Here is a 135,833-nt window from a genome sequence, read left to right on the forward strand (position 1 = left end):
AGATATGCTCAGTTACAAAAGATACCATTATCTAAATTCCCACGTTTATAACAGTCAATTTTTATGTATATCAGACTAGCTTAGGTTTGTAAATTATATAGAAGATCCCCACTTAACATAAGTTGTCCCTCGAATATTTACTGGAGCAAAACAGAGATAAATCTAATTAACATGTTAACTACAAAAAACGTATTTATATATACAGTGTTCAATGTTATTTCGTTGAAACATAACTCGAACCTTAAAAAAATGAAGTTTGCCATATGCAAATTCATCGTTCTAGTTGTTTTCCTTGATACATCCTATGGATTTTTTGGAATAAATATTAATAGACTTATAGGTGACGTGGACAAGATTTTTCCTAGTTTACTGATTTTTCCTGGTGAGTTTGGAACAATTATCATGCTTTATAAATTATCATATTGATCATTTTCATCCACACCAGCAGCATCAGATTCATCGTGACATTGATCACGACTTTGAACTTGTTTTACGGTATCTATTAATAAACCTAGATGCTAAATATTGAATTGTTTGTTTTCGTATATTAAAAATTCAGATTTTGGTCCTTGTTTTCTGTTTTCTGAATAGGTATTGTATCTTTATAATATGTAGGATCGCAGCAGCATATGTTACACTTAAATATTCATCTCTTACATTTTATTTTATTACATTCTTTCCATACCTATTTTCTCTACAGACTTCTTTACAATACTCACTAGCCTATTCGTCTGATTCGTCTATAGCAGGTGACTTTATGGGGTAGTGCAGCTGGTTTGGGAATCATTACTACACTGCAACTTTCCATAGCCACCGAGTTTCTCTAGTTATTAAGCCAAATGCGGGAGCTTTCCTACGGTTGATATTTTATTTCATTTCATAGATTGCTTCTTTAGGTGTGACTAATGGAATCTTTCATTTGTCTGTACTGGTATGTCCGATGCTGTATCATCTATATCTCCTTATGAAGTGATGCTATTTTCTAAATGTGTGCTAAACCTTTCAGTTTGATCTTTACTATTTTTCGATAATTTTCTAACTGTAAGCCTGTTTAGCGGAGCTTGTATTATTGGTTCTTTCAGGTTTTTATTAGATTTTCATAGTGAACAATTAGTAATTTTTTCATCATTCAAATCTGTAAGGTAGGTGCTAAATGTTTTTTATTCTTTCCAATTTCTTTTCATACATTTTCACCTCTTCTTCATTTCATTCAGTGAAACAGAGGGATTCATTTTTCCTTTTAGCTTTAGTTTAATGCTATTCTAATCCATTCCTTCCTTCCAATGCTATTCCAATCTCCTATCTCATCTTTCATCTATTTGGAGAAAACTGGTAGATATATTTTTTATTTATATCAAATTTTATAAGATCTGGAAGCTTGTTTAAGGTTCTTCGATCATTCTGGCTATGATGACTTTGTTGGTTGATATACGAAATAGCTGTGTTGATGTCTTTCTATACCTGCTCTCAGGTTAGCAAGCCAGGATATTCTTCTTCGTCCGGGGCCCTTTTTCCTTCAATTTTACCTTGCAAAATGCATTGGAGTAGCTCATATCTGCCTTGATTTCTCATTATATGTCACAAGTACTGCAGCTTGCGGCCCTTCACGATGTTGACCAAATCCACGGTTGTGTTCATCTTCCGTAGTACTTCTTCATTGGTGACTTTGTGTGTCCAAGGTATCTTCAGGATCCTTCTGTATAACCATAGCTCAATCAGAGCTCATAGTCACGAATGCACTTTGTGCCTTTTCGATGTGACATTTAATCTCTTGGGTATTATCCCACGACTCATTGATTATAGTTCCCAAGTAGTTGTACTGTGAGACACGTCCAATTCTCATCTGGTTCACATACAGATTTGCTCCAATTATGTTTTCCTTGCTGATGATCATTAGCTAGGTTTTGCTGGTGTTCATATCCAGTGCATATGTTCTACTTATTTCCGTTATTTTGTTCATTAAGTTTTGCAGCCCTTTTATGATATTGGAAAACACTATTATATCATCTGCATTACCGAAGGTTATTGAGCTTGACTCCATTTATTAAGATACATTCATCAATATCTTTAAGAGCCTCTTGAAAAATGTGCTCCGAGTACAGATTGAATATCAGTGGGGAAATTTTGAACCCCTGTCTCAATCTCCTTAAGATTTTGACTTGATACGTATATTCTCCATCTATTCGGAAGACCGCTGATTGATTCCAATACAGGTTAGCTATTATTTTTAGGTCTTTTCCGTCTATCCTCGTCCTCCTCAGCACTTGCATCATTTGTTCATACCTGACTCTATCGAAAGCCTTCTTGTTGTCAATCAGGCATACAAAAACGTCACAGGTGACATCTCTACATTTCTGAAACAATACCTGCACGCTAAATAAAGCTTCCCTCGTACCAACGGCGTTCACAAATCCAAACCGATTGGATGCAATTTGTTCCTCACATTTCCGGTAAATTCTTTTGTGAATGACTTTTAAAAACAGCTTCAGCAGATGGCTCATTAGGCTTATGGTCCTGTAGTCTTCACAAACATTTGTTTCTGCTTTTTTTTGGGCAATGGTACGAACTCCGATTTGAGCGACTCTACTGGTATTTTTTCTGCCTTGTGTAAGTCATTAACTATTTCAGTTATTATTTTTATTTGTTCTGCATCTAATTTCTTTGTTTTTTTTTCTGATTCATAAGTTCAAGTATTTCATCGGTCATCCGCGATTTTCGTTTCTTTGTTTCTTTCTCCAGGTGTTGTTTTTTTATTTCTCTCACTGTTTCTTGTATAATGGTCAGAATTTCCTTTATAGTCCCTGCATTTCTGCATTTTAGCACCTTTGTTTTCAGGTTTTCACTCATCTTCAGTCGAACATTGGGATCTTTCAGTTTTCTAATATCATACTTCTTCATCGACTTCTTGTAACCTTCTTCATTCTGACTTTGAAATTACCTACAACTTGAATATGATCAGAATTTGTGCCTGCCCTCAGGTATGTTTTGACAGATGTACAGCTGTTCATATACCTCTTATTTACAAGCATGTTATCAATCTGATTTCTTACAATTCTTCCCACAGATTTTCCTGCAGATACGAGGAAATTAAGTTCCGAGACTGTTAGTGTAACATCTTTATTTAACCATTTTTTATTTTCTTCTTCAATATACGCCCTATTTTCATTCTTACACTAATCCTTACGAATCTTTTACTGTTCGAAACAGTTCTGGAAGTCATCTTCCGAGAGGCTGTTGAGTAGCTGTGCCGATTTTTATTTACATTTACCCTAATGACTCGTTGCGGGTTCAAGCAAGAGTGTTTCATGACTGAGACCTGGCTTTTGGTTAAATAGTTCTTGACAGACTTCGCGCTTTCGTGATGAAGATTCAGCGTTTTTTCTCTTTCCACATTTTAGGTCTTCTTTTTCGAATTTTTGTCTCGGAGTGTTCCTTAAACGTCTAAATGGTAATACTGATTAACTGTCTGACTTTGTGGTACCCATTCCATGTGAACTACATCCCATATATCCAAGAAAAGAATTTTAAAAAGTCCCTTTAAAAAAGAATCACTTAAAACTCTGATAAAAAATATGCAATCAGTCCAGTAAAACTTCTTCAAAGTTTCATAGCATTCCGCTGCAGACTTCTCGAGGTTTAACAAAAACTTTATATCCACTCTGCTCAATTTTTTCTCTAACATTTCTTCGGCACGAGAAATTTTGAATTTTTCCACCTTCCTTATCACGATTATAAGAGGTCTGTTTGATGCAGCTGCTTGAAATTGTTAAATCTTATAGTAACTCTACCTACAATTTTATTCCATTTCTAAATATCAGTATTACAATAACTGACTACGTACCATCAATTACATTTTATAGATCAATTTACCATGTTCCTGATTCTTTCTCATTCCTCTACTATTAATTCCATTTTTCCACCTTATAATATGGATAATACTGTCATAATAATTGTTTATTTTAACTTATTCACTAAAAATTGTACAATAAGAATTCACCCTATAAAATATAGTGTATTGCGGTTACCATAACTCCTAAATAAATTAAAATCAAACAAAAATGTCTCTAACCTAGATATTTACGTTAACAAAATTTAAATTTTTACTCTCATAGTTGTAAGTATTGAAATATTCACTTTGTTTACATATAATAATTATTCTAATAAATTTACAGTTTTCTCCTGAAGATATCACAAAATCGTGACGAAATATTGAGACATAGAACAAATAGAGTACAATAAAAAGCTTTGCGTAAATATACAAAGATGACGGTTTTCCGACACGCGAATAATTGTCCATGCGCGCAACATAGAAACTCAAGTTAATTCCGCAAACTTCCAACGGTTGGCTTAATGATTTATAAATTGTCATTGCAAAAACCAAAAATCGCGGGAAATTGTAAATGTTTAAAATCAAAATGGTACGTTTGTTAGAATCATCAGTATACGCGGGATCAAGATATCCTCCCTTTGGTGTTTTTCCTTGATGATCGTTGCCTCAATGATATATTAAGATTATATAAGCTGTACATGATATCGTAAACTTAAATTTTAAGTTAAAATTGTAACAAGTTTTCAGCAAGCCTTATTATTGTTAGAGTTTCTTAATATTACAGATTTGTTTTAGGTACTAAATGGTGTGGACCTGGAAATATAGCTATCGATGATAATGATTTTGGTACAGAAAATGCTACAGACGCATGCTGTCGAGCTCACGATCACTGTCCCGATGTTATAGAAGGATTGGAAAGTAAATATAACTTGAACAATCCCGACTTTCATGCAAGGTACACGATATTATCATATTTTTATGATGGATAGAAATTTTTAGATGTAGACTTCTGATTCGTATTTTTTTATAGAACTTGACTTTTGAGGTAGACTATTGACTCTGGGCTAATCCTCTTGAACTTCCGATTCTTCGTTCCTATGGGCAAATATATCTCTTTACATAGTATTTGGCAATATTAATTGGATTTTTAATTCCAAAGGGGTCATATTTTAATGATATAGAGGAGAGGCGCCTAATATTACAGCAGCGTATCCATTGTTAACCAGCTTTTTTGAAGAAATAAATTCAAAGCAGTAGATACATATACAAATATTTTCAGCACTAAAAATAGGTAAACACAAAAAACTTAGGGATGTGCGTTTCAATAAATTTGCAAGTATGCTAAGATGGTTGATCTTTAGATTCTACAACGACTTCTACATTATGTTTTGAACCATAATCTAGCCTTCCGTGGATAGATTGCACATGCTATTCCATTTGTTTTTCAAATATTTGGCTATCTAATATTAGGCGCTATCCAAAAATTAGCTGATCTTCCTTTAGACATCTCTAATTTGTCAACTCCTCCGTTCCAATAACGTAAACTCTCAATTTTAAATATTGAACAGACTATATGGCACATCATTAGATAGGTATTTTTCTGAAAATTCAGGCATCTGCAAGTTTTTTTAATAATGACTCTGTACTTGTGAAACAGTATCAATCTTTCAAAAACGTTACACCTCTTAAAAATACACGAAACGCCTATGTTTGTAACAATTATTTCGCCTACCACATAGGGTATTACTATAGAGGGTTGAAAGTTGGGGACAGAAATTATTAAGGTGGAGCAAGGGCAAGCAAAACAAACCGAAACGTTGCGAACGGCCACTCAGGGTTTATTTGGAGAACTGGATCGTGGATAAGTGAATGACAAGGGGATTGAAATGGGGTAACTACAAAAATGAAACAAAAGGTGTACTTAAATGAGTCGCATGGACAAACAAAACACAAGAAGGTTCTCAAAGCTATTTAAATTAAGGACGTCGCTTTGAAGAATCTTCCTGCTGGATGAAAGAAAAGGTTCTTCCTTTCTAAAAACACAAAAAGGGATTAGAGGACTTACAATTAGAGGGATTACAACTGGAATTTGGAATTTTTACTTTACATCACAATAAGAACAGTGAATCAGCGAAATATTTATACTTGGATCAGGGGCGTACCAGATAAATTTTATACTTTGAATATTCGGTATTTTAAGGAATTTTCTACATGCTACATGTTTTGTTTTTTGCAACATTGCAATATTTTCTTTCCTTTGATTATCTATAATTTATATTATTATCTCTTTCACTTAAATAAGTTTTGTATCCGTTTACGTATCTTCATATATGATTTCTTTATTAAATGACTTTCTTTAACTAGGCACCCATAAATTTCACACATATTTGGAGGCATTTCAATTCATTAGGTTTGTCAATAATGCTATTTCCATCCTAAGTGTAAGATTCCCAATTCTATTTCGATAGGTGTTGACTCGTCTAAAAAAAATCCAAATATTTGTTAAATTTAAAATAAAATTGTCCAATTTAATATTTTTGTGTTGAATTTGAAAATGATCAATATTTGATAATATTTCGGCGGGTGTCCGGACCCCCTGGACACTCTCCTGGCTACGCCACTACTCTTTGCATATGTTCGATTTTGTCTAATCTCTTATCATTCATCATTTTCATCTCTTTGTGTGGGCTATTTGTAAATATTCGACAATCCTTTGAACTGTGTGTAACTGTACAGTTGACACGTGTTGTTTTGTTGGGCTGCAAAATTGATAATTAAGTTTTAAAACATAAATTTGTGATAATCTGAATACTAAGGATAGGAAATATACAGTGATGAATAAACAATATTGATGATTATAATAATAGACTGTTTAAGGATTAATTAAATATTTATTTAAACTTTAACAAAACTTATTAGTATCACATCATTTTTTGTTATCTGTCAATAAAAGCCAGAAATTCTTATCTTCATTTAATGAACCTAAACCAAAACACCAGTGATGTTACAGACAAATATTACGACTTAAGGTATGACATAAAAAGTAATGTCGCGTTAGCAGCGCTGAGTTAGCGTCGGCCCAACCGGATAATGTCACTACCATGGAGTAAATTATACGAACAACATTGCCCTTCGTAAAATTTACTCATGTACAACGCACAAACCGGATTTCGTTTACTTAAAAGTCGACACGCCCACTTACATTTTAAACCTTATTCTGGCTTACTGTCAGTAGCGTAACTACTTATCAGTAACGATTGTATATGTACAGATGTAATTATTTGTTTCTTGTGTCTGTATTTGCGTGTCTAAGTGACTTGTGATTTGGATAATGTCTGCCATCGTAGAAAATTTAAAGTGTAGATTTGTGATATCAGGACAAAGTTGTGAAATAATATTTAATGTATTTAAATATTTTGATAAAACAAAAAAAAAGAAGGGGTTACTTTAGAAGATATCCAACAACAAACTTCACAAGCAACAGGTAAAAATATTATGTAGTTTATTTATAATGAAACGTAGTTTTCAATATTCTTATATATTGAATATGTTTACATTAAGTTTTTTTAAGTTTTCCTATGTATATAAAAACCAGCTTTAAAAAAATGTACAAAAAGATAACAGTTTTGTGAAACAAGAATAAGAAATTCTTTGTATCTCGTCTCAATAAATCTACTGACCTTTAGCACAACAATTAAATTGATCAAATATTAAGATAATTTCGTTTTCGTTAATCATGTGTAAAAATCCTGTTAGAAATGCTAATTAAAGTCCTTTTACCCTATGACGACCGATATTCAATTAAGATATGATCAGTGGGCCTCAAATAGTGGGGCGTTAGTATTTAATTCAGATCGCTTGAAAAGTAAAAATATTGTAGCGTTTTTAAATAAAACGAGCGGTTCGAATTTATATAAATATATTTATTTATAAGTTTACAGTTCGATAGTATCTTAACAACTAAACTAATTCATAACATCATTAGATATATATACCAAAGTTATTATGTTCTAGAAAATTCTGAGTAGCCCACCTCTAATTCGCCTACGTGACGGGTTGTTCTCTCTCGCACTCGATATATCTCGAAGGTTCTCGATACCTTTTCGAGATGCAACCGTTACATGGGTCATGCCGAAAGTATGTTCGTAACACTGCTCCCCTCTTAGATCTGAGCGTCCCGATCAGCAACTCTATATCTAGGCCCAGGATGGCGGAATCTACAGGACTCTCCAGCTCTGCATGGGCCCCTGAGAAAGAAATAACAGTCTACTGTCTTTGAAGGACACAATCTCTTTGGATTAATGCAACATACAGTAATTCTTACGCCGGTTTCTCGGAAGATCAATTCAAGCATGCTTCTGACAATCTTCCAATACAGATTATCTAGAGCATGGCCTATCTTGGGTAAGGCCAAATTCTTGATGTCATAATTGCCCACGATTTTCTTCAAATTAGTTAGAGCACGCCATATATCCTTGTAGTTTGCCTTGTCTGTATACGACTTCCTGGTCACCATATACAGCAAAGATTTTCTAATCTTAGTACTCTTCCATCTTTAGGCTGCTGATTTTTTAACTCGTCTAAACGACCAAACTTCTTATAAAATACAGATGAGATTCCTTTAGTCATCTCAAGATCTTGGGCAACACAGTGGGCTAGAGAGACGTTATGTGGAACACTAAAAAGATCCTGCTGAACTTCTGTCGTCACGCCGAATCTAGCACTCTTTCTCTCTGCGTAATTTGACATAAACTCATTAAAGCTTGGTCGCCGGTCATCTTTGATCTCATGTTGAAGGGTTCGGGCTTCTTCTGTTTCATTTGAGCCAGCATAAGGTGCAAGACGATTTATGTGAACTACTTTTGGTTTTCAATTTACAAACGTTTTGGAAAAGGTTTGACTTTAAGTTTCGCCCTTGGTCGGAGCCGATCTACAAGGGAACACCAAATCGGCTAAAGAATTCTTTAACCAGTACCTCTGCAACGGTAGCAGCTTATTGATCCGGTATCGCATAGGCCTCAGTCCATTTCGTAAAATAATCCATGGCTACCAGGATATATTTATTTTCATCATTCGTCTCTGGAAGTGGACCTGCAATGTCGATTGCTACTCTTTCCATAGGACTACCAACATTCTACTGTTTCGTGAGTGCCATCTTTTTACCAACTGGACCATTACTGGTTGCACACAGTTCACATTTCCGGCACCATCTTCTTACATCATCTTTACAGTTCACCCAATAGAACCGTTCTCGAACCTTTTGCATAGTCTTCGTAATACCAAAGTGTCCACCTGATGCACCGTCATGCAACCGACGCAATACTTCTGACACTTTATTTTTAGGTACAATCAACTGAAGCTTAGTTTCTGTACCATCATCGTTCTCAAAGGTTCTATTCAGAAGATCATCTTTCAGCACTAGGCAATTCCATTGGCTCCAGTAACACTTGACTTCGGGACTATATGCACTAATGTCTTTTCAAGAAGGTCTTTCACTTCGACGCATCCAATCCAATACTCTTTTTATATATGGATCACCTGCTTGTGCGTCTTGTAGCTGTTGAGGCTGTCAGTGATCATTAATGATGGTGGTGCGTCTCATGGGGCAAAGTCGTTCTTCTAATTTAAGATTGTGATTACAATTTGCACTGCATCGCCGTCTTGACTGAGTATCAGTATTTACATGACTTTTTCCAGTCCAGTGTTTGATCTGTTCTAGCTTTCTGACTGTTGTATTATTTTCTTGCAATTTACGATGAGTGTGACCTACGTTGCCACCATTCCAACATCTGGTTTCGCGTCTCTTTGGCATCATGTTACGAACTACTTTCCGTACGATTTCCTCCAGACGCTTATCGTTTCGTTCGTTGCTCTCTTCAGAGGTTCGTACTCGATAGCTCCGTGAAGCTTGACTAGCTGTTTCGTGCTCCAAGGCAATGGCGAGCGCTCCATCTAAAACTTTCGGTCTTGCTAGTCGTAAAGCTTTCTGTAGTTCACTGTCTCTCAATCCATTAACGCAGGTATCTACAGCAATTTCTTCCAATATGTTGTCTGGTGCCTCTGGATAAGCCAACAGCGATATACGAGCAACATCTGCTTCAAATTCTTGCAAACTCTCACTTGCTCGTTGAATTCTACTTATTTGTACTTTGTAGATTGTGAGTTTTCTTCTGACGAAGACATATGAGTATATTACAGTAGTATAATGAATAATAAATGAATGATTAAGATAAGTAGGGATTAAGTTAAGCCAAAAAATAAAATTATAATAATAATTTTAGTTGAAAATATATTACCTGAAGATAATGATTTTTTATTTTAATCTATAGCATTATCCATTTATTTCATGTCTCAAAATATGCACGCCACTGTTTCACCATGTTCTAAGTAACCTATGTACCAATAATTGTATCTACCGGTGAGCGTGCCCGAAGTATTATAAATTCGCGCCCTTGGTTCCTTATCTTGGCGACTACTATAGTGCGATTGCCCAGTTGGGCCGACGCTAACTCAGCGCTGCTAATGCGACGACATTAGCGCTCGTATGACAGGGCCTTTAGGACTCGATAAATATCGATATAAAATAAAAGTAGAAAAACTGCGGAATCGGTACAACTGGTATCACAATGTACATTAGAGTAAAACTAGTAGAGATTTATAATATTCTCTAATTTATTTTTAGGTTAAACTGTGACTGTGATATGGCATTTTATAACTGTTTAAAATTAGTAAACAGGACGTCGTCCAGAAAAGTTGGAAAACTATATTTTAGTGGCTTGAGAAACAAGTGTTTTAAAAAAGACCACCCACATATTTGTGTGCAATACACATGGTAAGTATTTGTTTTTATCTAATTTCTCTTGCAATGAAGGGTACCTAAATCTATCAGTTGACATATAAATTTCTCTTTTTTCTATATCTTTATTTCGGTTATCTTTATTTTCTACAGTACGTTAAGTTTTGGATTAGATATTGCAAACTACATGAAGCGCTAAAATCGACAACATTCCTCGTAAGAGGTAATTGTAATTCTCCTATCCCTTCCGACACCTTAACCTTAAAAGATAGAAAACGAGAAAAAGAAAACCATTTACTAACACATAACAACGCAAAGGATATGCATCTCCGTTCGTTGATTTTTGTTTTGCTTACGTATACCCGGTTCATTTCTTATAACATAAACTCAAATCTCAAGGTCTCAAATCAAACAAATAATATCCTCTTCTTCGTCATACAATTTCGTCATCAAATAATTACACTTTTTTAGAGCCCCTTTTTTCTTTATTTTTGGAGTTTCCCCTATCTTAATTCACCAAGTTAACAGGACAGACTGGAATGATTTTCTTTATTCACGAAAATGCAACAGCATCTTCATGTGATGTCCATCTATGGAGTAACAGCATCTCCATGTGATACTGGGTGTTCTTCAATACATTCACATTTCTTATTGAGATTTTTATCCGTTAAATTTATGCTTGCGTGACCTTTCATTGATCATATATGAAAATATTTAACGACGAAAATACCAAGTCTTTCAATGATGTTCGTACTACAAACTTTGGTCTAGGATCTTGATACTTCGAGAATCATTGACGCTTGTAGTGCCAACGTTTACTGAAGGTCTCGAATCAAATAAATAATATCATCTTCTTCGTCATAAAACTTCGTCAAAAAATAATCTTACATTGTTAGCGCCCATTTTTCTTTATTTTGGAAGTTTTCCATGTCGTAACTCACCAAGTTAACAACAGAAAGAACTGTGAGGATTTTCTTTATTCACGAAAATTCAACAGGATCGTGATATGATCTCCATCACATGAACTGACAGTATTGCAATGTGATGTTGGGTCTATAACTATTCTCTGGATGTACATGTTTGAAACCACTGAATATGTGGATAAAAACTCTTTAAATGTAGTTAGATTAACTTTGAATTACATCTTTGATATTTAAAAACTATGATGTTTAAGATATAAAAGAAATTGATCACATGGCAACCTAATACACCACTGGAGTTGCTAGTCCTTAGACGAAGTGTCTGTGAGGACTTGTTGATAGCAACTGTTGAGCAGTATCTCCACGCTCTAAATTTCGATTACTTTTTACTTATATCATGTTATGCATAATTTTTACTTCTTAATTGGTTTATATACATTTCAGGTATGGTGTATGTGCAAGACATAAAGTTGATACTACTCAGGAAAAGAAGTACCAATGGTTTGAAGTACCTCGGTTTTGATGTTAAACTATTTTTTGAAACTATTGAATTTGAGAAACAAATAAAGGCATTATATATAAAACTGACATTTTTATAGGGACAAGCATAAAATCCATTTCGCTTTGGCTTGTCTTGAATCACTCATGTCGTTGATTAGATTTTCCTTTCAGGTTGATAGAAATATTTCCATGTTTCATCGGCACGATGTTCGATGCCAAATTTGAGCTGCCTACGTTAAACCATTTGAGTGCACATCTTTCTCACTGCTAAATAGTCATACAAATTGGAAGTAGAATTCGTCACCGAGGCTGCTGCGTCCTGGCTTTAATTCTTCAAGCAACCTGTAGCAGTTGATGGATCTGATGCTTCATCATGAAAACCAAGACGAAATCAAACGACGCATTGTTGTTTAGTTAGACCAACTTTAAAATCGTATAAAATCATCGCACGAAAATGTTCATGAGTTTTTGGAAGGACCATTGTTTTAACAACGATTCGGCAAGATCATACTTACCATTGTCAATTCAGATTAGTTCCGCTTCTTCTAGATGCTTAAAGAGAACACATATATAGGCCAACAACGACATTCTATTACTCTAGAGAGGAATTATCTCTTCCAGAGGTCCTTGTTATAGGCTTTTATGACGTGTTTTTAAATAATGGGGGTCCTGTTTTGGATTGGAGTGAGTAGTGATTTACCAGAAACCACGGACGGATGAGCCGGATGATGGATATTTAATAACCCAACTGGTTGGCTGGTAACTTTGGCTTGACCTAGACGTGGTCCTCATCTAGTCTGTTCCTTTTTAGTTAAAACCCATTATCGTTGACAGTATGTCATTTAATTTTAAGTTAAATAACATTTTACATCTAAAAAAATGGTTTTTAAATAGAATTGTAAGTGGCTTTTTGCAAATGCTCAAGTAATACTTATGAAGGTGTGATAAGACCGAAAACGTATTGAAAGTTTTGTTAAGCCTTTTTAATATTTTTATTGTAAATTAAATTTTTTTAATAGAGAAGTTTTACATTTTCTTGTATGTTTTTTGAACTATTATATAGCCATGCGTAATACGTAATTACATCTGATTATTACATTATCTACACATACGTATGAAAATGGCAGAACTGAAGGAATAACTAAAACGTGTCAAATGAGATATTATAGGAATTAGCAAAGTCGAAAAAAAAAAAGAGATGAGATCAGGTCAAACTAAAATCAGGCAACGTATTTCACTATAAAGAAGAAGCAGAATTCAGACTGCATTTCCACAAAAGTTATGTATATAAATATAAAACTGATTAGAATCTGAAAATATATCAGGTATACTCCTTTACCAACGATTACAAATATGAACTTGTTGAAACCTTTTATGAAAATTTGGAAAGAAAAAGGATGAACAAGAGTGGCAGTCGGAGATTTTGGAATCGAATTAAAGAATGAAAGTGATGAAATGCAGACCAACTTTCTTTTGCAACACAAACTATATGCAATGAACACCTTTTTTTAAAAAGAAACTGAAAAGGACGTACGTTAGTACAGACAGAAGAACTAAAAGTGAATATGATTATATAATAACAGGCAAAAAACAAATAGTTCAAGATGTAACTGTGCTCAATAAACGATCAGTACGAAGCGGTAACAGCTAGAGTAATGATAAACCTACAAAAAGGAGGAACAAAAATAATAAACAGTTGTAACCTCGGAAACCTTTTTTGGATGGTGCTAGAAAGGTCACCAATGGAGACACTGCGAACGGCAGCCAGATGGTTAGTGGAGAGCGAGTCGTGGGTTCGAAACTAGCTTTTGGAACCGGGAATGGGTCCAACGGACAAAATAAGTAAAGGTAGCACAGGATAAGAGATATTAGAAAAGATATAGAAATAAACAAAAAGATAGACGGGTAAAATTACCAAAAATATCATAAGATATAAACAGGGCGCCACTTAACTTTTTGGTTTCAAGGAGAAAATTAAGAAACCTTGGAAAAGAAAAGAGGTAAGGAAAGACATTTAGGTTCTGAGACCAAACCAACGAAAGATATCAACAGTTAATTATTAAATAAATTTGGTCAACACACTATATAAACAAATAATAAATATATTAGGTGGACTCCATGCACCTACATACTTACCTACGAAACTTAATCAGCCTGATCTTTCTTCTGGTCGAAGGTATAATAATTATTTAATAAAATAAACAAACATTCAGAGGTATTGTTATGTCAGGAAACTTATTAGAAGTGGAGAAATAAAATTCATTAATGAAACAAAACAATATATTCAACACCAATATGCTATAGGCAGCTGAATGTACACACATGTAAAAAAAAATCGGTTGCCTGTAAAGTCGGTTTTACGGGCGAAGATTTTACGTGACAACGTCTTTTTCTCGGTAGAATATTTATTGATATGAATATTATTAAATTGCACAATAGGAACAAGGAATTGAATGAAAATAAGAATTGCACAAATTTTAACTATAGAAATATATTTTGTTTACTAAAACATTGTACATGTAAACTTAAACTTAACTAATTTCTATTTGAGTGATTTTGTTGAGGATAGGACGATGATAGGAGAAATATGAAATGAAAGGAAGTGTTTCTGCTGTAATGTGTCTTGAACGCCAAGAACGCTCGAGAAAGACAGAGACACAAGCACGGAAGCACGCACCGATTCAACGCGCCTAATTCTCTAGTGCTGCGCGCGCAGCGGACCGATCATGTTTGAGTGGGAGAGAGACGCAAGGCATTCGCCGGTCCGGCGGGCCTCTCTCTCGTTCGGTGACTCACTGTAACAGACGTGAGCGGGCGTTACACTTTTTCATGAATGACTCCGAGCCACAACCTAATTTAAGACGTTGTCACGTCAAAAAATGCACCATCAATTTATTAATTGGTGGTATATATATAACAATAAACAGTATTATAATTAGGAAATACCTTAACAAATACAATCATGTAATAAAATCACGCACAGTTTAAATTATCAGCCAAGAGAGCCTGATAGTATTTAAAAATATTCAACTACAGTTGATTAAAGAAGTCTCTCTTTGCTGCTTATGGGCTTATCTCGAGATAACGGGTACAACTCGATATTCAAAACTAAAACTAGAACTAACTGTTTTCAACAAAATTCCCTCTTTAAATATAAAATACCGTTAATCGAGAATCCCTTCGAATTCGGACGGCGACCCTCTCGAAAAGGATGGAAGGCGAACTTACTAGAATAGAACTAGAAATAATATGTTTACAGTTTTATGAGTCATAATTTTATCGTAACAATACATTTGCTTAAAACTCTATCTGAAGGAGCCAAGGAATTTTACACGCTCGTGTGTACCTTTAATGTTACTGAAATCGAATTCCCGCTATTTTTGGTCTAATCTCCTTTAGCTTTTATATTACTCTCTTATAGTTAACTCTTATAATAAATGTAAATACAACACTTTCTCTGTGTTTTTACTGCCCTTTTCTATTTGTTGTCCTATATTGTAACTCGATACATTAACATATTTTATGAAATGTAAAATTTTGTTTAAAAAAGTTGATTAGGGATTAAACTTGAAACATACTGATAATACTTAAGAGTAGTTAATGCAAGAACTGACATGTATATCGTTTTAAATTTAGTTTTACTTATATTGTCATTTTAATTATTTACATATCAAGCTGTATTAATACACATTAAAATTATCTATAAAATGTAGATTTTAAAGACCCACTTATGAAGATATTACCAAAAAATTATGTTAATTTTATCTAAATTATACAGTGTAGCCCATTTATATTGGAATAATATTACGTAATAAAATATGTCAAAAGAAGGCATAGGTTGGTAAGGGATCTTGGCAATCTGCTAATATCTGCACAATGACAAAACTCTGGAAAATGTCACTGCGGGTTTTTTAACCACTGAATGAGGAGTCTGAGAAATCAGATTTAAATCTTCAAATAATCGACTAGCAGCACAGGGAGTGGAGAGATCATATATCAGTAGAATGGACGACGTAGATTGGGTTTTTCAGACCTTGCAAAATCGCCGGGTCAGAAGACGAGCTCCAAAGATTAACACATATCTTCAATACAACAGCCAAGAACATTTACTAGAAACAACAGAGATGAAAATACTTGGACGAATATCAGGGAAAAGTCTGTTGGATAGGTTGAGAAGCGAAAACATAAGAAGAGCATGTAATACAGAAGACATAAAAGGATGGGTGGCGAAGCGGAAACAGGAGTGGAATGAACACATTAGTAGAATGGCAGAGGATAGGATAGTACGAATAGCACGAGGTAAGCCACCAAATGGACGAAGAAGTATTGACAGACCAATAAAAAGCTGGTGCAATAATTTAAACATATTAGGAGGCTAATAGCGAAGAAGAAACAGGCTTTAAAGCCTACATACAAGAAGGAAGAAGAAGAAGAAGAAGTTCTTATACTATTAGGCTGGTTTTGGCAATGTTTACTTGTGGTCTGAAACAGACAGGTAACGTAACACTCTGTTACTAAACTGGCATGCCAGCGCGTCTTTATGCCTCAACCCCCTATAAATTTCAAGTGAGGATGAGGTCGTCTTGAATTTTAACTGCTGATAGCATCTTGGCCATCGTTAACAAGAGACAGACAACGGGTATGCAGACGACAATGCGAATATTGCTGTCTACCTGAAAGTTTCTCAACAAATTCTCATCCAGGTAATTCAGGAGGGAAGGTTATTATAACCAGATATACGAGTAATACGAAGAAATTGTGCACAATACCTGGGTTTGGGTTCCTGGCTATTATTGAACTTAAATCCTGACTTAGATGTTAGATCTCAAATAAAATACGAAAGATCAAATTTAAACAAATGAGAGATCTACAGTAGACTTCCTCTTAAGCGGTCCCGCATTAACTCCCCCACTCCCCCGACCTATTACTTTTCGTACCAGACGATCATCAAGCGCCGCTTAATTATCGTCTCTCGCCCCCGGCCCGGTTGTTAGTTCTGTTTTTACTTTCGAGGAGGATTGAATTCGTCTTGTGCGAAATTGAGTGAGAAGCGTAAACGTGTGGTTGTGACGATGGAAAAATGTCTAAGTGTGCTTAAACGAATTGACAAAGGTGAATTGGTAAAGAAAATTTGTTCAGAGTTGAATGTGGAGAAAAGTACAGTGAATGACTGGCGAAGGGATCGGCGTTCAATCGACGATTTCTGCGCCCAAATGAAATCAGATAAAAATCTAAAAACTAGATGCACTTTGATGCTCTTTGGTTGTGGTTCCTTCAAGATCGGCAAAGGGGCACACCTATTAGCGGCCCGTTTTTAAGGGAAAAGGCTTTATGTATACACAGCAAAATTATAGACGGAGGCGTATTTATTGCAAGTGAAGGTTGGCTGACTCGCTGGAAGGACGTCACGGAGTTAATTATGCACACGTAAGTTGAGAAAAAATGTCCGCGGACGCTTCAGGTGCAACTGGTTTTACCTCCAAGTTTGTAGAAATTATAAAAATGGAAAAATTAAAATCCGAGTAAGTATATATCATGGATAAGACGGGTCTCAATTTTAAAATGCGTCCAGAAAAAACATTTTTGGGAAGTCATGAAAAATCGGCTTCTGGGTTTAAAAATAATAAAGAGCGTATTACAGTTGCTATTTGTTCAAATGCACAGGAACACACAAAATTCATCTTTTCGTTGTTGTTAAGTCCGCTAAACCGCGTTTATTTAAAAATTTACATCCATTGTCCCTCCTCGTTTTCTACAGATCACAAAAATCAGCATGGATGAGCGCTGATCTATTCAAAGAATGGTTTGAGTGTGAATTTGTTCCGAGAGTAACACGCCATCTTAAGAGCGTAAATCTTTCCACTAAAGCAGTCCTACTTTGGGATAATGTTCCAACTCATCCTGGAACCCTAACGTGAGACAGTGAGTAATGTGAGACAGATGTTATAAAAATTTTCTTTCTTCCTCCTAATGTGACAAGGTTGGTGCAACCGATGGATTAAGGAGGTGATTGAAAGCTTGAAAAGACGATACAGACGTAAATTACTGTCCAAAATTTTAGAATGCGCAGAAAGTGAAGTTGAGGAGCTTGTTAAGTGTCAACAATCACACGAAGAAGATAATTTTACCACCATTTTTCAAGATCTCCAAACGTTATCCGAAAATGTCCAATTGTAGGCCCGAAGATATTGAAGAATGGATGAACTGTGACGAGGAACTTGAAAACGAATTTTTGACAGACGACGAAATAATTACACCAGCCATGGCTGAACACATGAAGACATGAAGAGCCCTATGAAAATGAGGAGACTAGTGATGATGATGTTGACGGAGAGGAAAAGGTCGGCCACACCAAAGCGAGGGCTGCAGTGGAGGAATTTATAAAAAAAACTCTTAAAAAGACCGTAATTGTAATTAGTTGTTTCCAATCTAAATGGATCATACTGTATTAAAATGTTAAATTCCATTGGGATGTACACAAAACATTTTAATTTTTGTACTGAGTGAAGCTATCCAGATAGTTTTATTTATCGTTAATTATAGCTCCATGTTTTATGTGAATACACATTTTCCATCTATTACGGTTATTGTACGTGAAACACTATAAATTATTTACTATAATTAAGAGGATATTTTTATTTTTAAATTGTTTATAAATCTCAAACTGATTTAAATAATAGCACAAACGTGATGAACAAAGTGAAAAGATATTGGATATGTTTAAATATCATTCTCTAGTTAGAAAGGGAAGTTTTTCATGCAAAAATGGAATGTTTAATACTTAAACTTGTCTTTATAACCGCGTTTAATCTAGCTATTCATACACAAAATGCAGACGGAGGTTCTGCAGAATTACTTCAATCAGTACTCATTTTTCCTGGTAAGTAAACATTATTCAAATTCTTAATCTTTCTAATATAGAAGGAGGCGAATTATCTGTTTTATATTTGGGCCCCATTTATAAAAACAAGAAGTCTATCTAATTACGTATTGAGACTTCTCTTTAAGATATCTTTCCCCTACATATGTTGGCCCAACGTGACTATTTTCATTTTATTTGCTGTTTCTCTAAATATTCTGGAGGTGGAGCGTGATAACCACTTTCTAAGATTAAAAAACCAGGAATTTTTGCGCCTGCTTGGATTTCTTCTGCCTTGTACTTTTCCTAGCAATATAAGCTGCAGTAGGTCATATCGCTGTTGAGATTTCTCATTATTATTCATCCAGATATTCTAATTCTTATTCATCCAGCGTAATAATATAGAATCACCTATTTTTCTTCTAATCAAATTTGGTAGTTCTCTTTGTAAGGGTATGTTCTACAACAGCTGAATGGCAACCGTTGTATATATTCAAACGTGTTTTTACATAACATTTTCTTGTTCCAATATACATTGAACCACAACTAGACAGAACGTTGTGCTCCTTGTTCCTTTCCTTTAAACAGTTCCGTCAGGTATCTTTCCCATTCGTTTGCTGGTATGTTATTGTATTCCTTCAATTCTGCCATTTCTTCCGTTGGTTTCGTATGGTACCATAGAAGTCGCTTTCCATCCTTTTGTAAACTGTTCCCAGTGTTCATTTTTTGTTCTTCTTACCAACTGCTTTGTTTTATTTCGTATTCTTCTATAGGTGTATCGGGAATCTGGAGTATTTGATGTTTTGTATTCATTATCTTCATTAATAGTTGATCCCTATTTTTTCTCTATGTATTACGAAGATTTCTCGAAAAGGAAAATAAAAAACTAAATTCAATATTTACATTTTTTTTCCAGAAAGGTGATTTTGAATGTCAATTTTTTTGACGAGATATATTTATTCTATTTATTTATATTAGGAACCAAATGGTGTGGTGTAGGTAACATCGCAGAAAATTACGATGATTTGGGAATGGAAGAAGAAACCGATAAATGTTGTCGAGAACACGACAACTGTCCGGATATTATTAAGGGATTTAGTACCAAACATGGATTAACCAATCCTAGTTTTTATACAAGGTAAGTATTAATATATTTACGGGTCCTAAATTATCTAGTTAATTATCATATAAAAGTGTATGATGAATATGCTTCATTCATATGTTTAATCATCATCATCATCATCATCATCAGTTCAACAGAACTTTGGATTCTTACTGGAACGTTCGTCCTTTTCCCATCTACCAAACATCTAGCCATAACGACACCTTCATGACCCTGCTTTTCTGGTTCTTGTCCGTTGCCTGCAATCGAGTTGAAGGTGGTCTACCACTCCACAATTGTAACACTTTGACCACCAGACCACCCTTGATGTTTTTGTTTCAAAGAATCAGCTATTGGGTCAAAATATTTCTCAAATTGGGTGGCCAACATCCGGAGTAGCGCATTTAGATCACACTTCGACAATATCTCTTACTTGATGAAATTTGCGTTGGTGATGGGACACATTCTTTACGGTTTCATACTCCAAGGCTGCGACAATGGCATCCTTGAATATTTGGTAAGGTCCTCTCCCTAGTCATAATGTCTGCTGAAAATCTACATCGCGCATGCTATCGAGGAAGCATTGGATGGTGTATTCTTGCACATTGAAGCCTTGGATACGCATTTTCATTATAGCCAATACGATAGTCTCAGCTCTTTTGTGCATTCTCTGTGAGGTTCTGGAGGATGTCGACAGCTTTACCTCGATTATTAGCACTTCGAGCTGTAGCCTTCTGCTCATTTGCCCATAAATTATTTTGTATAGTTACCTCGAATTGCCTTCTATACACTGGCCAGGAAATCTCGCCGTCAAATGTAGAAGGCTTAAATACTGCTTTGACAGGGGAACAAATCACTTCTGGTTTACCTTCAACTCACAGCTGCTTGGTCGTCAATTTCTAGGCAGATATTTTTAAGAATTTTCGTTACCTATCATGTCTTGTTACTTAAATTTCTTTAATCACGTCTTCCTTTGTCCTTTCGACTTCTTTTTTCATAACTTTTTTTCTCCCTTTTGAGGCCTCTATTTTTTATACAAGATTCATGAGCAACTCTCTGTTTTCCTATAACGATGTCTCTCTTCAGCTTTTTTTTCTTCCTGAAGATGTCTCACTTCGGCTTCCTTTTCTTCCTAAAGACGTTTCCCTTTAGCTTCTTGTCGACGTTTTTCTTTTTCTTCTTGCTGTTTTTCGTCAGCCTGTTTTTTTCTCTTCGACGTTGTTCCATTGCGGCAATCATATCTCAAACTTCCTCCATCATGGTCTCGCTTCTGATTTTAACCATACAAATTCTCGAAAATAACTTTTTTTCACCGAATCCCACTTCTAACACTAGTTGTTCCGTAGTTGTGTGAATTCAGAGATTAAGTGAAGCACAATTTGGTTTAACTAACTTTATTTAACTCAAATACTCAATTAATTACTTACTGCAAATAATTCCGGAACCCATAAATTCTCGAAGGTCTTCCTTTTATCGGAATTAGTGAAATATTTCGGCGGACAGATTTCCAGACTTCTCTAATGCACAGGACCGCAATCAGGGATATCTACTCATTGTGTGTTAGTGATATCAATATTGATTGTAAATCGTAAAAACACTTTACTCAGAAAACCGGTGTCTTGTTTGTCTCAAATAGGCGTTACCGGAGAAACGTAAGATTATCGATAAAAAAGGGGAGACTTCATGTGGCGCATCTCAACCCTATTACACTCATAATAGTGCCGTATATTTAAATAATATAATGAGTCTATTTTTTAGGGTGCACTGTGATTGCGATGCAAAATTTTACGAATGTCTTCAATCGACAGGGACGTTATCTTCCATCGAAGTATCTGCTATCTATTTTAAAGTTTTACATACTCAATGTTTTAAAAAGGAATACTCAGTTTTACGCTGCACAAAAATAACTAAGTAAGTATTTCTTGGTAAATCTAATAATTAGAAATTTTTTCGTGGTTCACAAAATTAGTGAAACAATTTTGGGAGGATCTGTAATTTTTGTAGAAAGTTCCTATGCAAATAAATTCAAGTAGTATATATTAGTTTCATACTTGATATCAAATTTATATAACATCCCCCAAAATACATCTGACTAGTAAAAGCAACAATGTACTTGTCAACAGCAACTATCAGAATACAAAATGAGCTCACTGAGAACTTTTCAATAGTCAAAATTTAAAAGTCACCATAAGTGTCTTCAAATGAATACCAATATTAAATGAGGACCCTAGAAGTAAAGGGGTATAAGTAACATTTTTGTAAATATTGAGAAAACTGCATTGCAAAACTGGAAATCTTTCATTCTATTTGGATGTAAAGAGATCTAAGCGATAAGTCTAACAAGTGCTGCTTTCTAGCGGCAAGTTACTTAGCCTCCAAGCCAACTATGTGTAGGGCTTGGAAGAGAAGAGGTACAAGTGCATTTGTAGCCCTGTTCCACTGAGTCAGACTGTTAGTTGAGTTTGTTATCATTTTGGATGGGTATTGATACAGCTCCTAAGTAATACTTTAATGTAAACTGCTGCGTTTTACGTTATTATAAATAGTGTTTTTAACAAGATGATATTACCATTACATGATATTACCAGCAACAACGGTATAACAGTGGCAAAGTTGGCAATGGCAAACAAACTAGGAGTTGTTAATACATGTTTCCCTCATAAAAATATTCATAAAGGAACCTGGATGATACCTGGTACTAATAAATTTAATCAAATTGATCACATATTAATATCTAAGCGTTGGGCAACCTCCGTAATGGATATTAGAACTTATAGAGATTTCTTGGTTATATCGAAGATAAAACAAAGAATATCAATGGTAAGAAAAGAGAAAGGCATCAAACAAAGAAAATGGAACACATATATGTTTTAAAATCCTAAAAAGAAGAATGAGTACCAGCACAAAATAAAAGTAATATTAAATGAAAGAGGAGAACAAAACAACCGTGAAGAAGAATGAAATGTCATCCAAACGACAATTACAAATATGGCAAAGGAAACATTAGGTGAAACCTCAAGCAAAAGAAACGAGGAGAATAGAAGTGCATATGAAAAACTCATAAAAGATGCAAAGAAAATATCTAGAAGGAAAAAGAGAAATGTTGAATAGAAAATACAACAAATTACAGATTATAATAACAGAAGAGAGACTAGAAAATTTTACAATGAAACGAAACAATACACCCAAAGATACATGACAAGATCAACAGTTTGCAAGGACAAAAATGGAGCAATTATCAGCATTTTCAAGAGCTGTTAAACCCAGAAAAAGAACAAAACGAATATGAAGAAATAGTTCACCACACAGCAGAACAACTAGTTGAGCAACCAACATTGGAAGAAACGATAAACGTCATAAAACGTCTAAACAATAACAAAGCACCTGTCACAGATGGAATAACTGCATAACTGATAAAGAATGGTGGACATGCGCTATGGAGGCGTATACATAAATTAATCGACCGCATACGGACACTAGAAGCCATCTTAGAAGAATGGAAAGTAGGAATCATATTTTCTATGTACAAAGGGGGAGAAAAACGACTCTGCAAAAATTATAGGGACATAACAGTTTTAAATGTCGTCTACAAGATATTATCAGAAATTATATTCAGCCGCCTGGAATCGTTTTCGGAGGAGATGATTGGTGAATACCAATGTGGCTTCAGACCAAAAAGGTCAACTATATACCAAATACATATGTTAAGAGGTATAAATGAAAAATGTGTTGAATATAACATACCTATTTACAACTTGTATATCGATTTTAAACGTGGACCCTCTCAACCACTGATGAAAATCAACTGAGAATATTTGAGCGCAAAATACTAAGGAAGATATTTGGACCAACCCAATGCAGCGATGGTTCGTGGAGAATTAAAATGAACCACGAGCTGGATGAACTAATGCAGAGCGCAGATATTGCTAGATTTGTAAAGTCACAACGACTAAACTGGCTTGGTCACCTAGAAAGAATGCCAGATAGTCGAGCTGTAAAAGTAGTCTAGAGATGGAAGCCCCAAGGAAACAGAACAAGAGGAAGGCCCCGTAAAAGATGGATAGACGACATAGAGAGGGATCTTAAAACCATGAACATCAGGCAGTGGCGAAGAAAAGTATCCAACAGGGCAGAATAGAAGAACATTGTTAAGCAGGAAAAGACTCACGAAGGGTTGTAGCTCCATTAGAAGAAGAAGAAGGGTTTTTAAGAAGAGTTCGTTTTGTTTTTTACTGAATAAGGAGCTAGTGATAGATAATTTACCTGCTAATGCGTTTCCACCACCAAAGCAGACTGGTAAGGAAAGGATTCGGAGGCCAGATAAGCGGAAAAAACGGGCTAAATAGCAAGAAATTTGGGTGAAGCTTATTTGGACAAAAAAGCACAATTCTCAGAAGCTAAAAAGTTACAAGAACTTAAAAATCATCATTGTTGGAATAAATGTACGAATATTATTTCACAAGAACAAAGACTTTCAATTTTTAAAGAGTATTGAGCATTGGTCACTGGAATCTCCCAAACAGCTTTTATAAATCGATCTATACAGACTAAGCCTATACAAAGAAAAAAACTAAATGCAGTTAGCAACAAAGAGGTGTCATGTGTTTATACTCTGCATTAAAAAATCATGGCAATTACAGGGAAGGCTCAACTTTTAAAGGCATTTACTCAAAATTTTCTTCTTGTCTCTTATACCGCTTTACTTCTAGGGTCCTCAAAACATCTGTTTAATTTTTATTCTAGATACTTCTCGTTTTAAAATAATTTCATATAAATACAATGACGGATTTTTACAACTATCTTTTCGACTATAAATGAGTTATTAGTAAAACAATTTAAGTTGAATTTTCATATCTATACTTTGAAAGAGATTTCTAAGCAGCACATATTAAATATGGCTTTTTACGAAATAGCCGTCACAGTAAACAGTTGGAAGAGTCCATTTACCTTACGAGAAGAGTCCGTTATACAACATGTAAACTTTATCAATTGTATTAAAATCTATACAAAATCTATTAAATTAATAAATAAGTAATAAAATTATTGACTGATCAACGACTAAGAAATTGAGATAACAGTGGAATTTGTATATCTCGGCAGCATACTTGACTGCAGCGGTGGTACAGAGCGTGATGTGCAGGAAATAATTAATAAGGCTCTTAATGCTTGCAATATGCTTAATTACATATGGAAATCCAGGATTTACTCAACTAAAACGTAATTCCTAATTGTACCCGTACAAACAACATTGCTGAGGTACCAAGAAATTTAGAATATCAAAACAAAATCAATGGTTTAACAGCATTAATTAAAAATCAAATAAGTTCTCGGACCAGTGCAGGCCAGTTTGACATTCATAATTCCACAGCCCTAAAAATTTTGAAAAGAAATAAATTCCGTTCGTATAAATTTCAGTGTCATCAAGAACTAAGAGAAAAGGATGTTGAGAGACGATCGGAATTTTGTTTTGAGATGAAATTTCAGAGAGGGTTAATGCAGACAGAGAATTAAAAAAAAATCATTTTGTTTAGAATATCGTCGAAAAAGAAATGTCTGGTTAGAAATATTTATACACAGTATTATTGAACCATTTTTCTATAAAAAACATTTTAAGAGATTCCTTAAAAACAGTTTTAACCCTTAACTACCATGGCCAAAAATAGTAACATTTGTACCATGGCAGGGTCAAATTTGACCCCCCCCATTGTTTTTTGTATCAAAAAATATTCTTTTTTTAACTTGTTTTATTTTAAATTATTTTGTTTACAGCTACTTTTACATTTATATAAAAATAAACGAATTTGGTTAATTAGATATAACTTTATTGAAAAAAAACTTTTGTATTCAGTCAAATTAACATAGCTATGCACTTTCTCGAATTATAAGAAAAATAATAACAATGTGCAGTTTTTTTATATCCAATGGTGAAATCTAGGTATCATAGCTCCTACCTAAAATAAAAAAAATCGATTTAGATTTCGTATCTCAAAAATGACAAGCATGATTTTACCTTAATTTTCAACACAGCTTATGCATAACGTCTGTATGCGGGAATGATTTTTGCAAATAAAATCTCGACATTTATCGCACGATGAGCTTTCTTTCTTTTGGTTTTTGGAATAGGGACATATTTTACACCTTTCCCTCTTTTTTCGTCGTTGTGGCTCTGGATTTTCGGCAGGCATTGGTTCCTGAAGTCCGGAAACTTTAAAAATGGCACTACGAATTCCTCTCGATAAACAAGTTTGCTGAGCTCTACGAGTTAAATGGGCCTTAATAAGTTCTTGGCCTAAAGTGGTTAGAAACAATCTTCTTTCCATTATTTGATATTGCTGAACTCTTAAAAATTACGTTAGCATTTAATCCTGCAATGTCCAAAATGCGAAACCATATTACTTGAGGCCATCTACGAGTTCTTCTGCCAGTTTTATAGCATGCACATTTCTTATCCAATGAATCCACCCCACCTTTTGTCTCGTAAAAATTTATAATCTCTGGCTTTCCATTAACCATTGTATTGGAATGATGCATAGTCGACACTAACAACACTGCACGATTTTTCTTAGGAACAAAAGATACAAGGCTCTCGCTTCCTGTAAAACCAAATAAGGCAGAATTAGGTGGCCTGTTTTTTTGGGGTTGAAATTCAGCAGGAACCTCTCTTTTATTTCTTTTTAGAGTTCCAACATATGAAATTTTATGGCTTCTCAGTTCTTTTATGAGCTCAATGGACGAAAACCAATTATCTGCTGTTATGTTTCTATTTGTACCAGAAATTGGTGGAATAAGTATCAAAACCTCTAGAGTGGGGATGGATAACTTTTTTGGATTTGCTCTGCGTGTATCTTTTCCAGTATATATAAAACCATTTAGCAAATAATGTGTCTTAGAGTCTACTAAACACTGCATTTTCAGACCGTATTTGTCTGGCTTATTTTTGAGATACATCCTGAATTGGCACCTTCCTCTAAATGCAATAAGCATTTCATCTATTGTGAGATATTCACCACAGCTATAATTGGACTGGCAATTAATTATAAACATATTAAAAATATTGGATATAGCTGCCAGTTTATCTCCGTGCGCAATACGTTCTTGTCTAGTAGCTGGGTCGTCAAAACAAGGGCTTCCAAGCAAAAAATAAAATCGGTTTAGTGACATGGTTGCTCGAAATATATCACGGCCAGTACCATTCGTAGCAAATAAAGACCTTAAATCTTCATTATTGGATTTAAATACCCCAGCTAAATATAATAAGCCTAAGAAGGCCTTTAATTCAATTATGTCAAGATGATTGGTATATTGACACGATAAATTGTGTAAATTATATTTAGAAGCCATATTAGTTATTCGTTCATTGGTTTTCTCAAGAATTTCTTGCAATATATCGTGGCTAATAATACATTCCCAAGCATCAACTGGTTTCTCTGGCATACTAGCTCGAGCTTTTCCAATAACACCAGGTAAATGACTAATTAAATTATGCTTACGTGTACGAGAAAAGGTGGGAGAAGTTTTAGACCACTTGTACCTATTTTTGCCATAAAACACATCCCTTGAGTCAGCTATATCACTTTCTTCACCCGAATATTCACTACCAGTTTCGGAATTATTAATTTGCCAATTTTTTTCGTTCATCATCGTCCCATTCCTCTTCACTATCTGTTTCGTGATCACTGTGTTCACTAGCCTGGTCTAAAAACTCACTGTCACTATCTAGTCCATTGTCCATAATTTTTTGTCCCTCCTCTTCAAGTTCTTTCTGTGTCAGAGGACGTTTATTGCGACTACACCCCGCCATTTCAAATTACTCGTTAATTGCACTAGAAACACTTATACCATAAGCGGGTCAAAATTGACCCTATGCGTGCCTAACTCTGCAGTAGTAACAAATAAACTAACGGAATTTTCGTTGATTGATAAATCACCTACCGGTCGAAAATTAGCAGAAAGCGCGCAATGCTCAATCTATGTTTCGGTAGCGAAACTTCGCATTAAAAACGCGGGGGGCCAATTTTGACCCCGCCATGGTACTTAAGGGTTAATAATTGTTTAAAATATACGAAAAAAAAATAAATTTTTAGAATTTGTTTAAAAAAAAATTGTATTTAAGTACAAAGAGCAATAACTGTGTTTTTCTTGGCGAATTAAAACCTCTTCTAGTTCCAGTTAAGAAAGATGAACCTCACAAGTTATAATACTACCATAGACGGAGTTAATGCTTAAAAATCGGAATGAAAAAGGAGATAATTTTAAACGGGAATTAGCTTATACAATTTCGAGAGCAGTGAAAACAACTGAGGAAGATATTGTTGAAAAACAATCTCCTCTAGTGAAGATTTCTATTTCCTTAATCTGTATTATTACCTTGTTTTGTTTATATAATACAAAATTACTATTTTTTTGCTTTCGACTTCTATTTATCTTATCATTTTAAATATCTATAAAATACTATTATTTATTCAATGTATTCAAAGGAAATATATAATAATAAATCGTAATTTATGTTAAATTTATGTTAACGATAACAGACACAAGACCATATATTATTTTGATGGCTACGGCCAAGGTTACTATACTTATCTGAAATTAACACAACTATCTACTAGTTAAAGCAGTTGTTAAATGTATTTAAATTATCCTTAAAATTTAATATCATTCTAAGACAAATTATGAAAGTAACAGAATATTACATAAAGATGTCTTCTTTTCATAGCTTTTAGGGAAGCGTTTTACAAACTAAACAGGAAGAAAATAATACAGATCACGACATCGTTTTATTGACCATACAACACAATGGCAATCGCTGTGACATGTTACACGTTTCCACCTCTATATTTATTTCACAGTAGGTACGAATTGTCGTAATTGTCACATTGACATTAAAAATTTCAAACCAAGTTCGGAAAAAATAAACAAATAATTAATTAAATGCCTACTACGTTGTATACCCTCCAAGAAAAAGTGCAACTTGTAACATGGTACTTTCACAAAAGATTTAGGAACTCCATACGTAGAGTTGCGACATACCCCAAAGCAGATATTGGATCTGACAAAACCCTACATGGAGTAATTATATAACTAAATTGTTCCAAAATGACATGCAAGACACAAAGAGCAATATAAACCAAGAAGGACCTGATATTTTAAAATCTGAATTTCTTCATGTAATAAAATCAGTCAAAACCAAGAAAGCAACTGGACCAGACAACATCCCAACTGAATTCTTTAAAATAATATAGAAAGGCCACATTATTGCTCTATAGTAAAAGCTACAGTTAGAATGCAGTGTAGGTAAGATAGGCAATGTATTTCTACGGGAGAACGGCCGACCACGTTGCCGGTTTGCCCCAAGCGGCGCATCAGGACCGGAATCATAGCACTGGAATATACGCGCAAACAAGAATTGCCTACGGTTGTACAAAAGACTATCATTCTTGTTTCAACTAAAGCATGATTCAATCAACGATGTATAAATAAAAGAGTTACATTGTCGAATAACACGAAGAAAACTACTATAAAAAAAGTAAAATATAATAATATAATATAATATAATAAAAAACTTATTGTCGATAGCTTATCTATATTTATTAATTTTCAATAACTTCCATTGTAAATACATTCTTTAAACTTTTTTTCGTAGGCTGCTAAATGCCATGGGTTTTGCAAATGGTAAAAGAGGTCGAGATTCGATAATGATGGAAAGAAAAGATATCATATCCTGGAGATACAAGTAGCTTAGACAAATAAAAACATTGAGGAAGAAGGATAATGTAAACCTTGTTTATACCGATGAGTCTTAGATTAACGTCGGTGCTTCAGTCAAAAAGGAATGGAGGGACACAACGACCAAGAATCCACGAGATGCCTTCATAAAAAGGCTCTCTACTGGACTGAAAGCTCCAACCCAAAGAGGTCCTCGGTTTGTACTTCGTCATGCTGGAAGCGAAACTGGTTTTGTGGCATGGACGAAGTAGAGGAAAAAATCTTTGCGGTGGACAATTTGCAGGAAGATATTGAACCGGTTAAAAATAATATAGGAGATGATTCAGAGGTTGAGGACGATTTAGATACGGATTGCGAATAGTATTAATTAACGAGAAATATCTTTTTTTAGTCTAAATACTAAACATCAGTATCATGTCAGCTTTTGCCATTTTAAAGTACGCTAGATGTCTATCCTCGTTTAGAACACCAACGATATTCGTGTACAAATGTAACGCCCCAATCAAACTCCCCGCCTGGCAGTGTCCTCTAATCGAACAGGCTAGACGTAACTTGACGCTCCAAATGAACCACAACAAAGATATTAGGGTCTCCGAAACAAAATGAATGAGCTAATAAAGTACATTCGTTTACCAAATTCCCATCAGTAAACATGAGCACGTGTTGATATTCGCCGTCTCATTCGTCAAGAGGCTATTAAATATAATTTATTACCTTAAGTCAGACAGATTCTCATATTACAGATCCAAACTTGCCAGCATTTTAAATTCAAATTGTATCGTGTTGATTTTTAAGTAAATATATTGTGTTATATTTATGTTATAGTTATTGTTAAGTTATTTACTGGTCGTGTTATTTTTTAGAGTTTAGTTTAATTGTGATATAATGATTAAATTTCAAGAAATTCTTACACTAACAGTTTCAAAAGTAAATATTTTAAAAAATCATATGATACATAGGTCGTACATCAGTACGACCCTGTTTGGCTTACACGTGGTTCTATTGACGATTGGGAATTTGTAAAATGAATACGGTTTAGTCAATTATTTTTAAAATTTTTCTAAAACCTTCATTTAATTCTAATTTTTTCTAGATATGGCTGTGAACATTACGAATTGGATAAATCTAAACCGAAGGAGTATCAATGGTTTGATGTTATTGCGTTCTAATACTACTGAAATATTTATTTGAATAAAATAATTTTATTGAGATATAAATATGTATTATTATAAATAGGGATCTTTTTGGGATCTCTTAAATAGGGATGTTTGCATTTTTTTATTATTATTTATTTGTTAACGAGCAATTGACCAATTTAAATATAGTATTACAATATTATAGTACTAAACTATAAAATTTTAAAACCCTAATTTATTAGTCATAATATTTAAAACTGGCATAGACAAAAAAGAAACAAAACAAAAGCCAGGTCACAATTTAAAATCGATTAAACTAAATTATTCAGCTAGTAGCATCAAACAATCACGTGCAAGATATTAATTGCACTTTAAAAATACTTTGCTTTTCAACAAAGCAATCCAACCTGTCTGTCTAGGGGAGCCAGCCCAACAGTGAGACAGGTGACAGGTCCTACAGTGAGACACTGTTTCTCCCCCACTTATCACGCGACCGACTAGGTTTTCCATTGGTGAGCAGAAACCTTACATACCAACAAGTAATCGCCGACTACGCCGACAGTCACGACAGTGTTGAACACGCGGCTGGCAGAGATGCACGCGCCGTTTAAATTAATTTAATTTTCACGTGAGTAAGTAAATATTTTCAAGTTTTGTCAGTTTGCGTTTTCGGAAGTAAAAGAAAGTATTTTTGTGATCTGCCTAGGTTAAAGGTAAGTGTTTTTATGTAGATTACAAGAGTGGGATCATTTTTTCTCTATAAATTTTATTGTATAAGTGCGGTTACAAAATGGCTGCCGACTACACGTGCCTAACAGTGTCTTACAGTTGGGCAAATGTGACCAAATATTTTTTTGCAGGCTAATTATGGATCAAAAGAAAAGAAAAATTGAAAATTGCGCAGAGGAAACAATGAGAGAAGCAGTAAGTCTGGTCAGAGAAGGAGGATCTTTGAGAAAAGTAGCTGCTTTGAAAGATATACCATTTTAGACTTTGGCTAGATATGTTGAGAAAGCCAGAGACGTTGACGAAGTATTAGTCAAATACAGAGTCCCAACTACAGTATTAATGAAGTATTTACGTCCGCAGAAGAAGATTCCCTAGAAAACTATATCATAAGCTGCTCACGCATGTTTTATGAGTTGTCTGTTGACGATTGTAGAAAACTGGCCTATGCAATGGCAATCGAAAATAAAAAGAAAATTTCTGTCAAATGGCATGAAAGAAAAATAGCAGGCCTAAAATGGATGAGAGGTTTTCGCCAAAGACATGTTCGACTGTCGCCTCGCACTCCCGAAGGATGTAGTTTATTCCGTGCGACGTCATTTAATAGATATAATGTTTCAATTTTTTACCAAAATTTGAAGAATATATATTCAAGAACTGATGCATTTGCTGACGGAAGAAGAATCTACAATTTGGATGAGACTGCGACTACGACTGTTCAAAAATCAGCCAAGGTTGTTGCTGAGAAAGGGGTGAAGCAAGGTAAGAAGTGGGGAGAGAGGTACATTGGTTACCACTTGTTGCATCGTTAGTGTCACGGGACAATACCTACGACCAGCAATGGTTCTTCCTAGGGTGCATCTAAAGGAGCATATGCTACGAGGCTCCCCATCAGGAATGTTGGGGCATGCTACTCCAAGTGGGTGGATGAATGCTGATCTTTTTTTAGAAGTAATGAAGCATTTTATAAAATATTCTAACAGCTCTAAAGAAAATCCATCACTTTTATCCTATGACAATCATGAAAGTCATCTTAGTATTCGTGTCCTTAATTTGGCCAAAGACAACGGAGTAATAATTCTAACATCCTCATTTCACAAATAAGATGCAATCACTAGATGTGGGGGCATTCTCAACATGTTATAATGAATGTGAAGATACCTGAATGATGCAACATCCAGGTAAGTCTTTCACCATATATGAGGTAGCTGAGTGCGTCGGCTTTGCTCATGAAAAATCTCTCACACCGAGCAATATTATAAATTCATTCAAAAAGTGTGGTATATATCCATACGATGCCAATGTCTTCACAGATATAGACTTTCTACCAAGCGCTGTTACCGTTCGCGATTTAAAAGATGATATTGTTTTGAAGCTATTTTCTTGTGGCATTTTAAAGTAATTACTATTTAAATGGGAATAAGCCACAATTAAAGGTTAAAGTACGTTTATTGACGTTTCAATTTCCACTTCGGAAATCGTTCTCAAAATAAAAGCACTAAGCCTGGTTTGCCTAAAAGGGACATGGACGTTAATTTTTTCTAACAGTTGAGGACTGAAACTATGGAAGTGCAATAGATTGTACAGTATAGTTAGATTCTTGTACATGCGTCTTACCTGAAGAGTTGTGATGTTGAGAGAACTTTCAATGTTGGAGTAATTGATTTCGTCAGCTGTATGGTGATCCTTAAATGAAATAAATCTTCTTGGAATTTATGTTGAACTCTCTCAATACCCTGAATATGAACATTATTATTATATGCTCATCTGTCTGGGGATCAGACAGATGAGCAGTAATCCAGGTAAGGTCTCATTAGTGAAAAGTATAATAATTTAATGGAAGGGATATTAATAAAATCTTTAGCATAGCGTTTGAACTGACTTTGAAATAGTCATTGATATATGTGTAATATGAATGATAAAGTGGAATCAAGGACAACACCTAAATCTATAACTTGGGCTACAGACTCTAAAGGACAACCTTTTATAGTGAATATTTGGATGGTAGGGTTTCTGTTACGACTAAAGACCATTAACTGGATCTTTTTAACATTGAGTTCCATACCATTTATTTCACACCAGTGGTTCAAATCCACTTGTAGGTCGTGGTAATCATAGATATTCATGATCTTCTTATAAAGTTTTAAATCATCCGCGAACATGAGAGTGTGAATAGACAAAACAGGAGACAACATCATTCCCATAGATATTAAAGAAATATTAGTAAGATAAGACTTATTAATTACTTTATGGTTTACACGCTCAAACGCCTTTATAAAGTCCGTATACACAGCATTAACTTCAGTATCTTGCTCCAAAGATTCCAAAATAAAATCAGTGAAAGTTAATAGATTAAGCTCAGTTGACCGGTGACAAATAAATCCAAATTGTTGGTCTGTAAAATAGCATTTTAATAAACACCTAAATGCTCACAAACAAGGTTCTCGAATACGACTAAGTATACTGATGGGTCTGTAATTGTTAACCTGAGAGTTATCTCCAGACTTAAGTATGGAAGTGATAAAGGTTTTTCCAACAGGCTGGAAATATCTCACTCTTTAATGAAAGATTAAAAATTTGAAAAAGGTGTCTGGAAAATAAAAAACTACAGTATTTAATAAGGGATGGTGGTAGCTCATCAGGATCTGGTCCCTTGTGGATATCTAGACAGTTTTTCATAAATCGCTGAAATAGGTATACTAAATTTTGATAAATTGATGCCACTAGAAGCCAAAATATCCTGCAAAACAGTCTCGATCACTATACGTTTTTAAAAAGTATTCAGTAAACAAATTAACAATATCTGTACCAGTGGAACCAGTGATAGTATTATAGTGTACAACTGCTGGTACGTTAGGTTTGCTATTTTTATTACCAACAAATTTCCAAAAAAAATTAATATTGTCCTTAAGAGACGATTCAGTTAAAATGCAATGTAATCTCGATACCATTTTAGGCGTTTACATTGAGCCCTTGATGCAGAAAACTCATTAAAAAGCGTGGGGATTGAGGTCTAAGATATTCTTTGTAAACTTTTTTTCTGAATAATTTTAACTTTGAGATCTGGAGAAAACCAAGCCAGAAATTTTTTTTTGTATGTAGATGCCATGATATTTTATGAGCACTTTTTTATGTTTACTTCAAAATCTATCCAGAATAAGCTAAGATCTGTTATCACTTACCTTTTTATCAATACTATTTCTATTCCTTTTCTTTACGTGCCATCTCTGCAACGGAGGTTGGCAATAATCATGACTATTACGATCTTAGATGCTGCCGCTCTGAATAGTTCGATTGATGTGCATCCGTACCATTCCCTCAAGTTACGCAACCATGAGATTCTTCTACTTCCTACACTTCTCTTGCCCTGGATTTTCCCTTGTATAATTAATTAAAGTATGTTGTATCTTTCATTACGCATAACATGCCTCAGGTATTGCAGCTTTCGTGTCTTGATGGTTTCTAATATATCCATTTTTTTGTTGACTCTTCTCATGACTTCGTTGTTTGTTACATGCTCGGTCCATGATATCTTCACGATTCTTCTATACACCCACAGTTCAAATGCTTCCAACTTTTTAGTGGTCAACGCGTAGAGTGTCCATGCTTCTGTCCCGTAAAGCAGAGTCGAGAAAATATAAGACCTTGCCAGCCAACTTTCAAGTCTAATTCCAGTTCTATTGCACAAAGTACCTTTCTCATTTTATTGAAGTTTGTTCGTGCTTTCTTTATTCGAACTTCTTGATTTCTTTGGAGTAATCGTTTGTGTGATTAATTATTGTGCCAAGATAATTGTAGTTTTCAACTTGTTCTAAAGTTTTACCTGAATTGTCAGACTTTCATCATTATTTTGGGTTTTTGATATCCTCATAAATTTAGTTTTCTTGGTCTTCTTCTTAGTTTAGTTTTAGAGATTGTCTGCTATTATGATAGTATCGTCCGCATATCTAATGTTGTTAATGGGTGTGCCATTGACCTTTATTCCTCCTGTTTCTCCCTCAAGAGCTCTTATCATAATTTCTTCAAAGTATGAATTGAATAGTGCTGACAATACACAACCTTGTCGCACTCCTCTTTTAATTTCGAACTCTACTGATGTGTGTTTATTAACGCGTATGTGTGCCTGCTGTTTATAATATAGATTTGTTATAATTCGAAGGTCATTGTATTTTAATTGTTTCGATTTGAGGACGTCCATTAGCTCTTTGTGGCAGACTTTATCGAAAGCCTTGTTGTAATCTATGAAATAGACGTACATATCTTGGTTCACATCCAAGCATCTCTGGATTAGTACGTTGAATGCAAAGAGAGCTTCACGGGTACCTACGCCTCTACGGAATCCAAATTGGGCTTCTTCAATGTCCATATCAAGTATTTGGTAAATGCGTTTATGGATGATCTTTAAAAACATTTTAAGTGTGTGAGACATCAGGCTTATGGTGCGGTGGTCGGTGCATTCTCTAGCATTTTTCTTTTTTGGGAGACAAATAAATGTTGAGGTCAACCATTCGTTGGGTATGTCACTCGACTGATAAATTTCATTAAAGAGCTTTAAGAGGACACCCATATACTCATTTTCTATTATTTTAAGAGGGCTTTTTAAGGGCTGTTTCCGTTTCTGGTGTTCTTTAGTGCATACAATATTTCTTCCTTTAAAATTTCTATACTTGTTTCTCTGTCCTCGAACGATATGTCTTGTAGGTTTCCTCTTTCGTCGTCGAAGAGCTCTTCTATATATTATTTCCATCGTTTTAGCTTTTCGTCAGTCGTTATCATAGAATTTCCATTTTTATCTAAGAGTTGTGTTGTGGTTTCTTTTTTGCAGCCCTGCCATTTCTTTAACCTTTATATGTAGGTTAAATACGTCGTATTTGTTCTGAAGATCTTTTATCTCTTTACATTTTTACTCATAGTAAGTACTATTTCTGGTGAACGAGAAATCCTTCAACTATATTACGAGAAGGATAATTTCAAATCAATATTGATTAATGTACTTTTGGGTAAAAATCAATGCAATAACTCAGTAAAAGTATAACCATTTATTTACAAACAATACAAAATGTACATACTTGACTACTTAAGTCTTTTAAAAACACGTACAAAAATAGACGTAGGTTCAAAATATTACAATCAACAAAGAGATCATAAATACACATTAAAAAATACTTTCTAGATTAAAATCAATTATACATTTTATTCAGACTTATAAATCAAATCCAGAAAATAGTCAATTTGTACAAAAATAAACATAAAATAAAGTATACTGTTGTAGAATTTCTTATGGGAATAATTTCGCATAAAAAGAAAAATGAAAACTTTAACTCAAGACAAAAATATAAGAATTTATAATCTAAGGATCCCGTTATACAAGCGCTAATGTCGCCGCATTAGTAGCGCCGCTTCAGCGTCGGCGCAACCAAGAAGTTGCGCATACGAATGACATTGCCGTCGGAGAGTCCTCGTTATGCCGACGGCAAACATTGCTAGCGCAGCCGGTCTCGTTAATAACGCGCATCAAGTTATACGTAGCGCTGTCAATGCGGACACAGTTATCCCCACGCGACGCAAGTACAGTCACGTATAACTTATTAAGCGAAAATTTGGAGCCGTTTTCCGCAGCAACCACGCGACGACAACAGCGCTCGTATAATAGGTTCCTAAAAGTTTTAAAACTAAGAGACAACTTGAGCTAAGTTTTGTTTTGTTCTAGACCAGGGATAAACTACTTAAAACTTGATGAAAGATAACCAATCACCTGATTGGTTATCTTGAACCAATGATTCGGTATAAATTTCTGGGCACAGGAACTTTTTTATTAAATAAAAAAGAAATTTTCATGTTTATCGGATCGCAAAACAAAGGGTACGAAAAAAATATTTGGATAGCTCACTAGCAGAGATAATCGTCCACCTGCGTTTCAGGCTTTTCGAGGTGACTGTTAATTGAGGAGTCAGGGGAAAAATAATCATAGTCCACTTTTGGTCGAAATTGAGAAGACGAAGTTTCCTAGAGATGAATACATATTACTTTCGGATGGTACGGAGTAAAAGAGAAAAACATTTACAGTCCTTTTATTACAAAATGTTAAATGAAACAGTGTACACTGGGAAGAACCCTAGTGCGCGCGCTGCGAGGGAATAACCATCAGGGTCCGAAGGTCTGTCTCAACAAGTCGGGTGCAACATTTCTGTGATTCTCTTTCTTAGTTTAGAGACTTCGTTCGTGTGTTCTAGTTTGTCAGTTGATTCTGTTTGAACAATAGTAAAGTAGTGAGTACATACTGCTTAAAATGGAAAGTAGTAGCGATTATAGTGATGTAGATGTGGGGTCTGCTACTAAAAAAAGAAGAAAAACAGGCCATGATCGTGACGTTATGAAACTTCTGAGAGCCACCACTCATGAGGTAGGGCCAGATTGCAAGTGCCACTGTTTTCGTTGTTTTGGGAACGTCAATGAAGCCGAAAGGCGACGCATTTTGACTCAATTCAATGAACTTTATTACTACGACGAGCAGAATCGGTATTTAGGTGGTCTGATAACCTTTCTTCCAGTTATGCGTCGACAAATTCGAGTGGGTATAGGGACACCTAATCTTGCTTTTTATTCTTATCGTATTAGGAGTGGTCCTGATGGGGACTTTCGTGATATGCAAGTATATTTCAAAGCATTCTTATCCATTCATGGAATTTCTGCTTTCCGAGTGCAAAGAATTCAAGAATCACTGGCCTCAACCGGCACTGTACCATTAGACGTTAGATTAAAACACGGAAATAGGTCCCACAACATTTCTGAAGATACTATCGTTAAAGTGAAAAAATTTATTGGTTCCTTGAAAGGAAGAAATCGCATTACTCCTGGAAAAAAGTAAGAAAACTTATCTCCCTGAAAAACTCAACATAACTAAGTTACATACTATGTCCCGATAATCCCGATAATAAATTATCGTATGACAAGTTTAGCGAAATTTTGAAACAAAGTTTAATATTGCATTCGGTTTTTCTAGGAAAAACACCTGTAGCTACTGTGATATTATAAACGCGGAAATATCTGCTCTTTCGCAGAAATTAGATGCCAGCAGCGATGAATATAAATCCCAAATCTTGGAGAAATTACAAGAAAAAAAAAAACAACGAGAAACAACTTCATATTGCGAGAAGTGAAAAATTTTATTCTGCGAAAAGAAAATATCAAAAATTGTCGTCAAAAGCAATCGATACCAAAGCCATAACCATAGACTTCAAAAAAAATTTCCAACTCCTAATGTGACATCAAACAATTTCTACTATAAACGGCAACTTCATTTTGCAAGCTTTAATGTACATGTATTGGTCGATTCTACCTCTGTTTTCTATATTTATGACGAATCGGCAGCAAAAAAGGGGGATGGCGATGTGTGTTCGATGATTCATCACTTTGGGTATAACGTACTGTCATCTCAGGTTCAAAATTTATTATTTTGCGACTCTTGTGGAGGGCAAAATAAACATTACACAGTTTTTCGGTTCCTTCATTATCTAGTTCAGACAGAAGCACATTTTGAGTTTGTGAAAGTAATTTTCCCCTTAAGGGGACATAGTGCGGCCGGGACATGAGTTTAATTAACGACAAAGCTTATACAAAAACTCCGGATGAAGCAGCAGAGTGAAACCGAAACCGTTTTAAGTGGTGGATTGTGGGAAAGATATCAAATTTCTGAATTGGACTAAGCATTTCTCCAACAAGTATCCCAAGCAATGCCCAATGCCTACGAGACGGATTCGAATGTTGGAAAAATACCCCTCAATTTATCTTTCACAAGAATACCTATTCTGGGTTATTTGCAAACTCGCTGTTTTAATGCAAAGTTAAACGAAACCCGAAAAGAAATTTAGGGAAAGCATCACAACTCCGGAAGTTACTAGCCACAATCATCCCGAAGCTTTGTAGGACGGCCCACTTCAGGTCAAAGCTGCTAAGTTACAAGATCTTCGCCACTTGACCAAATATTTGGAAAACGTAAACTCTAGAAAGTTCTACACTGATTTTCAAGGTACTGAACAGGAGAAAAGTTCGGAAGAAGAAACATTTTGTGACGCAGAAGCTTGAAGGTACTGGGGAAGAATGTTCATGTTCAATGTTTCGCAAATAAAATATTTTTTTGTCTTCTCTTGATTTTTCCTATGTAAACATGTCAACGTACCACTGAAAAAATTTACCGATTTATACGGTTGAGTTAAAACAATTTGTTTTAATTTGAAACATTAAATTTCGATTTACATGAAAACTGTGTTTGTGGACTCCCTGGCTTTGTTATTCCCCCTGGCTCCTCAATTGTTAAGTGGATAGTTCACGTGATACCTATATCTTTTGAGCGGCCCAATTGTAGTTCGGTAGAGTGGAGCCACAAGAATTTATAAGTTGAAGGTAAGAATTTATAAGTTGAAGGTAAGAATTTATAAGTTGAAGGTAAGAATTCTAAGCTAGCAAAACACAAGAGTCTCATCTTTGTCATTCACGTGGGTAATTCCAATCTGGCGTGAGCACATTGCAAGGAATGGACTCGGTATCATTTTAGTAGGCTGGAGTGAAATAAATAACCTATATCGAAATTAACGATCATTAGCAGTGTCGCGTTAATGCAAAGTCCTAAAACACCGAATAACAAAAGTATCAGATAGATATAAAATATCAGATATTGTTATTAGATCGTTATAATGCTCAACGACAGATATAGCTTACAAATAATTGAAGCTTATGCTCCTACCTGCATGTATGATGATGAAACTATAGTGTATTTTTATGTATGAGAGAGTAATAAAACAATAAATTATCTATGCAAATCCCTAAACTGTTGATACGGGTGACTCAATGAAAAACAGATATTTGTCAACAAGTTTACTGAAGTATATAGGAAAACAATTTTAAATTGACTATGACCACCAGGTATAAAGGTTGGAGCAGAATATAATACAATAGTTGTGAGCGTTACTAATCCCTAAATAAGGTTGTCAGTGTCGGAGTGATGGAGGTTAACAGGTACTAATGAATTTGCAAGAAATGTAAGATGTTTATTTTATTGGTTATATATAACCAATAAAAGTTTAATAAGTACCTACCTATTTGCAAAATAAAGTTTAATTCTTTAGATAAAATAAAACGTTTTATTTTATCTGAAATGAGTGCATTCCACGAAGTAAGGGTTTCAACAATCAAACATTTAATTCTTTAATTCCAGGAATCTACGACAGTAATTGACTAGATAATTACCTTCTAAACTTATTCCACAGAAAATGTGATAGTGGGTTTTTCCATTTTGTAGGAAGGTCCAAGTGGCGTATTCAAAATTCTTAACAGTTCACTAAAAGTAGGTACTTCAGTTGCAAGGTGCAGTTTATTGTGTATACTAGTGTTATGGAAAATTTGGAAGTGCCGTGTACACGCCGAAAAATTGGTCCTTTAACAGTTAATGAAAAAACATTAATATTTAATTGTTTTAAATCATTTACAGACAAACGTTTATGTGAAAGTGTTGATGAGACCGTTGAGTTAGTTAGCAGTACACTTGGTGTTGGGAAATCTACGATTTACAGAGTTATTAAAGAAGAGAAATGTGGTAGTTTTCAAATGCCACGTAATGCTCCAGGGAAACCAAAATTTCAAATAGAATATCATTTTAAAAAAGGACTTCGACGGAAAGTGCATGAATTCTTCTTTAGACAAGAATTTCCAACATTTGATAAAGTTCTTGTCTCAGTTCGAGATGATAAGGATTACCCAGAAATGAGTCGAAGTACGTTATGGAAACTTTTAAAAGAAATAGGCTTCCGCTGGAAAAAGAATCCCAGAAAGTCTATTTTATTAGAAAGAAGCGATATTGTCATATGGAGAAGACATTTTCTAAGAACCATAAAGGAAATGAGAAACCAAAAAAGAAAAATATTTTATCTTGATGAAACATGGATCAACGAGGGTCATACACCAAATAAATTTTGGCAGGATGAAACTGTTACAAGTCAAAGGCACACTTTTGTAAATAACTTATCTACTGGTTTAAACCCACCATCAGGAATGGGACGCAGGCTGATAATAGTACACATTGGCAGTTCAGACGGTTTTGTTGAAGGTGGTTTATTAACTTTTGAATCAACTCGTACCGGTGACTACCATGAAGACATGAACGCTGATGTCTTTCAAGAATGGTTCGAACAAATGATAGATCTTCTTCCTAAGAACTGTGTAATAGTAATGGATAATGCAAGTTATCACTCCAGACTTATAGAAGGACTGCCCACAACCAAGTGGTTAAAAAAAGACTTGCAGAATTGGCTGAGTTCAAAAAATATTACGTACCATCCCGGATCTATAAGAAAGGAACTTTATTCGTTGTGTGCCCTTCATAAAGAAAAATTTAAAAAATACGAAATTGATGAAATTGCCAAAAATCGTGGAATGACAGTACTTAGATCCCCACCATATCATTGTGAATTAAACCCGATTGAACTGGTATGGGCACAGATAAAGAGTGAAGTTTCAAGAAAAAATACCACTTTTAAAATTCATGATGTTAAACAGTTGTTTTTGGAGGCCGTAAATAATGTAAAACCTGAAAACTGGGAAAAGGCAGTAAATCACACTATTAAAGAAGAGAAAAAAATGTGGAAGCTGGACAATATTACTGATAAAATGATCGAGCCAGTTATTATAAATCTTGGTTCTGAAAGTTCATCTTCTGAATCTGATTTGGATTTGTAACAAGTAGCTGTAAGTTTTATATTAATATTTTTATTCATCTATTTAACATACCTTAGACGGTTTTAAAAACTCTTTTTCTCTTTTGTAATTTTTAAAAATTAAAAAAAATGTGAATTTTTTAAAACCCTTTTTAATGTAAGCCAGTCAGTTCTAATATAGTGTGTGATAAAACTTTTGTTTACATACACATAACACTTTATAACACTGAAATAATTCATTTATTTTTTACAATTATTCAAAGTAATTTTTCAATTAATCTTGAGCACGCCCATGGAGTGGTCGGAGGTACCAGTTAAAATTATGCTAATTACTCTCTCGTTCATAAAAATAAACTATAGAGCAACTATACAAACACATAATAAATTCAAGATTGATGTGGTATGTACGTCGTAGTAATGGAAGATTTTTAATTCAAAAATAGTCAATTAAACGGACGAGAATACTTGGACTGGTAATAGGAAAACCTCTTAAGAGGTGAAACTAGCTACAATAGACCTCTTAAGTCGAGTGGTTAAGCGCCCAATCATACTGAACCTAACCTAAGAGGTGAAACTGTATTAAACTACTGCCGAAGGAAGAAATTATGTATGAATACCTTTTTTCCAAAAGTTTAAACAGAAAATGGACTTGAAAAAGACATGAAAGCAGGTCAAAAAAGGATACGTCAGAGTGTTATGATCTTAAATGTTTAGATACAGAATGGTCCGAACAAGTATAACTATACACAAAATTGGAGAGAGAAAATGGTATTTCATAATCGAGGATACCGTATAGTAGAAGCGCTAGAAGTAAATATGAGATAAATTTCAGCGTACCTTCAACTTACAAATTGAAAGAGACAATACTCTTGAAATAAAAATACCTTACAATTGAAAGGACATAAATACAGTTTACAAATGTTTTCCGTAAATGCAGAATTTGGCCGATTAATTCTCTGGTCATCATAGATTCAGATTTTATTGGAATCTGGCATCAAGAATAACCCTCTAGCGTTTCCTTCAATTCTAAAATGGATAGATTGATATTTGATTTAGAATATGAACGTTTCCCAAAGGTCATCGTAAGTAACGCTATTTTAGCTTCCTGTGAAGATATCATTGATAGTGTTCATATTTCATTATTTCTATTACCCAATCAAAATCTTTCTTAACCTAAAACACATAAGACCGTTTCCAAAACTTTCAGTAAAGCCAAAAAAAATTACGCACACAAGGTCTGTTAAACATGTATACCTACTAACTTTATTTGGTATTGAATGAGAGTACTAAATCAGTCAAGTGGCCAATCCTGAGGCGTACAGTTTATTAAAATATTGTTTACAACTCGTCGGGTTAGTGCTTATTTGTTCCATACCACATTTTCTACTTTTTCGGGTTAGAAGTTGTAATGAAACATTGCCAACATAATAATGTATGTAATTTGGCCCTGATAACTCTAACAGCCAAGACTGTTCTGTAATACCTTTGTAACTTTGTGCCATATGATTATTTTATGGGTTATTTCAGTGCTTAAGTGTTCCATATGCAAAGGCCAATAGGAAGCCAGTATTTAACACGCGCATTTGATGCCTCGGTGCTTGTTTGTGCCATGCCAGTGTTATATGCAGTGAGTTGAGGTTAACGTGTCTTACTTCTTGTATGGTGGCGACTGGATGTGATAAATAAAAGTATAAAACGGATAACATAAAATAAAAGTATAACAGTGATTCAAGTTCAACTTCTTTTGATGGAAACAGACAAAATACAGAGAGTTCTACAAAACTGGTATCAGAATGTGCCGAAAAATGTAGAGAAGAAAGCTCAGCAGAAAATAACATGGAAAATCCAGATGTCCAAGCAAACAACAAGAAGACTTCTAAAAAAACAAGAAAGCGATAGATAAATCCTGAGAACTGGACTAGAAATGTGAAAAAAGTTCAGCGAGAACATGTGCTTCAATATAAGCACGAAAAAGAAGTTGACCATACACCAAGGCAATGTCAATCCAAGTGTTTGAAAACTTGTACCTATCAATGGATAGGAAGTTATATTTAAAAACTTTTGGCAACTAAGTGATAGCCAAAAATAAGCATTTTATTTAAAATTTGTAAAAAAATTCACCAAAACGAAGGTATGTGAAAACAGAAAATATTTCGGACTGCCAGAAACAAAATTCGTTTCAATATTACCTTGAGGTTTTAAATAAGCAAATTAGAGTATGTAGGGAATTTTTTTTAACTACTTTAAACATTAGTAAACAGAGAATTTATTATTTCTTTAAAAAACACTATAAGGATAACTCAGGGATTGCTCGGACTCCTTTGAAAGGAGAATACGTAAAGAAAGTCTTACCATTGGAAGCTGTAGATGGGGTACGAAAACATATTGAGGCATTCCCCCATATAGAGATTCATTACTGTCGATCAGATCGTGTTAGATTGTATTTAGATCCGTGTCTCTCTATTGAAAAAATGTATCGACTATACCTAGAAAGTGACTTCAGTAATTTTTCTGTTAAATCACATAAGTATAGAGAAATTTTTACAAGAGAATATAATTTGGTTTTTTTCTACCAAAAATGGATAGATGTGATATCTGCGAGAAATACAAAGTAATTGAAAATAAAACTAAAGAAAATAAAAAACAATATGATTTTCACATAAAAAAAAATCGAAGGAAAAATAGAAAGAGACTTTGATAGAAACGCCTACAAATTTGACCAGTCTACTGCTGTTTTATGCTTTGATATGCAAAATGTTTTTGCTCTACCAAAAGTTGAAGTGTCAATTTTTTTTTATAAAAAAAAGTTTTCAGTATATAATTTAACTGTTCACTGCTCCACAGGTAAAATTACTTACTGTGATCTATTGGATAAAGCCATTTCAGGCCGTAATGGTAATCACATTGCCAGTGCTCTTATAAAACTATTAAACACAATTTCAGAAACAAATCCTAATGTAAATAAGATTATATTATGGTCGGATTCTTGTGACACCAAAACCGCAATTCACACATGGTCTTAGCTATAAAGTATTTCTTACATATCAATAATCGCATTAATACAGTTGAACAAAAATTTTCACAGCCCGGACATAGTTTAATTCAAGAAATCGACTCTGTTCACAGTAAAATAGAAAAGTATTTAAAACATAGGACAATATACAGCCCTGTTTCACTCTTAAGACACCTCGTAAATATACCCCCCGGTAAAGCACCTCTCAAGGTGCTGAACCTAAAAAAAGAAGATTTTTTAAATTTTCAAACAGTAAGCCAAACTCTAAATTTTAAAGATCTGCCTTTTACTAAAGTTTAACAAATTAACTATAAAAAAGATGACCCCTTGCATATTAGTTTTAAATGTGAGTTTAATAAAAATGACAATGTTACTTTTATTAGAATTAATAAACATAATACACGCGGCTCTGCTAAAAAACAGGGCAAAAACGATCATAATATTATTATTAACTTTTCCATGGTAAAGGTTATTACCGAAAAACCTACAGTCGACGCTAAAAAAATAAAGTATATCGTGTCTATGTTTGCCTACATGCCTGAGTTTGACAAAATATTGTACAGAACAATATTTTCTTCACTAAATAAATGATTTTATTTCTTCCAACTGCAATTATTTGTTTCAATTACGTTATGAGTAGGTACCTACGAAGAATATTTAACTTTTATTTACTGTTTGTTTCACATACACATGTTTTAATTATTAATAAATTTTAAAAGCAAAAAGGAGTTTTCTTTTTGATGTACCCTTGTATTTTTTTAAAGTTGCAGTAAAATAAGATTAGAAATAATGTAATAAACTGTGATCTAACTGTAGAAATGATACATATAAGATATATAGAAACGCAAACTAAAATATTTTACTTAAAACGTTATAAAATAATTCAGTTTTGTACTTCATTACATATGGAACAAATGTGCAAATTCCTGTACTAATTTTACTTTTTGTTCCATAAGCAAAGGTTTTTATTTTTTTTTTCAAATTTAAAAAGAGTCAGTAAAAATTTGAAGGCATAATCCAACACACCATTTTAAATATTCTATTTAGAATTAACATCATTTTCCTGAGTTTTAAAATAAACGAGTAAATATTACCAAAATATTTAAATGTAAATATCTCAAAATGAGAATTTGGCATATGGAACAAATAAGTACTAGCCCGACGAACTAATATCCACTATAACTGCAGAACTAAATAATAAACTGACTAATTCAGAATAAAAGTGACGAAATAAAATATTTCTTATGAAAAATTTCTGCTGTTTCTTCTTCTGTATAAAAAAATAATAATAAACTGATCATTATCCTCATTTTATATATATGTTACAAAGCAATGTCCGAACTTGGACAATCCTAGCATTGTACGGAAAATCTTATCCACTTCTAGCATTGTACCCCTTTACTGTACAATCTCCGAAATATGCATAGTCGTCGGATTTTGTAAAAAAGAATTGCTGTACAATGTTCGAATTTCAATAAGAAGTCACGCGTCAAATTTTGGGAGAATATGACAGATATCGATTCATATCGATTTTTACGATTATTCGTAATATCCATTTGTTATGAAAGACAAACAAATATCAATGAGGTTATAAATCCATCACTAATTAGGGCCTCTGACTTCTGGATTGTAGAATTAAATAATTTTAAATTCACATCATACACATCTCTTGAAAATCTGAAATGTTTCACAAACGTCTTCCCTGTATTATAGTAATGTATCTATCTCTTGAAGCTTTGAAATGTTTCACTAATATTATAACTCTACTGTAGAACAATATCTTCTTATTATTTATATTTTAGTTTGACACAGCATTTTATCACATTGTCGATTCGATGGTTCCTTGAAACGATGCCAGCGTGCGTAGCGGCGAAATATGACAAAATCTTTTTACGCATAAATTTTATCAAAAATGGGTGCAAATACATGTTGCGTGTTTAATTGTGCTAATAATAGCAAAAATAGTGAGTGTAGTTTTTATAGGTTTCCAAAGATTACATATAAATTAGAGAAAAGAAAAAGATGGATTCGTGCTATTAATATGAAAAAGTAAATAACACATTTTTATGCAATTGAAATAGGAAAAATTTAAATAATTTATCTTAAATGATATTTCATAAGGCTTCAAGCTAACTGCAGCTTACCTGATGATTAAACTTTTATATCATAACTGTTACTATTATTGTTTTTAATTACATGCTCTTCCACATGAAAAACTTGATTTGCCAGTACTAGATTTTCCCTTTCTTTTCTGTTTGAGGTTGAAAAGATAAATTATGATCAATTTTTAGAAACCCAGTTTTTAATAATACGTTTATTTTGTACAATAACTGAAAGAATATACTTAAAAAACTAATTTTTAATAATTGTCAATTTCGTAAGTATTTAACATATGTTTAACCTCAAGTTGGGAGGTCCAAAACTGTCAGATGAAGGCGGTAGGTGTCGCGTCAGTCACGCACGAAGCGAATATAAATAGAAAATATAGAAATATCAAAGAATTAACAGGAAATGTTCGATTTTTGGTGTGTCGATTGTCAATAATAATCGATTCGAATCGATGCATCGATTCGCGATGAGCGCTTCGATAATCATTTTTAATTTTGATAATTTCCGACTTGGTACAGTTTGCGAATTCAATGCTAGAAGTGGACAATAATTTCTTTACAATGCTAGGATTGTCCAATTTCGGGCTTTGCTCGTAGCATATGTTTCTTTACATATACATATATACACTTCACCAAGAAATTAACGCACCACTTTGAAATTAAAATTTTTATTAGCGTTAATAAAAATTTCCATTGTAATGTTATATATTGTAAGCCCATTGTATATGCTATTCGTACACTCTATATTGATTGACTGTGTTTTATCGCTATAGTTTTTTTGCAACAAAATAAAAAGAAGCAAAAAATGTACTAATTCTATAAATATACTAATTTCCAGGTGTTCAGAATTTTATTCGGCTACTGTTTAATTGTTCATTATTGTTAATTGTGTTTATTATGGAGCGTCAATCACGTAATGTAACCCGAGATGAATGTGCCCAAGCAGTGATACTGTCGGAAGAAGGTTGGAGTTACCGAAGAATTGGTCGTCGGTTTAATGTGTCAAACACATCCGTCTCACGGGTGTTAGAGAAATTCTTCGAAACAGGGGATCATACTCGCAAACCAGGGCAAGGACGAAACCGGGTAACTACCCCTATTCAAGATCGGTTTTTAAGAATTTCTGCTCTTCGACAACGTTTTGTAACACATCGAAGTCTACAAATTCAGCTTCGAGACGTGCGTGCTATACAAATTAGTACTGAAACTGTTCGCCAGCGACTTAGGGAATACAACTTAACACCTAGGATTGCCGCCCGAGGTCCTCTATTAACTGCAGAGTATCGAAGGGGGAGACTACATTTTGCCAGAGAACACGTTAATTGGTTAGAGGCTAAATGTGAACGAGTGCTATTTACAATAACGACAGACGTGTTGCGACGACCGAACGAACGATATGCTTAGTGTAACATCTCACACACCACATTTTTTGGTGGAGGATCTGTTATGGTGTGAGGTGGTATTCCTTTGACCGCACGTACGGACCTAGTGGTCATACAAAATGGAACTGTTATATATCGGTGAAAATTTCTTACTAATGCAACATAATGTCAGACCTCAAGAGGTAGAAATTAACACTATGGAATGGCCAGCACATAGTCCGGATTTAAATCCGATTGAAAATCTCTGGCATATTCTTGGTAGGTGATTAAGAGCGGCACCGATCCAACCAAACAACTTAGAGGAAGTGGGAGAGAGGCTGATCCAGATTTGGAGAGAACTAGACTATGGCAAGCTCTGCTGAACAACTCCAATTACTGATAAACAAAAAAAAACAGTTTCTGTGAAAAATATGGACTAAAAATGAATATAAAAAAGACCAAATACATGATAATAACAAAGAAAACAAATATACCAACAAACATACATTTGGGAAATGTTCCGATAGAAAGGGTTGATAAATACAAATACTTAGGAACCTGGATTTCAGACAATAATGATCAAATAACCGAAATAAGAGCAAGAATAGAAATAGCAAGAAATGCGTTTGTAAAAATGAAAACAATTCTATGCAACAAAGACCTTAGATTAGAACTGAGAGTAAGAACACTGAGATGCTACGTGTTTTCGATACTGCAATATGGGCTTGAAAGCTGGACATTAAAGGAAGAACACATAAATAAGTTACAGTCCTTTGAAATGTGGTGTTACAGGAGGATGCTTAGAATAGCATGGACATAGAAGACACTGGGACACGTAATAAGACTGATAATACAGGGAAAGATAAGAGGAGGAAGGAGTATAGGAAGAAGGACAGTGTCATGGTTGAAGAATTTAAGGAACTGGTTTAAATGCAGTTCTATAGGACTCTTCAGAGCAGCAGTAGATAGAGTAAAGATAGTGATGATGATAGCCAACCTCCGGCATCGGGAGACGGCACTTAAAGAAGAAGACCAAAATGAAATATGGCAATTAATTTTAAGTATGGGCCAACGATGTGAGGCTGTTATACGTAGTAGAGGTGAAAACACTCGTTATTAAGACTTTTCATATTTTAGTTTACTTTTCTTATCATTATTTTTTTAGAATTTTCCGTTTTATTTTTATTTTCTCCTGTACTTCAACATTTCCTGATGATTTGACAAATTGTTATAATTACTAATAAAATGTAGAATAAATCTGGTGAAGTTTTATTTTTTATTCTTTGTCTGTTTACAAATAAAATTGATTTATTGAAGTGATGCGTTAATTTCTTGGAGAAGTGTATATATACATATAGAACAAGAAGAACAAGAACAACAAACAAAACTTACATCACTGATATTAGGTTTAGAAAACCTTTGATAAATTATTTAAATTTAACTTTTGGTAACATATGACCAAATTGTTTCAAAAAAGAAATTGAATTAAAGAATTGTTACAATCCGTATTGTATGTCGTAAACACAATTAACACTTTAAAAGTAAGCACAGAAAGAAAAGTCGAGAAAAAAGTCAATTAGTTTTAAAAGCCATATACAAAATTTCCCACTTTCAAAAAATCAACAAGTGACATGATATTTGAGTCCAATATTTAACACGGTAATTTCAATTAGGAACATACCGTAGTGGAACCACTAGTAGTGTCAGTTGACAATAATTATGATATAATACATTACCCGCTTAGCAAGTGTCAGGCCCCGCCTAAAAAACACTTAAGAAAACCTTAACCCAAAATCAAATACTGAATATGAAAGCAAACTGGCACCTTAATTCAGAAAACTGGCACAATGATGATCACAGAGTACTTTCCTGGAGTATTTTCCTGGATTAAGGTACCAGTTGGCTTCTTTCTGTCGTACTGGTCACATACCATTTTGCCACAGAAGAAGCAATTACATGTTTTTTATTTACCCTCTAAATTTTAACCCTTTGCTTTAAATTAAGTAGACTTATTTACTTATCAGAACTGACTGATGATGATCTGAGTGGATCAAAAACGTTTTGAGCCAACTAACATTTTTGGCATAATGACGGTATTGAATTCGGTTTCGCTAGGTAGAAATCGTTTGATTTCTCTTTTTGTTTTAATATTTTTGGATATTTTTTTACATTTAAATATATACTCAGTGACATTAGAAGTGTTGCACCCAGAAGGAATAATTTCTTGAACTTAACTTAATTTTTTGGCAACAGAATGACTATATTTAAAACATGCTATAACAATATCAATGTTTTATCTTTTCTACTTTTTGTGAAAATAAAGTTTTATCTTTAAATTTTTGGTGAAGAGACCGATTTGTAAAAACCGGTTCGTATAGAAATTTTTATTATTCGTCAGTCTAATTGTATTCAGTGTAAAAAAATGCCTCGAGTTTGAAGAGACCAAAATTACCACCATGTTAGCGATTTTGACAGGGGTGGAATTATTGCGTATAGAGGTATGGGTTTGTCGTATCGCGAAATTGGCCGTCGTGTTAATTGTACGGCAATAAGGGTTATGCGTGTCTGTCTTGTGTAGACAAACGACGGGAGAGGAATCCGAAGAAGACCAACTTGTCAACCGAGGCGTACCACAGAGCGTCAAGATAGGTGCTTTAGATTACTGTCTCTGCGAGACCGTTTTGCTACTCCGCGTCAAATTGCTGACCAATGGTTTGGAGTAGTAGGTAGACCTGTTAGTATGCGTACACTATACCGTCGCATTCGAGCCTTTGGACTGGTTTCATTCCGCCCACGACTAGTGCTTTCTTTGATTGCGGCCCAATGTCGTCAACGTTTGAATTGGTGCAGAGAACGGCAGCATTGGGTGGCAGAATGGCGTAATGTATCATTCAGCGATGAATCACGATTTTGTTTATGAATGCATGATGGTCGTAGGATGGTAAGACGTCGCCGTGGACAGCTACGAGATATCGAGTTTGCTGTTGAGAGGCATGTACACAGGACAGACAGTAATGGTTTGGGGGGCTATTGCCTATGGTAGCCGATCACCACTTGCGTTTATTCGAGGTAATATCACAGCTGCGCGTTATGTTAATGAGATTTTACAAACCACTTTACTGCCTTAACTCGACGGCCGTTGAGACGTTCTTTTTCAGCAAGACAACGCGCGCCTCCATATTGCTCGTCAAACTTTCTCCAAGAAGCTGGCGTTAATGTTTTGCCGTGAAAGGAGATATCTCATTTTGTTAATGCCTAGACGTATACAGGAGTGTATCCAGCTATGGGGTGGCCAAACACATTATTATTTTTTTGATTGCTTGTTAATAAAAATTCTTGACAACGTTATCGTTTCATTCTTGATGTAAATCTACCATGTGGCCAAAAAATTAAGTTCAGGAAATTATTCCTTCTGGGAGTAACACTTCTAATGTCACTGAGTATATTTACAACAAAAATATTTTATACTTTGTATTTTTAAATTGAAAATACTTATTCCAAGCTATCCCACGTTTAGGCACATTTAAAAAATGAGTTCTTGCATTTATGCCCTCTCCCCTTTGACACAAAAAAAACCAATTTAATAAATTTTTTGCAACAATTTTATTTTTACATTAAAGACCACGCTTTTTCCAACTTTGCCATATAATTGCCACCAATATTAAGCCGGTTGTATATCGAATAAAAATTAAAAAATTAAAAATTAAAAAAAAAAACCTAAAATTAAAGACAATCAAAAAGCCTTCCATTACAAAGAAATACGATAGACAAAAACTAAAAGAAGAAGAATTTAAACATCACTTTGAACAGACAATGCATGAAAAAATTCGAGACAACATCACACAAGTATACAATGTACCAACAGTCGAAGAAAGATGGGATAACATAAAGAATGGTATCATCGATACAGCAACGCAAAGTGAAACTGTCACTCATTATAAAAAGCAAGCGTGGATGAAAGATGAAATAATCGAAATGACGGACGAAAGAAGACAGCTTAAAAATAGAAATAACTCGGAGTATAAACGAAAGCATAATCTGATTCGAAGAAAAATCAGGGAAGCCAAAGAGTTATGGATGCGAGCAAAATGTGAGGAATTAGAAGAATTGCAACGAAAACATGACGAATTTAACACACATAAGAAAATAAAAGAAGTTACAGTACACAAAAGAAATACACCCATAACATTAACGAATAATGAAGGTCATGCACTATCCCTAGAAGACGAAGTAATAGAGGAATGGGAAAACTACATTAAAGCATTATTTAAGGATGATCGAGGATCACTACCTAACTTAAGTGCAAATACAGGACCATCAATCTTAAACGCTAAAGTGGAAAAAGCCATACACCAAGCCAAAAACAACAAAGCCAGTGGACCAGATCAAATATACAGCGAATGGCTAAAATTACTCTCAAATGACAATATAAAAGAACTCACTGTACTTTTCAATCAAATATATGATACTAGTGAAATTCCATCGGACTGGCTAAAATCGATCTTTATTCCTCTACCTAAGAAACCAAACGTTAAGAAATGTAGCGATTGTAGACTCATTAGTTTAATGAGCCATGCCGTTAAAATACTGTTGCATATTCTTCTAAACCGAATTAACAACAAGTGAGAAGAAATAATTAGTCAAGAGCAGTTCGGGTTCCGGAGATGCCTTGGAACTAGAGAAGCACTATTTTCTATGCAAACACTCCTTCAACGATGTTGGGAGGTAAGAAAACCCGTATATCTGTGCTTCATTGATTTTGAAAAGGCATTTGATCGCGTTCAGCATACCAGACTAATTACCGCCTTGCAGAGCATCCAACTAGATGAGAAAGACATCTTATTGCCAAACTTTACTGGAACCAAACAGCCATTATTAATACCAACAACAGAGAATCAAAGCCAATCAGTATTAAACGAGGCGTAAGACAAGGCTATCTCCCACCCTCTTTAACGTGTATTCTGAGAATCTATTTAGGGAAGCTTTAAAAGATCAAAAAGGAATTATCATAAGAGGAGAAATAATTAACAATATACGGTATGCCGACGATACTGTGATTCTAGCTGAAAACATCGACGATCTGCAGGAGCTAATCAATAGAGTTGACATGGAATGCACAAATTGGGGACTGTCGATAAATATCGATAAAACTAAATACATGGTGACCAGTAAAGTGGATATCGGCGCAACCCAACTGATATTAAACCAACAACCGCTGCAGAGAGTTCAGAGATTCAAATACCTTGGATGTTGGATTACCCAAAATCTAGACCCATCCTTCGAAATTCGATGTAGAATTGAACAGGCAAGAAACTCATTTCAAAAATTCAAGCCTCTATTATCCAATAACTCATTAAATTTGGAAATCCGTGAAAAGTTTACAAGATGTTACGTGTGGTCTGTACTTTTGTATGGATGTGAAACTTGGACTTTAAACGCCGATATCATGAATAAAATCGAGGCGTTTGAGATGTGGTTGTATCGAAGGATACTAAAAATTCCATGGACTAGCAGAACTAGAAACGAAGAAGTTCTTCGAAGAATGGGACATCAACGAACTCTATTAAATATTATTAAGAGGCGTAAACTAGAATATCTTGGACATATAATCAGAGGACCAAGATATGAGTTCCTTCGGCTAATTCTCAACGGTAAAATCGAAGGAAAGAAATGGATAGGACGGAAGAAACTCTCTTGGTTGAGGAATTTGCGGCAGTGGACAAGTTTGACAGCGGACCAATTGCTACATGTAGCGCAAGACCGAGATCAGTATAAAAATATTATAAGCATGGTAGTCGCCGACTTCCGTAGGGATATGGCACTCTGAGAAGAAGAATATCGAATAAAAAGCTATTGTTTTGAGACTATCGTCGTTATCGTGGCGCTGACCTCTCAGATATAGCAACTGAAGCTCAGAATCTCAGTTTCTTGAGTTGTAAAAACACATGATAGTCACGGACATTATGAAGCTGTATGAAGGATGATCAACTTGTTCCCAGACAAATGATGTAACGAACAAATCGTTACTGATCACCGAGGGCCTCCCACTTAGTTCCTAGTCTTAAACAAGCTTTCGACCATCTCTGAAACCGCCCAAATGGGCACCGTACCATCCCCCAAATTTTTTAGCAGTACCCACACCTACAGCGCCGGAATTTCCAAAAGGCATTTACTTAAAAATACGCATAGCGTATTTTTCTCATAAAAAAACGCGTCAACAAAAGCAAGAAAATGTAAATACCATTTTCTATTTGTTTCATTAAAAATATTTTGTTAAGATATCACTAATATCTTAGAAAAAAGACGATTTTTATAATTTTTTTTAGTCAAAATATAAATAGTCACTGAGAAAAGTTTTCCAAACTACACCACCGTACTCTACTCCATTTTTTCTTATTTTTGTTTTCCGTTGCTGTTGTTTGTTTCTAAATATTCACAGCTGTTTCATTAATGTCACTGACTTTGAAAAGTGTTCATAATCATGGAAAATGCCTTTAGATGTGACTGCTAGGACTGTGACTTTTTCTGATGTAACATACAACCAAAATCACTCCTTTCCGCTACTCAGTATAGATATAACTACTACCTGCAAGTCAGGACAAGCCAAAAATCATTAATTGCTTTAACTTTGATATTAAAATTGATTTGTGTGTCCTTAAGTAACAGGAGCACATGTCAACAATAATGCCAGCACTATGTCAACAATTAAAAAATATCAAAACGTCCAATTTGTAAGTATAATCGAAGCAGTTAAGATTAAACCAGCATAGAATTCCTTAGATTTTTTGATAAATACGAAATATCAAATATTAAAAGTTTGTAACATTTCTAATTATGTGGAATATTCCCATAAATAACCGAATAAAACTGAGTTGCCGCAAATAAAAAGTTTTAAAATAACATTGTACTAGATATATCTTCCAAAGGATCTATTTGGAATGTTAATCGAATGAATAAAATCGACTACCTTGCTCTGTAGAGTAACATAGTACGATATTTTATCTGAAGGCAAATAAAATAGAAGGTCCGTCTTGATTTGGAATACTTCTCTTACGTATTTTTTCAGAAGTTCGCTAAAACAAACAAACATGTTATTATAAAATAATATAAACGGTATTCATTATAATTCGGCGATGACAGCACAGATGATTTACTGTTCGCAAATATTTGTCTCACTATTCAGTTAAAAAAAAGAATAACCTCAAAAAAGTTTTATGTCAAACGGAGTAATAAAATTATACGGCAAAAGAACTGAACGTATATATAGTGAAGTCGTTTTACCCTGTCGTATTTCGGATTAACGCCCGAAAAATAATTTATGACTCTAGTTACAGCCACTCTGTTATGCTTTCCCTTTTCTACATGCTTTGTGGTACCGAACCTCCTACTGGTCGGCTGTAGTACTTGAGGATAAATCAGCGCTACCAAAACAATTTTTTTATAAATCGTGAAAAAACGCAAATTTAATGCTTTGTGATAATTTATTGAAAAAACTTTTATAATTTTATTTCAAATAAAATTGTCTCGAGGAGTGCATCCATTCCTTGCGGTCGCATAACTGGATAATTTTAGTTGTTATATTTGTAAAAATAGTAAACAGTCTGCGGAGTCGAGGCTCTCCATTGACCTGACTCATCGGCCAATGACAGACGCGCCCTGCCACCGAGGCCCCGCCCCCTCGTGTATATATTCAGAGAGCTCCGAAAAATCTCGCTATTAGTATTCAACGATCGCCGGTTTTCAATAGTGACAATGGATAACGTACAAGAAAACGATAGAACACCTAAATATAAGTTTTTATCTCCGAGTGAGCGTCGAATTGTGTTGAAAGTGGAAAATTATTTTACTTTAGAAAAAATCAACATGGGACCAATTACATCAGTAATTTAATTAATTATGCCGTTAATTTTGTCTTTCAAAATTAACGGCATATATCCCAAGAGGGGCATCAGCAATAGTGAGTTGTGTAGCGATTTGGACGTAGTATCATTAGAATCTAGACGAATTAATGCCTCCCTAATATTCCTGTACAAGCTACTACACAATCTCATTGACGGCCCTGATATTCTTCGACAAATAAATTTTAATGTTCCATCTTATCCAGTGAGAAATTCGATTATGTTCAGAAATACACAAGCTAGAACTAATCCTACGTTAAATTCTCCTCTATTTCTCATGTGCAACTATTATAATTCCTTAAGTGCTTACTGCGATATATTTCACTGCAGTTTAAAGCAGCTTACTAGGATGGCTGAGATCTACCTAGGTGATTGAGTAGTTTCTTGATGTTAAGGTAAAATACTCGAAAAATGTGTTAAATGTGTTATTTAGTTAGTACCTACGAATTATTAATATTTCATTTAACTTTAGTATTGTATTTTGTCCTATAAATGGATTCTGTTGGACAATAAACGCTATTATTATTATCCAGATTTAGCCATACGGCTCACACTCCCTATAAGGGGAACATTCGCTCATCCCAGATACCTACGGTATCAAAAGGATTGAACTCTGGTGGGACTCTTTCCATGTTCTCGAGTCCTAGGTAACTTGGTACGTCGGTGTATCTCCCAAATATTTTCGCACGCATCTGGACGTCTGCATGGTCTTATATAGATGTTCATTTAGACCCAGCTTTTTTATGTTTTCTAGGAGGTTCTTCGGGATGACTCCAGTGGTAGAAAGAATAATAGGTATCGACTTTCCATTCTCCATTGTCTCCTTATTTGTATTTCCAGATCTCTGTACTTGGCGATCTTTTCGTTATACTTAACACGCAGATTATTGTTGTTAGGTATCGCCACATCGATTAGTGTTGTTTGTCTTGTTAGTTTATTAACTAGCACGAGATCTGGTCTATTATGTGCTACAGTTTGGTCTGTGAGCACAGTGCGATCCCAGTATAGCTTGCAGTTGTCATTCTCAAGCATACTCTCAGGAACGTATTGATAATATGGGAGATAGTTTGTTTGTAGAAGTCCCAGTTTAAAAGCTATCTCTTGATGGAGGATCTTCCCTACTGAGTCATGCCGTTCCTTATATTCAGTTGCAGCAAATGCCTGGCAGCCCCCGGTAAGATGTTATTATTATTATTATGACTTTTATATGATCAACTACAAACTATATACTTGAGTCTAAAATCTACTGGAAAACATTAAAAAACGTAATACTTACAATTCATCCGGTGGAAAATCCCTATTTTGTGTTATTGCTTCTGTCTCAAATACATTGACCAAAAATAAAAGTTTACCAGCTAAAAGGGGAGGGTATAGTCGGGAAAATATGTTTTCTAATATTTCAAATATCAACAGTCCATATTTAAGTCTCTCCATTGGATGTTCTAAAAATACATATCGTATAAATTCCATTATATGGGTCATTGAATTGGATTGATGGGTGTTTACTTCGATTTGATTAATACCCAACTAGATAACACGCATGTTTCATAGTTTTTTTTTTTTTTTTAATTTTATGTCTTTTTATAGCAAGTTTATTAAGATGGAGCTGATTCAGAAAATTCAAATCAGTTCTTATTTCAAACTATTAACAGTTGTTTAATGTTCGACATTCATATAATATATGTATTATATATATATATATATATATATATATATATATATATATATATATATATATATATATATATATATATATATATATATATATATATATATATATTGTTCATGGTACTATAACAAACAAATTGTTTGTTATAGTATCATTTAAATTGTCGAGTCTGTAACATTACATTATAGCAATAAAAACTTGACAAAGACAAATTTCTATGACTATGTATAAATTAAAAAAAATATTACCATTACCTCCCCACAGGAGATGCTTTTCGTATAAAATATTGTATATATCTAAAAGCTGCAGAGAATTGGGCGGAAATATTGTTTTGTAGCATTCCGCTATTTTTTCTAGGTGTTCTATGGAAAAAGAGCTATAATCTAAAATAATAAAATAAAAGAAAATATAAATAATACAACTTAGTAGAAAAAGTATTTGTTAAAATAATAAGATTATTGAAAATGGAAAAATTGTTTATCGAAATTCAACAACTCATAAAAATGGAAATAATATTAATCTAAATTAACCAACACATTATAATAAGGTTTAAAAAAGAATTGAAAATGCAGGAAGGAGAGCTACTACATGTTTTAAGAAATGGCAACATCGCGATGGAAGTAAAGTTAACTCCGCCCATTTTATATCGATTTAAAATTCAAATAATGTTTCAAATACATATGGGCGCTAGATGCTTAACCCTTTGACGACTGTTGGTATGCTGAGATGACCACCCTTACAAACATTTCTTTTAAACTTTCCAGCGGTTTTACAGTTATACCGGTGTGTAAAATTGGTTGCCTATATTAGATTTTAAGTTTCTAACCGAGAGCTTATAACCCAAAAGGGTATTAAAGGTGAGAAATTTGACCTCGGATTTCCGGTTCCACAGATACAACCGGAAGTACTGTTTTTAAGTCGCCGAAATAGCACAAGCAATGCGCCTTGAAGATCAGAATAAATTTATACTTTTTTATCAATTTCGGTTAAAAAGTTATGACCGGAAGTTTTGCATATGAGCAGTGACTGACAACATTCGCCGCAATATTGTCGATATACGGCGACAAATATTGGAAAAAGTGATCGAAAATTGGACCTCCAGATTAGACGTCAGAGTCAGCCATGAAGGTCATATGCCAGAAATCATATTTAAATTATAATACCAAAAGATTATCTTTCTAATAAAGTCAATTTCATGTCAATTTATAAAAATCATCTTCGTTTTATTCCATTTCAAAGTTATATACCTCTAAAAAAACACCCTTTATTACATCAGACAAGCCTGTTCAAGGGGAAAAGTCAATGTCACATTTAAAATTTAGTCAAATAGTCGAAAAGCGGAAGTTCGATCTACTCTTTTTTACGCAAAAAGGTTACGTGATATGGGAAAATCTATACCTATAAATGAAACTAGGAGAATATCCTACCATTGTAATACTAAACAGATATAAAAAACGTTCACATATTTACGCAGGATGCATGGGCGCCGGCAGCGAGGTGCAAGGGGATGCATTTGCTTTTCCCTGACCGGAAAGAAAGTACATAGCTATACATGCATAGTTCTATATTTTATATTGGTTAATAGTATGTATAGATGCAGATGCATCCCCCTGAAAAGCAGATGGACCCTCCTGAACATAATCATGGCGACGCACATGGCATGATGTGATGTAGCATTATTCCTATGAGTAATATGAGAATTTTCCTCATTATTCTGGTTAAAAATTAAGATTTTCAGCTTGATACTTATAAAAACTTGTATTTTAAAGACCGTTTCAATTGATTTACTTCAAGTTCGTACCTTATTTAATTACTAAAATATGTTTAATTCATGTTTGGTATATTAAATGTTTAATTTGCTGTAAACAATATGATAATAATAATATATTTCTTGTTTTTTCCACAAAAATGAGGTATACTAGAAATGATACAAATAGAGTATAGAGAGAAGTACCTTTTAGGTAAGTAAGAGTGAGAACGATATATGTTAACGTCACAAGCCTCGCCCTAATATAGCCGCCGCCAATAATTCGCATTTTTAAATTAATTTACAAATTATTTTTGAGGATTAACTATTATCCGCTAGTCGGCACCGGTAATTCGCCATTATGACTAATTATATCTGCAAACGTCTCCTGTTTTCATCTTTAATGGATGAGTCCACACGTGACATAATACCGGACATTTGACATAAAACGTGACATTTGACATAAAACGTGACATTTGGCATAAAACGTGACGTAATATGTGATTAGACCATTATTAATGTCAAAGAACGCAGAGTTTTCTCCTTCAATTCTAACGCATGAGCTTACGTTTTGTATATACGTGATATTAGACATAAAACGTGACATTTGACATAAAACGATTTATGTCAAATATCACGTATTACGTCAAGTTTTATGTCAAATGTCACGTATGGACTCGTCCTTAAATACGAAAACAGGGAAGGAAATAACAAAGACGTTTGCAGATATATTAAATCATAACATCGAATTAATGGCACCGTCTAGCGGATAATAGTTAAACTTCAAAACTCAAAAATAATTTGAAAATTCATTTAACAATGGCGAATTACTGGCGGCGGACATATTGGGGCGGGGCTTGTCAACATATATCGTTCTTACTCTTACCAAAAGATATTTCTCTTTCTAAAATATTGATTTCTCTTTATCTGTAGCGACAAAAACGTGCTTAGGTATTTTTTTTTTTTGGAGTGATGCTGTGATTACTAAATTTTGGTAAATTAGATACCGCAGGACTCAGTTATTACAAAAAATACAATATTTGAAAGTACCTTCTGTTTCGCCCATTAAAGGGTTAAACCAAAGTACTCAACCAGTGTGCCGCGAAATTTACTGTCTTTTTATTAATTTTTACTTTTTTAATTCGCCGTGATAATAACTTTTACCGACTATTTTTCATTGAATAAAACTTCTGTTCTGCGCTTGTCTGCTCACTCGACCAACAGAATACGGTAGCAGCAGTATCGTACGCAGACCTGCGTTAGTTCAACATATTACCGCTTGTGGCGATAGCGTTTGAAGACACTCACATCTAGAGATGAGCATCGTTGGAAAAACATCGATGGTTACCATCGATTAAACATCGGAACCGTACCATCAATGGCAATACAACATCGAGCCTAAACATCAATGTTTTTCAACACCATTGTTGACCTTGAACTCCATACAACAGAATTAAAGTTATGTCAAGATATTATTTTTACAATGTTAAAATTTCTTGGACCTAAACTCGCAAAAACAAATGTACAGTATACTTAAATACAGTAAACTAGAAGCAGAGGCAATAATACCATTTTAAACTTCTTATATCTGTGAATTTGCTTTCGATAAACGCCATCAAGAACAAAAATCGTTCACAGCTAAAATCTTTAAAGGACGACTTGAAGGTGTATTTGTCTTTAATATGTCCTAGAAAGGATTTAATAATAAAGAGTCACCAAGCAAAAATATGGGTACAGAAGACAAACTAGAGAGATGGAAAGAATACATACAAATTCTTTTTGACGACGATAGACCTTGTTCTCCACCATCCACAGATAATCGAATAAATGAAAAAGGCCCAGAGATAACCAAAGAAGTGATTCACGCAGTAAAATCTCAGAAAGATGGAAAAGCCACCGGTCCAGACAATATCAATGTCGAAATACTTAAACTAATTGTAGATAACGAAAGTAAAAGCCTAGATTTAATAACAGCACTATTCAATAATATATATGACACAGGTAAAATACCAACAGACTGGCTAAAATCAACATTCGTAGCATTACCAAAAAAATCGAATTCCTCACAATGCGATGATTATCGAATATTAAGCTTGATGTCTCATGTTCTTAAAACTTTTCTCAGAATTATCCACGCGAATTTACAAGAAGTGCGAGTTCCAGATGAGTGACACTCAATTCGGATTTCGAAACGGATTGGGAACAAGAGAGGCTCTTTTTGCTTTAAATGTGTTAACGCAACGATGCAGAGACATGAATGTAGATGTATATGCATGTTTTATTGACTATCGAAAAGCATTTGACTGCGTTAACCATCAAAAGATGATCGAAATTCTGAGAACAACTGGAGTTGACGAACAAGACTTTCGAATTATCTCAGAACTATACTGGCACCAAACGGCAACAATTGTAATAGAGCACATAACATCCGAAGACATACAAATCCGACGAGGAGTGAGACAGGGTTGCATCTTATCACCGCTACTCTTTAATTTGTATTCGGAGTCTATATTCAGAGAAGCATTAGACGAGGTCCAAGGCGGAATTAAGATTAACGGAATCAGCATAGACAACATCAGATATGCTGATGATACCGTCTTAATAGCAAGCAACGCACAAGAACTACAAAATATAATAAATGCGGTAGTTCAACACAGCGAAATGTTCGGTTTACATCTAAACGTTTCCAAAACTAAAACTTTAGTATTTTCAAAGACACCAATAAACGTACAGGTGTATGCCAAGGGTCAAATAAGAGAACAGGTAAATTCCATAAAATATTTGGGAACAAATATCAATAGTCAGTGTAATCCAAAAAAAGAAATCCTATCAAGAATCGAACAAGCAAGGAAAACATTCATGAGCATGAAAACATTTTTTACAAGATCAGGCCTTAGTCTAGAGGCTTAGAATCCGAATGATCAGATGTTACGTTTTTTCTGTCTTACTGTATGGCTGTGAAAGTAGGACAATGGACTCTGAAATAGATGTATATATACAGACGAATGTTGAGAATTCCATGGGTACAAAGAGTTACTAATGTTGAGGTACTTCGTCGCATGTGTAAACAAAAAGAATTACTAAGAATATTCAAAGAGAGGAAAATGTAATACTTGGGTCATGTGTTGAGAGGCGAAAAATATGAATTACTTCAAGTTATACTGGAAGGAAAAGTACAGGGCAAAAGATCAGTAGGAAGACGCCAGAACTCGTGGCTGAAAGACCTGAGGTGATGGTTCGACCGCTCATCCGCACAGATCATTCGCGCAGCAGTTTCCAAAACTATAATTGCCATTTGGATCGCCAACCTTCGAAAGGAGACGACGCAATGAGAAGAAGAGGCAAAAATATCGCGTTAGAATATGGTGTCACTATTTTTAATTAGACGGACATTATGTTTTATTCTCCATTATTTTTTAATATTAACTCGTCCCTTTTAACACAAAATATATGTTTGTAAGTGCATTAAAATTTTGTCTTCTTAATTTTCCTAATTAGTTTCCATAATGAGCACAGCATTAACTCAATGAATTATGTTTTAAATTATATTTTTAAAGAAAGCAACATATTTAAAAAATCACATAACAATACATTATGATTATACTCATTATAAGGATTATTTACCCAAGTGTGCCGTGGCTAAAAAAGATTGGGAACCGCTGGGTTAAACCATGTGTTGCAATATGATCGTTTGACAACAATATCATCAATAAACACCCAACAACCTCATCTCAAAAAAACAGAGGGTAAGATGTAAATGTTAGCGCTCCGATTTTATAAAGTTTGTTGGGTACTTAAATCACCATAAAATATTTAAAATCAATTTCTTTAAAGATAAAGAAACATAAAGGTAAATCTACAAATATAAAAACAATACTTACATAGTTTTCTGTATTTAGAAACATTCTTCATTTCCCTAGATATATGATTCATAGTCACCGATCTCTGACATTTTGAACAAAATCCAGAACATTTACGAACGGCCATCTCTATCTCTTTAATTGAAGTATTTTCGCAAGAAGGGCACTTGAACGGGTGTTCATTCTAAAATATTGATCTTTTTAAAACATTTCCTTTCAATCATATTTAAAAAATCCCATAACATAAAAATAGTCAATGAGAAAACTTACCGCAGCTTCTTCTAACTCACATATCGAACATCTACAAGTAAAAAACAGAAAATGCTGCGTTACTAGCCGCCGATCTTCTAGCGGTAAAAATCCGTTAACTTCTGAATAACATAAAGTTATTTCTTCACCTTGTTTGATTGGCTTGATGGTTTTAACAACGATATAGTGAGCGTAAACTCTAAAAAAGTAATTATTCAATTATCTTATACATTAAATTCTCTGTTTTGTAATCCTATTGATTGCGCCACTTTAATTTGGACATAAAAAATACTCAGTAGGACATTATTGTCGAATCGTGGTACCTGTCAAAGGAAAAATTTTTAAACAAAATTTAAATAAGAAATTTTTTAATAGGAACCTTCGGCAGGATATTAGAACATTTACTTAAAAAAAGATGAATGAAATTGGTAAAGTTGTTCTCAAACTATTGCGTGTCATAGGGAAATAGGGATTCATTTTTATATAATAGATAAAGAATTCTACTTACATTATCGTGGCATTCGGATTACACGCATGGTTAATTAGCGCTATCGTGGGACATATGGCTTTTCCGGTACCGCTCATCGTGTGCAGTCCTGACGCTATATTCAAGTTAGGAAACGTCAGTAATACATTATTTATTTGAGCGTGGCAGTAGTGTTTCACCATTAGTCCTCCAACGTACAATGAAAATTTATCCATGTCTCCTTTGTGTTTGAATTTGGCAAAAAAATTGGATTTATTTATCAAATATAACAAATTTTTAACGGAACTCTGAAAAGGATAAGTCTTATATTAGAAATAAAGGTTAAAGTTATAAATGTAATATTTGAGGCTTTTGAAGCTATGAAAGAAAAATCAGTAGAAGGTAGAGATCCTAAAGTAGCTGACTGAAGAAGACTTCCACTGCTGTTACGAATAATCAAAATAAAATGTTGTATACTGTCAGTCTTGTCATTTAATACACAAAATTCTGACGAAACCACAAAGAAAACCTTGAACATAGGATGTTACACAAACCATACTACACATATATAAATCTGAATATTTGGAGGAAGATCTGGAATATTTAGAGAAAGTATTGATATAAATAAAGAAAAAATAATCAAATGATTTATATAACTAAAAAAGTCAATCACAATTTTGGCAAATAAAGAGAAGTTCTTGCCTAATATCAAAAATATGATAAATAGAATTAAAAAACTGTTACACTCCAAAAATGTATAATACTCCATGTAGTTTTTATTCATTATATTTTGGTAAAGCAAAACGTTGTATATATAAATTATACACAAACCAAATTTTCCTGTACACAGCTTTTTCCAAAAGTTACCTGAAAACTGCCACAGACCGTTGCCGCGTCGTTTTTATGCAAAAATGTATTCTTCTCGACAGCAGAGTATTGTGGTTTCATGGAGACTTAATTCTAGGCTAGAGTCTACAGATGTGACATAGAACCTGAAACTCCGGAATGAATTTTCCGTAGGCGTAAATACTATTTGAAGACTACCAAGCGACTCGATGTGTAGCGACTCGACTTACGCTCGGCTTTATCTCGGTTCCGGGTCGGATAGTGTGAAATATTCTTCTGCTACCTGGCAGAAATTGTGCGACTGAATCCAAAATATTCACTGAATTTAAGAAAATGTCAGCGAATTGGTACATGGAAAGTCCAGAGACTGATCCAAAACCCTGGAAAGTTACATATACTGGAAAAAGAAATGGCAGACCTCAATCTTTCGGTACTGGGACTCTCAGAAACTCACTGGAGAGGTACAGGACATTTTAAAACAACTGCTGGCAACGTCAAGCTGCTGCAGGGTTACAGAATTCTGGAATTGGTATCATGAATGAAACTGTACTATACAGGTAAAACCAGTATAAAACAAATAGCTTCCAGAAAGAAGAACAAACTGTACTTCATCATATCTCAACAGTCTCCCATGTCCATCAAAGACATGTTAAATTATTAAAGTATAGAAATCTACCAAAATTTTTCCAGCTACCAACTAAAGAGGTTCTGAAATACAGTTATATGATTGGCGAACCCTTAGCAACACGCTCTATTTGATATAAAAACATCTATACGGTTTTGAAGTACCCCACAAAATATGGACCAGTATGTTAGAGTATGGAGTTACCTTCGCTCATGGTGAATGGCGTCAGATGCCTATTTGTCCTCCTATTATACCACTTTGGAGCAGAACGACAAACCATGTATTGCATATTGTAACAAGTGACCTACTATTAAAGTAGAATTTTAAAATCAGAACCTAGATATAAATTGAATATTACTTTTAGCATAGTATAATATTCTGGTCATAAGATAAATATTTCAGGGAAATAAATATTTAATTAATGTAAAAACATTTAAAATACTCCATTTTAAAGTTTTTTAATTTCTTAACAGATAAAATATTTATATTTAAGTATACGTACGAGCCTTCCCATATCAGTTGGCCCACCAATGGAATTTGCAGTTTAAGTTGATTACCGCAAACAAATTATACTCTGCATGTTTTTATAAGTTCCGATATTAATTAATATGGCATTTTTATTAATATTTAATGTTCACGCCACTATCTATTTTAAGTTTAATTCATGAATTCTTTTTCTGTAGGCATTTCTATAATAATATTCGGCAACACAGCAGTCTATGCGTATGCAGATATTATGCCATATGTGAAGATAATGGGAGTCCCTAAAAGCACCCCAAGACGACAACACTCAAATACGAGACGAGATCGGTGATACAGCATTCAGAGCGAGCGGACATAATACTTATTAGCGTTCATATATTCATGTATTGTGTAATTCAAAATAAGTAAGTCAGTTTTTCACACGGAGTTTGATTATTTACCAGCGGCACACGCGAAGTGCAAATCAAGTCATTTACATTTATTAAAAACATTACCCTTATGGTTTTTTATTTATTTTCAACAATAAAAAAAATTCGCTAAACAATGACTATGCATTCACTTATGTCAACATAAGTTGATTTTTTCATAATTAAGTTAAATCTAGAGGAAGCTATAGAAAAATGGCATCAAAACAATTATGTAGTACTCTAGCATCTATTTTGTAGTACTGTAAAGCATTTTGCCATTTATGGATGGTACAATGGGTCGAGGTAAAGTTATCGATGAGAAAATTTGTTCAATCATTATTAGATTTTTTAATTCTGGAAAATCCAATTCGGAAATCGCGAATATGTTGCAATTGCCACGCTATAGTGTAAGAAATATAGTCAGATGATACAAAACTACAGGTTCCGTCGTCAGAAAACCTAGAAATGTACGAAAAAGTAAAATAACCGAAGCTGATCGAAGGGCATTAAGACGCATTATAGCGAAAAATCGACGAACAAACTATATGGAGTTAAGCGTTTTATGGAGTGACGTTATTGGAAGACACGTTTTTTCTAGACTACTATGTCACCGAGAGGCTCACAAATTAGGATTTGGTACTTACAAAGTAAGTTTTATAGTTTAAAAAAAATAGTACGAATTGTTTTGAATAAATATCATTTTATTTTAGGCTAAGAATAGCCACTTTTAACTTTACAACAAAAGAAAAATAGACTAAGATGATCAAAAGAGCATAAAGATTGGACTCAGTCGCAATGGGGTTCAATATAATGAAGTGATGAGTCCAGATTTGAAGTGTGTGTTGAAGACAGTAGGAAAATTCAGCGTCATTCGCAGGAAAAATGAAGCTTTACATCCCGACTGTCTGAAGAGAAAAGTCATATTTCCTGCATCTGTCATGATCTGGGGCAGCATGTCAAAAGTGTGGGAAAGTTACATTTTATAGATGGGATTGTAAACACGGACAAATATTTGAATATTTTAGAAGAATCTCTTTTACCGATTATGGAACACCGTTTAACAGCAGCGGAAGATTTTGTCTTCCAACAGGACGGCGCACGTACCTCAAAAAAGAGACTATGGCATACCACTTTTGGAATGGGTTTCTAACAGTCCCGACTCGTCCCCGACAGAGACTTTGTGGCGCCAAAATGAAAAAAGCTTTGAGAAAACATCCTGCCAGGTCCGTCAACGAATTGAAGGAAAAATTGCAAGAAAATATGGTATTCGTTTACATCAGAATTTTGTCAGAACTTGGTAAAAATGATGCTTCGAAGAATTGTAGATGTCATTAAAAATAAAGGGGATGTAACTCAGTGGTAAACTTTCACATTTTTTTTGTTAATATTACATATTATATGCGTTTTTTTAAATATATTATTATTCTGTTTAATCAATAGTTTTCATTACGTTGTAAAATATTTTCTATAAATAGGAAATTCAAAAATGTTGTTCGAATCATTAAAACTTCTAAAATTTACGCTGCGCTTTTATTTTTGTTCTCTAAAATTTAATTTTCTTATCAATCTAACGTTGGACAAACCAATATGGGAAGGGGCTCGTAGATCTTTTTTGAAAATTTGAAAAAAATTACATTTTCGCACTAAATTATTAATAATTAAAAAACAACGCCGAAATGTCTGCTGAAAACGTATATATTTGCTTACTATAGATATATATTAAAGAAAAAACTCTTCAAATACCTGGCTATAATTTATTATATACTTACATATAATATTTTATTGAGTTGTTCAGTAGACATATCCCTAAAATGAGTTTCTAAATCATAAATATACGGATAATTATTGCTTGAATTCCCGTAGAAGCTACTTCCACTACTAGCATCGAAATCTCGACTAGCACCATAGAGCATCATTCTCAGAGAGAGGTAGCTGTAGTCCGTGTCGTCCCATATCGGCCAAAAATGTCTTTGAACTCCGTCACATTCGTAGACGTGATATTCTTCATAGGCTATTTCGTAACACGTTCTCGAACAGAATATACATAAATTACAGGTAACACAGCTAAAACAAGTGAAATATTCGTTAGAATAAAAATCGAATACGATATAAATGGGTAGAGGAATGTCGGGTAGTTTGGTACGCGTCATAAAAAACTGGTACAACTCTTATAACCGAAAATCGTGTTTTTCAAGTTGTGTAAGTTGAGCTTTTCACATGTGTCATTCTAATTTCGAAGGCAACGTTGCCAGTTCAACGAAAATATTAAATAAAACCAGCTAAAAGCAGGGCTGTGCGACAGGTCGCAAGTTTTTAGTATATTCTAAAACAATATCAAGCATTTTCGATCAGTCAGTCACATTTATATTTAAACATTTATTTAAACATAAATCTTAAAAAATTCTATTAATTTTGAAATTTTCCATTATCTCAGTACCCATACATTGATTCGTGTTTTATTATAAATTATGAAAATATTTCAATTCTAAAATAATTATAGATAATAAATCTAGACATGACTTTAAATTATTATGTTTAATTTCAAATCGAGAGGTGTGATTGGTTTCTCGTAAAGTGTAGCACAAATCTGTATTGAGTTGTGGAATACTACAGTAAATAAAACCCACTGGAAAAATTTAAAATTTAATTTGAAATTAATAAAAAATGAATAATTTTTGCAGTGAACAAGTGTGGAATTTAAATATATGTATTACAATTCGAAAAGTTAGTATTTTGTGATAGCTCCATTATTATTAATCACTTCTTGTAATCTTCTGTGAACTGATTTTATTAAATTTAGTGACACATTTTCATCTTCGGCCAAGCTTTTCCAGGTTTCTTCAATGATGGTCTATAAATGATCCCTGCTTTGGGGGAACTACATTTAATTTTTATATTTCGTTGATCATAAGTTCCCAAACGTTCACTATTCGATTAATATCTGGACTTTTAGAGGGCCATGGAAGAGCTTCAATGCTATTTTCCATAAGGTAATCCCGTACACGGTGGGCTGTGTGGATTGAACAGTTGTCATACTGGAAAATAAAATTATTGTTGGGGAAAATTTCCCTAACCGATGGCAACATCACATTATCTAGTATATGTAAATAGGTTTCAGTATTGAATCGTCCTTTAATTCTCCAACACATTCCTAAACCTCCTAAACCTCCTCTATACATCCAAGCTCAAACATTTACAGAGAACCATCCGGACTTATCACTTGATAAAATATAGTTTTCGTTAAACCTATTTCGAGGCGGTCTATAAACCCTAATATGGTCATTATAATGAGACTGGAATACTTTTTCATCAGTAGAAATTACACGGTCCCAAGAATTGACTGGATCATTTAAAACGTAATTTAAAGCAAATAGGAGTCTACTTTGTTTATGTTCCTCGCTAAATTTGTATTTTCGGGCGGCTGCACAATTTTTTAAATCTGTTCTTCTAATTCTCCTTAATGCTGTAGTTAGAAGCATTAAAGTTTGTATTAACTTTTGCTTGCCTTGCCGTATGGAAGGGATACGCTCTTAAATAATTAGTTAATGTTTAATCTTGTTGGGCTGTAGTAATAACTGATCGCCCACTCACTCTCCTTCTATCCAAAGTCTGCTCGTTTTCCCATTTTTTTTAATGTTGTGGATTGTGGTTTTGCTTCTATTTAACTCTTGAGCCAGTTGTCGAATAGACCAACCATCTTCTATTTTTGAAATTATTCTCGTTTTATCAAACTGACTTAACTGACGTGGCATCTTTAAAAATTCACTTTGACAAACTTGTCAAATCTGACTGATGGCAAGCAATATTTTTTATGTTTAATCGTTCGGATATGTTCGGGAAGTTTTCACGCATTGATAACATCTGTAGATACTAAACCAACATTTTTCAGTTATAAGAGGATTTTTTAAGACAGATGATGATATCTTACTCCGCTTAATTTTATTCTCATTATCATTTATACACGGTAAATCATTTAATTTTGAAAAAAATATGCATCTCAATGGGTAGGTAAATGTTTTTTGTTTACATTTTATACATAATAATGTAAAAAAGTAATAGTATATTTATAGATAAAAACGGATTACAATTATGGTGTAGATTCAACCTCCATAAGGAATATTACAGTGAGATATTGGATTGTAATGTAATACTGTCACGTTTTGAAAAGCACTTTTCGCCCCGGATATTTTATAGTTTATAATCTACGTAGGATAAAGTATAATGTTAGTTTTTCACATTTATCGTTTATGTAATAAATAATAAATTAATTTAGGTAGTTTGCCTGTTACTAAACTTATTGACATAACATACAGTCAACAGTTTGTGTTCTGTAAGTAATTGAAGTATAAAATTACAGTAGATGCATTCCAATGTTCTCTGTGCCAATACCCTAAGTTTAAATATCGTTCAACGTTTTGGACATTAACTCAATCCTCTCTGTGGTTATTAAATGTATTAGATACGGTTTTTTGTTGTTAATAATAAAAATAATACCTATCTAAAAACTTTATACATTTTTGAACGATATTTTTTACGTTTTACGTTTTATTTAAATTTACTGAAATTCCTTTATCTGTGATGGCAACAACGAATTGATTCACGAACCATTGTGTCCAGTCTGAACACAGGTTTACATTGGGGAAAAAAAAGTGTACCAGTTTTATATGACGGGAAGTGTACACTTTTTTAGAGAGCTGTATCTTGGCTAAGAAAAAATTTTGAAAATTGTCATTCTCGATTATTTAAAACTCGTTTCTATTGCCAAAAAACAAAATATGTAAATACATAATACAAAAGTTAATACTTACGTATAAAAGGTTCCACAGCCAATACCACAATTGTGACACCTATAAAGAGATGTCGATTCATTCCCTAGACATTTACAAAGTGGGGTAACTTGCAACACTGTAGGTATTTCGTTTATTAATACTGTATTTGTACATAAATCTTTAGCTGCTATTAGGTGTCTGCCCGTTTCTGCTGTTGTCCTAAAATAATTTAAAACAGTATTATCTATTTATTTTATTTAATACACGGGATAACCCCATTAACAGTTTAAATTACAATATACAATATCACAGTTAGGATTCAAAACTTGAAAATACTTATAATATAAAATCAATACTAAAAAGTTTAAAAAATGACACTAAAAATCTTACTTCATTAAAAACCAAACAAAGAAAACCAACAAGAAAACCCAACATAACAAGAACAAAATTCAACAATCCCAATATACATACCACAAAGCAAGTTAAAGTTATATTAAAAATATCAAAATCGAGCACATTTAATATTTGTTCTGAAAATAGGGTGACCAAATAACTGAACAGTATTCCAAAATAGTTCTAACTAAGCAACAATACACTAATCTTGTTGAATTAATAGAGAAATACTTGCAATTCCTAGTAACGAAACCAAGAAGTTTAGATGCCTTTATTGAAATAGAGTTTATGTGGTCACAGAAAGTAAGCTTCTCATCGAAAATAACACCCAAATCCCGAATAGAAGAAACATAATTCAATGGCTGATTATTAATAGTATAGCTTGTTCCAATTCTATTGACTTTACGAAAAAAACTTATAAAACAACATCGTTTTACATTTCAGGGAGTTTGTTCTCATTGTACCAATTTTGTAATCAGCCTGAGTCATTTTGTAGCAAGGCTTGATCTTTTATCTATAACTTTCTAAAATTTCAAGTCATCTGCCAACATTAGACATTTGCTATTTAGGAATCAGGAAGTGATGTCGTTAACGAAGATATTAAAAAGAAGTGTCACCTCATTGAGGAACTCCAGATGTTGAACTCCATTGACTCTTTGGCTTCTCCCAGATGTGAGTTTTTATCCATTCAACAAACCTGACATGAAAACCTACATTAATTAATTTGCCCAAAAGTATTTGGTGATCTTCATGATCAAATGCTTTGGAAAAATCGGTGTATACTGCATCTACCTGTTTATGGTCTTCCATATGAGATAATATATCAGATTGATAGCAAACCAAGTTTGTTGTAGTGGATTTTTTGCTACAAAAACTATGTTGTGATTCGAGATATGAAGCCTTTACATAATTAAGAAAGTTGCTTTGCTAGAAGACTGTCGAAGAGCTTAGGGATTGCAGATTGTATACAAATGCTACGATAAATTTCAATATTGTCTTTCTGACCATTTTTAAATATAGGAACAACATAACTTTCTTTCCACCGAAACACAGACGTTTCCAGAGATCTATGAAACAATATGACAAATTGTTCATATTGTTTAATATTATGAAACAATATTACAAGGTATTACAAGAGTATAGACACGCTTTTTTAATAAAAAATTAGACACTTCATTTGAACCAGTAAGCTTATTTATTGGGCAGCTTATTTATGCCATTAAAAATATCGGTCATGGTAATCTTAGGACAAATATTTGTAGTAAAGTTGCTATTTAATGGATGGATAGGTATGTAAAGGTTGTTGTTATTTGGTGAATACACAGTTTGGAAAAAGTTTATAAATAAATTAGCTCTGCCTTGAGCATTTGTTGCAGATTGGACTTGATAAAATAAGGAGTTAGGTAGGTTATGACTAGATCGCTTATCATTGATGTACTTTCAAAATGATTTTGGATCATTTCTTAGGCCAGTATCTATACCTTCAATATAGTTGTTGGAGCAAATTTCAGACAATTGTTTACATTCAGCTCTTAGGTGAAAAAATCTAATATAGTCATCATCAGTACAATTATTATTAAGTGAGCATACTTTTTCTACACAGTCAGTCTTCTAAGATCAGCAGACAACCACTTGGGAAAAGTTGAAGTTCTATATTTCTTCAATGGCACAAAGTAAGCAATTCCTATAGAGAGAACTTCATAGAATAATTTTGTAGCAACTTCAACATCATTAACCATACATATCCGCCAGTTTATGGAAGCAACGAAGTTGTTAAGCACAATGAAATCATCATTCCGAAAATCATAAACCAACTTATTTCTATTTGTTTCTTTCACATCGAGGTTTAGGCAACATTCATAACCCACATGATAGATGCTAGGATCTACAAGGGGATCACTTGCTTTTAAGACATTTAGCCCCTAACATTAGAAAAAAACTAAATCCAAAAATACATTAAGATTATTGGGAATATTATTATGTTAATACAGTTTTAAAAAACCAATGACTTGGACAATATTCACAGCTGGATCACCTACAGGACAATGCACCATTACACCAAACTCATCATTCTCCCATGATGCATATGGAACATTGTAATTACCAAAAACATAGATATCCTGTGCTGAGTATTGCAGAATAACATTTTCCACAGTTTGAAAATGCCAGTTGTATACTTTGCGAGGTGATTGTGGAGGTTGACTTCATTAAGTTGACATAAGATGTATATTTGCTCAACTCGATCTTCACGAATACTAATGGTTTGTGATTTTAGCTTGTTGTTAACAAACACTAGTACACCACCGCCACTCAACTTTGCACTGGTTCTCTGGGATCTATCACATTATGTAGATACTAAAACCATCACATTTAATTTCACAATCAGTTATGTTATCATTCAAGTTACTCTCCACTAAAATAATTATATTGTACAAGCAGCAGGAAATACTTTTCAGGATCTCAGAAATCTTTGTACGAATGCCTCCAACATTTTGATAAAAAACTGAGAATGGGAAGGATACTAGTTTTTTTGTAACTTCACAAACTGTAGAAACACCACTGCGGTATCTAATGCATAAATTTTCATCGCCAGCAGATTTTCTTTCCTCTAGTTCCTTTTAGCTGCCCTGTAAGCGTCGTATCGTAAGTATTATCATCATTAAAATATGATTACAGCAACAATTAAGCAAGCCAAGTAAACATTAATTATTCATATAGAGATAAATATAGCGATGGAAGGAGAAAAATTGAACATTACAATTATACACTGGATTGAATGTTATGTTTTTTAAATGGGAGTGAGAGAGAGCGTTTTACATTGGTAACTAAGCCACGATACGTCATTTAGGGTCATTTAAGAATGTGTTCATATAACAATAACTTCTTGTTAACCAGGTTCCATCAACATTGTATATGAATAATATAATAATAATAATAATAGCAAAACCTTCCTTTTATGTCATTAGAATAACTCTAAAAAATGTTTAATAATTAATAAGACTAATATTCTCAAAATATTTTTAAGAATCAAGACAGCTCTTTATTATGCAAAATGATTTCCTACACTACAAATTTCACTTACTCTAATTCTACCATTTCCGTTGCATAACAAATATTCTGATTTCTTTTAGATATGGCTAGATCCTGGTAAGGTAAATCTAATTGTTGATACTGTGACTTTTTAGAAACGTTTTCAAATAGCTGACAAGGGTCCCTCATGAGATCAATTTCCTGTAATATCTTTGAGATGAATCCATTTGACCTGAAATATAAATAGTTATTTTAAATGAAGTATTTGTAGGGAAAAGTGAAAAATCCATTATGTGAATGTAGATATGAATATAAAGTTACAAAATCACTTACATAGGTACCTTTGATGATACTATTGCCCCCTCTTTTAGATTTCTAGTTAAAAATTCTACATAATATAATGAGTGATCTCATATACCACTTATATCTATGGTTTATTTCAGATATGCGATGCAGTGTACAAATGATATGGCAATGCAAACCAACTGAGAATTTTCTTGACAACGTTGCCGCTCTTATGGGATTTTAATAGATCCATAATTACTTATTAGAAACAGAAAACATATTAGAAAAACAGAACACAGAACTTTGAAAATTGCGATTATTTCTATAGTGTCTGTTGTGTCATTTTTTATGGGCTTGGATAAATTTAGTGAAGAAAAAGCATGAAATCAGTAAAATTTTATTATCTCCTGAAAATAAATATGATGAAACAGAAAAGAGCGGTATTTGTAGAATAGTGCAGCAATTCTTTCGGAAAAATAAACCACCGACTATCAACTCTGTTTTGGCTACAGTAAATGTTGCGGAGCATTTGTCCAATTTTTCAAGAAGCAAACTATATCGTTTGTTGTGCGATATCCAGTTTAAGTTTGAAAAACGCTGTAGAAAGTCGATTTTAATTGAGAAACAGGAGATAATTTCATGGCGTCGTCGTTACCTACGATTCATTCGTCAATACCACGAAGAAGGCTACAATATCGTCTATTTGGATGGGTCATTGCTAAACGTAGGCCACAGCGTATCAAGAGAATGGGTTGACACGTCATTAAATCGCATAGAGACGCATTTGTTCGTTGTTTGACTACAGGCTTAACAGCTTCTGCAGCTCGTCGTCCTCGTTTTGTCCTCCTACATGCAGGGAGTGAAAATGGCTTTGTTAATGGAGGAAAACGGACTTTTCTGGCAAAGAATAACACACAAGTTTATCATGACGAAATGTATGATATACTCTTTGAAAATTGGTTCAAACACAACTTAATTCCTAATTTGCCAGAAAAAACTGTTGTTGTGATGGGTAATACTCCTTATCATAGTAGGAAATTGTAGAAAGTTGCTAACACTGTTTGCAATAAAGAAGAAATAAAACGGCTTATTAAAATTAAAATATTAAATAAAATATAAAATAAAATAAAATAAAAATAAAAATATAAAATAAAATATTAAAATTATTTAAAAACAGAACTGTTGTCAACAGTTATAGGCAAATTCCTGAATCACCTGCTTCCAAAATATGAATATAATACAAGAAGCCTTAATTTGAATTTTACACTTCACAGATTGTCTCTAACAGAGAGAAGAAATTTTACAATAGTCTACCATCTGAGATTCAACAGGAAACACACTATAGAGCTTTTCAAAGAAAGGTTTTTCAACATCTAGTAAACATTGAACCCTATACTGTGACAGAGTGCCTGGTCTATTTCCTAATCAGAAATTGCAGTTTTAAGAATTTATTTTTCAAATATAATTACCATTAAAAGATTTTTCTATTGTAGTTTTTGGTCTTTCAGAAAAAAATAGAATGTTTTTAAAAGTTTTTATAAAGGCTATCAAAAAAATATATTACAATACACTCTAACATAATGTCTCTTCTTTTTTACGAAAATACCTAGAAACTTAGAAAAAATTACATATTAAATATCAACAATTTGAATCATTTATTGAATAATATCTGAATGTTCGGATAATTTGGATATTCAATCAAGAGTTAAATTCAAACTGTTCTGATTCAGTAGGTATTGCCATGAATTGGTTGTGGTGGGAGTTGTAGGGGAAGTGATTCCACATCTTTCTTTAAGTGTTGTAGTGTGAGAGCAAATACATATCTAGTTGTTTCCCGAAATAACCACTAGAGTCGCCGATTATTGACTGAAATTTTAATTTTCTAGGTGGTAAAGATAACATGCATCTGTCCATAAGCTCTGCGGATCTATGTGGATATTCAACCAACACTTGTAGACAGCTGAATTACATGAGCTGAGCATTCCGCACTATCTCCCTTTAAACATGTCCAATATACAGATGAGTTTTGCATCTACACTGAGCACAAGAACTATGCAAATGTGATTAATGCATAGGAAATGAATTTAAAAAACTTAAAACATGGATTTCATCTATCAATCAAAAACAACACAGGTTTTACAATCCTGGAATCCACATATTCATTATAATCCGTAGATGTTACAAAGGACTGATTAAAAAAAATGGCTGCAAAGACTTACTAGGGCAGCATTTTGTTTTTTAGAGCTTAACTATGGATTTGTATTATATTGTTATGTGAGCAATTATGTATTTCAAAATACAGCTTTGTGAATTTGGGTACAAAAGCTCTTATTAGCCTCGTAGGCCAAGTTTAGACAACTATATTCCCTTTAGAATTTCGAAGACAATATGTGAGCAAGAGTTTCCTTACAAAAGTATTTATTGTAAATTAAAATCTTTTCCACTAAATATGTTGCCTTCACATTCAAGATCTAACTAACAAATATTGGAGAAATAAAAACTTGCAACCTTTATATGTAGTATATTAACAGATTCACCATAAACTAGACCCACTAATTAACTGTAATCACTTGACAAATATTTATCATTTTTTTGTTTTGGTTCCAAAATAATGTTTTATAACCAAAGTATGGTATAAATCATGGAATAAGCCAAAATATCATACTTTCCGTACTTGACAACTAGCAAAACATTCTAAACCCTATTGATGCTACAAATTCCCAGTCGTCAATAGAACCACGTGTAAACCAAACAGGGTCGTACTGATGTATGACCTACGTATCATATGATTTTTAAAAATATTTACTTTTGAAACTGTTAGTGTAAGAATTTCTTGAAATTTAATCATTATATCACAATTAAACTAAACTCTAAAAAATAACACGACCAGTAAATAACTTAACAATAACTATAACATAAATATAACACAATATAATAACTTAAAAATCAACACGATACAATTAGAATTTAAAATAATCACAAGTTGGGATCTGTAACATGAGAATCTGTCTCGCTTATGGTAATAAATTATATTTTATAGCCTCTTGACGAATGAGACGGCGAATATCAACCCGTGCTCATGTTTACTGATGGAAATTTGGTAAACGAATATACTTTAACAATGTATCATAGGATGGATACATTTCATACAACAATGAATAATGATCTATTTTATATTTCTTTTCACCATAATAACTAATGTTTTAAAACTAATTTCTTGATTACTTGGATTTTTAAATGGGAATTAATATCAACTCAATATGTTTACATATCTTACAGGGAATTAAACAAAATATTCAAAATTCAAACAGTTGCACTAGGATAAAATTTGTATATTTTTTATTTTTTCATACTTGTGTACATTTTAATGTTTTGCTTTATATTAGTAACCTTAAAAGTTTAGTTTTATTGTGAATTATTATATTTTAAGCTAGACATTATCTGAAATGAAGTAGTTGAAAATAGTTAGTAAAATTAAATACATAACCTATAAATTGCACAAAAAGTAAAAAAATATGTTCTGAATGGAAAATCCAATATTGTATAAAAATTTTGATATTTGAATAGTATTTTACTTATGAGGTCATACAGAATTACAACCTGAATTTAAGTAGATAGTGAGATATGTAACTTGTATTAATTTGCTTTAAACACAAAAATTTTGAACAGAAGCATAATACAATTTATAAAAAGATACATGCTAATTAAAGTATCATTTATGATCAATAAATAATCATCTAATATTAATGTTTTTATCACAAACCCTTTCCAAGTCATAAATCACTAAGGAAACCTAAAAATATTACTTTTGATATTGAATATGTTCTGTTATTACTGGCTAATAAAGTGCTGTTATAATATTGTCATCAACTTGAGATATCCAAATATTCAGATAAAATTTCTCTGTATTTATTTAATGTTATTAGCCACACAATGGTCTTAAAACATATCAGTATAAATGGAGGGAAATGGTGAAGAGCATATTATGACCACAAAGAAACCCAAAATAAGCAAGCACGAAAGATACAGACTATATAATATTGAGAATTAGTACACTTTCAAATCAATAAAAACAACTTAAATACATCAAACAATGTAATTCTATATAAAACTTACTTAATGGCAGCATAATATTTAGCAAATGCATCAAATTCATCAGTGTATTCTTCAGTAAAGGTAAAGGTACTATTTGCAATTTCTTTTTCTTTAACTAAAACATTTCATAATCAGATAATCAATTTCAAGAAAGTAAATTTAGAGAGGACCCACCTATTTGTTTTAAAATAACACTTTTCTCATATTCGGTCATTTCCCTGTAACAAAAAAGGATTATTGAACAAATCAAAATTAAATTAAAGAAAAGGTAAACAAACTTACATTTTGTTAAAAAATGTTTTGTAAAAGAAGTCGACTTGTAAATGATATTCGGTAAATTGCTACTGAATAACAAAAAGATTCCATGTAAAAACGTGAACACAAAAATGCACAAAAAGCAGGTAAGAAATGAGAATACAAGAATATAAAAAAACTTTTAAATTAGACAGAGAGGGAAACTGTATCAGCCAATTTACCTACGATACATACGAACTACTCACAACAAAAACAGTCTTAAGGGGATAATACACTGATCTCTAATCTAATAGTATTTGTTTGGGGTAAGTGGAGTAAAAATTTGTTTTTATTTCCAGTGACAGTAACAGCATTGTCAGTAACTGTGAACTTGTAAAGGGCAAGACCATAGGTAGACATAAATTTAGCATAGCTGTAGAAGTTGACGGTTTTTAAGGGGTTAATTCTTATAATGTTTTTTTAATACTATGAGTATTAAATATAATAGGAAATCATATAATAGGAAAATATCTTTTCTACTTTAGTACTAAAGACTAAAAATCGATCTGAATATTTGGCTGAACCTTCAAATTTATTTTAGAGCATAGTATACTTAAAAAATTATTATTTTTAATTATGTAGGTATATATCCCTTATTAATTAATTTAAATTACTAATTTGTTTATTACTAGTATTGCATTATACTTAAATCGATGAACAACAGATATGAGGGCACATTAAAGGCACTAATGTTAAGATGATTTAACAATGCTGATGGCTTTAACACTTCTACTTTCTATATACTATATTATTTATCTATGACTGCTACGACTACGAAGTTATAAGTTTTGTTAATCAGCCAAAGCTATTTGTTTTACTAACATTAACTCGAGTTCTAACGATCGTAGGACATTGTGTTTTTTAGTTCGTGTCAAAATACCAACATTTTGAACAAAAAAAAATTTAAATTCCTACATTTTGATGAGTTATTTTAAATGTTTATAAGCCTAAAGTCACAATACTTTTGTAAACCCATTTTACAATATTTAACTTAACTTTTTAATCGTTAAAGGATTTAATTGGATAAAATGAGGCTTTTTCTTCAGTTTGGTGCTTTCAGAATTTATGTAGACCCAATAGTTTTAGAATTTTTCATTTAAAAATTATTGCACGTCATTCAAGATTTACGACGTCAGAACCCCACAGCGTTGCCAAAACATCAGAATAGTTAGTAAGTGAAGGATTTTTTAAATGTCAACTATTTGTCAAACCGTTATATTAACAAGTACGTCAGTAAATACTCTAAATACACTGACTACTGCAACACACTAAAATACTTAAGAAAACATTTTAATACAAAATTATTTATTCTAAATTTTAAACTTACCTCTTTTAAGAGCATTAATAGTAAAAACGTCCCGCCATTATTTCTTGTTTAAAATAATCTATCTTATATGAAAGCTTATCAGCTTTCTACAGACTATTTAGTTGTTTTGGCATAGCACAATCACAATACACAACAATAATTAGTTTTTAAAGCTATTAATCTAAATTTAATATGTATTTATAAATACAATTTATTAATATATATTATGATCAAATTGTGTAAGAAATCAAAACATAAACAAAATTCTTACTCTAAAAAAGCAGCAACACTTTAAACAATTTTGCCACACGCTGAACTGTCATTGAAATTTGAAGTATTCCCGTATCAGTTGCGTACAATTGTCTAATCTATTTAATTAAAATTATTATTTTGTGGAATATTAGACTTAAAGAGTTGTTTCATAAAATTTATATTATTAATAATAAAAAATGTTTTTGGTTATTTAATCGATATAATTCTAAAATTATCAATATAATGATAATTACATTTTTCTGATTGTTATACCATGTTGACGCCTATGAAAGATCGAACAGTTCCGTATGGGTTTTGTCGAGTAAATACTTAACGTTTATTTTTAAAATCACATAATCAGCGTATCGTCTCTCGGGTTAAGGGCTGATGAAGGCAATTAAAATTGAATGACTTTTTCGTCTGAGAATGTAGGAGTATCGAATATCATATTATAAGAATATATACAATTGCGTAGATAGAGTTAGTTGAGTCGAATTTGTACCACCGAAAGAAATTTTAAGTCACATTTATGTATTTTAATACAAAAGTAATTTTTTGTAATAGAAATCTAATTTTGTACTTTTTCGAACCAGGAGTCTCTTGCGAAAATTAATCGTAGGACATTCCTAACGTAATATTTGGCGACCGCGACAGGACTTATATACGGGTGTGCTTAAAAGTTAGTTATTTTCGCTTATTTTAGTGCAAACTTTTTTCCGGTGAATAATTTTGTTTTTGCCGTGAGGCTCGGCCAAAGTTAATCTTTTTAAGCGAAAAATGGAATCGGATAAAAACGCAGAACGGTTCTTCGTAGTGCATTTACGAAAGTTGCTACTGTTTTGGATAGTTTGTTAGCTGAACCGGTGGACACTCGACCCTGGCAGAAAATTAGCGTACAATGGGAACTTTTACAAGTAAAGTACAATGAGCTTTGTGAAGTGGAAAGTGCGGTACTTGAAAGTATATTGGAAGAAGCTTCCGAAGAAGAGTTAATCAGTGAGATGGAGGCAAAAGATAAATATGGTGCAAGGTACTTTGAACTTAAGTACAAATGTGATGACAAAAGTTATGTTACCTTGGTTGAATGAGCATCCTTTAATTTCAGATAATTTAGTTGTCGCTAGGAGAAGGTTAGATAATACTTTAAATAAGTTAAAAAGGTCTAATTTGTTTGAATCGTATAACTTTATATTCAATGAGTGGTTGAACGAGGGTGTGATTGAAATAGTGAATAATCCCGAAGAGAATAATTGCGTGCATTATTTACCTCACAGACCCGTTATTAAAAATAATAGTGAAACCACAAAAATTAGGCCAATCTTTGACGCATCATCTCATGAACAGGGTTGTCCTTTAAATCAGTGTTTGGAGGTAGGGCCTAATCTTATTGAACTTATTCCTTCTGTTCTATTACGATTCAGACAACAAAAGGTAGAAGTTGTGTCGGATATTCGAAAGGCTTTTCCAACTTTCTATACATTCAAAGGACAGAGATTTTTTGAGGTTCCTATGGGTGAACGATGAAGGAAAGAATTTGTATTTCGACTCAAGAGGGTTGTTTTTGGAGTCAATTGTAGTCCATTTCTTCTGGGTGCCACTATAGAGTTTCATTTAACAAAGGCGCTGGAGAAATGTTGTAATGATAATCCGTATTCTAAAAACACAATTGAAAAGCTTATGACTGGGTTTTATGTGGATAATTGGGTGACCAGTGTTACTGATGAAAATGAGTTGGGAGTGTTTGTATCAGAAGCAACCGCCCTTATGGAGGAAGCTAAGATGGACTTAAGAGGGTGGGAGGCCTCTGGTAATACAAAAACAGTTGTCAGTTGTCCCTGTTCTTGGTCTTCTCTGGGACTCTTCAAGAGACACTGAAAATCAATAGTGAAACTTTTTGAAGGAATGGGATTGAAACGTCCCATAACTAAGAGACTGATGCAATAATTGCTTTCATGACAATTTAAATAAGGTAATATGTATTATATATTGTAAATCAAGGGTGTGGTTATACTGTCAATTTATTTGTTCTTTGTCGTCAGTATAAATGTTGACATATGACAGCTAGCCTTAAATTTTCTATGACGTTTGTTTATTTTGTTTTTTTGAAGAGGTCAACTTTATGAAGTTTCATTTTAATTAAACGATATATCTTTAATTTTAATAATCTATTTCTGCCACAGTTATAAATAACTTAATAATAGTTTTGAAAGTTTTTTGTAGCGTTTCCCAGTTGTAAACAGATATGTAAGTCTTTTTTATATTTTATTTTGGTATAAACCGATGTAATTTGTTTATCTGTTTGTTTGAAACAAAAATAAATGTTTATTTCATTTCTCTGAAGCATTTTGTCTTTTATTTTAGAAAAATCTCCTAACTTTTTTGTGTTTACCTTTTTAGGAAGGAAGAGTTTTCCTTCATCCAGCAAGTTTAGGATCCTTCGAAGCGGCGCCTTTTTTTTTCTTAAATAGCTAGAAGTCTTTCTTGTTCTATTTGTTCATTTGTCCCAGGAGATTCATGTAAGTAACCCCTTTGTTTCATTTTTTGTAGTTGTCCCAATCCAACCCCCTTGCTATTTACTTATCCACGACCCCAGCTCTCTTAACAAACCCTGAGTGTCGTTCGCATAAGTTTCGATTTATTTTGCTTGCCCTATCTCGACCCTCATAATTTCTGTCCCCAATTTTCTACCACTTATAATCTTCCCTATGGTAGGCAAAATAATATTTCGTTACAAAATACCTCTGGGACTGAAAGGTTTATTAACAATTTTAGCAAAATAATAAAGGTTAAATAAAACTCTCAAAATATAATGTAAAAATGTTTATTCAATAAAACTTACAATATAATTTGTGTAATAAGTCCAGCAGCAATAGTTACACCCCCAATCCTCAGCATGACTCTTCCCAATTCCTTACACTCGCTATACAATTCAAGAGCTATAGGTCGAGACACTTGTATTTCGACAATGGCACTTGTATTGTTACCTAAGAATCTAGGATGCTTCTTCAGTAGTTCTCCAGTACTTTTATTCAACTGCGAAATCAGCTTACTAACAATTACTGGTTCTACTAAAGATTGATGGTGTAGTACCACGGAGAATCCTTTCGTAATCGGTACTGTCACATTAAAAACAACTATTCTGGCCAGAAACTTCGACGCGACCTGAACGGGACTCTGAGGATCGCACAGAATGTTTCCGACAGAGACGTTCTGCATTTCTACTCCAGATAGCGCTACGGTGACTTGATCGCCTGCAAAAACCACCGTTTTTGAAGCTTCTTCGATCGCCAGAGATTTTACTACGGCCGCTTCTCTGTTGGGGCATATAAGAACTTTATCGCCTACGCTCAATGTACCAGTTTCGATCCTTCCTGAGACACAGAACGAAGTACCAGTGCCCTAAAATTATAAAATTAAAAACTATTACTACAGAATAAAATTAATGCTATAAGTATTTTGGAAATATCTTAAGAATAATTGATGGCTTCTACCGTTACTTGATGGAAATTCCTTTTATGTAACAATAAAGCACTGAAAACTTTGTTTTCAAAAATTTCTACAAAATTTATTATAGCAACTTATCACTACAGCTGTTTCGGCAGTGTGTCTTTCTCAAGTGATCTATTTTTGGCATGCGTTTACACTTTATCGTCTAACCCTTTCACTGCGGGAACCGGATATACACGTAAAATAATTTCGTGCCCATACAACGGGAACCGGCTAAATACGCGTACCCTTTTTCGGCATTCGCTGCGGTAACCGTATGCATCAGATACTGCTTACGTATTGTATGTTGCCTATAGAAAAGAGTTAAGCATATTATATCAAAATTTACAATACATTTAAAAATTTTATGCTTCACTGCGGGAGCCGTACAAATCCGCACCTTTTTACACAGGCACGCACTACAGGAATTTACTTGTAAAATCTTAGGATTCCCTTTCGCCGTATTTATGTACGATCGTTTTTAGCAGCGTATTTTAATTTATTTTCTTTAAGAATTTAATTGTGTGAATTACTACAGCTGCTGATAAACCTATTTGAAAAATAGAAAAAAAACCGTCGAATTATGAGTGTTAGTAAATACAATAGAATTGTTATCATATTTCACAGAATGGTTAACAGGTAAGAAATATTCAAATTGAAATAATTTTATTATCTATTGCATTAATTAGCTAATAGTAAAGACGGTTCGAGACGGCTTGTCATATTGTAGGGTATTGTTAAAAGATTTTTATTTACTACCTGAAATTTAAGATATAAATATTTTAATATTATTCAAGTTGGACCGAAATGAAAGACTTATTGTTGTCAAAACATATTTTTTGGATTAGTTCTATAATAAAAAGAATTTATAATACGTGACCATTTGAAAAACCTTTTAGGATAATATTTTATGAATATTCAAAGAATACGTAAACTACAGACTTGATAATGTTAAGATTATTTCTTTTAAGCCACAAATGAATTCTGCATCTCTCCTCCGGTTTGCGTGCAGCGTCTATTTCTATTATGATCATAGTGTTGTACACCATTCTGTACTAGTAGTGTATTTTTTTTACAAAAATAAGTGGGTGCTTCTTAAATTTAGATTTCTCATACATTCTTGACTAATAAAAGCAATTGCTGAGTGAAATGGCTCGTATACGCAAGCGAAAGTGAACTATATGAAATTTTAATGGAAAGTGACAGTGACATCTTGAAGAATCTGATGCAGAAAGTGATGAATCTGGAGAAGAAAATGATAATGAAGAGACTCTACCATCATCAACACAGGTTAGTGAAAATATTGCTTTAACTTTGGAATCTACTTCTCTTCAACAAGCTAAACGTCGTAAATGTGAAAAGATTCCGTTATATAAATGGAAAAAGGGAGATCTACAACCAACAGTTCATAATTTTAATGATAATACATCATAGTGTTTGAATGAAAATTTAAAAAGTAGTCAAGTGTTTTAAGTAGTTTCAAAACATTTTTTGCTTTGACTTTTATGAAAGCAATGGTTGTTGAAATTAACAATTTTTACTAATTCGTAGTGGAACATAGTAATATTGAACAAAATTCTCGTGTCGCAACAAATTGAAAAGACACTGATGTGGATGAAGAGTATTGTTTTCTAGCTTTGTCGTTCCTTACATTGTCGTTGTTACGTTTTTCAGATGACAATAACGTTGACAAAGAAGACTCCCTTTTTAAGCTGCGAATCGTTATAGACCATTTAAAGACCGTTTTTCGTAGATTTCTATATCCAGGCTAGCATTTAAACAGTATATACCCTCTAAAAGGCACAGATTTGGAATTAAATTCCACGTGTTATGTGACTGTGGGACAGGCTACAATTTAGACTTTATCATTTATACTGGGTCTAATGACATTAAAATCTTCGATAAAGACCTAAAAAAGGCATAGTCTGTAATGTGCCTTTATGCATTACGCCATGTTTTGAAAAATACCATTGTATAACAAATTTTAAATTTTCCTTTTAATGTAGTCAAAACTTTTTTTATATTTTGCATTTGAATGTTTTGTGTACCATTTGTTTGTAGTTTTTTACCTTGTTGCTACAATTACTAATAATAAATAAAATAATGATAATTTTTCAGTATATTTAATTTTTTTTTATTTCTCAAAAATCTAACAGCAACAAATTTATAGTTACTTGTTACTTCTACTAAATTGTAAATACAGTCCTGAATAGACTGTATTGATACACTGCGTGAACCGTATTTATACGCCATAGTACTTCATCGACTGACTGCGGCAACCGTGTTGATCAGCACGGGCATGAAACAGCCGTACCAGAAACCATACTACTTTTATAACTAGCCGCAGTGAAAAGGTTTAATGAAATAGGTTGAGGAGGGGAGAACTGTTTGTCTCAAGTTGGTCATTCAGAATTATATCTGTGTTTTTTAATTTGTTAATTTCCATAGATTCTAACAAAGATAGCTTAAGGCCTTTATTTTGAATATGAAGAATTTGAAATTCGTCATTAAAAGAATGATTATGATCTAGAAGGTGAAGTGCGTATTTAGAATCTGTTTTTCCATTATTGAAAGCCCTTTTATGTTCTGCTATTCGTTTATTAAAATTTCTACCAGTTTGACCGATGTAAGTTTATGGGCAGTCGCCACATATAAGTTTGTATACACCAATGTGTAAGTGCCTTTTATTTTGGCTCTTGTTGTTTTTAATATATTTGCCCAAGTTGTTGTTTGTTCTGAAAGCTGGTGTTATTTCTTTCTTTTTTATGTGTTTGGTCCAAAAACTTACATCGGTCAAACTGGTAGAAATTTTAATAAACGAATAGCAGCACATAAAAGGGCTTTCAACAATAAAAAACAGATTCTATATACGCACTTCACCTTAGCATAAATGCACTCTGTCGAAACAGCTGTAGTGATAAGTTGTTATAATCAATTTTGTGGAAATTTTTGAAAACAAAGTTTTCAGTGTTTTATTGTTACAATATCTTAAGATTCCTTATAATGGGTATAAAAATTGTTTAATATTTTAAGACTTGTTTCATAACGTATTTCAACGTATATATTGTCAAATTTAACGTGTTTTAAATTAAAATTGTGGTTTATTTCCATTAAATATAATAGATAGCACATGAGATCACATATAAGAGTTATTTTTTTAAATTATTTCCGAAAAAACAACAACAAAGTGTGATTAACTTTTATAACAAAAACCGATATCTCACTGTACTGCATAAAATATATTTGTTTTTAATGAAACACTATATTTTATTTCAAATTTAAAATCCACTTTACTTCCCCGTTACAAGAATACAAAGTTGTTTTGTGAATACAGGGTATTTAAGAAGATATAACCAAATTTTAAGAAACACCGTAACAAATTCAACGCCCTATATAATTGAGCAACGATCTGTTGTAGCCGTAGTTTTTAAATTATTGTTAAAATTTATCAAAATGATTGATTTTGCTAATATTCTTTAAAGCTAATACAGGATAAGTCAAAACACAAATTCATTCTCTCTTGTCGTTTCTCCATTAATGAGGATCGTGATTTCTTCCAATACTCCTAACAATTGTTCTCCATTGGTCTCTATACACCGCTGCTCTGAGAGCTTCGTATAATGAGTTTCCAGCTGAATTTCGACGCGGAACCGAGATGGCGCCAAGCGTGAATCGGGTCGCTACACATCCCATCTTCACTTACTGAAATTGTCATCGTTATGGGAAGAAATTCTCTTGGGAAAATAGTGCAGTGGTTTCCCATTGTCTTCTGCACCGCTGTATATGCGTCGTTTCTGTGGCTACCATGCTCGCCGCATGATCAGTTTTGGAACAGCCAGCTGCCCGTTGTAGTAGTCTGTATGTAGTAGAAAGAAATATAGTGACCCGTTTGCCCTCGGAAACCTAATAGCCATTCGGGGTCGGAAGAACCAAGAGATAGCCAAGAGAGGCTGATAGAAAATATTAAAGACATTTCACTCAAGACTTGTTGAAAAAGAGTAAAATGTGAAGGCCCTTATGATGCGCCAGGTGCGTTTCAGAAGCGTATGAGTATTGCTACACTTTGTATTCCCGTTCCTACTTCGGGGTGTTGCCTACAGGCTGTATGGCTCGTCCAGCATGCTATAGCATGGAGGATAGGGTGCACGCCATTTTACAATGTAGACATCCTAACTCCATGGCCAGACAAATTCATTACTTGCTCAGTATTTATGCATCACCTTTAGTTTAATTTGTACTAAGTATTTCACATCCCTATTTATTTTACTTTACCTTGAACACATCATTTATTGAAAGTCTAAAGGGCTTCGAAATGGGCCTATCTGGAGAACGGAATTGATCTGTAAATTAAAAATTTGGATAAAAATGTTGAACTTATAAGATGATAATAATTTAGTAAATGTATATATAGCAAAAAATCATATTTCAATCTCACCTATAACATCCAACAAAGAAGGCCCTTCATACCACTGCAACAGCTCACTCTCTGTAGGTTTCTTGACCAAGTTCTGTCCAGTCAATCCACTACAAGGTACAAACGTGACGTCAGACTCCTTGAATCCAGCTTGCTTCAGGAAAGCCTTTAATTTCTTTAAGATTTCGTTGAATCTCTCTGGCGACCAAGAAACAGTGTCCAGTTTGTTAATTGCTACAGCCAGTTGAGACACTCCGAGAGATCGTACGAGTAAAGCGTGCTCTCTCGTTTGTCCTCCGTGGTCGAAACCCGATTCAAATTCGCCTCGAGTCGCATCAACAACCAAAAGAGCTACGTCGGCTTGACCTGCCCCGGAGATCATATTAGGAATGAAATCCTTATGACCGGGTGCGTCTAATAGTGTTACCTACAAGTAAAAATGTATATTCAATAAAGGTCAAAAAAATTAAAGTGGTCCTAGAGTTTAATAAATCTCGGACTGAGAGGTCGTCTTACAAACGAAGTCCAACAAATACCTATTACTTACCGCCTTTGTTTTGGTTTCGAACTGAAATCGACCAACGTCCATTGTTATACCACGATTACGTTCCTCTCCGGTTTCGTCTAAAACCCAGGCGTACATAAAACTTTGTTTTCCTAATTTTCTACTTTCTTGTTCGTATTTGTGCATCACTTTTTGATTAACCTAAAAAAATTATTATTATACAGTATGTACGTAAATCTTTCAGCTGGACATAGGTAATATACATTGAGGTAATTGTGGCAACTGCGCTTTCTTCAGACCACTGTTGATATTTGGGTCTGTATTCTTATTCTTCTTCTTCTTTAGATGCAAATCCACTAATGGATGTTAGCGATCACATTTTCCATTAATTCTCTATTTCTTGCAATATGTATCAGAGATTGTATGTCGTTAATCCCTGTCCATTGCCTTATGTTTCGGAGCCAGGACATTTTCTTGCGTCCCATTCCTCTCTTGCCTTCAATTTTACCCTCGATTATAAGTTGGAGGAACTGGTATTTTTCATTTCGCATGATGTGACCTAGATACGCCGTTTTCCTTTTCTTGATTTTCTTGTTTCGAAAAGTTGGCGTTCTTGGTTTATTCTTTTAAGGACATCTATATTTGTGATTTTCGCTGTCCATGGTATTTTTAGGATACGGCGATAGAGCCACATTTCGAAAGCTTCTAATCTGTTTATATCCCTCGTTTTGAGTGTCCAGCCCTCTACGCCATATAGCAGCACTGACCACACGTAGCACTTAGTAAACCTTAGTCTCAGTTGAAGATCGAACTCTGAACAAGTCAGTACCTTCTTGAATTTTACGAAAGCTTGTCGAGCTTGCTCAATGCGACATTTTACTTCCCTGTTCGATGCCCAGTCTTCAAAAAGCCACGATCCCAGGTATTTAAATTTACTCACTCTTTCAATGGACTTAGTATTCAGTGTTATGGTGGAGTTTTCAAGTGCATCCAAGTTTCTGGAGATGATCATAAATTTGGTTTTTTTGGTATTAATCTCTAATCCCATTCGCTTACTGTATTCTCCGATTATAGTGACAAGTTGTTGAAGATCGACTATGTTGTCACAAATTAAGACACCATCATCAGCATATCGTATGTTGTTGATCAGTACTCCATTCACTTTGATTCCCATCTTTGCATCCTCCAGAGACTCTTGAAATATGGCTTCCGAATAAATGTTAAATAAAAGAGGGGAAAGCACACATCCCTGTCGAACGCCCCTTCTTATATGTATGGGTTTGGATATAGAATTGTCTATTTTTAACTGTGCCGTTTGATGCCAGTACAAGTTTTCAATGCATCTTATGTCTTTTTGGTCTATATCAACTTTCTTGAGGATCTGCATTAACTTGTGGTGTTGGACACGATCAAACGCTTTTTGGTAATCTAAAAAGCATAGGAACACATCCTTCTTCTGATCGTAACAATTTTGGACCAGCACCTGTGTTGCTACTATTGCTTCTCGTGTTCCTAAACCTTGCCTAAACCCGAACTGGGAGTCACTGATGTCCCATTCACATTTTTTGTATACTCTTTGATGTAGTATTTTTAAGAATATCTTTAAAGTGTGACTCATCAGGCTAATGAGTCTGTGATCCTCACATCTTTTTGCATTGACTTTCTTGGGCAGGGGAATAAAGGTAGAGCGTAATCACTGTTGAGGATAGCAGCCAGTTTCATAAATAAAGTTAAATATTTTGTGTAGTGCTGAAATTCCCCTTTCATCCAGTAATTTGAGTATTTCTGACGGGATTTCATCTGGTCCAGGTGCCTTATTGTTTTTTGAATTGAATATTGCCTTTTCTATCTCCTCTTTGGTGATTGAAGGGCCAGTCAGCTGGTCGTCTGTATAAACTTCACTCATGGGTCTTTCGTCATGGAAGAGCTCCTGGATATAATTTTCCCATATATCAATTTTTTCCTTTTCACCCAGCACTATCTGGTTATCCTGATTAACTATGGTGGTTGGTCTTCGTTTTCTGTATATTCCAGCAGTCTCCTTAAGCTTTTTATGTAAATTACGGTCGTCGTGCTGTCGTTGTAAATGTTCTAGATCGATACATTGTTGCTTAAGCCATTCATTTTTTGCTATTCTTATTTTTGCTTTTATTTGCCTGTTAATGTTTTCATACATATTGCTGCCATCTTGTTTATTCTTGTGTCTTCGTCGTTCTTCCATTAGTAATAGTATTTCGTCTGTCATTCATTTTTGCCTCTTGTTATTTCGTTTGTACCCTAAGTTGTTTTTCATGATGTCTGTTACAGCACTTGTAATCGTATTCCATGTTGGTGTTAGATCTTCGGCAATGTTTGTCGTCAATATTTGAATTTGTGCGTTTATTTCATTGCTTATTTCTGCTTGTATCATTGGGTCTTTCAGTTTGTCCAGTGCTATATGTTGTTGAGTTTCAGGCTTGTTCTTGCATGAAAGAGCGATCTTTATGACGGCCACTAATAGTACGTGGTCAGAAGGGACATCTGCTCCAGGGTATGTGCAAGCTCTTTTGACAGTTGTGCTGAATCTACCGTTGATAAGAATGAAGTCTATTTGATTTCTTATTATGTTCTGAGCTCTATCGGCTGGAGATTTCCAAGTATAAAGGCGATGGGGGTGGAGTTGGAACCATGTGTTGGTAACTCTAATGTTTTCTTCTTGACAAAATTGTATTCTTATTGCCTTCGAGAATGTTGTTGATGTTCTCTTTTTGACCTATTTTTGATCATGTGGTCGCTACCTGTTAAAAACTGTAATCTTATATACGAATAAACTTACCTGTCCCAATTCACAGAGAAGTCTGCCCATCAACGTACTCTTCCCAGCATCCACATGCCCAATCACAACCATATACAAATGCTCCTTTTCATCTCCCCTTTCCTTTTGGTACAGCTGCTGCGGATCAAATTTGCTATCTCTGGTTTTGGCTTGCTTCACTTCCTCGCCAAAGTCCAAAGTATGGTTATTGACGGGTGTAACTTTCCCAGAAGCGGGAGACTGAGATCTAGGCGTAAAACTACCTTTTTGTGGCAGATCAAAACCCTTCGTGATGTTGGTAACGGTTTTCGGAGTGGAAGAAATCACTTTCGTCTGTTCAATCTGAGGAGTTTGAACTATGTCTGGCTGAGCAACTACTTTAGAATTTAAGTGAAATATACTTTTTAAAACTACAGATGTGTTAAAATTTGTACTATACTAGATTTGCCCCACTACCACTAGTTTACATATCTATCCTAAGGTATACAAAATATATCGGTTTATATATAATTTTGGTGTAAAAATAAATGAGACTCTTAGAAGACAAGATTTTTAGTCTAAATAAATAATTATCTTATTTATATTGTCTCTATATTTTAAAGTTATAAAACTTTTAGAGAAAATGAGAATTTTTCAGTAACCCAATCAACTTAATATACCTAATCTAATGAATGACTCTAATAAATAACAAAAAGAGTATAAGGATCGGCGGTTAAAAACATGAGATCAATGCAGTTAAAAGTTCAAAATCAAGTTCACGGGTCAAGGAATTAAAATAAGGGCATCTCTTATCAAAATAACACTTTAGTATAACAATCAAAAATTATGAGACACTGAAGAAAATCATAATAATATACAGTTTATATTCTGGTATTCCACAAAAACCCCCATGAACAAGTTACACCTAACATACAAATAAATGGTATCACCCTTCAGAGTTCCCAAAGCTTCATATACCTGGGCAGAGAACTAAATAGTCAACTAGACCATTCAAAAGAAATTAGAAGACGCACTGAAATAGCAAGATCTGGTTTCATGAATATGAGATTGATAACACTAAAGTGTTATGTGTGGTCTCTATTACTATATGGATGTGAGACCTGGACATTAAAACAGTATGACGTCAACAAATTAATTTCATTTGAAATGTGGATGTACCGCCGAATGCTAAGAATAAGCTGGACCAGCAGAACTACGAATGAAGAAGTACTGAGAGCAATGAACACACGCCTTCATCTGGTCAATACTATCAAAATTATAAAGACGTCATATCTAGGACACATATTGCGCCATAGGGAATTTAAGCAACTCCAGGTAATATTAGAAGGCAAGATTGAAGGTAAAAGGGGCATAGACGGAAAGAAAAAATCTTAGCTACGAAACGTCAGGGATTGGACCCACACAAGAGGAAATGAATTAATTCATCAAGCCCAGAACAGAGAGAAATTTGCCACACTGATCGCCAACCTCAACAGAGAAGGCACTTAGGAGGAGGAGGAACGACTCATTAAGAACATAGAAGGAATTGATAAGAATTATTTCCGAGAATTTCTAGTCACTGGATTTAAAACGAGTTCGTAATTTCGTCTCATTATGTTGTCGAGTCTCAAAAAGAAAGGTACTAACACGCGTATTATAACTATTTTTTAGAATAGAGATGGTTAAGTGTAGTACGAGTAAACAGATCTCGAAAATCTCAAAATTAGGTTTGCAATAACGACGAATTTACTATACAAATAAAAAATCAGGGTCAAATACTTAGGATATTATGAACTTAGGATATTAATATAGGTTTTCTATTGTGAGAAAATCTATAAAATACCAAATAAAGATGACAGAATAAATCAATTAAAAAATGGGCATAATAAAAATTAACTTTTAACAAAAACGGCAGTTACAAAATGGCGAATAAAATAAATGTACATAAATAAAAGTGAAAAATAACTTAAAATACAACAATTGTAGCTGTATATTCCCGGCTATGTATGTCACCATACTATCTAATAAAAATTAAAACATATATATATATATATATATATATATATATATATATATATATATATATATATATATATATATATATATATATATATATATATATATATATATATATATATATATATATATATATATATATATATATATATATATATATATATATATATTATGAGGACGTTTAGGTCATGAAACATTTTGTCAAAATATTGGTTGCGTTCAGAAGACCTCAGCGGCTGGACAGCTGATTAACCGGTAGCATTCAAACGCTTCTAGCGCAACCCCCTGGAAGTCAGCCGCTGCCAAATTCACTTAGCCTACTTTATTTCCGCTGGATGAACTCAGCGGTTTCACGGGGCAATAATGAGTTTTAGTTTTTTAAAGGTTTTAATTAAACATCATTTGGTTAGATCTAAAAAATGAATTTTTACAGGAAACGGAAGTAGTTTGGTACTGAACGAGATTATTTATTTATATAAGTAATTATGTAAATATTAAGGTTAGATTCCTCGAAACGTTTTTGTCTGCTGGATCTAAGCCGCTGGATATAACCACTAAGCGCTTTGTGCTTAAAGTCAGCCGCTGAAGTCATTTGAACGCACCCAATGTTAAATAAATTAAACCAACCTAAACGTTATAGTTTATTCGTCTTCCGGGTTTGGACCGTGTCATTTGTGAGTGACCCAAAAGTGGGTTCATCTCGACGTTTCGCTACAATTGTATGTAGCTTCTTCAGGAGAACAAAAAAGAAAAAGAAAACAAAAGACAGGAAGATGGGTAGTTAGCAACGGTAACTCAGTTACTCAACGCAACCAGAGGCGAATACTAACTACCAAGATGGGCATTTGGTCACAGTAACTCAACTACTTAACGCAGCCAGAGGTGAAAACCAAATGCCAGGACAGGGATTCACGTCCAACAGCTCAGAACACTAACGGGTCGAGAGGCGGGGAGTGAATCCGACGATTACTCCGCTACCGCTCTATTTATAGTCGCGGTGACCTGTCGTGTCGGGACCTATCGGCACACTCCGTGGCGCGAACGTCAAGAAGCGCGCGCTGGCCAATCATGTGGCTGTCCACAACTACCTTCCTGTCTTTTGTTTTCTTTTTCTTTTTTGTTCTCCTGAAGAAGCTACATATAATTGTAGCGAAACGTCGAGATGAACCCACTTTTGGGTCACTCACAAATGACACGGTCCAAACCCGGAAGACGAATAAACTATAATTCTGACTCTGGCCGTGGAAGCCTACGATTTCATTCAACCTAAACGTACTCATAATATAGGTATATGTACATAAATAAAAATCATCAACTTAAGACACAAACTACTTAAAACAGTTTAAATCATTTCACAAAAAATAAACTAAGTAAAACTCATACAAAATAGATAATTTTTAAGTAATATATAGGGTGTAACAAGAAGGTGGATCATAAACTAAGCCATATAATCTGGAGCCATAAATGTCACGACTTAATCTAATGCACCTCAGTATAAATGAACTAACAGGAGAAGCCATTTAAGTAGCAACTTAAAAATTTAGTTTATAGGTATATTTCGTGAACAGTTTTGACATTTTTTTAGGGCTTTGGTATAGCAAGGACAACTATCACAAAAATGAAACCGTCGCATCCATAAAAATTTATGAAAGTTGCGATTATCAGGGCTGTAGATTGTTTTGTGTTAAAAAATTAGTTTCACCCCATATTTTTCAAAAAAAAAATTCCTTTTAGTACTTTTTAGAAAAGGCATCAGGATCATTAGCGCTATCTATTATAATCAGATCGATGTGGTAAAAGAGAACAACGTCTTTTCAAATGAAATACAGATTGAGAGGGGCGTCAGGCAGGGCTATGTCCTGTCTCCTGCTTTGTTCAATTTGTATTCAGAGGAAATAATCCAGGAAGCACCAGAAGAACTAACTATGGGAATACAAGTAAATGGCCGACCAATCAATAATATAAGGTTTGCCGACAACTCTATTTTATTAGCGGAATGTCTTGAGGATTTACAACAAATGGTTGACAGAGTGGTAGAAGTCAGTGAAGAAAACGGACTGTCCCTATACACAAAAAAGACACAATTCATGGTAATTACAAAAGCCCAACAGCGCCAAGAAAACATAACAATATATGGAGAACAAATTAAAAAAGTTGAAAAATATAAATATCTGGGTACAATAATTAACGAAAATAATGAGTACACAGAAGAGATTAAGGCAAGAATAGGACAGGTAAGAAATTCTTTCAACAAATTGAAAAAAGTACTATGCAGCAGGGACATTTCAATTTCTTTAAAGATAAGACTTCTGAGATGCTACGTGTTCTCCGTATTATTTTATGGGTTGGAGGCTTGGACATTAAAGAAAGATGTTTCGGACAGATTAGAAGCCTTCGAGTTATGGGCCTACAGAATAAGTTGGGTGGATAGAGTCACGAATGTCGAGGTGTTGAGAAGAATGGGAAACGATAAAGAGGTTTTAAATACAATTAAAGTCAGAAAACTGCAACATCTGGGACATGTTATGAGGGGCGAGCGTTATAAATTGTTACAATTAATAATGCAAGGAAGAATACATGGTAGAAGGAGTCGCGGAAGAAGACGCATCTCCTGGTTAAACAATTTGAGAGCTTGGTTTAACTGCACTTCTGCTGACCTCTTTAGAGCAGCGGTGTCGAAAGTGCGAATTGCCATGATGGTTGCCAATCTTCTTAGAGAAGGTGGCACATGAAGAAGAGAAGAAAAGGCTTTTACGACTGGAAAAACGGAGACGACGGGAATTGAAGCAACAATTAATCGAATGGATAATGAGAGAATAGTCCAAATAACAAGCGATTTAAGATCATCAGCACAAGACAACCAGGAAGATCCTTTAAAAGATGACGAGATAACTGGCACTCAAAGTCAAAATACGAGTACAGTGCTAAGATCTGACAAGCACCTAATTTCAACTTAAACATTCCTCTACAAACTCCCGGTGTGAAATATAGGTTTCATTAATTCTAAAACATTTTTTATTAAGTTGGATTTATTTAATTCTTAATTAAGTGCTTATAAGAAATCCATCTGTCCATTTTCATAAAAAATTGTCAATCAGTTCACGAGATACTAAAAAAAATCGATTTCCATATTGTAATTTTAAATTGCTGTAACTTCCTTTATGTGTACATTTTTAGTACTGCAAATTAGGTTCAATAAGATTATGTGACTCAATTTCTGATCTACCATTTTGTTACACATTCTATATAAATATCAAAACACTTCAGTCTTGCCTAATTTTTAAAAGGTACTACTAAACAATATTGTGTATATGTAGAAGTACATTCAACATAATTTTTTATCTGGGTGAACTAATTTGCAAATATAATTTTTGCTAAAAGGTAGACAAAAGACGCACGCTATGTATATATCACGATGGAAGTTGAGTCTTTGCCATTCCTTGACGTTCTTATTCAGAAAAACCCACCTCACAGTTTTTCCTATTCTGTGTACCGGAAACCCACTCATACGAACCGTTATCTCAATGACCAGTCACATCATCACCCCGCCCAACTCAATTCAGTTATCAACACTCTTATTTCCCGTTCCATAAGACTTATCAACAACAATCAGAGGTCATCCGAAATCAATTCAATAAGGCAAATACTCTTACAAAACGGCTACCACAAAACCCAAATCAATAAGAGCATTCAAAAACATCTAAACCCCATTCCATTCAAAAAAGTGACCTTCTTGTCAGTGGTAAAAGCAAGAAGCCACATTGTTTTAAACACATTGATATGTCTGCGATTCTGAATACAATGTACAAAATATTCTCCAACACCCTGTACAGCCGTTTAAGTACGTACGTGGAAGAAATCCTTGGTGAGTATCAAAGCGGTTTTAGGCCAGGTAGGTCAACAATTGACCAGATTTTTGTGCTACGTCAAATCTTAGAAAAAACCAATGAATTTAATATTGACACGTTCCATCTCTTTGTGGACTTTAAGTCAGCGTATGATAGCGTCCTAAGAGGTAAATTATACGAAGCCATGAATGAACTTAACATTCCCCATAAATTAATAAGGCTCGTAAAAACAACTATGAGTAAAGTGATCTGCAGAGTGCAAATACAAGGCGATATGTCACAAGCGTTTGAAACATATGCAGGGTTACGGCAGGGAGACGCGCTGGCGTGCCTTCTCTTTAATATAGCGTTAGAAAAGACTATAAGAGATGCCGAGTTACACAATAGGGGAACAATCTTTAATAAATCAACGCAGATTATGGCTTACGCTGACGATCTGGATTTGATCGCACGTACTACACGAGGACTTAAAGAGATGACTTCCACCTTCTTGACAGCCGCACAAAATATGGGCCTTAAAATAAACGAGGAAAAAACCAAAATGTTAGCATCTATTCCAAATAACAGAGATTGAGCTAGAAACGCCGAAGAAAACTTCAGTATAGACCAATATAATTTTGAGGTAGTAAATAAGTTTACATATTTGGGTTCTCTCATAACAAACGATAATGACACATCTGAAGAAGTAAAACGGAGGGTACTGCTAGCAAACAAATGTTATTTTGGACTAAGCAAGCAGCTAAAAAACAGAAATTTAAGCCAGAAAACCAAACTAATAATATATAGAACACTCATCCTACCAGTGCTGACATATAGGTCAGAAACATGGACCATCTCCAAAATAGACGCAAATCTTCTGCTCGTCTTTGAAAGGAAGATACTAAGAAGAATAATGGGCGCATTCTGTGAGAATGGTATTTGGAGAAGGCGATATAATTTCGAATTGTACGAGAAGTATAAAAAAATAGTAAATGGTAGAGATGTAATATCCTTCATAAAAATAGGTAGGCTTAGATGGGCTGGACATGTGTCAAGAGCAAATGAAAATTACCCACCCAGACGAACTCTATTATCGGTCCCAGTGGGAAATAGGAGTAGAGGCAGACCACGACTGAGGTGGAGGGACGGTGTGGACGAGGACGCAAGGAAAATCGGCGCGGCAAATTGGCAACGGTTGGCGATGAACAGAAACGACTGGCGGACTAGACTGGGGAAGGTCAAGGCTCAACTAGAGCTGTAGCACCACTGATGATGATATGTCTGCGATGCCCATCGTTTACACTTCGCAAAGAGAGCTTAGATAGATAGTACAATTTTCATGTAATGGTTTATATAATCTTTTATACCCTCTGTTAAAGTCCACCTATAAGTTCATAACGCCCCAACTCATCGATGTTAGAATGAAAAAGACCTGTACTTAAAAAACTACATGACCCAGGCACTTGTAAATGGTAGACTTGCTTCGACAAACGAGAACTGAAGATTTTTTAAGCATTACTAATCAATGCTTAAAAAATCTTCAATTTTCATCAATATTTTATCTAGAATATTTCTAGATAGGAAAATAGAATTATCTAGAAATATCTAGAATTTAAAAATATATTTCTAGTAATATTTTTCCAAACTATCTACCACATATGCACAATATTCAAATATTATTATCTAAAGTTTAAGTACTTCTACATATCACATATTCAAAATCACCAGTTACCTCTTGAGATACTTGATAATTCGGCTGTCTGGTGATTGTGTACTAAAATCGAATCTTTGAATATTTACACATTTTTGAGGCAAAATGATCTTAAATTTAACAAAACGTCTTTTATATTTTCGACATACAACCTTTCCAAACAGAGATCTCCGTTTTTCAATATTAAAACAAGCATTTTTTATGCTACTAACATTAAAGTTACAGACAAGAGGTTCCCTCTTTTTAGGTACTACCTCTTCTTCACATTCAATGAATGGAATTTCAAAATTGTCATCTATTTTATTTCTTGAAATGACCGGTGCACTAGTAGTACCTTTTAAAGCTACAGACAAATCGATTTTTAGTTTATTTTGAGTATTATTAGGAAGAGCACTCAGTGACTTAGATGAGGATATTGAAATGTTCATGTTCTCTATTTGAGGAACTATGTCCGAAACATTACTTTTGTTTATTGATAATTTTTGGATTTGGGTGTCAAGATCTAAGTTTCGAGTATCTACAGAATTGCTTTTTAAATGTGTTGACACTAAGTCACTTAAGTTGACAAATTTTTCATTTTCTAATTTTGCGGCAAACATGTTAGCAGTGTCATCCTTTTTTGGACAAACATTGTCAGTTTTAAAGCTTGACTTTTCACCTAATGATAAATTTGGAATAGTAAATTGTCTTTTTACTGTGTTTGCGTTTTCATGTAGTGAATTTTTATTTAATGATATTTTAGGAACTATAAATTCAGATTGTTCGTTTACAGATAGTTTAGGAATTGTAAATTTAGACTCTCCGCTAGATTTTAAATTTGGGATAACAAATTTAGGTTTATCCACGTTTGAGTTATTAATATTATGTATATTGTTAAAAATATTAGGAATCGTAAATTGTTTTTTGTTTTCACTAGAGTGTGGGGCAAATATTGAATTTGTTGGCAGTATTTTTTTATTTATTTTAGTATGTTGGTTGTAATCTTACCTTGCAAAATTTGAAAAAAATGAGGTACATCCATCAAGGAAACATAAAAAAAAACAAAGAAATATATTTAGTTAAACAGTATTAAGAATTAAACAGTGGAATAATCGAAACAATAATTGTAATTCATCAATATATCACTATCAAAAGCAGTATTAGAACTGACATAATAGCAAAAATTAAATACATATTTATTAAATTAAAGTAAGAGAAGTTTGGCACTTGTGTTAACTCTCCAGATTTAGCCATACGGCTCACACTCCCTCTAAGGGGAAAATTCACTCATGCCAGATACCTACGGTATCAAAAGAATTGAGCTCCGGTGGGACTCTGTCCATGTTAACGAGCCCTACGTGACTTGGTATGTTGGAGTATCTTCACAGGACGTCGCGAGCAGTACAGCTTTCTGCATGGCCTTATAAACATGTTCATCAAGATCCAGCTGTTTTATGTTCACTACGAGGTGTTTGGGAGTAACACCGGTAGTAGATAGAATAATAGGTACTGTCTGGGTACTTTCCATTCTCCATTGTCTCCTGATTTGTATTTCTAAATCTCTATACTTGGCAATCTTTTCGTTGTATTTAACGCGCAAATTATTGCTGTTAGGTATCGCCACATCAATAAGTGTTGTTTGCCTGGTAAGTTTATTAACTAGTATGAGATCTGATCTATTATGTGCCACTAGTTAGTCTGTGAGCACAGTGCGGTTCCAGTATAGCTTGTAGTTGTCATTTTCAAGTATTCTGTCAGGGACATATTGATAGTAAAGAAGATGGTCGGTTTGGAGAAGTCCCAGTTTGTCAGCTAGTTTTTGATGGATAATCTTTCCTACTGAGTCATGGCGTTCTTTATAATCAATTATACTTAACTCTTATTATTATCACCTTCATTAGTACGATTTTCACACAATCTCAAAATTACATATAAAGTTAAAATATATTTAAGTACAACCTCAATAACAAAGATCATCTCCAGCTGTGACCTAGACTGTGCTAATCCAGACTGTGTTTAACTTTCAAGCAAGTGCAGGTTCTATTAAGTGCACCTTAACCTAAAGGAATGTTTTCCCAAAGTAAAAGTCTAGAACATGTATTAGCAATCCAAACAGAGTAGCTATTCTAATTTATAATTCTGGAAGCAATATTACTTTAGATTCAGTAATTAATAGATTTACCAATTACAATACCATTTTATTTACCAATGTCATAATATATTATGTTAGTCAAGAGAAGTAACAGAAACTAAATAATATATGTGCGAGTAAGAAGCAGTTATGAAAGAGAAATGAGCACTTTTTACTGGTGGCCAAAATAAAAAATTTAATATTGATTGACCATTCTCGTCAATCTCTTCTTGTCCATTGCTTTCATCCTCCAATTTGTGACATTGTCTTTTTAGATCATCGTCCATCCATCCACTTATCCATTTTCCACCTTGTTCTGGGTCGACCTCTTCTCGGACATCTTTCAATCATACTTGACAGTAACATTTTCGGTAGTCTATCATCTGGAGAAGGCTACATGAGGCAAAAACTATATATATAAGTAACCTGTGATATATAGATAACACACTTATACTAGCAGTGAATGAAATCAAAATGATTACCATCACCGAACAAGCAGGCTAAGCGAAGAATTCAGACTTCAGAACAACGCCAAAAAAAAACAAAAATACAGTCCATAGACAGAGCAAATACTTAATAATCTACTGAACATACACCAAGTGGCGAATTTCAAAGTGGTAGACAGATTTACTATTTTTGTTGGGAATAAGCCACAATTTTACTTTAAAATTAAGTTTATTTGACATTTCAATTTCCACTTTAGAAATCGTTCTTAATTATTTGTTTTTATACCTTACGTAAATACAATGTCTGCACATTATTGACAATAAACAAGGTTTTACATATCTAATAGGGCATGCTAATCCTAGCACAGTTTCATATTACCTCACAGAATTTACACAAATATAGTATTTAATCTTCTAACCTATCTGACCTGTATAGAAGATTATGACCAACAACTCCACTTCATATTGTAATAATATAAGTGATAAAAGCTAAATAAATGTTGTATTAACTAATTTTGTTGATTAAATTTCCTATAATAATAGTAGACTTTAGCAGTTCTTTGATATAACAAAATAATAATGTAACTTGCTGATTTAATATTAATTTTGGAGCAAACTATAAGCTAAATATATAGATTAGATTATTAGATATTCTATTAATGGCACTACCATTATTTTGATTATTCCACTGATATTGATAAATCTACTGAACATTTAACTGAAACTACTTAGTTCTACAAAATAAATAAATATTATCATTCACCTTTTTCAACGGTAGCTGTTTTATATTGTGAGTCTTCTAAGATTGTGTTTATAGACTTCTCTACATCAAACTTCGATTTTATTATAATATTGACTAAATCATTCCTAGAAATGTTAACAGACTCCAGGGTTTTATTAATCTGAGCGATACAAGATGTTAATTTGGCTCTATCATCATCTGATAATTCAGCCTCCTGTTCATCTTCTTCCTTAATGTCCCCTTCAGAACTTCTCTGTGACATGTCTCTGTTATAAATGAACTGTTTATTGCTTGGGGATATAAAATAATCATCATCCATAGAATGTCCATAAACATCGTCGTATCCGTCATAATCTAAAAAATCAAATACATTAAAGAATACTACAACTTTATGGTAAAAATGAGTTACCATCTGAATAGTCCATATTTCTAATATCTCTGTGTCGTGCCATGATGTTGATAATATATTTAATATATAATTAACTAAGATGTAGTTTTATAATTAAAACATAGTATAGAATAAATTCTATAAACACTAGCCAAATAAATTAACTTTTTGATTTTACGTCATGTACATTGTCACATTTTCATAAATGACGACATAAATGATTGATGACAATTGAATTGTGTGACTTTGACACCTTTAAAAATTTGCCATAGGCGTTGGGCATATTTTGTAAAAGTCACTACATTGCAAATAAATCAATTTATTTAATTAAAGACTTCATGGTTTGACTTAAATTCGATGTACCTGTGAAGAAATAATTTTATTACACAAAGCAATTTATATTTTTTCCATAATATCACAGTCAATGTCGTATAAGTATCTTTATATAAAATTAGTAAAATGTAATTATTTTTTATCACACAATTCCACCTGACTGGAATCGATATAAACTAAGTTTTAGTTTTCGACCAAATATATTTTTCATTTAGAAAAATAAGCAACTTTGGTAAATCAGTATTTAACAAGAAATTACTCGTGGTTGTAAATATTTACAATTTTCTTATATATTATGGATATTTTATTTATTTATTAATTTTAGCTATTGCTAATTTTTAATATCGTCGGTATAAGTTTATTATAACATTCAAAAGCTATTTAAATAATAAGGTTTTAAAATTATATTGACAGTTGATATGATTATTTGTTTAAATAGTCATATTAAATAATGTAAGTACCTCCGGTCATGGATTAGGATTAACACAGCATGTCAAATTGTCAAATGTCAACGTTATTTGTCTTGTCGTGGCAAACGTCAATATCAATAATAAGAATAAGAAGGAATGTACCCATTGTTTGTTTGTTTTTTCGGCATTGATGATTTTTTATTTTAACAATGAATATAATACATGATTCAGATTTATTGCAAAGCAATGAGTACACTTTAAGTTCTCATAGTCATCTAGGAGAAAGTGCCGATGTCACTAGACGTAGAAGGTAGGCTTAACAATAATTTGTCAACTTTGTTTACTGTCACAATTTACTTTTTAGTTCAAATCGTTCCATTAAGCGAAAAAAGTTCGACGATGAACTAGTGGAATACAGCCTTGGGATGCCCGGGATTTCTAACATAAAGGTAAGTCTAAAGTCTGCTTAAAACTATTCTAACGCACTCAATCCTTTGCAGGGCGGTAGATCTCGCACGCAATCAGCTCATTTAGAACTTGGTGTAGCTTCACCTTCTACTCCTCCCGTTGTTCTACCTCAACCATCTACTTCTCAAATCTTCATAGATCACAAACGAAAACAAGTGTCAAAAAATGTATTAGCTTCTTCAAAACGAGGAAAAAAAAGTGGAAGACTTGGAGGGCAGTACACTGCTAAAGACTTGGGAAGATGGAAGCCAGTAGATGATTTGGCTTTGATTATTGGAGTACAACAAACCAATGATTTGCGCACTGTTCACTTAGGTACAAAGTTTTCCTGTAAATTCACTGTTCAAGAATTACAACAAAGATGGTACGCTTTATTATATGATCAAGCTGTCTCGAGAGTAGCAGTTACTGCCATGAGGAATCTTCATCCTGATATGATTGCTGCTGTACAGGATAGAGCTCTTTGGAGTCAACAAGAGGAGAAAATTTTAAGTACTATCAAATCTGTAAGTATATAAAAAGATATTTTATTTCTTATTTGTCTGCTATTTGATGTTAAAGTAATAGCGATAATAGCTTCATTTTCTGTACACAAGAATGAAATTAACTATCTGTCTTGATCAAAACAAATAATTAAACAAAATAATGAAAGGGAGTTTCCAAAGTTACTATCTAATTGTAACAAATGATCAATTATAGCTTTTAATACACAATTTGTAAATGTTTTTTCCAGTAGTTCTATTTTAATTTTATGTTTTCAGAATACAACTACTCCTCCCACTGTAGAAACTTTTGCAGAACTCCTTTCTCAACATCCATCCATATTTTACACCGGCCGCACTGCTGCCTCCTTGTTCCGCCACTGGCAGAGTCTTAAGATGTATAATCTCCTACCAGATCAGACGTTAGGACCTCTTCCTACCTCAGCTCGACCAATTGTAACTTTTAACGATGCAGAGGAAATTGTACAAGATTCCGATCTAACTGAACCTGCCGATGAGGAATTGGATAGGGAAATGAAACTCCAACAGAGAAGGAATTTGAAAGAAATTAGGCAATTGGAAAATGAGGTTGGTAGATTATTGTTTTCATACAAGATTTTATTTATTTATTTAATACACAGTTTAAATTGCAATATACAATATTACAGTTAGGATTCAAAACTTGAAATTACTTATAATATAAAATCAATATCAAAAAGTTTAAAAAATGAGACTAAAAATCTTACACACTAAAAAAAAACAACAATAACAAAACAAAATATAACAAGAACAAAATTATAAAATACCAATGTACATATCACAGGGCAAGAGATTTTTTTAACTGAGTTAAAGTTATATTGAAAATATTGTTTAATAGTCCCATGTATCTATCCAATGGGTTGTGAATACCATAGGTTGTTCTGTGGAAAGGAATATTAATAACATTATGGTAACATAGAGCTTGATGGGGAACATTAAAGTTAATCTGGCTTAACAGGTTTGGGAAATTAATAAATAGAGATTTATTTATTTATTTATTTATTTATTTATTTATTAACGGGATACCACCCAATTCAATATATACACAAAGTATTACAAGTATTATCTAGTGATACAATAATTACAAAGATATAGCAAATATGAATGAAAAGAATTGGCGATGCAGCCATATAGAAAAAAAAAACAAATACTAAAACTATATAAAGCACATAGCAAATACAAATCACATAAAATTACAAAATTTTTTTAAACACATTCTACAGACATTTTCCGAAGCGCACAGCAACAAATCAAAGTCTATTCTATTTCCATTTAGAATGATTCTACTCAGTGGAGAATGCCTACCAAAGTTAGAGCGATGAAATTTAATTGCAAAATTATGAGATGTTCTAGTAACTCTAGAGGGAACATTAAAGTCGATTAGAGACAGTAGATCATTGCAATTAATTTTTGAATTCAGTAGTTTATGAAGAAACAAAACATCAGCATACATCCGTCTGGAAGATAACCTAGGAAGGTTTAATGTATTTCTAATTTCTGAGTAGGAATGGTCGCTTAAAGGTTTGTGTAATTTAAAACTTAAGTACCTAATGAATTTATTTTGGACTTTTTCAAGCTTGGCTATATGGACTTATCACTTAACAGATCTTACTAGGGAAATGTAAATCAGTCTGATGGAATTAATGTTATGCAAACATCTAGAGGTTCTAATAATGAAGCCTAACATTTTAAATGCCTGGTTATTCACATAATCAAAATGAGCGCAAAAATTTAGTTTAGAATCTAATTGAACACCTAGATCTCTTACAGTTGAGACAGCCTTCAGTGGTTCTTCAGCTAATTTGTAATTATAAGAGAGGTTGTTAATTCTTCTACAGAAACTAATAAAGTGGCATTTTCCAACATTAATGCTCATTTGGTTCCAATTGCACCATGCCATAATTTTGTTAATATCAATTTGGAGTTTTTCACAATCTGAGACGTCTTCGACAATTCTATAGATTTTTAAATCATCAGCAAATAGCAAAAATTTAGAGTTAATTTGAGATTTAATGTCATTAACAAATATATTAAAAAGGAAAGGCCCTAAGTGGCTTCCTTGTGGAACACCAGATGTTACGGAGATCTCACTAGATTGAAAGTGTTTAATTTTAACAAGTTGTATTCTGCTAGTTAGGTAACTACATAACCAGTTATACAGATTGCCTGTAAATCCAATAGTTTTAAGCTTGTTACACAACAATTTATGATTCACAGTGTCAAATGCTTTGGAGAAATCTGTATAAATAGCATCCACCTGTAGTCTCCTTTCCAAAGCATCAGATATGTATTGCGTGAAAAGTAAAAGATTTGTCGAAGTTGATCTACCTGAAAGAAAACCATGTTGCTCTTCAATTAGTACATTGCATAAAGGTGTTTTAATAGAGTCACATATTATACTCTCTAGTATTTTAGGAATAGAAGAAAGAATGCTTATTGGTCTGTAGTTAGCTATGTTACTCCTGTCACCTGATTTATGAATAGGAACAATAAAACTAGATTTCCACAAACTTGGACAAATACCTGAGTCAAGTGAATGAGAAAACAGAAAATATAAGGGATGGGTTAAAGTACATCTACATTTTTTTAATAGTATGGGTGGAATTCCATCTGGCCCTGAGCCCTTATAAATGTCCAAATTGGCTAATTTTTCAAATATGATTTCAATAGATACATTACAAGAATTTAGACTCACTGTTTTCTCATACTCTAAGATGGGCTGTATTAAATCATCATCATTTGCTCTGTAAATATTTTGAAAGCATTGCGCAAAGCTATTAACAATATCCGCACCATTATTAAGCATTGTGTTTCCAAAAAACATTGTGTTTGGTAGACCATTATTTTTGCGTTTGCTGTTAACAAAATTCCAAAAGTGCTTTACGTTTGAACTAATTCTAGATTCAGTTTGACTTATATAAATTTCATGACATGACCTGCTTAGTTCTTTGCATTTGGTTCTCAAGGAAGAGAAAAGTAGATAATCGTCCCAAGAATTTGTTTGTTTATATATCTTGTGAGCAATTTTTTTCCTAAATATTAATAATTTTAGGTCATTAGTCATCCAACGAGGAAATTTGGGATTTTTTAATCTTGTACGTGGTATTGAACAATTGACACCAAACTGCAATATGGAGTAGAACAGTTCCGTGGCTTCGTTAATATCTCTGCAAATACCTAAAACGTTCTCCCAGGAGATACTAGCAAGATACATGTTAAGAGCAACATAATCTCCTCTCCTAAAATTGAAGGCAAAACTATCATATTGAAGCTCGGGCATATTATCTTTTATAGCTAAAGAAATTGATAACGCAGGATGATAACGATCACAAGGCAATAAGTAATCGTTAGCAATTTCAACTGTTACATTTTCATTATCATTTGCAAAAACTAGGTCAAGTAAAACTCCGTTGCAATTTGTGATTTGATTGAGCTGAAATAGGTTATGAAATGCAAAAGTATCAACTAAAGTATCAGTAGCAGTGTTACTATTATTACTAAAGACACCTCTTTCATCATGGTACCATTCATTGTTTGGCAGATTGTAGTCTCCTGTTAGAATGAACTTGTGTTCAGGAAAATTGTTACAGACAGATTCTACACTAATACAATGATTCTCATAGCATATTAAGGCTGAATTAGGCGGAAGATAAACTGTACCAAGTATATAGCATTGATTCAGAGTGCAAACTTCGACAAACAGTTCCTCCAAGTGAGCATGTGGTAATAGAATAGACCTCGATGAGTAACATTTTTTAACTGCAATAAGGACACCCCCTCCAATTACTTTAACACTAGTTAATGGAGAGCGGTCTTTTCGATATATATTAAAATCTAAAAGTCCCAATTCGTCACTACTGATACCATCACACAACCACGACTCAGTAAATATAAGCACATCATAGTCAGTTGTAGCAGCACTTTCTTCAAGAGCACCAAGCTTAGTTCTAATTCCTCTAACATTCTGATAATATACTGTTAGTTCATTAGACATAATGTGGGAGGTATCCCTGGAATTCAGTTTTTTTTCTGGATTACTATTTTTGGTACGCCACGAATGTACCTAATGGTAAGATTTTCTTCACCTTTTGAAACCCTATCTGCCAAATTAGTACGAAGTTCACTAAGGTATTTTCTCTGTAGATAGGTGGAATCGGAGCTAATCTTAATATTGGATGCAGCAAGTTTATTTTTATTTTTTAAAATTGATAGTGCTACATTCTTATTTTCAAGGACTACTTTAAGTGGACGTGACATATTATTCTTGATATTACCAAGTCTAATGACTTTTTTAACTTGAATATTGGGATTGATCACGCTTAAAGTTTGTTTAACTTTCTTCATATCTTCTTCAATTCTTGCTGGTGCTGTGCTAGAGTTGGTTTCATGGAGGTTATAAATAATAATATTATTTTCACGGAATTTACGTTCCTCCACTTCCTGGATGATGGTGTCAAGATCTGTGGCTTTGTTATCTCTAGGCAGTTCTAGTGAGCTAATTTTATCAATAAGTTGTTCCATCTTTTGTTCAAGAGAACTGATTTGCTTCTTCATCATAGGAATCATTTTAATACCCTCCTCACAGGATTCGCAAAAAAGTTTAAGGACTCTTCTACCCTTCAACTCCAACACCCTGATTTCTGATGCTGTCAGATTGGCACATTGATGATGAATATTCTGATTGCAACCATCACAAACCCAATATTCACCACCCTTGACATCCAACAAACATTTTGTGCATGACATATTTAAAAAATTTTAGATCAAGTACTGGCCTATCTTCTAAATATATTATTTGTAGAAGTACTGATAACTTTTTATGAAGAGTACTTAAGTTTTTGTTGAACTCAATTAGGAGAATATGTGCTTCTAATTGCAAATAAATGCAATTTCTGGAACATTCACTAATAATTATGAAAAATAACTTACAGATTAATAGGGTCTGAACTTTTACGGGTTTTCTGATACCAAACAACACATTAATCACTAATAAATATCACTTAAATTGTACGTCATTAACAGAGCAGAAAAATATGTGTGACTTGTAGTAGATTATGATGTAGAATGTTGATGAGATGACAATTTAATAACTTAACAGAAAGATAAGTCAATTTTGTTTTTAAGCAGAGACTCTTAGTATATTTACACCTTAATGTTCAACCCCTTAGCAAAGGTAAATGTTACTCTTTTATTTTATCTTAAATTTTAAATGGGAATGGACTTCAAGTGGCACATCATTTTAAGGGTCATTTAATTTTCTCTCCTAATTGTGGTAGCCTAATTTAATATTTTATAAGACAATACTTAGATTGACGAGGAGGAAAAACTCTTCAGGGCGTCTTCTTTCTTATTGATAGTTAGGAATGCGGGTGAATCGACAGGGATAAGAGGATACGTAGCACTTCTTGTGTAAAAATGTCTTTTACTTAAATTAATTTTACGACTTTTGAGTAAAACCAAAACACTGATTACATCCGGCTCGAAGGACCAAAACACTAGATGTTAGACGTTATACATTGGTTTCGTGCCATCGCTAGAGGGTTTCTTTAAATAAAACTAAAGGGGACTGTATCATGTTAACTGCTTTATTGAGTTAGCTCAAGTTATCCTTGTTGGGACGTTTTATAGAGTGGGTAAAATTTAAGTTTGAACAATAACGAAATGTCTTTACAGATTGGTAGATGGAACGTATTAGTTGACAGCGTAACAGGAATATGTCCCGGCAATTTAGACAACCAAACATTAGCCGTTCTTCGAGGAAGAATGGTTAGGTATCTAATGCGAAGTCGAGAAATCAGTATTGGAAGATCGGGCAAGGGGCATGTTGTTGATATTGACTTGGCTCTTGAAGGACCGGCACATAAAGTTTCCAGGCGACAAGGTACTTTAAGGTAAGTTAGTTTCATCTCCCTTTATGTACAGATTTACTATCATTGTATCCTTTAACTTACAACTCTTACAAAAATTTTTCTTCCACAAAGATCTTAGTATAGTTTTTTTGGAATAATCTGTCTAAAAAAGTATTTTTTAACAACCTGTTTCAAAAGGTAACTACCACTTTGAATATTAATGCCCATTGATTTAACGACTTAATTTTTATCTAATCAATAAGCTCAAAGAACCATTAGGTGTAGGGTTAGTTTAAGTACATTTCATAATTTATTATACAATGTGTCAAATTAGGTCTGCACCATATGGGAAACTTTTTTATTTTTAGTTTTATGAAAAAAAGTTAGGCTTTATAAAAAGTTCTGCATGTTTTAACACCTTTCCTAATGGTGCAGACTTAATTGGACGATATGGGGATAACGAGACTCGTTTTCTTAGGATCTTTTTCTTCTTCTTCCTCTTTATAAGCAGTTCTGCTTGTTCTTTGGCGGATTAATACTTTTATGGAAGGTTGTCACTCCATCTTTTGCGCGGTCGTCCGATACTTCTTCTGCCAATTGGTGACTTATCTCTTTCTATTTTGACGACACGGGTCTCCTCCATTCTGCTTATGTGGTTATTCCATTCTTTTTTTCTATTTTGTGTTCACTCATTTATACACTGTACGTTACATTTTCTTCTAATATCTTCACTTCTCTTTCAATCTCTCAGCTTATTTCCTGTAATTCTTCTCAGTACTCTCCTCTCTGCCGTTTCCAGTAGCCTTTGCGTTGTGGCTGTGTCGGGTCTTGTTCCTGAGGCATATGCCATTGTTGGCCTTACACTGGCTTTATAAATTCTTGACTTCATCTCAAAGTCAATGTGTCTGTTTCGCCATATAGTGTTGTTAAGGCATCCTGCCAGTCTATTAGCTTTTTGTACTTGATCTCTCACTTCTTTGTCCAGGTCTCCATAGCTAGACAGTGTCATTCCCAGGTATTTTATTTCCATTATTTGTTCAATACTGATGCCATCAATTTCTATTTTACACCTGGTTGGTTCTTAGCTGACTACTATTGTTTTAGTTTTCTGAGATGAGATTGTCATATTAAATTCTTTTGCTCTTATGTTAAATCTGTGGACCAGTCTTTGCAGACTAACTTCATCTTGGGCTATCAATATTGCGTCATATGTGTAACAGAGTATTTTGATTTCTTTGTTTCCCATCCTGTATCCTCGTCCTTTGTTAACGGTTTTGATGATTTCATCCATGATCAAATTGAAGAGCATGGGGCTCAATGAATCCCCTTGTCTTATTCCGCTGCCTATTTCTATAGGTTCTGTAAGTTGTCCATCTATTCTGACTTCCATTTGTTGGTAGATGTTATCGATCTTTTTATAATATTTAGGGGAACCTCTCTATTATACAGAAGATCTGGATTATGGATTACATCTTTGAGTCTTACTCTGTCAAACGCTTTCTTTAGGTCAATCAGACACAGCAATTGCATCTGTACACGATCTTTCACTACGAAAACCCTGTTCATCTGCTAAACTTAATCCTCTGATTTATTAGCACTTGTAAAATTTTAGTTGTAAGTTTTAGCGTAGTATTTAACAAGTTTATACCTTTGTAGTTTTCTGGCTTTTTTTTATCTCCTTTTTTGAATAGTATCTTTTATATAGGATGAAATTTTTGAATAGGATTTTTCAATGACTTTTGACTAGGATCTTTTTGCTGTGATTTATTACACTACCCCAGATAGCGAAGAGCCACTAATTTTTCTATCAACCACTTTTTGTAGTTTTCAAAATTCATTTCCTTGAGGTTGTCTCCACTTTTAGTTTGCGATTTCCACCTGAGATAGGAATCTTTCGCAAAACCATTCTTATTACTAACACCAACAGTTATAAGCCTTTGTCCCTTCGAAACAGGTTTTCGAAGACCTGTGCTTGCAGTACTTCAATTACATTCTTTAGTGTAACTAGAATGCAAATAGATTTCATCGATGGTGCTATTTTCCCGTTATGTGAAAATGAATGATAGTGTGACAAAGTAAACTCCCATCAAATGGTTTCATGTTCATTTTTGATGTCCTTGTTTGTTTTGACGGAGGAGAAAACAGTTTTTGACAGACTTGATGATTTTTGTCATCAATTCTTTTTATAGTTGATAAAAATAATAATTATTCAGTGGTACCTACGTAAATACTTATCATTGTAGCAACACGTTCCTGCACTTTTGTTAAATTTATTAACGTAATCGGCAAACTGTCCCCACTTTTTCGAATTTCGCCACTGCGCATCCAGATCTCACGTTTCTTTACTAGTGTATGTCTGGTTATATGCTTTCATTGCTACCGTTTTTTCGCTAAAACCTTACACACTCCATTTAGATTCACTTTTCATCGAATACTAGAGTTTATTTTCGCTACTACACCTAGGGAAGAATGGCGGGCGATATATTTTGCTCAACTTGTCCACTGTAACAATTTGTTATTGTGTTACATTAATTTAAACATGCTTTTAGGTTACGAAACACCGGAGAATTTTATCTATCCTCGGAAGGCAAACGACCAATATTCGTTGATGGCAGACCGATCACGGCCGGAAACAAAACTCGTCTCTACGATAATGCCGTCGTCGAGATAGCTTGTTTAAGGTTCATCTTTTCGATTAACCAAGATTTGATTAGATCTATTCATAACGAATCTGTTAGATACGGCTTACCGTCATAAGTTACTTCAGTGATTAGTATTACTCAAAAAAGATCAATTTTTGCAGTTAACCGTTTATTGAGCGTTATATTTTCTTTATATATAGGTTTAAAACAGACAATTTTTGGAATGTTCATAATGAAATAGTTGTTTTTGTTATTTTTGCTCATAGAAAACACCTGGAGCGTATTAGAAATTTGCGATTGAAAGAAGAGGAAACTCGTTTGCAGCTCTCAGAACAGACTGTTCTTTACAATGGCAGGTTTTTGGCCTTTCGCTTAAACCTTCCTTATCCGGGTTTGGGACCGGCAAGAATGACTGTTAAGCTACTCGGTCCACCCAACAGTCACTCAGTATGAGACGAAAACAAGTTGTACAATCATTTAAGACTCTTCCCAGGATGAAGAGCAGAAAGAGAGAGGAAGAGAGATATAGGGAGATAAAGAAAGATATACAGATAGAGAGATAGAAATACATAGTAAGATAGAGAGAGAGAGAGAGAGAGAGAGAGAGAGAGAGAGAGAGAGAGATAAAGAGACAGATAGATTGAAGTAGAGATATAGAGTTAGATATAAATATATAGTAAGATAGAGAGAGATATATAGAGCGATAGATATAGAGCGAGATATAGAGAGAGCGAGAGAGGAGGAAGCGGTATTAAATGGTTGTGGTCTAGCAAGAGTAGCAAAATGTTGAGAGTATATCTTATAAAGGTAATATTCCCAGTGGTTGACAGGATACTATAGTTTAAAATAACTTCAATGAATTGAGAACTTCCGGTGTAATTGTTATATGTATTTGTAAAATTAATAAAATTATAAAAATATCCAAAAGAAATACAATTTTCAAAAATGTTTTCAGACCATCATCAGTGAAACCTGGAAGTAAGTAATCCCACTTTATTTAATGATTAAAAGGGGCAACATTTTGACTGTGGTAAATAACAAACGTGTGATATCCTTACTTACTTGATTTACATTTTAATGTTATAAAAATTAAAAATAACATAACGTCGATGATTCAAGATTTAACCAAAAGGCGACATACTAACCCTTCCTCAAAATGGCGACCACGTCTGGGCCTAACAAAAATTACCAGCTAACTAAGTTTGAGGACCAGGAAATGACATTAATAGCTGTAAAAATGACCGATAGTTTATTTTTAGACACTAATCAAATTTAAACACCTTTTTGTGGGTTCTGGTTGGTACCATATTAATGTATATTTTAATTTTCGTTTAAATTAAAAGTTAATAATATATTTTGAAAAATTTCACAAATTCAATATCACATTATGAACATTCCACAAATTCTTAATCATTTTTCGCTCTTTTCGTTAGTTTTTCAGTTTTTTTAGCACTTGTTTATATATTTTTTTTGCTCAAAAGTGTTCGATGTAGTTATAAAAATATCAAAAAGACTCGTGTTTTGTACCAGAAACAAGTCGTTTAATACAAGTTACAATTGAAGACCTTGGGACCAGAAGGGGACATGCCACAAAAGATTATTTTGGAGAAAACGTCATTTTAAACTTATTTTCAAATCCTGAAATCCAAATTTTACATTGTTCTCGGAAGTAAGGTCCACAATCGTTTGGAAATATGTTATTAAATACACAATAAAAGTAACAAAAATTTTTATTGAACGGTTTTTGAGTTTTGAACATTTTTTGAAAAAATATGAGGCTTATCCCCTTTTGAACAAAAAAATATATTCTAAAAAATGAACATAAAATGCAACAATGAAATAATATATTCAGTTGTCAATATTTTCAATATCCGAAAAGTCGTCGAAATGTTCAATATATTCCAGTGATTCATTATCAGTACCTGGTAGAATCTGTTGGCAGGCACCAATTTCTTCATAAAATTTTAGGAAAGCTGGTGGAATAAACTGTAACAGCTGGGAAATATTTTCAATTTTTTTTCTATTTAGTGGAATAGGTTCACTGTATTTTGATTTCAAATCCCTGGAAAGTAAAATTGACTTCCTCATACCTTTCTTTCCAATATTAACTGCCTTATAGTCTTCATTTATAAGATGTTTTATATACATTATGTTAGGTTGTTCAGATGAAAACTTGAAACTTGATATTTTGGAAAAGTTAACTTTTTCCTTGTCATCTGTATGGTTTTTTTTCGTAATTTCGCTTTGGAGTTCTTTAAAAGAAAAAAAGTCAGATTGTTTCAATACAATTACCTCAAAGCAGTTTTTTCTTTTACATTTTCTCACTGCTTCGTACCAATCGTCTGGAGTATACACTTGTTTTAATCGATGACGCTTATACTTTTCAATTACTGCGAAGTCACGGTCACATGGTAATCTCGTATGCCCTACTACCAAGTATTTGTGCTCAATAGAAGTGAAAATGCCTTCTATAGTAAGTTGTTGCCATAAACAAATTAGAGACCAATTTTTGTTTTGGCCGCTGCAGTTATCTGTATACACTATAAGTTTATTAGCAGTGGGTCTATTAGTTCGAAAATGTTTATATAAAATGCTGGCAATTTCATCGCTACCTCGCTTGGCAATGTTTTCTGGCCACATGTACATGAAGGCCTTTCCACTAATACAGTCATGGATGCCGAGGTTATAAACCCATGCCTTTCTCAAATAGAACGCTGCTCCCACTGTTAAATTTGGCACTGGCATTGCCTGTTGTAGGTCAAAGCTGATAACCATTGTATTTCCCGTGGCTTTAGCCTCTTCTGTGTCCTTTTTCATTAGATCCTGCATGGCCTGGGCACGTCTTTGATGTAACTCCAAATCAATTCAGAGTCTTTGCAATTTCTATGTCAGCTTCATTACTAATTTTCACATTCATTGAATCACATACTTTACAAGTATCGCTCTTAGGTAACTTAAAGCCTATATTAAATTCTGAGCAGAATATGCGCCTATATTTGTCTTGGGTTACTGCCACAAAATTATTTTGGCGGCACCACTCAGATATAAACTGGAAATTGAAATATCGGAATCTAGGTAGACTTTTGTTGGGTTTTTTTGTCTGCTGTAATGGCTTGTGTATTTTGGTATCAAATTAATATGCTGTCTAACATACTCACAGTGTTCTTCTGGTATTTTCTTGTTGTTGTTGTCATGCTTACCTCTTTCATCTGACTTTGGAGTAGACGCACCTTCTTTATTTTGGTGAACCAGTCTTTCAATACGTTTTTTTGAAATGCCGTGTATGGCAAGAAACTCTTTCTTACAAATTTCAATTTCATCTCCATTTACTTTGACTCTATATTTAACTGATACATTTCTGGACGAATGAATTCCTTTTGTTTTCTTTGGGTAACTTCTCTTCTTTGGAATTACTGTCATAGTTGAGAAGAGGTAAATATTTTGCTTGTCATAATTACCCAGGTTCCAAAAGGCATTAAATATATCATTTTCCTTACCTGCCAAAAGCTGTCTACACTGTTTTGTGCAACCGCAAGGCGCAACTAATTTTTTTGGTTCTATTTTCTTCCCTTTTGTATTTATATATTCGTGACCTAGATTTCTTTTAGTCTTGCGCTTAATTTTTTTATGCCGTTGGGTATTCTTGTGTCTCCATCTAGAAGGCGCCTTCTTTTCTGGAGTTGGTAAGACACCTCGAGAAGTCTGTGGGGTAAAAACCTCTTCATTCTCCTACAATAAAATAGGTATTTTACTAAAAAGGGATAAGCCACAAAAAACCTTTAGAACAGGATAAGCCACAAAAAACCTCTAGAAAAATCCTAATGTTTTTAGGTTCGAAAAATGTAACATAAGGGGACAAGCCACATATTTAATAAACTTACCATTTTTAAGTTGATATTTTCCGAATCGCTGCTATTTCCGGACACTGTATAGTCTTTGTCATCTTCGCTTTCATTTAAAAATGGATCTTGGTCACTGTGATCAGAATCAAACTCAGAAAAGTCTATTTTCCGTTTACATGCACGGAAATGTTCCGCCGCCATGTTGATTGCTACTGTGGCTTGTCTCGTTATGTTGAAAAATAAAGTAATGGTGACACAACGGGACTTAACTACAGCGGCGCCATCTATAAGAAAAAAGCTGAAATTTTCTCTTCGGGACATTAATACGGTCTTAAAGTGGGCGATTTCTACTTTAACTCAATATTGATGAAATTGTGGCTTGCCCCCTTCTGGTCCCAAGGTCTTCAATTTAATTACAATACAGTATATATACACTTATTTAGGTAGCACGTTAATATTACCGCTAATTTAATGTCTGGAGGAAATAAAGTATTCTTTATTATTGCGTATTTTATTAAATTCGAACATGTCATAATATGGCTTAATATTGGAATAGCCATTATCCTAACAAACAAATTAGTACAGAATTACAGAATTGGCAAATTCCTCAGCATAATGTAGAAGGATCTGGTTATCAATATTAAAAGAAGAAATAAATAAAAAGAAAATACCACTATTCCACTAATCCAGATGATTCTCGAATAATGTATTTGTATATATACGCAGCACTCTTATTAATTTAGCCAGGTTTGAAGATAATCTTCTTCTTCAAGTGCCATCTCCGCGGCGGAGGTCGGCAATCATCATAGCTATTCGGACTTTTGAGACGGCTGCTCTGAAAAGTTCATTTGATGTACATCCGTACCACTCTCTCAGGTTGCGCAGCCATGACATTCTACGCCTCCCTATGCTTCTCTTTCCTTGGATCTTTCCCTGCATAATCAGTTGGAGCAAGGTGTATTTCTCTCCACGTGTAATATGTCCGAGATATTCTAATTTTCTTGTTTTTATTGAATTTAAAATTTCCATTTCCTTGTTCATCCTTCCCAGAACCTCTTTGTTTGTGACGTGTTCTGTCCATGATATTTTCAGAATTCTTCACAGCTCAAATGATTCCAGTTTTTTCATTGATGTCGCATTCAAGGTCCAAGATTCCATTCCATAAAATAAAGTCGAAAAAACATAGCACCTCGCCAACCTAACTCTTAGTTCCAGTTTTAAATCCCTGGTACATAGAACTCTTCTCATTTTGTTGAAATTTGCTCTAGCCTTTTCTATTCTTATTTTTATCTCCTGATTGTAATCATTTTTGGAGTTAATCATTGTTCCCAGGTATGCATATTTGTCCACTTGTTCGACGTTGGTTTCGTTTATTAGAAGATTCTCGTTATTTCTTTGAGTTTTCGATATTCTCATAAATTTCGTCTTCTTGACATTCATTGTTAGACCATACTCTTTTCCATACTCTGCTATTCTGGTCACCAGTCTCTGAAGATCTTCAATGTTTTCGGCTAAGATCACAGTGTCGTCCGCATATCTAATGTTGTTAATGGGAACTCCATTTACCTTTATTCCAGCTGTTTCACCCTCAAGAGCTTTTTTCAGGACCTCTTCGGAGTAAGCATTGAAAAGAATTGGCGACAATACGCATCCCTGTCTTACTTCACATCTAATTTCAATTTCTTCTGACAGCTGTTCGTTAACACGTACTTTTGCTCGCTGTTTATAGTATAAATTTGATATGATCCTGAGGTCGTTGTAGTCAATCTTCTTTGATTTCAGGACATTCATTAAATGTTTATGTCGTACTTTATCGAATGCTTTATTATAGTCAATAAAACATGCGTATATATCTTGATTGACGTCCAGGCATCTTTGTATTAGTATATTAAGTGAAAAAAGAGCTTCACGTGTTCCTAGGCCTTTGCGAAAACCAAATTGTGTATTATTAACGTCTATGTCCAGTTTGTGATATATTCGGTTATGGATGACTTTAAGTAGTAACTTTAGCGTATGAGACATTAAGCTAATGGTGCGGTAATCGCTGTATTCTCTTGCGTTTTTCTTTTTAGGGAGACAAATAAAAATAGATGTTAACCACTCTTTGGGTAATACGCCTGAACTATAAATTTGGTTCAAGAGTGTCACTAAAACATCAATGTGCTTCTCATTTAGAATTTTTAGGATTTCTATAGGAAGCATATCAGGTCCAGGGCTTTTCCCGCTCTTCATTGTTTTTAATGCGTGCAATATTTCTTCTTTTGTAATATATGGACCTATTTCTTCTGACGTAAGTTCTATGTGCTCCAGATCTCCTCTTTCATCATCGAACAATTCATCGATATATTCTGCCCATCTTTGTATTTTCTCGTCCGTATGTGTTATAGTAGTACCGTGTCTATCCAGAATTGCACAAGTGGGATTTTGTTTTCTTAGTCCTGCCAGTTCTTTGACTTTCTTGTGTAGGTTAAACAGATCATATTTATTTTGAAGGTCTTCGATCTCTTTGCATTGCTCTTCAAAGTATTTTTATCCTGCTTTATCGTCCTTCTAATCTCGTGGTTTATCTCTCTGTATTTGTTATCCTTGTTTTTAAATTGTCTCCGTTGTTCCATCATATTGAGTATCTCGTCATTCATCCATTCCTCTTTTCTCCTTGAGGAAGTCTTTAGTATTTCTTTACAGGGTTCCAGTAGACAATCTTTTAGTCGATTCCAGTACTCGTCAATATCATTGGTGTTTGTGTTCAATTTGTTGCAGTTCACATGCAGTTCGTGTTGGAGGCATTCTTTTACTTTAGGTTCTTTAAGTTTTCTTGTGTCTATTGTAGGGATTCTTTGATGAAAGAAAATTTCGATCTTCCGTTTGGCCAACCTCAGGTGGATGTGTGTTCACTGTGTGAAAATTTAAAAACAAAGATAGCAGATCTATTTTTAAATGAAAATGCTAAAAGGGTTGCTGTAGCTGAGCAAAAATAGATGAAATAAGCAGAATGTGCAGAGAAAGAGAGGATGTAATGGCAATAAAAATCGACTACATGCAGAATCTGCCCCTTCCCCATATTCCTGTGCAAGAGGTATTTTACTACAGGCAGCTATTGATTTATGAATTTTGTATTCATGATATGAAGAACAACAAAGCCTTTTTTTATTCATACCAAGAAGGAGAATCATTGAAAGGTCCAAATGTCAATTTCATTGATGTACCCTTAACGGTAACTGAGTTGTATCTTTTGCGATGTGCACCGTAGTGCGATTTTTGTTAACGCTAACATCAAGTGGTCGGTTTCAAAATATCACACATTACTTCCCAATGAGGGGACATTCTTTTAATGAATGTGATCGAGATTTTGGAATTGTGAAAAGAAAACTACGGAGACATGATAGAATATACTCTCATGATGAATATATATATATATATATATATATATATATATATATATATATATATATATATATATATATATATATATCTCTCTCATTGAGACTTCTTCAAAAAGTAAAAAAATTAGTGTTCACAAAGTCGGTGTTACGAAAGTAGTCGACTTCAAAAAATGGTGGCCACAACACTATAAGAAGCAAGTTTTGGTCAATATCAAGCCATGGCAAGAACATTGTGACTGATAAAAAAGTTTCCTTTCAAGTCAGCAATTTCTATGAGTTTCGATATTCTAAGGAAACTCCTGGCAAAGTAACTGCACTTCCATTTATTGATGGAATAATCCAGGAGTGTTTTGGATTAGCCAAAATACAAGAAAGCAGAGTTAATCTTCCTTACTGCGTTTCATATCCTGCATATTCCGGCAAATTGCCTATTAATCATAAAAAATTGAAGTCTTAAAGAAACTGTTGGTGTATATTCCAGTAGAAAAAAAAAAGGAATATTGGTCCCATATTGTCACATGGCCTACAACAGAGCAAGCTGACCCAGCAGAAGAGGATTTCTAATTAGTGTATAGTTTATTAGTTGTATTTTCAAAATTATTTTTTTTCATATTTGAATTAAAGTGAAATAAAATAACGATTGCTCCATTTTTTCTTGGACTCACACACATTTGTTTCGAAAAGGTAACATATGCAAAATATTTAAACAAATATTCTATTGGTATAGTGCACTTTAAGCAATTGACAACCATGGCATTGTGCAAACAACACATCCACTATCAACTCATATAGTACGCAGTTTGAAAACTCCTTCTATGAGCAATAAGTGAATCAGTTAATTATTGTTGGTTGGACTGTCAGAAAAATACACGCCAATGATCATGGCCATAGAAAATTCTGGAATTGCTATCACTCACAGCAATAAAATTAAACTTACTAGATACAGAGATTTGGGAATTTATTTTTGTTTTTTCATAGTAATAGAAAGAACGGCGGTACTAAACATTTATTTAATAAACTTCTTAAAGTATTTTAATAGTAGGCAAAGTTGACACTAATTTACTCCTTGTTTAATTCAATACATTTTAAGAAAAGCTGGGTGATAAAAACAACATTTGTACGAAAAATTTATTATTTATCCTATGACTTTACAAACCCTGCTTCCACTAGTGCTTGTCGAGCAGCATTGTTAATATGCCTAAATCTATCTGGACCCAGCTGAATACCACCATACCTAAAAGAGAATACTATCAGTATCAGTCATTAGATAAGATACCTGAATTAAAAATCTTAAAAAATCATATAAAGGAACATTGTTTACAAGGTTTATAGGCCGTTGTCTAAAATTGCTTTTTTGTGACGTTTCATCTGCAGCTACAGCAGATATTATTAAAGTCAATGCCGGGGTGGACATAGTAACCTCCGGTCGCTCACAGTGATAGCTGAGTATGAACATGTGAACAGACTGCAAGGGGGACTCTAAAATCTGCAGCCAAAAATTCATTGGGTACTTATATCCTGATACAAAGCAAGAAACAACTGGGTTGACCAAAGATGCAAGAAAATAGAAGAACAAGGAACAGCAATATTTGTTGGACGATAAACCCACTGGTACCATTTTGTGTCATACGCAAATGTGGTCATTAGTTTGCGTACATTTAAAAGGTTTTCATTGCATAAGCAATGTAGAGCTGTTTTAAAATGCTTGTTACCTAGTTTTTTTGCTTTCAATTAACAGTCATATTCTAAAAATTTATGAATCTTTTTCAAAAGTTTTTATCACCTCATTTAGTTGATGTTGTTGTTTTGGTTGTATGAATTGTTTTTACTATTCATACAACCTCTGATCTGGCATCAACATAATACCATAAGAAGATAGGACTAACATAAAACTCCTGTAAACTACAGCTAAATATTGGTTGCTCTTAGATACAAAATGACTCTAGAGGTCTATCAAACAAATTAAGCTGCTTTAGCTGCTTTCTACAAATCAAAAATGGGTATTTTTATACAAACTCTTTCTGTTAACTGTTTATGAATACATTAAAAATAAATTACACTGACTTACCATCTTGAAATTACAACCATAACATTATTAAGTTTTAATGTTTGTAGTAATTCTAAAACTCTAGATGAGGCTTTGTTTTCTCCGTCATCATCACAATCCTAAAATACAGATTTTATCAACACTGACAACAAAATGCAATGTGCAATATTTAGAATGTGTACTAATACTAATACTAGTACAATGTATTTATCATCATATGACTAATTTCAACCTAATTTCATGGGTCATCTGACCCAATGCACCTATGTATGTGATTTTTTGTGATGCAACTGGTTAAGAGTTAAATCAGCATTAAATATCAAGAAAAATGAATACCTGTAGCACAACATTATTAGGCAACAAAATCCTATATGCAGAGATATTATGTGTCGCATTAGCAATCTTCTTGTTTTCAAGCAACAACTCCATAAATGCACTAAAATGAGTAAAAAATTATTAAAAATCATAAAACTTCAAATGACACATACTTTACTTCTTCTTTACTCTTTACTTCACAAACATGACCTTGAAATACACTCTTCCTATCTAAAATTGTTGAACCATGGACTACATTTAAATTTTTACTACATTTTGAACTACTTCCCTTTACTTCGTCTATTTGTTCTTCTTCTACAGGTTTGCGTTCTGTATTTGATTGAGATTTCTTGACTACATCCTCAACTATCATTATCATTTGGTAAATAAGGGGACCACCACCTTCCGTTCTACAAATAAATTGTGACTGATATATAATATTTTTAATAATAATAACTGCTTACAAAAGCAGAGAAACATCATCCTCACAGTTCAATAGAAAGAAGTACATTGCCATGGCAGAGAGATATCTTTAAGTACCATGGTAGCATAGAAATTTCAGAAGCAAGTTGAAACATCTACTTTACTCTCTGAGGGAAGAAAAAATACAGATGTGGATGAAAAAATCTGTACATAAGTTATACCCATACAACCATATCCAGAACTAGTGGTTGACATCAGGAAAGATGTTTCTGAAACAGTGGGTTTTCTGCTTGTCATTCAGGATTAGATAATTGCAGCCAAAAACTACCTGAAACATATTATGAAAGACTAATGGATTTCAAGCTGAAGAAACCATCAAACATCTTTGTCAGAACTGATTATAGGGAACAGTATGATTCAGTACGAAAGATACTTCACCAAGAACAGACCAATGAAGCGGGACTTTTCTAAATTGACTGTCTCTTTTGATATAAATATGCCTCCAATACTCTGCTTCAGAATAACAACTACAAGCTATATCACATATTACTGCTGGTAGTATAATCTAACTTTTCAAATTGTAAAACAATGTAATGAGTGCATAGTAACTCATTTAACCAATAAAGGATGTTTATTAAAATTGTTAACTGTAGTTCATTTTAAAAACTTACTCATATAAATTTTGAAATCTTTGTTCTATATTTTTCTTTTGGGAAAAATGAAGATTCGGCGCCAGCAATTCATATCGTGGCAATGAACTCGATGGATACTCAGGTACTAAAGTAATAAACAATTTTACTTCTTTACTAATATCAATGCTATATGTTGCAGTACCAGAATCTACTTGCCATTCCTCTCCAAATATGGATTTAAGAGCTTCGATTTCGTCTAATTGTTGTGATACGTTATCCATTTTAAAACAAATGGAAAATTGTAAATTTTATGAAGAATCAAAATTAATATTGCACTAAATTTGTTTTGTATTAAAACTTACAAAAAATATATTGTTTTCCTTATGGAAATATAGGTTATGTTGCAATTAAACAAATGTCATCCAAATGTCACTTTCAAGATTAATTAAAGAGGATGCATCATAGGCGGGTATACGAAAGGCCAATACATCTTTTTTTTTTGTAGATTACACAGCCCCATAGTCATTCAATTTAACTTCGTTTATTGGTACTGTGGAGATCAAGGAAATCATCATGATGTGAATTAGGGATCTTTAATTTCAGCTTTCAATTTTTTTCTTGCAACTAAAGATTCGTTGATCAGGTTTTGTTTTTCTTGATTTATGCTATACATTATTCTTGTGTATTATCAAAGTTTGTTACATGACTTGGCTGTCTTTACAATTTTCTTTCCCTTATTTCGATCTGTACGTAGGTCCCTCCAGTTTCTCACTTCGAGAATTTCGATATCACTCATGACCTGGTCCTCTCATCTCTATCTAGGTCTTCCGTTTGGTCTTTCAGTTTCTGGCTTCCGTCTGGTGACCTTCTTAATCAAAAGTCGCTTTTCCTTCTCTCTATCTTTCTCAGCTATCTCATTCGTTGCGCTTTAATAAATCTAACTATATATTCTCCCTTCATAATGTCTTTTATTTCGAGATTCATTCTTCTTCTCAATTCTCCGTTTTCCATTCTTATCGGGCTCATAATTCCTCTGAGAATTTTCCTTTCGAACATTCTTAATCTTTCTTCATGAATGTGAGGCACATTGTCTCAGCTGCGTATGTAACTACTTGTCTGATCATCATCACATCGTTCTGGCTTTACAACCCTGTGTGGATCCTAGCAGCTCTAGGACCCGCGCAGTCGACCCATCCACTTCTCTCCAGTCGTCTCTAGCCATTGCCCTCCTACAGCAAGCATGTATTTCCATATTTCTCATGTCTTCATCGACGTTATTAAGGAACCTTGTTTTGGGCCTTTCTCTTCTTCTCTGACCAATGGGTTTATCAAGGAGCGTTTTTCTAGCTAGGTCATTTTGTTCCGCATTACATACCCTATCCACCTCAGATATCCTATCTTATATGTTTTACGATATCTGGTTTCTGGTATATTCTAAAAGGTTGTATCATCTTCTCTATACTCCATTGTCGCTCACTGCTCCATAGATTCGCCTTAGCACTTTTCTTTCGAAACATCCTAACATGTTTTCATTACTTTTTGTTAGTCTTTTGTTTTGTTGAGTTCAGGTCTCTGAACCAAATGTTAGGACTGGGCGTATTATTGTTTTGTGGATTTTGTTTATTTTTGTATTTCTCGATAAAATTGTTGATTTAAGAAGGAGATTGAGCCCAAAATAGCACCTGTTTTCCGTGCAAATTCTTCCGTTGGCCGGTTTATCTCTGCGGTAGTATTATTCTCAGTGTTAAGGAGCGCTCTCAGGTATGCAAATTCGTTCACTACTTCGATGACGTCGTTTTTTATAACGATGGTTGTAGGATTTGTGGTTGCATGCTTATTTTCATATACTTCGTTTTGTTGATGTTTATTATTAAACCCATTTTTGTAGCTGAATCTTTTAATGCTACATACGCCTCTTGTACAGGGTTTTCAGTTCTACCAACAATATTGATATATCAGCATAACCAAGCATTTGCACTGATTTATTCTGACATACGTATTACTTTTTCCAGGGCCAGATTGAACAGTATACAGGAGAGAGAGTTTCACTGGCGCAGCCTGTTATTTGCTTTAAAACGTTCAGACTGTTCCCCCTGAATTCGTACTCTATATTCAATTTTTTCAAGAGTTAGTTTTGTTAAATTTACCAACTGATTCGGTATTCCTAGCTCTTTCATTGCTTTGAACATTTCTCTTCTATTCAAAGAGTCGTAGGCTGCTTCGTAGTCTATAAATATGTGATGAGTATCAATGTCATATTCCAATGTTTTTTCTAAAATTTGTTTCAGGGTTGCAATCTGATTAATTGTCAATTTACCACCTCTGAAACCAGTCTGGTTTTTTTCTACTATTCGTTCTGCATATGGTGCCATACGGTGACATTGTTCTCGTACGCTCGCATTTACTGGCCAATCAGCGTACGGGAAACATCTCCAAACACGCGAAAAATTGTTCATTGGTTAGAATAGGGGTTATTTCAACTTTTAAGCAATTTAAAATTTCCCATTGGTCGATTTTACGGGAAGTCCACTTTCATACGTCATAATCCCCTAAAACAAAGGATTTTTTTGTATAAAAGAAGGTGGATTTTCTGTAGTCGGCCAGTTCGAGCTCGCCCTCGTATTTAAGACTCTAGGTTCGGTGCTAGTTCATCCACCTAGAATCTGCCTGTTTATTTACCTTATTTTGATATTGATTTTTTGATTTTGTTGATATATTTGTGCATTTTAATATATATATATATATATATATATATATATATATATATATATATATATATATATATATATATATATATATATATATATATATATATATATATATATATATATATTGTTTTGTGCTATTTTGTACTTTCTGCTGTGGTATTTCTTTTAGATCACGCACAGAGAAAGTGCCCATTTCATCTGCTATTTGATTACTGCATTTATTTGATTTATTTTGAATATATTTGTTGCGATATTTCTCCTCGAGGATCATACGCTCGAATATATTCTCATTTTCGCTATTTTATTATTGCATTTTTATCATTTCTTAAATACATTCGTTGCGATATCTCTCTTCGCGGAGACCATACGCTTGAAGTATTTATATTTCTGTTTTTACTTGTGGTCCCCTTCCGTAAGTTAAGGAGACACAAGGGTTCTCGAGGATTCCTTCCGTAAGTCAAGGAATCTCTCACACTGCCTTTTTACTGTTGCATTTTATGTTTATTTGTATATACAAATATTATTTCTTACTTGTCTTATTACCATTGTGCAGATAACGTTCTAGTGGAACTTCTACTACGTAGATTAAGCACGAGAGACGTTTGCACCGATCGATAGTTCGAACTTGCATTCTATATTTTTGCACATATTCAAGCATATTTATATATGTACATTGTGTCCAAGGTTTATTGTGGTATTTTACTGAGGTAATCACGCACTACAAACCTCTGGTCACGGATTTGTGATAGTTTTCGCTCCGAAAACATACACGATTCCCCATATCTCAACCAATATAAACCCCAGCTGTATTATTTGTTCAGAGGAGAATGGTGGACACTTGTGGAACATCTAGGTCCAATTCCACGGACCGTAAGAAGCCCGTAGAGCCGGAGACAAGCCAACCAGCTGCCCTCCACGCCTCTCGGCAACAACATAGTACTGTGGAAAATATTTTATACGCTGCATTTAGAAGCGTAATTCCTCTGGAGCATTCAAAGATATCCCCTTTTGTGTGAATGGTGCAAAGTATTCCAATATTCCAACCATTGGGGAGGGATTTCTGTGTCCATATTTCTTTTATGAGCTGCTGTAATGCCATTATGGTACCGTGGCCACCTTCTTTATATAGTTCAGTTTCCTTAAATTTTTTTCTGTTGATGTTAACTTCTTTATAGAATGCTCTGAATTCTTTCCATCTATTGAAGTTTTCTATATATTTAAGTTCCTTCTACTGGTCTGATTGCAACTCTATATATTTTCAGCTTAATATTTCTGGATAAGTTCTTGTTCTTCATTAGCCCACAGTATCTTCAGTATGTTTTGTTGCTTGCTAGTATTTGCTTTGTTACTTCTTCACTTGTTTTATTTTTGCCATTAACAATTACTCCCAAGTATTTAAATTGTTGAAGTCTTTCAAAAGCTTAGTTTTCTATTTTGATTTCTCTCGTCTTGTTTTTCTTCTCTTCTAGAGCGGATTAGATATTTTGTTTTTCCTTCGTTAATTTTTAGACCACTTTCTCGTTTTATATTAATCATTGTCGCAAATATTTAACTCAGGTTTTCGATCCAAATGTGGTGCCCAAAATTTTAGACCTAAGTGGATGCCAAAATAGGCCAGATAAGCTTATTTTACAAGTTCGAAAACAGGATTTTTGTGTTTTCTTTCAAAATATATTCATTACACATATGAAGAGCTCAGGGCTAAAAGGATAAGGGATAAAAAAAAGTTTTGAGAAATTAGGTTTTTAAGTTTTAAAACTAGATATAAAAATAATTAACAGAAGGAGCACTTCATCTTGGTTATTAATTCATGCAGTAACTTACAGGGAACGCATAGGTTATGTTTTTGGGTTATCAATTGACAAATTACTATAAATATAAATTTATTTATCTTTTGATGTACTGAAATCTCAGGCTAAATGGATGAGAGTCCACTAACGTGTCTTAAAATGAAACCAAAAATACAGATAAGGTAGTCTATATTTTCAAAAGTAATATCATAAAGATCTGCTCCTGTTGATTACACCAAGCTAAAAATACAGTAGAAGATTGTTAGTAATGGATACAATAAAAAGATTTAAGCATGTGACAGCGCGTCAAAACATGTTTGAGACTTTACAGAGGAAAATTTTTTCAAATGCTGAATATCGTCGTATTTTGCTTTATTTTAAGGTAAGAGTCCACAATATGCTAGCTCTGGTAGATGAAAACAGCCTTCTTGTAGTGCAATTTGTTTCCTCTTAGTCTTAATAACAATACTCTCTTCATTTAGGCTATTAACAGCCTGACTTAACATCATTCGAAGGTGATGAGAAACGATGCTTAGTTGCCGTACAGGTCGTGTTTTAAAAGGACAAATTTCTGTATAAAGAAGAAAGAAACTTAGTCCATGACTTAAATATTTCCTGGTTCTCGCAAGAAATAACTGTAAATGGTGTTGGTTTGGATCTGGAATTTTCAACAAACCAAAGATTTTTGATTGATTGGAAAAAACATTGTTATTTTATCAAGTCTCTTAGTATAGTGTACAATGTAGTGAAGCATATGGAAAACGGCGTAATTTTTGTTCTGACCTGCGCAGGAATCGCAGAAAATTTTAAGCTCTTTTACTTGCATTTCAAGGTGATAATAAAACCCCAAAGCAAGGAACAAATCTCATCTCCTCCTTTCTTGCTATAGATTTCTGCATAGTTATAAAAAAGATTCTGAGTCTGAAAGTTTATGTATGTTGAACATGTAAAATGATAGTTGTCTTCTTCTTCTTAAAGTGCCTATCCGTTCCGGATGTTGGCGATCATCACGGCTATCTTTACTTTATTTATTGCAGCGCGGAACAGTTCAGTGGTAGTCGTTTCGTAAATTTTGAAGCCAGGAAATGCGTCTTCTTCCCGGTCCTCTCTTACCATTTACTTTCCCTTGAAGAATCAGCTGGAGAAGGCCGTAACGTTCTTGATTTCTCATTACATGTCCTAGATATTCCAACTTTTTAGTTTTGACGGTCATGAGAATTTCACATTCTTTCCCCATTCTACGCAGGACCTCCACATTAGTAACTCTGTCAACACAGGATATACGTAAGATGCGCCTATAACACCACATTTCGAAAGCTTCGAGCCGATTCATAGATGCAACAGTCAGTGTCCATGCTTCTATTCCGTAGAGCAGAATTGTGAATATGTAGCAGTTCAATAGACGGCATTTTGTTTTTAATGATATGTCTCGACTGTTGAAAATGGTTCTCATTCTAACGAATGCTGCTTTTGCTTTTATTATTCGCTGTTTAATTTCTGTTGAGTGGTCCCATTGGCTATTTAAATTGGTGCCTAGATATGTATATTGCTCGACTCTTTCGATATTCTGTTGGTTGATTGTAAGTTGAGCGTTTAGTATTGGTTTTTTACTAATTGTCATAAATTTGGTTTTCTTTATGTTAAGAGCTAGTCCGTATCTGTTGCTGACTTCTGTTATGCGATTTGTTAATATCTGCAAGTCATTCAGATTATCGGCAAAAACTATAGTGTCATCTGCATATCTAATGTTATTCAACCATTCACCGTTTATTAGTATTCCTTTCGCACAACCGTCTAAAGCTTCCTTAAATACCCATTCAGAATAAATGTTGAACAACAATGGAGACAAAATACAGCCCTGTCGTACTCCACGTTCTATTGCAATTTTATCAGTTAACTGGTCTTATATTTTGATTTTGGCCGTTTGATTGTAGTAAATGTTTCTGATAATTCTAAGATCTTTGTTGTCAATTCCAATTTCTTGCATTAGAGTCATTAATTTGTCATGTTTTACTCTGTCAAATGCCTTCTGGTAATCTATAAAGCATACGTATATGTCACAATTCACATCCCTGCATCTCTGAAATAGCACCTGTACAGCAAAAAGGGCCTCCCGTGTTCCCAGAGCATCACGAAATCCGAATTGTGTTCTTGTTAGTTGTTCCTCACATTTTGTATATATTCTTTTGTGAATGACCTTTAGAAATGTTTTAAGTAAATGGCTCATAAGGCTTATAATTCTATAGTCTTCGCACTTTCTCGCATTGGGTTTTTTTGGAAGATTTATAAAAGTTGACACTAGCCACTCTTGGGGAACCACGCCCGTATTATATATACTGTTAAATATATTTGTCAACCATTTTATGCCATCATAGTCCATAAGTTTTAAGAATTCTGAGTGAAAATTATCAGGGCCTACTGCTTTACCATCTTTGGTGCTTTTGATGGCATAGTTGTCTTGATAGTTGTCTACGATAATAAATATCGTTAGTACTAATGTTTGGGACAAGCAGATTTTTTTGGAAATCAATTGAACTCTCTTGTTTCGTTATGTCTTTTTGTGCTTCAAGCATAGCACTTTTCTTAATTTTGTAAAAAGAAGCAGCTTTCCTTAAATGCAATTCTTTTTTTGCAAAAGTTTGTAGTTCACAGTTTAGTTTTGCAAGATCATTGTGATTATCGGCTGTAGCACGTAGGGTTAATTTAGTTTGTATTGCGTCAATATTTACTGTAAGTTCATCACAGGTGCTACATGTGTCACACCTAGGATAGTCAAAAGACAAGTTAAAATTAGAATTAAATATTTGCCTGTACTTTCCAGCGATACTTAAAACATTTTACTTACATTAATCTTTTCAGCTAAGTATTCTTTTTTGGATTTTTCTAACCCGTAGTGTGAGTTTCTAGTTTTGAAGGATCTAATGTGATCAATGACAGAGGCATATCATCTGGAATCTTATTAGGCTTCGAACAATGCTTTGCTCGCATATCCAATGGTGCTACGCCTGCTGTTTTTAGGCTCTTTTGTAAATTCTCTACTCTTTTGGCCGTGATGCCGTAAAGGGACAGAAATGCTTTATAACACCTAAACATTTATTTCTACTAGCTGCTCATTTCTTACTACTCTTACTTTGTAAGTATATGAAAATGTGTGAAAATCTGCTTCAGCTTCCGGATTTTTAGGCTTATGACGCATGATAGGACAGCATACTATCAGTCCACAAAGATACATTGATTGTTTGTCATGTGATGAGAGCAGGCTGAACTTAAAAATAATATCTTGTCTTTCACTTAAGCTTATGTTTTTATGTTTTCGTAGTGGAAGATCGTGTACAGATGCAATATTCGTTATAAAGCAAATTACTGAGAAATCACTAGAGTATAATAGACCAGCATTTCTGTGTCTGATTGACCTAAAGAAAGCGTTTGACAGAGTAAGACTCAAAGATGTAATCCATCTTTTTTATAATAGAGAAGTTCTAAGATGAAGTCAAGAATTCATAAAGCCAGTGTAAAACCATTATTGACATATGCCTCAGAAACAAGACCCGACACAGCCACAATGCAAAGACTACTGAAAACGGCAGAGATGAGAGTACTGAGAAGAAGAATTTCAGGAAATACGCTGAGATCGAAAGAGAAGTGAAGACATTAGAAGAAAATGTAACGTACAGTGTATAACTGAATGGACACAAAATGGAAAAAAAGAATGGAATAACCACATGAGCAGATTGGAGGAGACCCGTGTCGCCAAAATAACAAGAGATAAGTAACCAATCGGTAAAATAAGTATCGGACGACCGCGCAAAAGATGGAGTGACAACCTTCCATAGAGGTATTAATCCGCCAATTCTTCTTCTTCTTCCATTAACGGAGGTTGGCGACCACATTTTTAAAAGCTTCTATGTCTTTTGCAACGTGGAATAATTCGTCTACAGTCATGTTTGTCCAGTCTCGAATATTTCGCAGCCATGACTTCCTCTTTCTACCTATTCCCTTTTTGCCATCGACTCTACCCTGCATGATGACCTGCAGAAGACTATATTTATTATTTCTTAGTATGTGTCCAAGGTATGCAGTCTTGCGTACTTTTATCGTTCTCAACAATTTTTTGTCTCCGCCAATGAACAAACAGAATTGCTTATAAATATGAAGAAGAAAAATTTTTAGTGTTTTTGAATACCATTTCCGGTATGGAATCATAAACAAAAACATGTAATTTTCATTTTAAAACAAGTTACTAATTTTAAAATTAAACTACGTAGTTATTATTTACTAGATTCTAAAGTATATAATATAAATGTACATGTAAATGTATTTTATACTTATAAAAACACTTTCAGCATTCTCGTTTCATTGGTGTCGTAAAGAAAAACTGCCTACTTAATGTATTATGCCTACAAATTACTCATATTAATGATTATTGGTGCTAAATAACTTGTTTTTGGCTGTACTGATAACGGTAACCAATCCGACGATTTATATACAGCGTTATAGTGAAAGAAAACCTCCTTTACAGGTAACTAATTAACATATTACTACAGTAGAGTGGGTGGATAAAATAAATCAAATAAATATATTTGTAGTACCGCCTATTTTATTGAATTGTATTGAATTTGAAGAAGTGTGATTTTAAATTTTGAGATTTTGAGACCTATTAATATTCGTTGTATATTTATATATATATATATATATATATATATATATATATATATATATATATATATATATATATATATATATATATATATATATATATATATATATATATATATATCTTGAATACCTTGTCTAAACTGATTTGCATGGAACTTGGGATTTAGGTTATACTTACCCTCCATTTCAAAATTGCACTTGTGTCGTAGGTTGCTTTTTATTTTTTTGGAGTAAAAACGACCCAAATTAGAAAAATAAATCATATAATGTCGTTTAAGATGTTTTATCAAAACCCGTTAATGTAATAGTTCAACACTCATTTTTTACAATAATTAACACTTTTTAAGAAAGAAACGACTGGTTCGACCAAGACTGCAAAAAAATATCAGATGAGAAGAACGAGGCATTTAGGACCATGCAACAACGAAAAACTAGAACAACAATAGATAGATACAAAAACTTAAGGAGAGAGGAAAAACAAATACACCGAAAAAAGAAACGAGACTCGGAAAACGACATATTAGAACGGCTCGAAAGCCATATGAGTCACGGAGAAACAAGAAAGTTCTATCTTCAAATAAATATTATTAGAAAAGAATTCAAACACCAAGAATCAACTATTGTAATGATAAGGAAGGTAACTTACTTACCAACAAACAGGATATACTTTTACGATGGGTAGAGCACTTTCGAGAGTTGCTGGAAGGGGAACCCACTAACAATATAGAGCTGGAATACCGAAATGAGGAACTCGTGGAACCCCCCTCGGTAGATGAAGTGAAAATATCTATAGAAAAACTAAGGAACCATAGGTCCCCAGGTAGCGATGGCATCCCAGCAGAGTTATTTAAGCACGGTGGAGAGCAGCTCACCAAGGTAATGCGAGAAATTGTTTGTAGAATTTGGTCTGAGGAGCAAATGCCTGAAGAATGGAGCTTAGGCTTAATTTGCCCGTTACACAAAAAGGGAAACCAACTGGAATGCAGTAATTACCGCGGAATAACTCCTAAATACAGCATACGAGATATTGTCAAATATTTTGCACGAGAGATTAAAGCCTTATACTGAAATGTTTCTAGGAGAATATCAGGCAGGATTCAGGCGTGGACGTTCAACCATTAACCAGATCTTTACACTATGACAGATCCTCGAAAAAGCGCAAGAGTTTAACATAGATATGTATCATATTTTTGTCGACTTTAAAGCGGCATATGACAGTGTCTTAAGACCAAGTCTTTACAACGCTATGAATGAGTTATGAATTCCAAAAAAGCTAATATGTTTGATAAAAGTGACAATGGCGAAGATGCTATCAGCAGTAAGAATTCAAAACGACCCGTCAACCCCATTTCAAATACATAGGGGGTTAAGGCAGGGAGATGCGCTGGCGTGTCAGCTTTTTAATGTCGCCTTAGAGAAAGTTGAACGAGACGCTAATTTAGATAGCAGGGGAACAATATTTAATAGATCAGTCCAAATTCTAGCATATGCAGACGACGTGGACATTATAACAAGAACTAGGGCGAGAACTGCGGAAATCCTAACCGAGCTAGTAGTAGCACCAGAACGAATGGGGTTACAGATAAATCAAAATAAAACCAAATTCATGGCGACTAACACAAACACAAGAGCTGCAAATTTTGACACAAATTTAATCATCAATGACCAAAACTTCGAAGCAGTCAAAGAGTTCATATATCTAGGGACATCGGTTAACCCCAATAATAACACATCTGAGGAAATAAAAAGGCGAATAATAATTGCAAACAGGTGTTATCATGGTCTATCAAAGTACTTAGCTAACAAACGTCTGTCTCAAAAAACTTGTATAAGGCTGTATAGAACACTGATAGTCCCCGTTCTCACATATGGATCAGAGGCATGGACGCTAACGAAAACAGATGAATCCGCTCTATCCATTTTTGAAAGAAAGGTG

General features: G+C 33.7%; 9 protein-coding genes across 12 annotated transcripts; 5 read left to right on the forward strand and 4 right to left on the reverse strand.

The window, feature by feature from the left end:
• The first annotated feature begins 208 nt into the window (after nt 1-208).
• LOC140451519 (phospholipase A2-like) lies at nt 209-13,081 on the forward strand. Its single transcript, XM_072545374.1, has 4 exons — nt 209-382; nt 4,625-4,784; nt 10,512-10,661; nt 11,990-13,081. Exons 1-4 carry the CDS (start codon nt 250-252, stop codon nt 12,066-12,068), a joined length of 522 nt encoding a protein of 173 aa, XP_072401475.1. The 5' UTR covers nt 209-249; the 3' UTR covers nt 12,069-13,081.
• A 5,624-nt stretch (nt 13,082-18,705) lies between these two features.
• LOC140451524 (phospholipase A2-like) lies at nt 18,706-30,988 on the forward strand. The gene is made up of 4 exons (XM_072545379.1): nt 18,706-18,926; nt 19,884-20,043; nt 21,766-21,918; nt 30,827-30,988. The coding sequence occupies exons 1-4, from the start codon at nt 18,812-18,814 to the stop codon at nt 30,900-30,902; spliced, it is 504 nt and encodes a 167-aa protein (XP_072401480.1). The 5' UTR covers nt 18,706-18,811; the 3' UTR covers nt 30,903-30,988.
• Nucleotides 30,989-36,625: 5,637 nt separating this feature from the next.
• LOC140449681 (uncharacterized) lies at nt 36,626-42,326 on the forward strand. Its single transcript, XM_072542959.1, has 2 exons — nt 36,626-39,998; nt 40,041-42,326. Exon 2 carries the CDS (start codon nt 40,986-40,988, stop codon nt 42,324-42,326), a length of 1,341 nt encoding a protein of 446 aa, XP_072399060.1. The 5' UTR covers nt 36,626-39,998; nt 40,041-40,985.
• On the reverse strand, nt 42,135-80,081 carry LOC140449680 (uncharacterized). Of its 3 annotated transcripts, XM_072542957.1 has the most exons (13): nt 79,891-80,080; nt 79,783-79,826; nt 79,630-79,723; nt 75,281-75,460; nt 71,845-72,024; nt 68,806-69,100; nt 64,718-64,983; nt 64,231-64,408; nt 63,982-64,144; nt 58,602-58,736; nt 57,961-58,126; nt 55,754-55,859; nt 42,135-43,477 (listed from the first exon to the last, which is right to left on the reverse strand). In XM_072542957.1, coding segments are annotated over exons 1-13 (1,866 nt in total). In that variant the 5' UTR covers nt 79,893-80,080; the 3' UTR covers nt 42,135-43,420. The 3 variants fall into 3 exon arrangements, with proteins under 3 accessions (XP_072399058.1, XP_072399059.1, XP_072399057.1); XM_072542958.1 differs by lacking the exon at nt 42,135-43,477 and having other exon boundaries at nt 55,508-55,859; nt 58,608-58,736; nt 79,891-80,081; XM_072542956.1 differs by lacking the exon at nt 42,135-43,477 and having other exon boundaries at nt 55,508-55,859.
• A 2,399-nt stretch (nt 80,082-82,480) lies between these two features.
• LOC140450468 (uncharacterized) lies at nt 82,481-82,984 on the forward strand. The gene has a single exon (XM_072544112.1). It carries the CDS (start codon nt 82,481-82,483, stop codon nt 82,982-82,984), a length of 504 nt encoding a protein of 167 aa, XP_072400213.1.
• A 1,281-nt stretch (nt 82,985-84,265) lies between these two features.
• HBS1 (translation elongation factor EF-1alpha (GTPase) HBS1) lies at nt 84,266-104,101 on the reverse strand. Of its 2 annotated transcripts, none has more exons than XM_072542962.1 (7): nt 103,900-104,101; nt 103,512-103,844; nt 92,681-93,033; nt 89,908-90,066; nt 89,382-89,787; nt 89,219-89,286; nt 84,266-84,859 (listed from the first exon to the last, which is right to left on the reverse strand). In XM_072542962.1, exons 1-7 carry the CDS (start codon nt 103,940-103,942, stop codon nt 84,296-84,298), a joined length of 1,926 nt encoding a protein of 641 aa, XP_072399063.1. In that variant the 5' UTR covers nt 103,943-104,101; the 3' UTR covers nt 84,266-84,295. The 2 variants fall into 2 exon arrangements, with proteins under 2 accessions (XP_072399063.1, XP_072399062.1); XM_072542961.1 differs by having other exon boundaries at nt 92,681-93,036.
• Nucleotides 104,102-104,731: 630 nt separating this feature from the next.
• On the forward strand, nt 104,732-114,971 carry Rcd5 (microspherule protein Rcd5). The gene is made up of 6 exons (XM_072542963.1): nt 104,732-104,931; nt 104,986-105,070; nt 105,122-105,595; nt 105,851-106,159; nt 111,284-111,501; nt 114,009-114,971. Exons 1-6 carry the CDS (start codon nt 104,831-104,833, stop codon nt 114,214-114,216), a joined length of 1,395 nt encoding a protein of 464 aa, XP_072399064.1. The 5' UTR covers nt 104,732-104,830; the 3' UTR covers nt 114,217-114,971.
• Nucleotides 114,972-115,874: 903 nt separating this feature from the next.
• LOC140450470 (uncharacterized) lies at nt 115,875-118,144 on the reverse strand. Its single transcript, XM_072544113.1, is given in 4 exon segments — nt 115,875-116,964; nt 116,966-117,143; nt 117,146-117,830; nt 117,983-118,144. Coding segments are annotated over 4 exon segments (2,040 nt in total). The 3' UTR covers nt 115,875-115,949.
• Nucleotides 118,145-122,440: 4,296 nt separating this feature from the next.
• On the reverse strand, nt 122,441-125,164 carry LOC140451530 (protein IMPACT-like). The gene is made up of 5 exons (XM_072545388.1): nt 124,783-125,164; nt 123,862-124,098; nt 123,710-123,809; nt 123,395-123,492; nt 122,441-122,560 (listed from the first exon to the last, which is right to left on the reverse strand). Exons 1-5 carry the CDS (start codon nt 125,022-125,024, stop codon nt 122,467-122,469), a joined length of 771 nt encoding a protein of 256 aa, XP_072401489.1. The 5' UTR covers nt 125,025-125,164; the 3' UTR covers nt 122,441-122,466.
• Nucleotides 125,165-135,833: the final 10,669 nt, after the last annotated feature.

The sequence above is a fragment of the Diabrotica undecimpunctata genome, chromosome 9 (genome assembly GCF_040954645.1).
Source record: "Diabrotica undecimpunctata isolate CICGRU chromosome 9, icDiaUnde3, whole genome shotgun sequence".
Taxonomy (NCBI): Eukaryota; Metazoa; Arthropoda; class Insecta; order Coleoptera; family Chrysomelidae; genus Diabrotica; species Diabrotica undecimpunctata.

Excerpts from the sequence above, each read along its gene's own strand:
- LOC140451519 (XM_072545374.1), top strand. The coding sequence starts at position 250 with ATGAAGTTTGCCATATGCAAATTCATCGTTCTAGTTGTTTTCCTTGAT. Across the intron at positions 4,785-10,511 it reads AATCCCGACTTTCATGCAAG|GTTAAACTGTGACTGTGATA; the intron begins GTACACGATATT and ends ATTTATTTTTAG. Across the intron at positions 10,662-11,989 it reads ATTTGTGTGCAATACACATG|GTATGGTGTATGTGCAAGAC; the intron begins GTAAGTATTTGT and ends TATACATTTCAG.
- LOC140451524 (XM_072545379.1), top strand. The coding sequence starts at position 18,812 with ATGGAATGTTTAATACTTAAACTTGTCTTTATAACCGCGTTTAATCTA. Across the intron at positions 20,044-21,765 it reads AATCCTAGTTTTTATACAAG|GGTGCACTGTGATTGCGATG; the intron begins GTAAGTATTAAT and ends TCTATTTTTTAG. Across the intron at positions 21,919-30,826 it reads CGCTGCACAAAAATAACTAA|ATATGGCTGTGAACATTACG; the intron begins GTAAGTATTTCT and ends AATTTTTTCTAG.
- LOC140449681 (XM_072542959.1), top strand. The coding sequence starts at position 40,986 with ATGGAAAATTTGGAAGTGCCGTGTACACGCCGAAAAATTGGTCCTTTA.
- LOC140449680 (XM_072542956.1), bottom strand. Across the intron at positions 79,724-79,782 it reads TGTTATTTTAAAACAAATAG|TTAAAGAAAAAGAAATTGCA; the intron begins GTGGGTCCTCTC and ends GAAATGTTTTAG. Across the intron at positions 58,127-58,601 it reads TCTCCTGTGGGGAGGTAATG|AACATCCAATGGAGAGACTT; the intron begins GTAATATTTTTT and ends ATGTATTTTTAG.
- LOC140450468 (XM_072544112.1), top strand. The coding sequence starts at position 82,481 with ATGGTGCAAGGTACTTTGAACTTAAGTACAAATGTGATGACAAAAGTT.
- HBS1 (XM_072542961.1), bottom strand. The coding sequence starts at position 103,942 with ATGGCACGACACAGAGATATTAGAAATATGGACTATTCAGATG. Across the intron at positions 103,845-103,899 it reads AAATATGGACTATTCAGATG|ATTATGACGGATACGACGAT; the intron begins GTAACTCATTTT and ends TTGATTTTTTAG. Across the intron at positions 89,788-89,907 it reads TCGAAACCAAAACAAAGGCG|GTAACACTATTAGACGCACC; the intron begins GTAAGTAATAGG and ends TTTTACTTGTAG.
- Rcd5 (XM_072542963.1), top strand. The coding sequence starts at position 104,831 with ATGAATATAATACATGATTCAGATTTATTGCAAAGCAATGAGTACACT. Across the intron at positions 105,596-105,850 it reads TTTTAAGTACTATCAAATCT|AATACAACTACTCCTCCCAC; the intron begins GTAAGTATATAA and ends TTATGTTTTCAG. Across the intron at positions 106,160-111,283 it reads TTAGGCAATTGGAAAATGAG|ATTGGTAGATGGAACGTATT; the intron begins GTTGGTAGATTA and ends ATGTCTTTACAG.
- LOC140451530 (XM_072545388.1), bottom strand. The coding sequence starts at position 125,024 with ATGGATAACGTATCACAACAATTAGACGAAATCGAAGCTCTTAAATCC. Across the intron at positions 123,810-123,861 it reads AAGAGTAAAGAAGAAGTAAA|TGCATTTATGGAGTTGTTGC; the intron begins GTATGTGTCATT and ends TACTCATTTTAG. Across the intron at positions 123,493-123,709 it reads CTAATAATGTTGTGCTACAG|GATTGTGATGATGACGGAGA; the intron begins GTATTCATTTTT and ends TCTGTATTTTAG.